The sequence below is a fragment of the Phodopus roborovskii genome, unplaced genomic scaffold (genome assembly GCF_943737965.1).
Source record: "Phodopus roborovskii unplaced genomic scaffold, PHOROB, whole genome shotgun sequence".
Lineage (NCBI taxonomy): Eukaryota > Metazoa > Chordata > Mammalia > Rodentia > Cricetidae > Phodopus > Phodopus roborovskii.
This window is the reverse complement of record NW_026126540.1, coordinates 7,742,448-7,886,626: the sequence shown is the minus strand read 5'-3', so window position 1 is coordinate 7,886,626 and position 144,179 is coordinate 7,742,448. Positions and strand designations below refer to the sequence as shown.

Sequence of the window (144,179 nt, the reverse complement as noted above, 5' to 3'; positions counted from 1 at the left end):
GTATGAAAATAAGATATTTTTAAATAAAAAAGTATCATTAAGAGTCATTTTATTGCTTCTTTTTTCCTTTAGCAGAATAACAGTTGTAGATTTTCTTCTAGGGTCTTTGGGTTATCTAGTCTAAATTTCTTTGCTACTCTAGTAGTATGGGTCCATGTGGTGGAGTGGTCCTTAAATCCAATCAAAAGAGGCCAATTCATCCCATACTTTTGTGCTACTCTTGCACCAGTATATAAATCTTTTATTTTTATCTTTTATCTTTTTTTTTTCCTTTTCCCCATCCCACTGCTTTTCTGCTCTCCACAGAGGGTGAGGCTTTCCATGCCACCATTTCCAGCCTACATCAACTCTCACAGGAATGGAAAAAATACCATTTTTATTTCATTACCTGTTCTTCTGAATATTTTGGAAAAATCCTACCCTACTCTTTAGTAATGCTGCTAACATGTGCTTAAGTAATCATCAGAGATGCTTGAAAATATTTTTAAAACTATGCTACAGGGTGAGTGTTTGGTCATCTCATGTCCAACACCCCCACACTCTCCTTGGAACTTCCTGTGTCAGTTCTGGTCATAGTGGACACACCCCTCTTCACTGGACCATCCGGAGACTGCCCTCACCTGACCCTTAGCTCCTCTCCTCCTTATGCTTGAGACCTCAAGAGAGCTCAGACCATCGAGAGTTCCTGACATGGAAGTCTACTTACTCTTCCTGGAAGAGGAGAGGAAAGGACAGCAGAGGAGAGGAGAGGAGAGAAAGAGACCCTACCTGTACCAACTGAAAGAAGAGATGGGAAGAGGGCAGTACAAGAACACATTCAACAATAAAAAGACCAATATAACACCACCAAAATCTAGGGACTCTGCAGCAACAAGACCTGAACACACCAGAGCACATGAAGCAGAAGACAATGACCTTAAAAACAATTTCATGAAAATGGCAGAGGCCCACGAAGAGGATATGAGAAAATCCCTTAAAGAAATGGAAGAAAAATAAAACAAAAATTGGAAGAAATAGAGAAAAAGACAAACCAAAAAAAATGTAAGAAATCAACAAATCTCTTATGGAGAGCAAGGAAGGCCAAGGAAAAGCAATCAAACAAATGAAGGAAACAATGCAAGTAGTTCAAGACCTGAAACTGAGAGACAATAAAGAAAACTCATACTAAGGGAATGTTGCAAGTAGAAAAGTGGGGTAAAAAAAAACCAAACAAACAAACAAACAAAAAAAAAAAAAAAACAAGAACTATAGACACAAACATAACTAACAGAATGCAAGAGATGGAAGAGAGAATCTCAAGTACTGGATATAAACTAGAGAAACCCATTCATCAACCAAAGAAAATCTTAAATCCAACAAATCCTTAACACAAAATATCCAGGAAATGTGGGACACAGTGAAAAGACAAAACCTAAGAATAACAGGAATAGAAGAAAGTAAAGAAGCCCAGCTCACATTTGCAGAAAATATATTCAACAAACTCATAGAAGAAAAAAGAAAAATTTTCCAACCTGATGAAATACATGCCTATGAAAATACAAGAAGCCTAACTAACAACAAATAGACTGGACTAAAAAAAAAAAAGAAAGAAAGAAAGAAAGAAAGAAAAAAGAAAAAGAAAAAAAGGCACATCACTACACTCAATACATAATAATTAATTAAAAAAAACCTAACATACAGAATAATGAAAGACTATTAAGAACACTCAATGAAAATGTCCAGGAAACATATAAAGTCAAACCTATCTGAATAACACCTGATTTCTCCATGGATATGCTGAAGGACAAAAGGTAATGGATAGATGTTCAACAAACACTAAGAGACCACAGATGCCAGCCCAGATTACTATACCCAGCAGAAATCTCCATTACTATAGATGGAGAAAACAAGATACTCCATGACAAAACCAGATTTACACAATACACATTCATAAATTCAGCCATACAGAAAGTTCTGGAATGAAAACTCCAACCCAAGGAATTTAACTACACTCACAGAAACATAGGCAGTAGATAATCCCTCTTTACTAGAAGCCAAAAGAAAAAGTAGGGCAAATCTACTCACATACCAACACTGAAAACAACTCAAAAAACAAACAAGAATTAAAAATTAATGGTCCTTAATCTACCTCAGTAGTAATGGTCTTAACTCTATTATAAAAAGACACAGGCTAAATCAATGCAGCATTCAAGAAGTACACCTCAGCTTCAAAGACAGACACTATCTCAGAGTAAGGAATTGGGAAAAGATTACCAAATCAAATGGCCACAAAAACTAAGCAGGTTTAGCTATCCTAATATCTAACAAATTAGACATTAAACTAAAATCAATCAAAACAGGTGAAGAAGGTCATTTCATATTCATCACAGGAAAAATGCATCAGGAGAAAATCTCAATTCTGAACAGCTATGGCCCAAATACAGAGAAACCCACATTTGTAAAAGAAACATTACAAAAATTCAAATCTCACATAAAATCTCACACACATGTAGTGGGAGACTTCAACATGCTACTCTTACCACTAGACAGGACCGATAGTAATGTAGCAAAGAAACAAATGAACTAACAAAAGTTATGTCCCAACTGGGTTTAACAGACATCTATGGAACATTCCATTCAAACACAAAAGAATATATCTTCTTCTCAGGGCCACATGGAACCTTCTCTAAAATCTAAAATCTACCACATACTCAGCAACATAGTAAATCTCCAAAGATACAAAAAAATTAGAATAGTCCCCTGTATCTTTTCAGACCACCATGCTTTAAAGTCAGAACTCAAGAACAACACAAATTTAAGGAACCCTACAAACTCATGGAAACTAAACAATGCACAATTGCACCATTCCTGGTTCAATTGGTGAATAAAGAAAGAAATTAAAGACTTCCTAAAATTTAAGAGAATGAAATAACAACATACCAAACTTATGGGACATTTTGAAAGCAATGCTAAGAGGAAAGTTCATAGCACTAAGTGCCCACACGAATAAACCAGAGAATAGTCACACTTGAGAATTAACAGTACAACTGAAAGCTCTACAGTAATAAGAAGCAAACTCACCCTGGAGGAGTACATGCCAGGAAATAATCAAATTGATGGCTGAAATCAATAAAGTAGAAACAAAGAAAACAATACAAATATTCAATGTAATGAAGAGATATTCTTTGAAAAAATCAACAAGATAAACAACCCTTTATCCAAACTAATCAAAAAGCAGAGAGAGGAGGGAGGGCCTAGGCCTTACACCAAATGACTTGATAGATTCTGATGATCCCTCCTGGGAGTGGGTGGGGAATGGAATGGGAGGGTTTGGGGGACCATGGATGGGAGGGAAAGGCAACTAGGATCAATATATAAAATAAGAAAAAAAAAAAGGAACATGCAAATTAGCAAAGTCAGAAATGGCCATGGGGATATAACAAGGGACACTAAGAAAATCCAGAGGCTCTTCAACACATCTTGGTTTAATAAGAATCAGGAGAAACAAATAGGCCAAATAGATGTTTATTCATGGGGAAGTAACTTGCAACATAGACAGATGAACACCTGCAGGTTCATGGTCCCAAGGATGCCTCCTGATGCTTTTCTGTCCCTGTGCTGCAAGCCAGAGGGTTCCCTAGAGCCTCTTTCTCAGATATGCCCCTGTCCCCATCCCCAATAGGCATGTTCAGTGCCACAGGTGCAGACAAAGTGAATATCTCATTACAATTCCCCTTTATAGTGTAAAGAAAAGATTTAGGCTTGATACAAAACTATATACAAAACCATGAATAATAAGTGTGCTCTAAGAAAAGGAAAATTGAGAACATAAAAACTTAAGACCTACATGTTTACTCCTAGGGTGAAGGCATAATGGAGTTTACAATAGAGTTGTCCTAAGCTGGAACTCTTGAGTCTAGTAACTAATATATCTAACTGGGAAGAGATAATAATAATTGTGATCATGTAATCTTCAACCTCATCAAAAACCTGAGAAGGAAGGCAGGGAGTGTGGATGGACAACTTCCAAATGGTGCAGTGAGTACAGAAACAGCAGGCTACCTGGATAGTCACCTAAGGTCTCACAGCAATGGTGGTACAGCCAGTTTTGGGTAAGGCCTAGATTACTGGACAGACCACAACAAAAGCAGGTAGGAAGGGTAGGAAGGCTGTCTTACCCTGACTTGGCAAGTTTCAGAAGTCTTCGGTTTGTCTCCTGTAAGCACATGGGACCAAACGTAGAAATCAGTGGTCAAGGTAGGGAGAGTTCTTTGCCCAAGAGGCCATTAGAAGAGAGGATGGACTCCAGTAAGAGTGACAACAGTGTTCAACATATTTTCAGGAGAATGTATGGTGCTGTCAGGAGCAATAGTGTCTCCTGTCAACAAAGTACTAATAACAACACATTTAATGCCATGTTCTGTAGGTCTATGAAGTGTTTGAATATTAAGCATCTCTGTCTTACTAAACAAATAGGTATAGGAAACATGGGTGAAGATAATTTGTAATACTCAGGAACCTAGCCATGAAACTAATTGAAACTTCCCTGAGTAAAGCAGGGACAAATCCCTAAAAAATATAACTATGTACATATGTATACATGTAAATCCCTAAAACAGAGGTAGAGTAGAAATATCTAGACCAGAGGTGCAGCATGATAAAAAATATTATAAATTGCATCAAAAACTTCTAAACAAAATTCAAAAATGCACAGAAAATGGACAAATTTCTGGATAGTTATCACTTAACAAAATTAAATGAAGAACAGATAAGCAATTTAAATATACCTATAATACCTAATGAAATAGAAGCAGTCATCAAAATCTCCCAAAAGAAAAAAAAAAAAAAAGAAAGAAAGAAAAAATAGAAAACCAGGGACAGATGGCTATAGTGCAGAATCCTACCAGAAATTCAAAACAGAGCTAATATCTATACTCCTCAAATTGTTCTACACAATAGAAGTGGAAGATTCACTGCCAAACTCTTTTTAGGAGGCTACAATTACCTTGATACCCAAGCCATATAAAGACTCAACTAAGAAAGAGAACCTCAGACCAATATCCCTCATGAACATTGATGAAAAATACTCTATAAAATTCTGGTAAATCGAATCCAAGAGCATGTCAGAGAAATCATCAAATATGCCTCAGCTTAGGGATGTAGGGATGGTTCAACATATGAAAATCTATCAATGTATTCTGTCATATACACAAACTGAAAAAGAAAAACCACATGATCATCTCACTAGATGCTGAAAAAGCCTTTGACAAAATCCAACACTCCTTTAGGGTAAGGGTCTTGGAGAGATTAGGGATAAGAGGAACATACATAAACATAATAAAAGCAACATACAATAAACCAATAGTCAACATCAAACTAAATGGAGGGAAACTCAAAGCAATTCCACTAAAATCAGGAATAAAACAATGTTGTCCACTCTCTCCATAGCTCTTCAATATGGTATTTGACATTCTAGCTAGAGAAATAAGACAACAAATGGAGATTAAGTGGATACAAATTGGACAGTAAGAAATCAAACCTTCATTATTTGCAGATGATATGTTAGTTTATAAGTCACCTGAAAAAAAAAATCTACCAAGGAACACTGGCAGCTGACAAATACCTTCAGCAAGGTGTCAGAATACAAGATTAACTTTAAAAAAATCAGTAGCCCTACTATAAGTAGACAATAAAGGGGCTGAGAAAGAAACCATAGAAACATTACCCTTTACAATAGCCACAAACAACATAAAATATTCGGGGTAACGATATCTGAAGAAGTGAAAGAACTATGTAGCAAGAATTTTGAGTTTTTCAAGAAAGAAATTATAGAAGATACCAGGAAATGGAAAGTTCTCCACCTCTTATGGATAGGCAGGATTAACATATTAAAAGTGACAATCTTGCCAAAAACAATCTACAGATTCAATGAAGTCCTCATCAAAATCTTAGCACAAATCTTCACAGATCATGAAAGGACAATATTCAACGTTATATGAAAAACCAAAAGACCCAGGAAAGCCAAAACAACCCTGTAAAATAAAAGAACTTATGGAGAAATAACTGTCCCTGACTTCAAGCTCTACTATAGAGATATACTCCTGAGAATAGCTTGGTATTGGCACAAAAATAGACAATGGAATCAAAGTGAAATCTCCGATAGTAAACCACACCTATGAACAACTGATTTTTGACAAAACAGCTAAAATTATATAATAGAAAAAAATAGATCAACAAATTGTGCTGGCACAACTGGATGCTGTCATGTAGGCTACTGCACATAGATCCACACCTATTGCCATGAAGGAAATGTAAGTCCAAATGGATCAAAGACCTCACCATAAATTCATCCACCTGAATCTCTTATAAGTGAAAGTGGAAGATACTCTTGAATGAGGAAGCTTCTGTAAGGCAAAGGAAACAAACAGCAAGACAAAAATGCAGCCCAGAGAATGGGAAAATATCTTTACTAACCCTATATCTGACAGAGGACTGACCCCCTAAAATTCACCAAGAACTCAAGAAGCTAGTCACCAAAATACCAAATAATCCTCTTAAAAAGTGGGTTACTGAAAGAACTAAAGAGAGAATTCTCAATAGAGGAATCTACACTGGCTGAAAGACACTTAAGAAAGTGCTCAACATCCTTAGCCATCAGGGAAATGCAAATCAAAACAACTCTGAGATATCATCTTACTCCTGTCAGAATGGCTAAAATCAAAACAAACAAACAAACAATAAAACAGTGACAGTCCATGCTGAAGAGGTTGTGGAGAAAGAGGTCCACTCTTCCACAGTTGGTGGAAGAACAAACTTGTACAGCCACTTTGGAAATGAATGAGGTGTTTCCTTAGGAAAATGGGAATAGGTCTACCACAAGATCCAGCAATTCCACTCTTAGGCATATACCCAAAAGATGCACGTACATGAAACAAAGACTATGTTCAATTATGTTCATAGCAGCATTATTTGTAATATCCAGAATTTGGAAGCAACCTAGATGTCCCTCAACTGAAGAATGAACAAAGAAGATGTGGCACATTTACAAAATGAAACAACAACAACAACAACAAAAATGGAATCTTGAAATTCCCAGGCAAATGGATGAACCTTGAAGAAACCATCTTGAGTGACATAACAAAGTCACAAAAAGTCGAATATGGTATATATTCACTCATATATGGATTTTAGATATAGAGAAAATGGTCACCAGCATACAGTTCAAACTGCCAGAGAAACTAGGAAACAAGGAGGGCTGTAAGGGAGACATACATGTCCCCTCACAGAAGAGGAAAGGCACAATATCACTTGAGCAACTCTGGATCAGGCAGGGATGGCAGGGAAGAAGTTAGGAGAAAGAGAAGGGGAGAAAAGAACAGGAGAGGAAAACATAAAGGAGCAAGAAAACTGATTCAAGGGAATAATAGAAATGAACAAGAGAGAGAGAGAGAGAGAGAGAGAGAGAGAGAGAGAGAGAGAGAGAGAGAGAGATAACATAATGGAGGAAACCATGATAGGTTTAAAGAGAAATTTCAGACTAGGGAAATGTCCAGAGTCCCACAAAGATGACCCAACAAACAAATCTAAGCAATAGTGGAAGGCTACCTTAAATATTCTTCCTGATAATGATATTGATGACTACATCATATTCCATCCTAGAGTCCTCTTTCAGTAGTTGATGGTAGCCGAAGCAGACACCCACAGCTGAACACTGAGCTAAACTCCTAGAATCCAGTTGCAGAGAAAGAGAATGATGAGCAAAGCAGTCAAGACCAGGCTGGAGAAACCCACAGAAATAGCTGAACTGAGCAAGGGGGAGCTCATGGACCCCAGACTGATAGCTGGGAAACAAGCATAGGAAGGACTGAGACCCCTGCACATGGGTCTCAGTTAGATGGCCTGACCATGGAACCAGGATGTATCCCTAGTTCAAGAAAGGACTTCAGGTGCCCATTCCCTATGGAGGGATAATTCCTTAGTCTAGAGAAATGGGGTAGTTAGTACCTAGTCTCTACCCCAAATGATTTGACAGACTTTGATGACAATTCATGGAAGGCCTCACCTTCCCTGGGGCATGGATGGAAGATGGGATGGGAGAGTCTGTGAGGGGCATGCGAGGATGGGAGGAAGAGGGACCTGAGATCTATATGTAAAATAAGAAAAAATATTTTAAAAACTATGGTGTAGTTAATGATACATATTCCCTTTACTTATTTCTATTTTGATTTATTTTATTACCTAATTTTTATATTTGATTAACATTTTGTAGAAACAAATTTGGATAAAGTCCAATTTTATCCAAATTGGATAAAAAAATTTTAAAGAATAATGTCTTGGGCATAAGATGACTCTGATTTAATGATATACTATAAGAATGGTGATGAAATGTACACATGCTATAATACATCCAAGAGAACATAAAGAATACATAATCACAGAACAGATAACCAGACAAGGGTTAAAAAACCCACAACCACAACAAAATAATACACATAGCTCATTAACATCTCTCATTACTAATGATCTCAATTCCTTAATAAAAACTGAATAGCAGATTGGATTAGAAAACAGTTTCCATCTTTCTGGGGCTTCCAAGAAACATGCCTGAACATTAATGACTAGCATCACCTCAAGTTAAAAGGATGGAAAAGGTATAAGAATTTGTTGAAGGAAGCAAGATGCAAGCAGATGGAGCTGCTGTAATATTTAACAAAATAGACAAATCAAAGACTTATCAGGAGAGATAGAGAAGAACATTACATACTCATTAAAGGTGCAATCCACCAAGAAGATTTTGCATTCTAAACACTTATGCACTAAACTCAAGGATACCCAATTTCATAAGACAACCACTGAAACTACTAAAATCAGATATTTACCCCAACACAGTGATATTGAGTGACAATTCTTGTCAGTAGACAGGCCATCTAGACAAAAACTAAGCGGAGAAATGTTGGAGTTAACGTGTCGTAAATCAAATGGTTTTGGAAGTTTTCTGCAGGACATTATACCCAAACACTAAGTAATATACTTTCTTTTGAGCAGTTCATGTGACTTCCTCCAAAAATTATCACACATTATGGTACCTAAACCTCAACAGATACAAGAACATTGATATTATACCCTGAATTTTATATGAATACCATGGCTTAAGTCTGGATATTAACAATAGAAACAACAAAGAGTATACAAAATCATGAAAGATGAGAAATTCATTATTAAATAAAATTTTGTTCAAGATTAGAAATCAAAATGAACATTAAAAACTTTTTTTAGTTAAATAAAATTAAAAACATCCAATACCCATGGCTATGGAACACAATGAAGGTGTTTTTATGCACCAAGTTCATAGCATTAAGTGCCTACATAAAACATCCTAGAGAAATGCCATATTAATAACTTTAAGCACAATAGAATGTTCTAGAATAACCAAGAAGGAAATTATATCCAAATTGAACTGACAAGAGGAAATAATCAATTTCAAAGTGGAACTCAATGAAATAGAAACAAAGCAATTAAAGAGAATTAATGAAATTAAGATTTGATTCTCTGAGAAAAAAACTACAAAACTGACAAAACATTTGGCCAATTCAAAGAGGAAATTTTAAAGAAAAATTTAGTTTTGTAAACTTATGTTTAGGCATGGTATCAGTGATGCTATGCAGTGACAAATACAAGGTCATCAAGGAAGTACATGTATGAATAATGTATAGACTTTTAGCTATGAAAATATATTGCTCATGTTCATCAGATAGAGTTATTCTGAAAGACTATACTTATTAATTTATCACACAGATGAGATGAGTCTAGCAAACTTATCTTAGTAGCTTAGTTCTGTTTAATTTTGGGGAAATAAACATTAAGGGTATTTAGAAGAGTATAAATCAAATGGGGGAACTAAGTATTAGGCAAGATCACAAACTCAACCAATATTAATGCTAATTTTCACGTTACTGATTTTAAACTCATGCTTTGCTGCAATTGTCCATTAACTTATTTTCAAATTCCATCCCTTTCACCACTCTAGTACATAAGACAAAACCAAATCTTACTTAAAATTATCTTAAGGAGAAATATGTGATAAAAATAAGGACAAGATGTTTCAGCTCTCCCTGTATAACGCAATCAACAGTTAAGAGACTCTAAAGTCATCATACTGATAATGTCGCTGTCTTTAATCCATTTTTAAATTACATAATAGCTATAGGGTTTATGCCAAAAGCAATATAACAAAATGCACATGTGCACGTGTCTCAAATGCATGTGTGCACGTGTCTCCTTACAGCGCCTGAATGAATATTGTGTATGCAATTTATCCTATGATATTGTGGATACATTATGAAAGTTAGGCCAAGATTTTATTGCCTGTAACAATATCCTTCAAAAAAGGTATTTGTACTTTCTGAATCTCAGAGTTTTCCTCTTCATTGCTTAGAAATAGATACTATTATTATCCTGATGTCACAGATGCTTTGAAAAATACAGGAGGCACAACTTAAATAACTATCCAGGAAGATTCACTGAAGAACTGTGATGTTAGTTTTTTAACTATATTTGTATTTTTTCTTATTAAAATCCCCAGTGTTTCTCTTGCATTACCTTAGTTCTAAAACATATTTAGATTCATTCCTGATTAAGTATTTCTGTTAATAAAACATGAGTAAGAATCCAGGTAGCAGTTTATTTCTATTACTTTTAAAGCTTAGTAATTTCGATGTTTTTAATCTCTAGTCTTAGATACTAAAGAAATACTCTATTTATTATTTTATTTTTGTTGGAGGCCATGCACATAAATGGACTTCAGAGAGAAACTATCAGGGGCCAATTCTTTCTTTCCAATTTTTGTGTCCTGGCTATCAAACTCAGGTCCTCTGACTTGGCAATAATCTTCTTTCCCCAGTGAGCCATCTCATCTCTTTCTGGTAATTACATTTTATGGTTACTCTTGCATTGAACACATTATATGTAATTCTCCAGGCAATAGTTCTTTTAAATGTAAACTCTATCAGAAACATTTACACATTATTAGAGGTTTAAAAATGGTAAATCACTCCAGTATGAAAGCTAAAAACTAAAAAATCGTTAAAATATAAATTTGAAGCAGACACATGGTTACCACCTCCTTTAAAAATACAAATATCTAAACTAGGCCAATATAGTGATATATGCCTCAATACCATATCATAGGAGGCTAAGGGAAAGATATTTTGAGTTTGAGGCCAGTGTAGGTCATAAGCAACATTACAGGTCACCGTAAAACAAAACAAAACACTAAGACATAGCTTCAAAATCTCAGACAAAATAAAACAATGAAATAAAAGACAAATGAAACATATTTGATTTAGAGAAATTTTTAGGCTTATTAAATATAACAAGTATCTAGTGGTAGTCTTTGATGAACTTAGGCTATAAAATAGTCCTGGGTATATATTAAATTAAATCATTTAATTTCATTTTTGTTTTAGGCCACATCTTTGCTCCTCAGAGTGATCAATAATTATATATGTGGCTGTCGATGAACTTGAAGTTCTCTTGTACTTGCTCCCATCTCCTAAATACTAGTATGATAGGTATGCACCCTCAGGCCTGGCTGTTGTCACGCTAGGCAATGAACCTAAACCATGCCAGTCCTCTACCAACTAAAACATACCATTGATGCAACTTATTTGTCATTTGAATTTATTTTAATAATCTTTGCCAAAGACTAAACTGTCACCCTTTTTCAATGTTTAGATCACTATTGATAAGAGAGAAGGGAACTTGCTTTTCCTTATAAAGAGCTTGGTTAGCATTCACTCCATTATAGCATGTGCTTCCTGCATGTGTGTTATTACACCAAGATAAAGAACTTTTACAAGTAAAAGTGACCCTGGAAACTTTGGGACTTTACTCAGGTTATTCAGATAGTGCTGAGAAGCCTTCTAATATTTAAATTGTACATGAATCTATTATTTATTGTTCAAAATATATGACAGGTTAAACTCCATAATTGATAGAAAGAGTATTGACTTTGGAGATAAAAATCTGTGGCATTTCCACTGAATATGGACATTGAACTACAGTACAGCTGAGCAGGTGCTTTAGAACATGCATTTTACTTATGGATTTCTTTTCTTTCTCTTCTTTTGCCTTCCTATGTCTCCTTCTATCCCCTTCCTTGAGCATAATAGAGTATTTCTGTTTTTTGTTTTTGTGTTTTTGTTTTTTTTTTTTATTTTCAGAAAGACCATGTAGTATATGCACATGGCTTCCCTTCCTTTTTTTCTTCCTTCATGACACAGAAATTGTACATGGTCCCAAATATTTTCATTATCCCACAATTAGCTATTATGACTCAATTCATACAGCCCAGTTCTTTGAAGGTGCTTTAATTTTTCAATCATTTCAATAGAACCCATTTCTTTCCAGATAGACTTTGCTTTCAAGAGGAAGGTGACTTCAGATTATGTCCGGAAACAGACAAACCACTTCACATAATTGTTTTATTTCACAACTATGCATATTCTTAAGAGAAACTTCAACATAGAATCATGTAATATTGGACAATATTACAAGTTAAAAAACCTTAAATTTCTGACTATTCTAGTGTGTTGGGTGTTCTCACCTCTGCTTGTCTATAACAGAGATTGTATTTATCTGCCTTCTTAGATTTTTGTTTGAATATTTGTTGTTTTTTCTCTGAGAATTGTTTGCATATTATTAGTTTGGCAAAAGAAAATGTAGCTAATTATGCCCCAACAATTTGCATAGTCTTATAGACATTATGTGTAGATGTTAGAATATAAAGATTGACTCTAAATAAATAACATGTAGTTTCTCTTTTAAATACCTCAATATGAAGTTTTTTTCATATTTTTATTTCAGTTTTAATATAGAATAATTTTAAATTTAAATCATACAAAAAACTGCAGAATACGTAATTTCGAATGACATTTTCCACATCCAACTTCATTAAGACTCTTCTTCTCCTATTTATTCATGTCTTCAGGCTGACCTTGAAATTAGAAACAGACACACAGATGAATGTGCTATCTGCTTTTCAGAATGGACTTGTATTTTTCCCTTTCTGAGTTATGTTTTAGTCATAAAATTAAAATTATTTTACCTTTGAGTACTCAATACATCCATATCCATTTCAGTGCTTTTATGCTTATTGTGATTCCTGTCCTGACTGGCCTAAGTCTGTGTTGTTCCCAATCAAAAAAGGGCTGAGACAATAGTAGTCAACTGGATATGCAGTCCTCCCTAATTTCTTCAGTCATCCTAACTTCAAGAAACTTTAACTAAAAGCTAGTATGCATCAGTAGGTATATTATCGACAGAATAATAGACTAGAGATAAATGAAGAGAAAAATGAGCCAAAAAGGATAACTGTGTCATTATAAAGAACAAAGATGTGGGTAAAGTATATGAGCATCAAGAAGAAAGAGTTTGTGATTTGTGTTTATCTTCAATATCAAGATACATTAATTCACAAAATGTATATAAATTCAGATTATTCACATAATAGAATTTCATAATTTTAGACCCACATTTTTTTTTTGTAGCAGCAAATGACTACAGTTGAAAAGCAACATTTCTTTGCTACACACAAAGCTAGAGTTCATAGGATGACAAACCTTTACTTAAACCAGAACATAGCATATAGATGCAAGTCTGAGATCTTTGTGAAATGGCTTGCTCAGTCTCAAGTGTAAGCATTCAGTAGTTTTAAAAATGTGTCTGTCTGTAGGACTGAAGGTCTGTTAGCTATTTAGGATAGTACATCCCATAGACACAAAAATGCATATTAACTGACCCAATAACACAAACACAAAAAAACTAACAATAATGAGTGCACTGTTCTTAAATGTGATGACATGAATACAGCATTAGACATCCTAATGATAAGTTAGTCATTAATCTTCACTTAAATGATATTTGTTGTGTGTCCACTTGCGAAACATCACAAAATCACCAAAAGTCAGTATCAAACATCATTTGTATAGTCTCTCTTTCCATGTGTGATGTATGTGTGTTAATGCAAAGGCTAAAAGAATGCTCACTTATGTATGGGCAGACATGTGTGGACCAGAAGTCATTGTTGATTCTCTATCTCTTTCTCATTTATTTATTTATTTATTTATTTATTTATTTATTTATTTATTTTTGTTTAACAATTTCTTTATGGATTCTTTGGGAATTTCACATCATTCACCCTAATTGTACTCACCTCCCCGTCCCCAGTATATCCCTTCCCCCCACCTGCAGTACTCCTCCAAAAGGAAAATAATTAAAATATCAAAACAAAGCAAAATCAATGAAGCAAGCAAACAAACAAAACCCTAAAAAAAATCCTCTTTATTTCTCCATTTTACTTGCTTCTCCATTCTACCTGCTTCATTCATCATGGTGTCATTGGGAACAATGTATCACATAGTATATTCTTTTGTTCAATCAGCTTTACTAGCTGTTCACTGCAGTGAGTCACTTGTCTAGTTCAGGGCCTCTGGTTTCTGGTATATCATCATCACTGGATCCTCACTGAAGCTTCTGGCTGAGCTAAGTCTTTTAGTTTGCGTGGGCATCATTTTACAGGAAAAGTCCCTTCAAGAGCTCCAGCATGTCCTAGATGGGGTAGATGTTGGATAGGCCTGGCTGTGCATCTAGGTGGTAACTCAACTAGTTAGTCTGGGCCACTGAGGCCACCTGCTTTAAGCAAGAGGGTGGAGTTAGCTCCCTTATCCATGACATCCGGATCATTTGTCCCTTGCCTGTGGTGAGGTGCAGGGGCAATCTCTCCTATGAGGGTAGTTGCTAGCTCTCTTACTACAGTATCTGACAAGAGGCAGGACCAGCAAAGGATAGGGCTGGCTGATTGTGGTCCTCTGATTTCATCACTCATGGTATCTATGACCCCCTGAGGTGACAGAAGCTACAATTATCAACAGACCTCTGCTGCAGGTGGACCATGGACCAAGAAACAGTCAATTATAGGCACAGCTTAGGTCAGGCAACATCCTGGGTCTAGGCAGAAGCACTGGCCACTCAGATCCTGATTACTCTGGTGGCTGGATGGCCTCCAGAGACCACCAATGCCTTAGGCTGCAACCCTAACCCCGGGCTTCAGAGTGACCTCAGCACATAGTACGGACACAGACTGAGACATGTTCCTGAGAAGCAGCTAGGTCTGGATATACCCATTGTCCCAGGTGGCACTGCAGTCTACTCAGATCAGTGTGGCCCTCAGACACATAGTACGGACACAGACTGAGACATGTTCCTGAGAAGCAGCTAGGTCTGGATATACCCATTGTCCCAGGTGGCACTGCAGTCTACTCAGATCAGTGTGGCCCTCAGACACATAGTACGGACACAGACTGAGACATGTTCCTGAGAAGCAGCTAGGTCTGGATATACCCATTGTCCCAGGTGGCACTGCAGTCTACTCAGATCAGTGTGGCCCTCAGACACCAATATGAAACTAGATCTTTGGCATCCTCATGGTCTTCAATGATAGCAGGAACCTGGGACATCAACACAGACCCTTGCTGAAGTAGCACCAGGTCCCAGGTGGCCTGCACTGCCACCCAGATCTGTATGGCCCCAGTGGCTGTATGGCCGCTCAGATTCCATCAAAGCCACAGATTAGGTCCCAGGATCCAGGCATCCACATGGGCCCTATTGGCAATGTGGACAATGTACTTTAACACATACTCTGGTTGCAGTAGGAGTACATCTCTATTTATTTTAAATATCATCACTTTATATAAATTTATACATATTCTGATTATTGTAGGTCAAAAGATCATGATTTACTCATACAATTTATTTTATTAACCATGAAAGTAGTTCTTGAACCTTTCACCTGTCCCAGTGAATTCAACCAATAATCTAGTACAACTTCTGCTGAAATTCTAGTGCAGCTTACTTTGTTAACAGTGTTGTCAAACGTAGGACATTTCTTATCCTATTGACCTAACCATGTTACATACATGTAATTTCATTAAATACCTTCTTAAATAGCCAAAGGCTAAAAGAAAGGAAATATTCACTAATACCATCTTTTTCTTTCTTCTTGTGTGTGGGCTGTTTGTTTGATACAACAAAGTCTCTTGTGGCTCAGGTGTTCAAAGAAGAGCTGAAACTCTTGACCTTCCCTCATCCAACTCTTAAGAATTGGAATGACAAGACTGTGCCACCACACCTGGATCATGCTGACAATTAGTGAAATTTTTGCATACAAAGTAAAGCCTTTTACTGTGTGCTTTTAATTTCCTTGGTAACCGCACTCTACTGCCCTGTTCAGTTCTTCCCTCAGATCTTCCTGTTCCCCTTCCTCCCCTCAGTCTTTCTTCCTGCTTCCATGTCATATAAACCCCATTAACCTCTTGTTTCCCCCTGAACCCACTCTTTTAAATATCTTCTCTTTTCATAGTCTTCTCCTTGCTTTCATTATATGGCTTTTAAATTAGCTTTACAGACAATTGTTTTGTATTTGGCTTTCAAGTCACTTTGCCCAACTACTTGTTTTTAGTTTGAGTTTCCTAGAGTGCCCCTGCTCTAGAGGCAGTGTCATCTGGGTGAATAGAGGTCATAAAGGACATGGACTAAAGGCTCTTGCAATAGCCATCTTTATTCAGAGCATCAGACAATTTATACTCTGAGGGTTAAGAAAGGAAAAATGAGTAAACTTCTCCTGACTTCAAGCTGCATACAATCACAAGTACAAGTAGCATGGCATCATGTGGCAAAACATGTTTTTGTTTTTGTTTTTTCTTAGAGGCCTATAAATGAGAATAGAAACAGGCAGTGACAAGTAACCTGAAGTAAACTCATTTCTATCTGCAATGCCGGGTAGGAGCATGAAAACATATTCCCAAAATAATTCCAGTTTTGAAGGAATTGAGATCAGAGAATATTTGTCTTATTTTCTTGGAGTCTCCTCACAAGCACTAAGAATTCACACAGCACTCTATCCTTGCACCATGTTCAGACACGTTAGTATCTCTTACAGGGTGGGCCTGATCACATTACATTGGATGTATCTCTGGTTATGCCTGCTTTATTTGGCCTTCATTTAAAAATGATTAATATTTTTTTAATTTAAATATATTTAGTTCATACTCTTCTCCTCAAGTCTCTCCAACTCCTCACCTGGGACTACTTGGAGTCTGAACCAGAAACCAGAGGGAACTTGGTGGCTATTATTCAGTGAGCTTTTTCTTCTAAGTTCTAAATGTCTAACAGGGGCTTCTGACTTCCTTGATTACTGAAGCCCAGTGTGTATCATGTTCTATTCCTCCCATTACTGGCAAGTACTTACATTATTAACTCGTGATGTTCTGTGCTTCTTGTGACCAAGAAGTCTCTTCACTTGTGGTTAGTGTCTTTAAGGAATCTTTGAGACTGAGAATGCTGAAGTACCTGAAATAAAAAATGATGACAAAAAATCTGTCATGTATGTTCAATGAAATATTGGATAAAAATTGATTTTCAGTATGAATTAATATAATCAAATATAAACACATATTTTTGTTAAAGACTATATGTCATGTGATATTTTTATATTAACTCTGAAGTCACATTGAGAACTTGGCACATTTAGTAATTGTCATGATGTGGAGTAAATAACTTAAAATTGTCCAATATTTTCCATATTGTTTTAACATTGTGATTATACATACATACTTAGGTTGTGAATCTAGTCTTTGTGTGGGCTCTCTAACAACCACTCTTTGGTTGCTAGCATTGATGAAAAGCTAGAATAATAGTTGGAATCCAAAAAGCTCTAGTTAGAGGTTGAAGTCAAACATGATAAATCCTTGGGAAGGACTTTGACTTATGCCCATTCTGCTTGCCACATAGCTCTGTTGTTCCTGTCTGCCACAGTTAATGTTGCTGTTGAGAGAAAGCGATACTCTGGAATGGTCCTCATTTCTACGGTGCCAAGAAGTGTTCTTTTAACATAAAGGATTTCAAGATTATAAGAACAATTCTTTCTTCTGAGTGTCTGCTCGAGGTATAGACTGTTATAAGGTATGCTTCACCAGAATGACATTAGCTAATGTTATTTTGCATTAGATATCAAAACATGTAAAGCTGATCAATACCATCCCTTAGCACCCTCTCTAATATCATGTTTTATAGACTTTTCACATGTTGACATTTGCTAATCTGTCATTTGATTTTAGATTTTATTGCTTTTTACATATTATGTATGATTCAATGAGTCTTAACAACCCAGAATACTCATGAATACACAATCTTCTTCATTGTCCACAGAATCGTTCCATTTCACAAGCCTCACATTCATCAGTGATCAATAGTTATTTATTTAATATCTGAATTGCTTTCAGAATGTGGTATACTTTAATATTTTTTAGATATAACTAAAAAAGATATGATGTAAATATGATTGTAAATCACAATAAAACTAAACCAAATTTCCATCCTGTGATTTTTGAGGCCAAGATATTATATCATTATAAACCATGAACTATATGTAAGGTGGAAATTACAATTTCTACCTCAGAGAATTTGACATAAAATAGTGGTTATAAGGAGGACAACATATAATATTTACAACTACGAAATGTCCACATATGATGTCCCACACAGTTAAATCACTAGCCAATAAAATAAGATGTACACGGTGTTTAATGAATTTTTAAAGTAATTTTCAAAGTAAATTGATTTTATCTGGTATATTAAATCAAAAACTACACACACACACACACACACACACACACACACACACACACACACACACTGATATGGTAAAAATTCTGAAAAGGGAAAATTCCTTGAGAGCTTAGTTTTGTATATGTATTTGTGTAGCAGGCTTGTACATGTGTCACCAAGCAAATGGAAAAGTCATATGAAAACTGCTTAAATGAGTTATTTTCTTCTTCCAGACATTCAACTTTAATGAACAAATTTGGACTTTGTAACAAGCATCTTTTACCCACCAAGCCACCTGGGTGGTCTGAATAATCAAATCTTAATGAAATATTTAAAACTTCAGAGACAAAAAGGGGATCTTTAATGCTTTCTCTAAAATTGGTGTCACAAAAATTTCTAGGAATTTAGGAAAATTCTAGGAGACAGCCAAGGCAAAAGATACAGAGTTTGGCTCCAGAACTATTGACCTTGAGGAATGAAAACTCATTCAAGTAAAAAATGTACTTGATTGTTATATATTTGTGTTCTTGGAGAGAAGATGATGAAAATAGAAATAATATAAAGGAGAAAGTGCAACATACTGTCGTTTAGGTGAGAAGAAAAGTAGAAAAACAAGTTTAGTTGTTTTCAACAAAGAGATGACAATTGAAGGATGAGTTCTCTGAGGAATAGAATTGTAAGAAAAAACATGGGTCTAAAGTAATTTTAAAAGCCAATAAAATCTATCTTTTGATATCTAGCTCAATATTCTCTTGACAATCATGAAAAATATGAAGAGTCCTTGTTCAGAAAGCAAGCTGCTGCATCAAACACCTATCTCAAAAACACAGGCTTACATCAAATTCCATTTAAAGCAACCTACTTTTAAGAAAGCAGTAAGTTGTCTATATATAAGCTAGTAATATTTTTTCTTATGGAAAAAATTACCCCATCCAAATACTTTATCTCCTTGGCATAGAAAACATTAGAGAAAGAAGAAAATTATCTTTATTTTCCAGAAGTGGTTAGGTAAGCACACATTTTAAAAACACATTTTTATCCATGATCCAGAGTTGAAAGTGAACAGAAATCTTTCATTTTCCATTACTTTGTTTTGATAAAAGCATATTTTTATACCTAATTCCCTGCTTTCATAAGTTCTTTTGAAAGTTATTTTGATTTATTTTATTATTAATTGATTATGTATGTCCATCTGTGTGTAGATAGTGCAAAATGGGTGGAAAATGCCCACAGAGGCCATAAGATTGTTGTAGCCCCTGCAAATTAAGTTACAGGCAGTGGTGAGCTACAAGCCAAGGATGTTGTAAATCAAATCAGTATCCATGCAAGAGGAGTATGCACTATTAATCAAGCACTATCTCAACTCCCTTTTTATAGTTTCTTAATCTGAATTCTATTGTTATAAAGTTGAATCACATATACAGCTATTTCTTAAGCATTAGGGTAAGTTGTACCTGCATGAAGTTAGTTATAATAAAACAGTTTGCTACTGCTTTTTTTTTCTTATTATACATATCGATTCCAGTTCCCTCTCCATCCCTTCCTCCATCCTTCTCTTCCATCCATTTAGTTTTCTGACTTGTTTCTTATAAGCAGTAAAAAGAAAAGTTAAATATTGGTACACATGTTATTTTCATTTTTTTAGAACAAAATAATTGGTGGATATGACCAGTGAAAAAGCTCAGTGTGTAAAGCCATTGATGTATAAGCATGAGCATTCAGATCCAAAAATCAAGGCAAATGCCAGGAATGAGAAACAGCCCACACCTGCATCTCTAGATTGGGAAAAAGTCTCAGGGTACCTTCAGCAACGTGACTAGCTAGACTATGAGAAAATGGAAGTTGTGTGTTCAAGAGAGAGACTCTGCTTCAATATACCCAATAGCAGATGATGACGATGACCAATGATACCCAATGACAACTACTAGCTTCTACATTCTCTCACATATTTGTTTAAATACATTCATCAATACATGTGCTGATACATGTGAATGTGTACACACACAATTGTGTATATTTCACATATATACTCACAAAGAATTATTTAACATTTCACTCAAAGTTACTTGAGGTGTATATAATTTAACTTAATTAAATTTTTCAGTGAAGACATTTATCTAAAGTTCATTTATGTCAATTTTATTACACATCGCAAGTATATTATGGATCTTAACTTTCTTGTGTGGAATAATTAATATATATTGATTCAAAAGAATTGGTTACATGTTCTCTATTGTTTCCTCCCATCACTCTTGACAGATGAAAATCTGTTTTCTTGATTAGTACACTATGATGGCAAAGATTGATATTTAAGCAAATTTAAAATAAAGTAACAGAACATATTTAGGATGAATTAAAAAACATTTGAAGATGGTAAACTACATTGTTGCTTACTCAGTAAATTATTTACATAGGAATAAATTATAAATATATGCACAATAATTACACATGAATCTTATCGTAGTATTCATACTACTTAAGAATAATAGTGGCACTATAAAATTTCATATTACACATTGACTATAGTATCCAAATCCAGGAAAAGAAATAACTTGAGTTAAATACACTAGACAAATAGATGGAAAGTACTTGATTTAAGATTATTAATGAAATGTCTTCTACTTGACTATTGATAAATACTATGTTTCTAATCACTGATTATCCTCTTCTGATAGGCTCTGTAAGACAAAGTATTATCATTTTTAAAAAGATGTTTTATTCTGTTTATCATGCTATTTGGAAATTGCTGAGGAATTATTAAATAAATAAAACCTTGAACACAAACATATCCTCTAAAAATGACTTCTTAGTTTTTATGCCTCTTATTGATATTCTAAGAACTCATAATATGCATCAGCATCATGTCTATAATAAAAATTTAATAAAACTGTTTAAAACTTAATCTATTAATTTTATTTATTTTATACTCACCTCTAATGAATATTTACTTATATAAATGAATACCTATTCTAGTTTAGAAGAATGAAGGGTACAGTGTGTGAAGATATCATTAACACAGAAGAAGCTAAATGAATAATTGTCTAAGGTATAATCCAAAGAGTATGCAGATTTTCTTTTTAAGAGGATAGCTCTTGCTCAACTATGTTCATTGCAGCTTTATTCATAAAGAGCTGTACTTTCTTAACACTTTAACATGTGACACATTAACATGTAACCATAGTCGCAAAAATATCAAAATGAGGCACTTACTAATATTTGAGCTGGGAAGGTTTTCTTGGTTCAATTGCTGTTCATTGGTTTAGAAAATACATGGGGTAAATGACCCTTTATATCTGTCTTTTCTTCCTGGAAGCATATTATTTAAACGAGGTTGTCATGGATGTTAAAAAAAAAAAAAAAAAAAAAAAAAAAAAGCCTGTGTTGGGAGCTGGTAGCTGTAACATTAGGAATATTATACAGACATGATAATTTATAAAGCTTCTATTATGACTGTCAATATTTTGTTTTGATATTGTTTGAAATCCCCTTGTGGTAACTGAGAGCCAGTACATAAACGTTTTATAAGTTAAGTTCGGCCTCTGTGGGTTTCTGTAGTCTGGTCTTGACCCCTTTGCTTATCATTCCTCCCTATCTGCAACTGTATTCCAGGAGTTCCATTCAGTGTTTAGTGTGGGGCCCACACAGACAGTTGAGCTGAACAAGGGGGAGCTCATGGACCACAGACTGATATTTAGAAAATCAGCCGGGGACCGACCCAAAGCTGGATGAGACCCTGAAAATTGATCTCAATTAGAAGGCTTGGGCAGTCTAAGGGACCTCTGACAGTGGAACCAGGATGTATCCGTGGTGCATGAAAGGACTTTGGGAGTACATTCCCCATAGAGAGGTACTCCTTTAGCCTAGAGACAGGAGGGAGGGCCTAGACTCTAGTCCACATGACTAGGATCCCGCCTGGAAATCCCCACCCTCCCTGTGGAGTAGGTGGGGAATGGGATGGGGGGTGTCGGCTAACATGGTAGGATGAGAGGGAGAGGGAACTCGGATTGATATGTAAAACAAGAAAAATAATAAAAAATGTTAAGTTCTGCCTTTTTTTTTTCCTTCCTATTTCTGGCATAAAACAATAAAAGCAGCTTAGAACAGGGAAAATTTTACCTGACAATTCTGTCTTTCATTAAGGAAATTCAAGGCAGAAGCTCATTAAAGTGGGAATCTTGAAGCAGGAATGGAAGAAAAGAACATGGGAAGAATGCTTCTTACTAAATTGTTCCCTAGAACTTGCCTGCCTGATTTATTATGGAACCCAAGACCCCAGGACCATCTACCCAGAGATAATACATCATTGAGATGGGCTCTCCCACATTAATCATTAATCAAGAATATACCCCACAATTTTGCCTATAGATAATCTGATGGAGGCATTTACTTGGTTGAGTTTCCTCTCTCCAAGGAACTCAAGCTTGTGTCTGGTTGACAACAAAACTAATCATCAAGATTTCCAATGTGATAAATTGACATCTTGTTCATGTTTTCTTGAAAAGTTTCTATCATTAATAAATACTGAAAATACATAAAATTTAAGATGATTTATATGAAGTCCTTAGGAATTAATATAATGCAAGTTTTACTGTAAATCTTTAATGATATCTTTCATACATATAAAATGTAAATTTTCCTGTTAGCTTTAGGGTTTTGAGGTTATGTGTCAAACAAACGTAGTTTTAAGTTTCTAATTGTCCAGCTCAGAGAAGTAAACCTCAGTATATCAATGACCAGACTAATTTCAGGTAAGTCCTAATTGCTTCTAAAGTCTTCTCAAATTTTATGTGTGAAACTTCTATTTCAGCATAGTAGTCAAGTATAATCAGTGTTCAAAGTCCTTAATCACTTTCTGTTGCAAACACATAAGCAAGTATTTCATATTTTCAAAGTAGCTTTACCTGTAATAAATTTCCTAAAATTAAAATATGGAGATATGCTTAAAGAAAACTATAAACAAGTTGGAAATTTTGGAATATTTTTACAAAAATGATAGTGTTTTTAAAAAATGCTTCCCTGATTCAATATAACAAAATATTTTAACAATATTGATATTTATCAGATGTTCCATTTTATATAAATTTTGTAGTGCTGGCAAAATAAATGCTTTACATGTCACAACCTGAATAATTACTAGGTACAATATATTTTGCTCATTTGATCCAATATAATTAATGGACAGGTTTTGAATATTATTAGGAAAATTTTAAGGACTTACAGTTAAAATGATGAGCAGTTGTTTTCCATATGTGAGTCTGAGTCTTCTTAGGCTTCTCTAAAAATTAGCCAAGGCATGATTGGCCTACAAATGAACAGAATACAGAATCCAAATCACTGTTAGTCTCCTCTCCTGTAATGTTCTTTGCAATCACGAAGCAAAATTCAAGTCCTATTTCAAACCTCATCCCAAGTTTGAACCAGCATTCTCAGCTCTTTCTACTTTATCTGCAGCTGTGTTCCAGAGAGCATTAGGCTGGCTGATCTTGACAAGGAGAAGCTGCTGTGTGTATATAAATTTTATACATTGCTGTATCATTTTACAGAAATGATCATAGAGGCATTGTGGACCAAGGTAATAAAGGCACACATGCTATTTGCTCACAAAGTAACATAATACCTTTAGTATGTGATGAGCTGAGCCAGCATATTAATATCATTTCATAACACACTAAGCTGGGTGAAGAAGAAAAAGTTTATACTTTTGAGAGACAGAGAGGCAGAGAGAGAGAGAGAGAGAGAGAGAGAGAGAGAGAGAGAGAGAGAGGAGAAAGGGGTTTGAATGATTTGGTGGGAAGGATTTTGGAAGGGCTGAAAAGTAGAAGCCAGAAAATGTTGTAAAAAATAATCTATTTTCAATAAAAATAAAAAATAGGAATAAAACTTATATTTTTGTATTTCTTGTAATAAGTTACATTGATATACATCGGCATGCCTATAGTTAGCAGAATAATTTTTGGTTGGAGAAGCTGGTGGAATTACTTAGGGGAAGTAAAGTAATCCAAATTATTGAATTATGAAGACATATTAGTTTTGAACTTACAAATATAACAGCAGTTTTAAATAAACAGATAAGGTTACATATTAGAAAGCACATGTATAAATAGTGTCAACACACATGTTCAATACAAAATTGGGAAATTTGGATCTGCATGACTTTGAGAAGAAGTATTGAGATAAAGAACTACAGTTAGTAGAGTTCAATTGCATATCAACTGAAGATGAGTTATCTAGAAACATGGCTATGAAGTTTAGAAGATTAGATATTGAGATTTAACCTTACAGTCACCTATCCAGTGTGTCACTGTCTAACAATCTTGGAAACATCCAGTCCTTTTAAATGTTCTATTTCCTGAAGGATCTTTACATGACATCCAAAATTTTCTTCTCCCTAATGATGATGACATCTAGGTCCCTTGTTGTCTTCCTCTTGCACTCTGAATTTTTCTGTTATCTTTTTCCACTTGTACTGTCTTCCTTGTCTTTTTCCTTTTTTTTTAAATTCATTGTCCATCTGCTTTCCTCCTCCCTCCCCCTTTATTCTCCTACTGAACTTCAGGTTCACCCTTTGTCACTGTGGTTTTCTGCTTCTCTTCCTGTTCTCCTCCTGCTGATACATCTGCCCTTTGTCCTTATGATCCTCCTCGGCCTCCTCTTCTCCTCCTGCCTTCTTCACTCTACCTCCTTCCTTCTTCTTATCTTTCTGCTTTTCCCCTTCCCCTTTCACTTCTCCAGCCTTTTGTTTTTTCTCTTGTTTTCTTTCATTTCTTTCTTTGTGAAATTTCTGACATGTCTTCATGAAGGATCAGTGTCTCTCCCTTTTAACTTTGATATCTGCTTTTGATTCTAGCTTCTGTAGGCAAAGTTCAAGCTCTTCAAATCATAAGGCCTCCAGTCAAATTTGTTCCACTCCCAAGCTGGCTATTTTCATTTCATTTCTTGGTATACCATGTGAAAGTCTCTGAAATGAATAGGAACATGCTGATAATTCAGTGTTTTTAAATATCTCTCTATTATAAATCAGTATTTTATCAAAAGGTTTTGTAATTACTAATGTTCATATTTGCTTTATACAGTTTAGCTACCATAAATTTAAAATTCTAATTTAAATTGCTAATTAATATGTCTAAGCACATCACTCTATAAAGAGAACATTTTAGCATAAATCTGTTTGATTATAGTAAGTGTCACTCACAGTTTATTTAATTTCACTCTGGAGTTTACAAAGTCTTCTGCTTATTTCCTAACCCACTCGATATGAGTTATTTTGTTTCACAGTTTTATCATTTTTGTACAGTTTGCATTTCAACAACTTAAAACTTTGTGGCTAGAGAGTTGGTCAGCATGTTCTCTTGATAATGGTTCGTTTTTGAGAACTGGGCATAGACTAGTCATTTGTGTAGCTGGAACCTTAATTGAGAAGTTACCTACATCATATTGGTCTGTGGGCATGACTTTGGGTCATTTTTTTTTCTTGATTATTGATTCTGATGATCCCAGTCCAATATGGGTAATGCTGTCCCTAGGTAACAATGGATTCCTCTTAAATTAAAAATGTAGCTGAGAAAGCCAGGAAACAAATGTAGTAAGCAGCATTACCTCATGGGCTTTCCTTCGGTTTTTGTATCCAGGGTCCTCTCTTGAAGTCTTGCCTAGGCTTCCCTCAATGATGGACTGTAAATTGCAAGCAAGATAAACCTTTGACTTTCAAGTTTGCCTCTTCCAGTGTTGTTTTTTTTTTTTTTGTTTTGTTTTTTTTTGTTTTTTTATTTTACATGTAGATCCAGTTCCTTCTCCCTCCCTCCTTTTCTCCTCCCTCCCTCCATCCCTTCCTCCTTCCTTCCCTCTTACCTTCTCCTGTTTTATCACAGAAATTCAAAGCAAACTAGGACACTGCTCTTGGAAAAGGAACTGGGTTCAGTTCCCAGCACTAAAATTAGGCATCCCCAAACTGCCTCCAGAACCAGGGGACAACTCAGAGGTACCCAATCCCCAATCTTTAGAAATTCACATTTTTATTAAATTACAACATAATTTGTGTTAGATGCTTTTTTTAATATTGCATATAATTTGCTTTTGTTTGTAATTGAATAACTACCATGGTGTTACCTGAATTAGCCATCTCAGTAATTTCTAAATAGATTATTTAAGGGCATTGTTGGAGGAGATTGAGAAGAGAAATAGAAAAATGGCAAAGATAGTACAGGATAAAACAAAGTGCTCAAGTGAAGGGCCAATTCATACTATCAGGTAGAAAGGAATAACAGACAAGAACATACAAAAATGTAACCATATACCTTTGTGTGAAATTTTAGTTGACTTTAAAAATAAACTTTTATTAGATGCAAGTATTAGATTTCATAATGATATTTCTGAAACAAACATTTTGTGGTTTCTGTTTATCTCCACTCACCCCCCTTCCCTTTTTCTATCTCCCCACACTTTAGTAGTTTTCTATACTTCATTTTGTGTCCTTTGGCCTCTCTGTCAACACCTGTGATTCTCCACCCCCCTTCCCCACCTTCACACCACTAGCTCCAATGTTATCTTATCTAGTATCAGGACTTCATGTACTCTCACATGGCCTCATTTAAGTCTACACAAACACAAAAATTAGTTTCCACATATGAGAGAGATCATCTGATTTTTAGGTTTCTAAATCTGGGTTCACTCCATGTAGCTGGAAAAGACAGAAGCCTCCACTTAAGATGTATTGACATACAAAAGAAAATATGAAAGAGGAATAATTAAAATTGACAATTTCACCCAAACTGAAAACGAACTGGTTTTTCCTTATACCTTCAGAGAATTAAAGTTGTTGCTGAAAGAATTAAACTGAAATCTGAAAGTCTTTTATGCTATTTTCATAAATAAGCAGTTTGTCTTTTTTGTTGCATAATAATTTGCCAGTTTATGTATATGTAGGATTGGCAACTGAATTGTTTATATTTTAAGGAGAGTTTGAATTAAGATATTATGAAAATTTTGATACAAAACCACTTCTTTTCTATGTCTTTTCTAGATTTTTAATAGATTTTTATTTTATAAGTGAATATATTTACTTCACCTTCACCTTCAACTTCTCACCTACTTCCCAAAATTTTCTTTCCTCCTGATGTATGCTCCTTAGAGTTTAATATTCATGTAATTTTATATTTATACATCATATACACATGCATCTCACTGAGTTTATTAGTATTGCTACTGTGCACTGTGCTACTGTGATTAGTGTTGCCATTTCACTACTTGGGGTTGGATAATCTATCATGGTTCCTTAGAAAAATGATTCTTCCTGAACAGCAATTGCTGTCTATAGCTCTTTATCTAGGAATGGGGCTCTGTGAAAATTTCCACAGCCATGTTGACAGGTTACCCAGAATTGTCATTATGCAGACCTTCTTTGGGATACCTCATTGTTGAGACTTTAAGGAAACAACTTCCTTATCATGCACAGGAGACATCATATCACAACACATGTCTTCCTCTGGCCTTTACCATCTTTCTGCTGTATGCCCAAGCTATCTATACCACTGATGGTCCTACACCCAAAACATCTATTTACTACAGAGATACTTGCTCTTCCTTGTTCACTTGCTCAGTTCATAATACAAAATGGAAACAACACAAATGTCTTTTAAGAATAGATAATGAAAATTTTCCACACATATGAAACAGAATCTTATTCAATTGTGAATGAAAATAAGATCCTTAAATCTGTATGCTTATGGTTAGAAATGGAAAATGTATCAATTTATACATATATAAGTGATTAAATATGAAAGATAGAAAAATAATATATAGATAGAAATTTAGATAGATACATATGTAGTTTGACTGAAGTTAAGAGATATGGAGGGAATTGATTATGTCCATAAGAAGCATTGGCTATATAACAAATCACCGGTACTTCTCTGTTATTCAAAATCTACTCTTGAATTCTTAGAGTAATAGTAAGAGACTCCAAACTGATTTAGGTCAATTCCATTAACCTGGGTTTTTTTTTTTTTTCCAGAATTTGAATTTAAGACCCTGTTCAAGAAACCACACACTTTGTATACAATACTTGAATGAATTAATCTAGAAATAACCTGGTAGTTTTCTCTCTGAGTACAGGCTTTACTATCATTGGAAAGTGCTATGCTAGTGCCAAGGGAGTAAAACAGATGAAAAATTTAGGGACCATGACAATGACTGTCCCAGTTAAATAGTGGCACTTTTATGTAGGGAATAGCCCATAAAGGTCTAATTGGAATTAAAGTCAATTCAGTAGGAGTGATTATATGTCTCACACAAAAAACACAGCCAATTACCCATGACTGAGGAGCTCATAGACCCCAGAAAAAAACATACAACTGCCATTTTCTTAAATCAGTATTTATTATAGATTATAACTGTATTCTCATTTCAGCAAGACAATTACAAAGTTCCTCATCTGGCCCAACTACAGAAAGTAAGTGGCTGTGGGGTACACAGTCCAAATGAGTACATCTACAATAAAACACCTATATCCAAGACACAGAAAAGTAGAACTGAAGTTTTATTTTAGTATTTTGAAAGTATGTATCTTAATTTATAGAACTATAAATGAGAATGCTACCTGTTCCTTCATTTAGGTCTTCTTTCATCAATCTTTTTAAAATATTGAGAACAGAGTAACTTCTTATAGCTGGAAAATAGTTCTACCAATGTATGTGGCTTTAGTTCTTGTAAAGTTATATGTGTGTTTATGTATGTATGTATGTATGTATGTATGTATGTATGTATGTATATGTTACATTCATATATTTTTCCTATGGGATTTGGAGAGAATTGATGGGATTTTCTACATATATTCACACATATTATATGTAGAAAATATTAGTCTTAAATTTTCTGTTTTATTGAGCTTATTTTTCTGCTCATGCAGTGTAGTCCAGGACAATCTCATCTTATTTCCTTGTAAGTAGAAATTTATCAACTCTCCCCAGAGTCTTAAATGATTCAGTCTTACCAGCATTTTTTTTTGTTAATGTTCATATTTATACTCTGCCTTGAAGGGGAGTTGCTCTACCCTTTGTTATCATATTATTTTAATATTACTCAGTTGAAAATGCAATGGAAATCTTCAGGATTCCAATACTATGTAAGAGTCAAAGTAGACTACCCCTGTGACAGTAAAGGTGAAACAGTGGTAAGAAACCATGGCCAATGACTTTATTCTCTCACTGATCATGTTAGCAGATTCTTTAGCTCTTTTAAGAAAAGAAATGTAGTTTTCAATAAATTCAGCCACAGAATTTGAGGACAACATAGATCTCTTATGTTGTATCCTATGCTCTCAAAAAAAAAAAAAATGAAACATAGTAATGATGTTTTCCAACCATCAATATTATGAACTCTGTAAAATTTTCACTATGCAATGAGAAACATTTACATTGTGTTTTAATAAAATAAATTAGTGTCATACATAAAAGTACATATATGTTGCTTAGGCCCTACATTTATGTTTTCTTCTCATGAATTTCCTCAGTTCTGCAGCCATAGTGTCAGTAATATACATGACTAACTCTTGTATGATCATTATTTTGTAATGAAGTGTTAACTTTTTATTTTTTCCACCTGGATAAATTTGATTTTAGTTGTTTCTTTATACAGTGAAATGCAAGCATGAGAATGAACAAAATCAAACAGTATGCAAAGAAACAGCTTCAGTACTATTGTATGGCAGACAATGAAGAAAACTTAGGAGAGGTTCTGAGAGTTCACATAAAATATTCATTGACTCTGTGACTCTTCTTGCATCATTTAAAGACTTGTGATATAATATATCAACTCCAACCTTTGATTTATCACAGTGAAAAAATGCTCACAAAGCATGAGAGAGAGGGAGGGAGGGAGGGAGGCAGGAATGGAGAGAAGGAGAGAGAGGATAAACTGGGATTGATATGTATAATAATAATAATAATAATAATAATAATAATAATAATAATGTAAACAAAAATGCTTGCTAAGTGTTAGTCCTTGCAAATATTTTATAATCTATATTGTTCAAATGTCTTTAAATTTCATGAGTTAAAATTCTTAAAACCATGTCCAAATATTGAAATAAAAACAGACTTTTAAAGGAATAAAGACAGTTTCAAAATGTGAGTATGTGTTGTTTTAAAATTTCTTAATATCTAGACACCAAAGGATAGCTGAAAACATGGTTATTAATTAACTTGAGATGGCAGAGAGGTATATTTATATAAACTACTTTAAGGGTAAGGCTTCAGCAATTGAATGATGAACAGAAGAACATTAAATGCTGATAAGCTTATGAAACTGCAATATAAGTTTATGAGTAGTCAATATATATCCGAGCAATTTTCTCTAACCATTACTTTAATAGCCTTGTCCCACTCCAACACAACACAGCAAATAGAACAGGCTATGAGCTAAGGTAAGTCTCCAGGTCCCACTATATCTCTATGCTCATGTTTGTAAGCAAATATGTTTTTTATTTAATCATGTTAAAATTATTCTTATTTGCACTTTTTAATTGTCAAGTAGATAATGTAGCATTCTAAGTATGTTGCTTGTTCTAAAAGTAGATAAACAAATTCAAATTTTATAAGATAGAAGCATATTTTTTAAGCTTGTAGCACATTTTAGTTCAAATGTAGGTGTTATATTGGTATTTTAAAAATATTCTTATAGCAGAAAATAGATTTGATCATAAAAATTACCATAAAGCTTCAAGTAATTTGAAAGTACTTTTTAAATAAAATCTGCATAGGCAAAATATATTCTAAATTTAATCCATATTTAACAATTTCTAACAGAACTATAAAATAACATCCATCAAACTACCATCTAATACTGTATCATTGATGTAAAATTGGTTATTAATGATAACTGATGAAGTGTTGCTCAAAATTAGTATGATCTAAACAATTGCTGCAATTTTCACTAACAAAAATGGATCATTTTAGCCCTTATTGTTTTTGAATAGTTATTCCTAGTCTCATTTTTGTATATGACTTTTTCCTTGTTTTCTACATAAAGGAAAGTTGGTGTCATGATACTATGAATTTTCACTTGATTTTTGCTGTATTATATTAGACTTTTAAAAATATATGTCTTTAGCTTTTGGTTTTTAAGATCACAATATAATTCCATTACATGCCTCTGGATTTTCCTCTGACCAAAACTCTTCCCTTTACTCTCTTTTAAATTTGTGGCTTCTTTGTTTTTCATTGTTGTTACATATATAATTGCCCTCAGCTCTGCTGCCTTAGAAATTAATACTCAAGATTCAAAATTAATTGTGGATTACTGAAAAAAATTACATTTAAGCACAAATTTCTTTGTTCCTTCAGATGGCAAAGAAGAAATTCAGTGGATTAGAAATCTCTCTGATTGTCCTCTTCATCATAGTAACAATAATAGCTATTGCTCTAGTTGTTGTTTTAGCAACAAAGGTGCCTGCTGTGGAAGGTAAGTAATACTATTCATTTTATACAGTGAAGTTAAGGGAAATTATACAGTGAAGTGTTAAAAATACTATTGGTGCCTGTGAGGCTGAATTAATTAACTAACTTTTACAAGTTTCAAGTTGAAAATTATATATATATATATATATATATATAATTTTCCTTATTTTACATATTAATACCAGTTCCCTCCCCCTCCCATGCCCCCCAGAAACATTCCATCTCATTCCACTTCATTCCAGAGGGATGGGATGCCTTCCAGGACGGATCATCAAAATCTGTAAAGTCATTTGGAGTATGGTCTGGGGCCTCCTTCCTGCCTCTAGACTAAGGGAGTATCTCTCCATGGGAAATGTGCTCCCAAAGTCCTTTCGTGCACCAGGGATACATCCTGGTTCCACTGTTAGAGGTCCCTTAGACTGCCCAGGCCTTCTAATTGAGACCCATGCCTATAATTCACACCACCAGAGACACTAGAATACAAGGAGGAACCTAATAGATTCATTCAAACAAGGTCCCTCAAAGAAGGGGAAAGAAACAAGATCTCTTGAGATATTGGGAGGGGGTGTCAGTGAGTAGAGAGGCAGTTAAGAGAAAGAGAATGGGGGATAGGAGAACATGTGGGACTAGGAAGATTGAGTCTGGGGATGAATAGTAAAGATTAAAAAAGGCGAAACCATAATAGGGAGAATCATTATAGGTTTGAAGAGAAAACTGGCTCTAGAGAAATGTCCAGAGACCTACAAGGATCACCTAACTAACAGTCTGAACAACAGTGGAGAGGCTACCTTAAATGCCCTTCTCTGACAATGAGATTGACAACTAACTTATGTGGCATCATAGAGCCATCAGCTGGTAGCTGAAGGAAACAGAAGCAGACACCTACAGCTAAACACTAAGCCAAACTCCTGGAATCCAGTTGCAGAGAGGGAGGAATGATAAGAAAAGGGGTCAAGATCAGGCTTCAGAAACCGATAGAGACAGCTGACCTGAATAAGGAGGAACTCATGGACCCCAGACTGATAGCTGGGAAACCAGCATTGGACCAAATCAGATGCCCTCTTACTTTTATAAGCATGCAATTGCATCCACCCAAGCAATGAATAAACAAATGAACTCAAAATAGTTTTTAAAGAACTTATCAAAAGTCACATGAAATATGAAGAACTCAGTGTCCCAAAACTGATACAGCATTTTCTGTCCACTGGAGTCTGATGTTTTCAATGGACAGCACTACAACCAACCAACCTTAGTGTATTTCCCAGAATACATTATTCAACAATGAGAAATGAAGTAAAGAGGAAAAGTATTAGAACAGATGGAATAACTTGCCAGTGGGATCTCCTTCATTACCCATTTCATCACTCAGTTTGGAGGATGACTAGATTTTTGCTTAAGGTTTTTAGAAATCTGAACAGGGCATGGATGGTATTGACAGCATTCTCTTTGTCCTTGCTATGGTTGATGAAATACAGAGTACATGACAAAGTGCAAAATAGATGTCTAATGAACTTTTCCTATCCTAACCAGAGTTACATATTGTTACATATTGACAATAATAGGCAAATTGTCTCTTCCACTACCATTCTCTATTAAGTTAGTAAGAAATGAAAAGAATGTCATATAGCACACTTTAGTTAAACACCAGTTACAGGTCCTATGACTGTCATTATCATACCTTCTCCCTATTGTTGACATCTCTATAAAGACAATATTCATCTCTACTAGAAATCAGACTGTACATATAATTTTAAAATATTATTTAAACGTGTTTACTGACCAAGTCTTGAAATTTTAGGTTTTTGAGAATCAGAAGTTGATTTCATTTTAATTATCAAATCTCCTTGGTAAACAAAGTACTCATTCCTTGAAAAATGTGTAACAACATTTTTTACTATTTTCTTCTTACAGAAAATCAAAGTTCATCTGGTACTGGAAAATGTCCCACTGAGCCACATGATCCTATCAATGAGAGAATAAACTGCATCCCAGAACAAACTCCAACACAGGTCTGCCAAAAATGCTCCGGATGATTTTAGGAATATATAAACCATCACATGAAGATAATGCTCAATATATGTTAACTCCATATTATAACATATCTAAGCATAAAATTTACTCATGCTTACAATTACTTCAGTGGATAAATACATGACAGAATTGATATTGATGAGCCTACTGTCAAATCCTTTGTTCATTTCAAGTTATTATATTAATTATCATTCATACTTATCAAATTATTATTGATTTATAAACTTTTATATAATTTTCGTTTCTCTTACTGCTTCTTAATTCATAATCTGTGATAGCACATGGCCCTTCAGTAACACTTGAATATATTTTAAATTATATTATTTGTAGTGACAGCATTAAGAAGTTTTTTAGAAAATTAAATATGACATATTTTTCAATATATTTATATTTTATTTTATGACAATTAGTAGAGATTGGTAGCTGATTGGATTCATGTAATCATATATTGACTCAGACTTTTTAATTCAGAAAATTTGTGAAAATAAAAGTCAATAAGTATATGTCTTTTATGTCTCTATTTGGCTAATTCTATAAATATTGTGTTTGAATCTTACTTTGACATTCCCCATCAAACAAAATAAAATATTTACCACACCTATATTTATTATAATTTACATGGGATTTTCTCATTTCCTTATCAAAAACTATATAATTAATGGAGTATTCATAATAATATTAAACTTAGTAATAACTACTATTGCTCATTAGTGAAGCACCTAAATGGATCAATTGTTACTGTTACAGATGGAGGAAAGTGTATATTCTGATTAGTACTGTTTTCAATAAATGATTTAAGATTAGCCCTGAATATATATAGGAAGAATATAGGTCTTTTAGAAAATTAACATATAAAAATTAGCTTTAATATTAGCTTTTGGTCTTCATTGAATCCATTAAGATACTAAAAAATATTTCCATTTTCATGTGCTTAGTAACAAACTAGTAGCAATAAACTTAGTTATAACATAAGCTCATGAAATAAACAAATTCAACTTCAGCAAATATATCTGCATTTGTCACACAAGAACACAATGTGAGTTCATCATTGTGTTTCATGCCTCTGATTCCAGCCACTGGAGAAACCAATGGAAGATGGTCATAAGTCTGAGGCTAGCCTAAGTATATTCTCCAAGGGTACAAGCCCAATGCACTTCAGCAGATAGAATGCTTACAAAGCATTGTAAGGTCTGGTATGGATTCAAAGAAAGTAAAATGAAGCTTAGGTAGAAAGAAACAGTGACAGAAAGGGCATTTCTTCACATTTAGATAAAACAAACAAACATAAAACAGAAACAGAAAGCTTGGTCAAAATAGTTTAAATGAAATTATGTTATTAAATGAACTATCACTTTCTGTTAGCAGTCTTGACTTCCTATACTTCTTCATCTAGGAGTTGGAACTTGTGAGATTTTCCTATCCATAATGGAATATCCACTGCTTGTATTATTGTGCTAGTCTCATGTGCTTAGCCATATTGTTCATATTTCATGGGTGTATCCTCCCTTTCATATTTAGAAGACACTGTGTTACAATAGAGATCCTGTTCTTGAGCCTTGGGTGGAGAGGCATGTGGCTGTAAACATACATCAGTTGGAGCTAGAGAATACACCATTATTTTGTCTCTGTTTTGACAATTCGTGGCTTTTTTGTAATGGTCTCTGTCTTTTGTGAAAGATACTTCATACATCAGGAGTGAAATATCTACTTTTCTGAAGGTATCTAGAGATGACTTACTACTCATACTGTAGATAGTGCTTTTTGCTACCCTCATAGAATATTTCTTCAGAATTCACACCAGAAAAAAAAAACTTATTTTATAAGAACTACAATACACTTGTAGGAGGCTGCATGCTATAGCATTAGTTTAGTCTCTGTTTTTAGTAAGGTCTCATTGCCAAGTAAAGTAATTCTGGGAAGAAGAAGCAAGACCTTCCTACAACACTTCAACTTCAGGAAATAATTTTGTTTATATCACTGACTCAAATTAGTATTATATAAGTATGCAATCGAATTCTAATTATCATCTATACATGTAGTTATGGCACACAATTAAATAAGAATTGATAATTTTGCAATTTTATTCATGAGAATATTGAAAATATTATTTTAATGAGTTGTCAGTGTTTCTTAACCTTCTGTCTTTCAAGAAATTTAGAAAAAAACCTGAAATTAGAGAAGTAAATAAAAGTATTAAAAGTTTTAAATAAGAGGGAGAGCAACTAAACAAACAAAATAACAGTAAATTCCATTAAATGAACTAAAATTAATAACTAGTACTTTTAATGTTCATGTTATTTTTAAATTAATACGATCATATATGTATGTTGTGAGTTACATTATTCCTGCCAAGCATTTATGTCAACTTAAAGAGTTCCAAAACAGAATCTTATTTGGCAAAAGGGTTTTTAAAGATTAGTTTCTACTGTTGACTTTAAATGGAGAACATATGCAGGGTGACATACAGAATAAAAATGAATGAACATTAGTGGCAAGGAATGGCAACTCTTCTAAGAGTTACTGGATATCAAGGAAAAACTAGGCTTCTCTTCCAGACCCATAGAGTTAGGAGATTCCAACCAGCAGTGCTCTGAGAGAATATATTTCTTTTCCTTTAACTCACCTTTTATCTTATGGTTTTTATGGCAGCCACGGGAAAGTACTAATAAAGTATATTTTGATAAATTTGCTGTAATTTCACTTTGATAATATTTTAGCTTACAAAAATATGTTAATAATGTACTTGATTTTTGTTTTATAAACATAACCTCCCACCTTTTCTGATTGTGGTTGAACTAAATTAAAACAAAACATCTCAGAAAGACTGATATATGCCCATTGTTTTACTTATTTTACAGCATATTTTTGTGTGTTGGAGGACTTTTTGACAGGTTACTCAACTAGACATAAAATTGTCAAAACAAAGGCTTTACAGACTTGATGTTATCAGAGGTGTAAACTGATTCTTTTGTACTCTTGTGTGTAATGCATATAAGTGCATGTTTCTGTGAATATGTAAAGAAGAAGGTTTTTCCTCTCACAACTGGTTTTGTCACTCCTCCATGCCAGCCCCAATTAACACACTGAGGCTCTGTATTTGATATAATGCTGTTGGCCAGTTACTTGTTTCTCATCGGCTAGCTCTGTCTTAAGTATTAACCCATTTCTGTTAATCTAATATTTCCATGTGCTTTCATTTTACTGGGGAATGGGGCCTGCATCTCGTCTCACCAGTCTCTCCATGTTGACTCCTCCTTACTACTTCCTCTTTCCTCCTTGTCTCCTAATCCCTCATATCTTGCTTTCCTATTGGCCAACAGTGCTTTATTCATTAACCAGTATGAGAAACATATTTACAGAATGATATCTCCCATCATCTCCTCTTTTCTGTCTATATAAAAAGGTGGGTTTTAACCTTAACATAGCAAAATATATAACACAACTGTTATCAAGTAAAAATCACGGTTAACAATATTTAGTCCATTAGTTAAAGTGATGTGAAGATAAAGACAAAGACACATAATTTCAGATGACTAACAAATACAAGTTATAAAGCTTCTCACAAAAATTATTATGAAAATATTGTGCCAGTGTTCAAATTGTAAAACTGTGACATAACTGAAAAATGTATTATATGGATATACTCTTTTGTTGGTGATAATGTTCAACCATGCCATTCAACATTTTAAGTATGCATGCATTTATGGCTTTTTATACTTTGCATGATTTTTTTATATATAGTAAGTAAAGTAGTCACCATAAATCAATATTTTATATTGTTTATGAAATTATGGAAATTTGTTTTGACTATTTAAATAACTCAAGTGCTAAGAGGATTAGCTAATAAGTGGTTGAAAACTTGTTATAAAACTTTAGGCTGAGACTGCGATTAAGTAGTTGAGCAGTTACCTAGCATGCCCAGAGGCCTGCTCATAAGCCCTAGTCATTGCTACGAGTGAAATGGTCTTGAATTTAATCTATATTTTTATTTATGTAGCTTCACCTCCTTTTGATGCTGAATGAATACAACATAAGATTTCAAATTCATCTGTTTTAGTCATTATCAGGATGAAGCAGAAATCTTAATTATTAAGAGGGCAAAATGTTTTATAATGTGTGTGCTTAGAGTGGTAACAGTAAGCAAAATAGATACTAGTACTTCTGATTCCAGTTAATGAATTATGTTATTCATTAAAAATATTTACCAGGCAACATGTGAAGAGCGTGGCTGTTGCTGGCGCCCATGGAACAACTCGATCATTCCTTGGTGCTTCTTTGTAAAAAATCATGGCTATAATGCTGAGTCAGTAACTACAAAAGATACTGGTAAGGATTTTCCCCGTAACAATAGTTCAGAATATGTTTTGGTTGGTAGTCAATTTTAAGTTTTTCTTGGAAAGTAGCTTTGATAGAATTCAAGTACATACAGCAAAATGTTTAAAGCTCTATTGAGGCATTTCCATGGTTTCATTATGCAATACAAACATAAAAAAGAAACAGTCATTTGTGATACCATAAGAAAATTACTAATATAAGATAAATTCCTAATAGTTGTTAGTATCCATAATTTATCTTAATTTTATGTGCTTCTCTCCTGTCTTTCTTTAAGGACTTGAAGCCAAACTGAACAGGATCCCTTCTCCTACTCTATTTGGAGAAGACATTAATAGTGTCCTCCTCACAACTCACAGTCAAACCTCAAATCGTTTGCGGTTCAAGGTTTGACTTTTACCATTACTAAAGATTTACTTCTGTTTATTTTCCATATGCAAACTCTCTCTCTCTCTCTCTGTCTCTCTCTGTCTCTCTCTTTTTACTCTCTCTCTCTCTCTCTCTCTCTCTCTCTCTCTGTGTGTGTGTGTGTGTGTGTGTGTGTGTGTATGTGTGTGTGTGATGAGAGCAGTACCCATAGAGGCCAGCAGAAGCTGGTGCATATACATGGTTAGGAGACCCCATGGATATGCTGAGAACAGATTCAAGATCCTCTGTAAGAGCTGCAAGAGATATTAATTATAGAATCATCTCTCCAGCCTTTATCACACTCTTTGTCCTTTCCTTGTGTTGTCCACCATGAGAAATACTTATCAAAAATTATGTATTATATTTAAAATACGTAAGTTATTGTCTTCAGAAAATTTAGTGCTCACAAAATGTTTGTATTAAAGACGTGTAACTATGGTCTCTATGGGAATGTTATTTAAAAATGTATATCATTTGTATATTTTGTGTGTAGGGATGTGTTGCCTCTGTGAATGAATGTTTTTGTACCATGGGTCTGTACAATGCCTGTTGAAGCCAGAAACAGGAAATAGGACCTGGAAATGGTGTTACAAGTATCTGTTAATCACTGTGTGGGTCTTGGGAATTGAATCTAGGTCCTCTCACTGCAAGGCCAGGATATTAATTTAAAATTTGATTTGATAAAAATTAATAATGCTCTATAAACTTAATAATGCTCTATAAATGCAAAGGATGAAACTTTATTCTTAAGATTAAAGTAAGACTGCTAGCTTGTAGAAGGGGGCTAGTCATGTGCACATGCATTCACATACACGCATATAATTTGGAGAAGCAAATAATGACTTTGCAAATATTTAGGAATATATTAAAAATAAATGACAAGTTGTACATGAATTAAGAAAAATTTTCACTGATAAGAATAGAACATATATGAATAAATATGCTGAAAAAGGGATGTATTACCATAATGTAGGACCAAAATTACCATTTAAAACTCTTGTAGTGAGTAGGGTTTTGTTGTTGTTGTTGTTGTTTTTGTTTGTCTGTTTTTTTCTTATTTTGTTTTGTTTATTTAGACAAAGTTTCTCTGTATAGTAGTCATGGTTGTTCTTAAAATCACTTTGTAGACCAGTGAACTTAAGAAATCTCCCTGCCTCTGCCTCCTGAGTGCTGGACTGAAGTCATGTGTCACCATGTCCAGGCATTTTAAATTTCTTTATTCACTGTTGCAAAGAACTACAATAAAGCTAGTATTCAAACAACAGATAAAGAGATAATTATACATGTATGTCTGTGTGTGTGTGTGTGTGTGCATGTGTGAATTGTATGTTATTCCTTTCTATAGAAAATGTAATCACAAAATATAAAAGAATAATGGGTAGAGGATTTACTGAATAGAGGTAATAAGCAGTAGTTATGAAAGAAGACATATACTTATTTTCTAGTTTTAATCCTGTCAAGATGATGGACTAATTCATAGAAAATATCTGTCCTGAAAGCTTCAAATCCAATGGGAAGCTTCCCAGCTTCCATTCTAATTTCATTCATAATCTACAGATTCACTGTGATGTGTCCATTTTGGGTATAGTTAATTTTTGTGAGGTTTTCTTTTTCTAGTAAATTTTAATAAAGCATTTAAAAATATAAATTAAAATATTCAGCACAGATAGGAATATCTCTAAAAATAGATACCTATAGCACTTAAAAGGCTAGTTTTAAATGATACTTAGTAAAAATATCTTTCTTATATCATTAATAAATATATTTACCCAATCATAGAGAAAATATCTTAACTAAATATAATTGTTTCTTAAGAATTGGTATTGTTTATTCCTGCACAATCATTAAAATGTTAAACTTATATTGTGACATTAATAGATATTTTATAAAGTCATGTATATTTCAGGGCTTGTATACAGTAAATCGTAGGTGGGGATATCTCTGTTTACTCTTCATGTATTAAAATCTTGGCAGATTACAGATCCAAATAATAAAAGATACGAAGTGCCACATCAATTTGTAAAGGATGTTCCTGGAATCCCGGCAGCTGACACACTTTATGATGTGCAGGTCACACAAAAACCTTTCAGCATCAAAGTGAGCAGGAAAAGCAACAACAGAATCTTGTAAGTTATGTTTTTATTTTGCATTTACATCAGTCCAGACTGGTGGCCAATTTTATTCTCTTCACAGAGGATAAGAATGTCATATCAGTGCCAGTTCACAAAGAATGTCCCCAAAAAAGTATAAGTAAAGATCTATAAATGTTTGATGATGAAATAATTTTTATTCCCATTAAAGAAATAAACCAAAACAAAAATTTTAAAACATCAATTAATCCTAACCAAAGTCAGAGATGGAGGAAAGTGTTAGTAAAGTGTCAATCATCAATATTAGTCACATGTAATAATGTTTGCTATATACATTATCGTCATTATTTCTTCTTCCTTTAAGAATGTTCAAAATTTAACCAAAATTTCTATTTAATGAGGTATGAATTTCCATAATAATATCAAAACATTTATTTACAGAGATCAAGTTAAATACAAGCTGAATATTTTCATTTAGAATGCATTGTCTAGGGCAAGTAGTAACTGTTTCAAAGAATTTAGTAACTTCTTGTAAGAATTTCAGGTTTCATACAGGTAGCATTCATGCATGAATATACACAGAGATACCCACATACACACACACACATACACACACAAAGTATATATATAACAAGAATTACTAATAAAAATGTATAGTTTTAAAGAGAGTAAACAGGAATATGGGAAGGTCGGAAAGTTTGGGTGAGGAGGGGAAGGGGCAATAATATAGTAATTATAATCTCAAAAATAATTGTTTTAAAAATAAAAAGAATTTATAATAGAGAAAAATGAAGATATAGGCTTTTATGTTATCAGGGAACATGGAAGAGTGTTGAAAACAAAGACTCATAAATTTAGTGCAACTAAATAGGTTTGGGCATTTTTATAATTTGCTTTATGCTCTTTCCTAAAAAGTACTTAATTCTGATCAGAGTAGTCCAAAACAGAAAATTAAATACTTCACTGTATCAATTACATGTGAACTCTAGAAAATTCTAACCACAGAACTGAGTAACACTATGCTTGATTCTGGGTGGTGGAAGATCGGATACTTTTGCTAATGAGTTAGCCATAAAGAATATGTTTTTAAGTTTTTTGCATGACACCTTTAATTGATATTTGAATTGCAGAATACTATTTGTGGTCTATGAAAATATGACTTGCTTTATTTATTTATTCATTTTTCTATTATTTATGCATAAATCACATCTTTGTAACACACATGTTAGTGATAGTTATATTCTGCAACTGTGAGGGGGAATAGAAGGTAGGATGCCTGTAAAAAACTGTACTGATGAAAGTGAAGTTATGTGGATACCATAAACATATTTATGGAACAATTTGTATTTTCTCCAATCATGACTGCAGCTGATGGTTGATACATTAGAAATCAAATATCCTGGATGATGTCTACATTTAACTATAACAAGGCAGCATGTCATCTATGCATATACAGTTTCTTTTTCTTTTGTGGTTCAGGTTTGACACCAGTGTTGGTCCACTGGTGTATTCCAACCAATATTTGCAGATTTCAACAAAACTTCCAAGTGAATATATTTATGGCTTTGGGGAACATATTCATAAGAGATTTCGTCATGACTTATACTGGAAAACGTGGCCAATCTTTACTCGAGATGAACTTCCTGGTGATGTATGAGACTATCTTGGCTTTATACACTAAATAATTACACTGGAGAAGTTGATACATTCATGCCATTTCTCAATATTATTTTATGACTTTGCTGAATAAGTTTTTTACATATCAGAAATACCTATCTTAGAATTATACTTATTTTCAATTTATTTTAAAATATGCTTGACAAACTGAGTATCATGTTTACTGTATCATTTTCAAACATAACTTGTTTGTATTGTTCCTCCCCCTACCTCTTTAGAAAACGTTCATCTTCCTGCTTCCAAACTTGTACTGCCTACCCCTAGTACCCTTTCTACTTCTTCTGTCTCAAGTTTTCTGTTACACTTCCCCTTTCTCAACTTCTATTTCTCATCACATTTTTCTTCTGTTTACATGATGAGTAACTGGAAGAGTGAAAGAGAAAAATGGAAGGATTTGGTTTAAAACCAGTACTTAAATCTGAGAAGAAACATATGGACATGTAGCATTTGTCTTTCTGAGTCCAGATTAATTAGGTCATTGTTGTATTTTCCAGCTCCATTCATTTCCCACTAAACTTCATTTTTTAAAAACCAACTAAGCACATGTCTTTAATCCCAGCATTTGGGAGGCAGAGTCATGCAGATCTCTGTAAATTCAAAGTCAGCCTGGTCAATAGATCTAGTTCCAGGACAGTTTCCAAAGCAATGCAGGGAAACCTGTCTTGAAAAACAAAACAAAACAAGAAAAATTGATGTGTATATTTAACACATCTTTGTCATTCATTCATTAGGTGATGGGCATCTACTCTGGTCTTTTCCCTCCCTTGCTAATGTGAATAGAGTAGCTATAAACCTAGATATGAAGACATCTTTGTTGTAGGATATGGAGTCCTTTGAGTATATGTCAGTAATATGGTAATCAGTACCATATTGCATCAGTAATATGGTAATTTTCTTTTTAAATTTTTAAGGAACTTCCTTACTGATTTCCAGTTTACATTCCCAACATGCAATTTACACAATCCTTATCTGGGTTTTCAGCAGGTTGTTTTCTTTTTTGTTAATTAAAAACAAAAAATACCAGGTGTTGGTAGAGTTCACCTTTAACTCCTACACTCAGGAGGCAAAGGCAGGAGGATCTCTGTGAGTTCAAGGCTAGCCTCATCTACAGCTCCAGTGTCAAGATAGGCTCCAAAGCTGCAGAATAGCCCTGCCTCGGAAACCTCCCACCTCCCAATTATTTGTTTAATTTTTATATGTGTTTGAATTTTGTCTGCACTTATGTGTATGCCTATGACCTGCAGAGGTCACACAAGGTCTGGGATCCCCTGGAACTGGAGTTATTGATGGTTCAGGGCTTTCTTGTGGCTGGGGGAAATAGAACTCTGGTCCTCTGTAAGACTTTTCATGTACCACTGGCCAATTCTCCAGTTCTCCTTGGTTTTGTTGATGATAACTAGTCTTATGTAAATGAAACAGAATCTAAATGCTGTTTTAGTTTGCATTTTCCTGAGGAATAAGGATATTGAATACATTTTAACATATTTATTGGTCTTTCATGTTGTGTTTTCTCAGAGCTACCTATTTGATAATATCAGTTGATTATCAGATTTGTTCTTTGGGTGTCTTGCAGTTCTTTGTATATTCTAGTTATTAAACAATCTGTCTGTAACACACCTATCAACTATTTTCTCTAGTTCCTAAGACTATCTCTGTTTTGCTCATAGCTTCTTTGCCATGAGGATTTAAATTTCCCATTATCTAAGACTCCACCCCTTTTGCCATTAGAGACATTAGAGACTTGATCAGTGTGTTCTTTGTGCCTAAACTCTTAATTTACTTTTTCTCCACTAATTTAAACATTTTGAAGTTTTGAAATTAAGAACTTTAAGCAATTTTGAGTTAATTTATATGAATTTTAACCAGTAAAGTTCTGTATACCTAGTTTATCTTAATGAAAACTGATAGAAAAATATCTTCCCTGAGTGCTTGAACATGTATCTTTAGCTAATGACTGCTTTTCATTTTAGTTTTGTATTTTATTATTCTAATTTTGGTCCTCTTGTAGTTAAAGACAATGGGATGGAACAATTCCAAATACCGGGATCTGCATAGGATGAAGTGTCTACATAATTTAGTCACCATTCCTTGCAATTTTGTCGACTTCCTCCTTATCTTAGCACACAATCACCCAAAACATCTCTTTTTACAAGGGAAATTATTTATTTGTAAAATATACAGCAACTTAAGATTATTTGTACTTTACACACTGGATTATATTATGTACCATGTTATAAGAACTTCTCCAAGATTTCCCCATTAAGAATTAAACTTCTATAACTTTCTAGTGTCTCTTACTTTAAGAGTGTGTTTTGTTTTCTTCATGAATTTTTTTTTCTTGTACATGGAGCATACAAAGCTAAAATATCAACATCTAAAGTTATTTTTATTTATTATTTAGTTACCTTTATTATTGTTATACACCACTGCTAACACTATTTCTCCAAAATGAGTAAATGGATAGAAGTTTCAAAGAACTTCTCTTGGTACAAAACTACTGATGAATTCAAGCATCTGTTTTTGGTGCTTACAGCATTTAGCTCTGAAATGAACACCAGGCTGAAAATTTCTTCATTCTTTGTATACAGCTGTTCTTTTAAGCATCTGTATAAAACCAGTTAGAAAGATTTAACTTTCCATTTGTCATCGCTTTTAGGGCTTACCGGTATCATCCCAAGTTCTCATCTGCTCTTGATAAATACACTGCAGAATCTAAGACAGACATATTTCTATGTTCCTTATGAAAAACAATTGGTCCTGATGGGTGTGCCATAATATCAGCATAGCTTATTCAAATATATTTAATTCTAATAAACCAAAAAATGAAAGTGTTCTATTCATACATGCTAAAACTTCCTTTTGCTAACATAAAATTATCTGAAGTATATTGTTATTTGTATACTATAATCTTACTACATATTATGTGATATATAGTGAGAGAAATTAATATAGAGCTGGATAATGATAAATTACAAAAGTAAATGGGTTTATAACACCCATTTTAGCATATTTTGCCTTCACTTTGGATTCAATTCAATGTTTGAAATTTGAACTTTACGTTTCAGAATAATCATAACCTGTATGGGCATCAGACATTCTTCATGGGCATTGAAGATAACACTGGAAAGTCATATGGTGTTTTTCTCATGAACAGTAATGCAATGGGTAAACATTATTTGATAATATTTACATGAAATTTATCTTGACATGTTTAAGTACTATTCCCATCATAGATATGTGACCTCAAAATAGTCTTGCAAATGATGACAGCATGTAAAATTTACTGGAAGTTTTTAAAATTTGGTTTTTGTAGTGACTGTTTCTATTTGGAAAGTATGCATTGTGTTGTAACACATAGGCAATCTCTTTCCCTTTATAATAAATCTGAAATGCATTCACACAAATAGGGCTTTCTTCAACTTCCCTGAAAAGATCTTTAACACACTACTTTTAGGAGGACAATGACAAAAACTAAAACTAACTAACAAACAAAAAATGAGAAAAGTCTTTGGGCCATAGAAAAAGTAAGTTCATTTCAAGTAATGCATAGACTTTTGTTTTATTTATTTTTTAAAATAAGTGTTATCATTTTATTTTTTTTCCATTTTACATTCCAACCCCAGTTCCTCCTCCCTCCCCTCCCTGTTTTCTCCTCCCACTTCATCCACTCCTCAGAGAGGATAAGGCATTCCTTGAGGAATCAACAAAGTCTGCAAACCAAATTGAGGCAGGTCTAAGCCCCACCCCTTGTATCAAAGATGAGCAAGGTATCCTAACACAAAGAATAGGCTCCAATAAGCCAGTTGATCCCCCTGGGATAGGTCCTGGTGCCACTGTCAGCTCTTCGCCTCCCTACCCCCACAGATCAAGTCACATAACTGTCATCCATATTCACAGTCTGTTTTGTTTTCTAAATGGATTGAGCAGAATATCTTAATACGTGATTTAATGCAGTTGAAAAGTTACAATTGTTCACCAAGAGAAGTATTTTCCACAATTATCTAGCTAATTACTTAAACAAGGTTAAGAACTTTTAGGACTTTCTTTTTTTAGAAATTAACGTGTGTTAATGTGATCTTTCAATTAATCTTAAATTGCAATAACTAATTAAGATACAATTTTGGCAAGACATTTCTTCATGCTAGGAGTCTGACCTTTTATGCCCTCCTCTGCAATTTCGAGAGGAAACTTGCCAAATCTGGAATGGGAAATCTTGGCTTTCCTGTCACAACCTTACCAGCAAAATCTTACTCTTTCTCAAAAGTTATTCTTATTTTCAATAGCTTACTTCTCCTTTAAAAAAATGAACATTATGTGTACTGATATCATTAGCAAGACACTGTTATTGAGTGTCAACAATTGTTTTTAACAATATGGACATTTCTCACATTATGTATATTTTTTTCTATTTCTATTTTGTAGAGATTTTTATCCAGCCAACTCCAATAGTTACTTACAGAGTTATTGGTGGTATACTAGATTTTTACATATTTCTTGGAGACACACCAGGAGAAGTAGTCCAACAATACCAAGAGGTTTGTTTCAGACAGAATTGTCAATTATCTCCTACAATAATTTGCTTTATAAGTTGTTTAAAAATTCTTGTTGCATATATATGACTTCTTACCTACATGTACTTGTATCAATATTTAAATACATGGGTTGATAAATATAATATATCCTTTATAATTAAATATTTTTATTCAGATTAATTTTTATGATGAGATATTTGATGTTAGAAGTGATATTTGTTTGAAACATTACATACTAAATCTTTATTTAGTCATTATTATTTTGACAGAATAAAGCAAAAGAAAGTTATAATTTTGGAGAATAGTAATAGTTAATGAAAATGTATGTCCTTGGCAATTTTGATCAAGATAGGAAATGTGGTGTGACAAAAAAGTGCCCCATTGTGTTAAACTTTCTTTTTCACTATGCTTTAATTCTTGTTATTAATTTTACATGATATGCAAATAGATTTTTGCAAGGTTTTTTTTTTTTAATCCTGAGTGTTTCTTTCACACAAAATACACAAAGGATGTGAGACAGTACAAAAACAATGTTTTATAAGAAAGTTCTGGGAGATTTTGAAGAAAAAAATAAAATTTAGATGGAATTTGTATTTATATCTTGTAGTTCAGTGAGTATTAGAGGAATAGTAGACCAATAGGCACATTAATACTAGTAATTCTAAAGACATTGTTCTTTTTTGAAACTAACTGTCCATTCATCTCAAGCTCATTGGAAGACCAGCAATGCCAGCATATTGGAATCTTGGCTTTCAACTAAGTCGCTGGAATTACCAGTCACTCGATGCAGTGAAAGAAGTAGTAAGAAGAAACCGGGAAGCTGGCATCCCATATGTAAGGACAAGCAGGGGTGCTATGGATTGGGATATGGAGGGCAAGCATTATAATAGGAAATGACTCATGGTGTTACGATACATGTAAACATAAAGTTTTTAGAGTGATGGTCTAGAACATTTATAATTATAAAACTGATTTGATGTTAAATGTATTCTATATCCATATATCGTGTTCATAGTTTGATTCAGTTTATTCCCTTTTTTCTGTGTTTATAATACATTTACATCATTTCTCACTTTCCTTTATATCCTCTATTTTATACATCCTTGCTTTGTTCAAAGTGATGGCATTTTTATTGCTTAAAATATATATACTTTTGAAAACCTTATCAGGATTTGAATTAAAATAAAAATATTTGTTCTTAATTTTAATTTAATTTTTGAGAATTCATAAATGAATGCTATATATAATCATTTGCACCTTCCTCCAACTTCAAATTTATTCTGTGTTCTCCTCAATCCTTCCCAAATTCTTAACTTCTTATTTAGTTATATTATGTACACAGAATTGTGTATATAAATACATCTTCCTGAGAACAATTACTGTTGCCTGTATGTATTTATGGAGGCCACTTTGGGTTAAGTAACCTATTCCAGGGCTTGTCCTTACAGAACATTGATTACCCCTATCTCAGCAGCCATTATTAATTAGCGATCATCATTTAAGGTTGGGACTTTGTGAGATTTCAAACTTCCATGCCGATAAACTTACTGGCATTGTCATTGAGCAGCTCAAGTTTAAGTGACTATATTATTAAGATTTCATGGTTCCACTTCCTGTTACATTTAAGACACTATCTCATGGAAGATGTCCTGGACTTCTGGTTTTTACAATCTTCCTGAACATTCTTCTGCAATATTCCTAAGTCTTTAGGCATTGCACTGTAGATGTATCAATCTGGGCTGAAGGCATCAGAATCAGCTGTTCTATGCTTTTGCACCAGTTGTGGATTACTGTAATGGTTTTCATTGGTTTCCAAAAGAAGTTACTGTGATTAGGAGTAAAAGCTACACTTATTTGTGGGTGTGAGGAATGTAGTTAGCAGTTATATACATTTAGGTGTATACGTTTAAATGTGACAAGATAACATTCTGTTTTTAAAACATAAAAATATAATATTAATAGAACTCACTAATGAAAACTTTCAATTAACAGTAGTTAAGGCTTTTACATATAAAAATGAGATAATTTACAGCCAGGAGAGTGATTCAGTAGTAGAACATTCATTAGATTCTACCTTTCTTAATCAGTACTTAAAAAAAAAAAGGAAACAAAATAACAAAGCCAATGAAAAAAAGTAAATAGTTTCATAAGCAATATTATTCCCTTTATGGAAATAAAGTACATTATTAATTAATTTATCATTTCTTTTGCTTTTTTTTTTCTTGAAATAATATCCCACTCTGCAACTCAGTCTGGCCTGGATTTTGAGGACCACATAACTCACCTTCCAAATATTTACTTTAAATTACATTAGCTTGCTCTCCCATGACTAGGTTGAGTTCACTGTTAGGTTGGTTACTATCTGAAACTAGCAAATGCTTAAGCTTAAAGGTTGATGTTACAAGAAACCTGTCTAGTCTCACTGAAATACACTTTGCTAATTTTCAGGATGCACAAGTCACCGATATTGATTACATGGAAGACAAAAAGGACTTCACTTATGATGAAGTTGCTTTCAAAGGGCTTCCTGAATTTGCTCAGGATTTACACAACCATGGACAAAAATATATTATCATCCTGGTAAAGACAAATTGTATAGTAGAACCTTTTTATTATCATACGTTTGTACTTTAACATAGTGCCTACAGAGTCTTATTTCTTTATCAGGACCCAGCGATATCTATAACAAAACGGGCCAATGGAGCAGAGTATGGAACATATGTGAGAGGTAGTCAACAAAATATTTGGGTGAGTGAGTCAGATGGAACAACACCACTTATTGGAGAGGTAAGTTTTCACCACTACTAAATTCATGTGGTTCTGCTTTCCTCTTTTGCAAACATTGTGTAAATGGTGTGCTTGTGTGTGATATTTCCTCTTTGGATCTCAATTGTAATTTTGCAAGATTTTAGTCAAAATAGACACAACAATAGTACTTAGAGGAATTTAGTTGTAGAAAAGTAGAAAAGTAATCTTAGTATTACCTTGAATTCTCCTATCTCACTTTAATGGTGTTGGGATTTCAAACATGTGATACTGTTCTAGGAATATAAAGGTAAATGCCATGATTATGTAACAAACACATAACTGATGGAGCCACCTGTCCAACCTGTGATGTATATGTCTTGACAGAATATATATTCTTTTTTAGAAACATTCTCATAAGTCATGTCAAACCAAATGATGACTAGAAACATATAGTTGGTAATTCATCCCTATGGTTCAATAAAGCTAAATGAAACTGTAAAAGGAAGTAACAAATTTAAATGTATATTTATTAAGTTATCATTGATAATGACAAATATCCTACCTACCCTTACTGTAGCAAATAAACTTACATTTTCCAGGGCAAAATTCTTTCCATGATTATAGTCTCCACCAGACTCTCATACACCCCTCACATTACTGCTCATTAATATTTCACAATTTGTGTTTTGTTAACAGTTGTAACTATGATCTTGGGCAAATAAGCAAATAATTGTATTTATATCATTTTAAAAGCATATGGACTTGTCCTAATTAATTAAAAAGTAACTATTTTTTCTTAATGCTGTTATTAGAGAAAAAGATAATGAAATATAGTTTAAAAAGAAATACATAGTCAAGAGGTAATTTAGTATTCCTTATCTTTGATATCGTAGGGTCAAATATTTTATACCTTGAGTTTAAATACCTGCTGACCAGCTGTAAGCAGTGTGGCCTTGAAAAGAAACCCATTTATATGTCTGTGTGTCACTTGTCTCATCTGCTAGATGGATTTAATTAACCTACCTTATATGTAAAATGATGACAAAATATATCTCCAAAATTTCTAGTGAAAATTGCTAACAATTACAAAAGTAAAACACAGAAAATGTTTAGTGTATATTGCTATAGTAGTGAAATTTTCTTCTCTTGAAGCTTTTGGAAGTAGATGTGTTTGGCAATATAGTAACATGCTTTCAATTACTGTGATATATTACAGTACTTTGCTTTATTAATATAAACTACAAGGATACTAAGATTCAAATACTTCCTATCCATATGGCACCTAATCTCTTCTTTCTTTCTTTTTTTTCTAATACTTAATGATCCTTCTTTGTATTTATTTCAACTATTTTCCCTTAAGGGAGTTTTACATGATGTCAAGATAATTTTGAATGTAGTTTGCACATGAGTCATAAATACCTACTTAAATACAATATTAAAAATTTAATACTGAAAAAATTTAAGTACATGTGTTTGAAATAGCACATATTTTGAAATTCAACTTTTATTCATGTGTACATATGAATGATCTATTCATCTAGGTATGGCCAGGATTAACTGTGTATCCTGATTTTACTAATCCAAAAACCAGTGAGTGGTGGGCAAATGAATGCAGTCTTTTCCACCAGCAAGTGGAATATGATGGACTATGGATTGTAAGTATCTATTGTAAACAAATGGCTTTATTTGGTGAGCATAAAGGTATTTGCTTATATACACACACATTCTATATCTATGTGTAGTATATGTTCTAAATAGAATTAAATATTTTATATCATTTTCTGAAACACACAAATGCCATACATGTGTAACATAGGGACAAAAAAAAAAAAAAAAAAAAAAAAAAAAAAACACCACTTAATTTAGACGTTCTTTTTCTCCCCTGCTAGTAGACTTTGCAGAATAAAGTTAAAGTTATTTTTTACATAAGGAGTTAAATTTTTATAGCCCATATTTTTTCTGAGAAGCTGGAGTTTAGGATAGGTCAAATATGTACAATTCCAAAGCATGTATGAAAACCTGCAGGGGGCAGCTGTAACACTGTGTACCACTAATGCCCCCCTTAGGGGGTTTCCCATCTTATAAGTGATGGTTCAGAGCAACATAAAATTGTCAATGCCCTGTAATTTACTTCAAAATAAATTAAAATTTAATCTGTAGGTTATTTATGAAGACACCAAAGAAGCCAAAACATTTTGAAAATTCTTGGGTTCAGTTTTTCATAATTTTACTTAATCACAACTTGCCACCTGCAGGACAGCCACAAGACATAGTCAAGGTAAACTCGAGTTTATGGGGAATATACAAAAATACTTCAAGATTGTAAACGCTAAATTTAGAATAAACTTCTCATAAACCTTAACACACACACACACACACACAACAGGTTTTAGGAAAAGCAAAGCAGCTTTACAGAGTAATAGATATTGGAGATGAGTTTTCCTTGTTTGTTTAGGACAGTTTTCTTCTTAGTGATTTCACTGTATACAAAGGCAATTTCTTTAAGACATATTTATTTACATTTCCCATGGGTTAGGTGTATTTGAGGAGGACAAACAGGGAAAATCATGATTATGATGGCAGGATTCCTGTGCAGATATCAGTAGGATGAGGGTATAGAGGATGTATAGTGTAATTCTGTGAGGTCACACTGTCTATACTTACTCATGCCTTTAATCCCAGCACTTGGAAGGCATAAACAGGCAGATCTCAGAGTTCAAGGACAGCCTAAGCTTCAGAGCAGGTTCCAGGACAAGCTCCAAAGCTACAGAGAAATCGTGTATTGAAAAACTAATAAACAAACAAAAAGACAAACATATAAAATAATACACTTAGTCAGTAGGAGGAATAATAAAATATGAATGTCATATTTTAGTTTCTTTTTTTATATATTTATTTTATATAACCAAGTCCATTTAAATGACAACAAACATTATTGACAATATTTGGGAATTTGGGCGTCGTTCTTTCCAAACTACTTCCTGCTGGTAAGGGGCGCTGTCATGGGGGATTCCAAGAAGATGCAGAAATCCTGCCTGTAGTCTGTAAGGTTGCTTGGTTCAGCTGTTTTGAATATAGAATCACCTGGTACTCTGTTTCAGGCAATCTGGCTTGATCAAACCACTTTAGTCTGGAAGGAATCCACAGCTTTTCATTTTCTGTGGAAACAAAAATAGAAATCCTTTTCCCCAGTAACTTGTCCTTGAACTTAAATTTTGGAGTCAAAGCATTGTTTTTTATTTAATTTATTACTTTAGCTTCAGTTTTTTTAAAACTAACTTACAAGTCAGTAATTGCCTTCTCTTATTCAAATTGTTCATTAGAAAACAATTAAATGATACTTCAGTGAAAATGTTTGGTTGAGTTCTCAGTGGTAATACTGAATTTGCTGAGTCATGAACAACTGGACTGAAAAATGGAAACAAGTTGGAATCATATCTGACAACAGCCATTTTTCTTTACTACCTCATGAACACAAACACACTTTAATTAATCTTCAAAAAACTGAAGTCACAAACATCCCTGAAGGTGGGGTTTAAATCTCCTATCAGACATCGAAAACAGTGTGTACCCAGCACTCTACAGCTATCAACAAATGAGCATTTAATACTTCTGAGTACTGGTCATTTTTGCAAACCCTACTGCTAAATTGTATCTTTAATGCTATTTTGGGTTTTTTTTCCACAATAGAGTGAATTTTCAGTGAAAACAGTTTTATGATTCATCTTATAGTTTTATTTTTTTTCTCAAGTTCAAAAATGGTTTTATAACTTGAATAGATATTAAGTTTTTATAATTAAAATGTACATTAAACTTATTTTGAGAATTTTTGTGAGCTAATGTAGCCAAATATGGATTTTATACATAGGTTGTCATAAAAATGAACTCCCTTTTCCTCATAATTATTAAAAAGATCAATCTCCTAATATCTGACAAAGAGCCTACTGAGTTCGATATGAATAGTACTAAAGCCATTGTTTGAAACCAATGCTGCTACCTAATATTTTCAAATTGAAAGGCTTTCCCAAGGTTTTCTACTTATAGGTATGTTTTTGCAGTTATATTTTTTTTGTAGTTTAATACCTTAAAAAAGAATGATTCAGTGCAGAAATATACTAATTTATTTTACAACGTTTGAAATAATTATAGACCTTATTTATTAAAAAGATATACTCAAATATAACTTTTAATTTTTTGTTTAATTAAAAAAACAATCCTATTTTAATATATCTTACATACAAATCCTTTGTAGCTATTTTAGTTCTTCTTCCTTAAGTATATTTTTTATAAAATTATGTTACCAATTCCATATGTAGGCTATATTTATTGAGATTATTTATTCATTAACTTAACTGTTAGAGTCATGGAAAATTAGTTTCATCTACACTTTTAATCTGAGTAAAAATACTACTACTTAATTTCACCTCATGGAGACAAACAGAAATAAGTATAATATTCTAGATAATTTCCAAACACCATGATAGCTTTACATCTTTTTAAACATTGGGTTACTGGTACATTTTCTCATCCATAGTTATTTAGAACACATTTTGTATAAGGTACCAATTACCTTTTTTGTTACTATGAAGAACATATTTTCTCAAAACTCTGAGTGGCTCATTTCATTCCATATTTAAAAAAAAGATATAACTAATTGTCTTTGATACCTTGATGTCAAAAGAATCCAGAGGAGTACATAGTAATATCTGGGTGTTAAAGTTAGAAATTTGTGAAAAACAAGAGCAAATTATAACTGTAATGCAGATATTTCATCATTACATCTTTGCAAATGCTGCATTTATTATTCTTGTAGTTACCCTACACTGGTATAGTCCATAAATATTTGCTGTGTGTTCACGGCAATTTACTAAGTATTAGAAAAGATGGACTCAATCATTGGAACAGGAATAATTATTTTAAAGAATATTCTAGAAAGCTGACTCAAAACAAAAATAATGAAGAATGATGAAAGGTGAAGCTACAACTTTGAAAACAGATTTGGAGCTTAAAAGATTAAAGATCAGACTAGAAACCTCAAGAACAGAGTTTTCTTTGAGAGCAGTGGATTCTTTCCAAAAAACTCTGGGAAAAATCCATAGGCACTCTTTAAGTAATTAACGTGAAAGGAACAGGAGTTGAACATATTTCACTTGAGTGATATGGTTTAAAATTATACATATATTTATACATTATTCTTTTAGTGCAAGCCTTCACTTAAATGGTTATATTGTACTATTAATAGTACTATTGTACTATTAATATTAAGACTTGTTTGAGATCTATGTATTAATATCATGTAATAGTCATTGTTCTCCAGAGGAATAGAACAGTTAGAATTGTACATACATACATACATACATACATACATACATACATACCTTAAGTTCACTTCAACTTTTCCCACACTGATATATATTGTATATGAGATATATGGTATTTATCAGAATGCCTTCCAGGTTTTGGTCCAGCTAATGCAACAGTGATTATCTCCAAATGGAAGTCTGAGAATCCAGCAGTTGTTTAGCCCACAAAGCTGGATGTCTCAGGTGGTCTTCTGTATATGTTAGAAACCTGAAAAAGTAGGCTCCAACAAAGTTGAAGTAAGAGAGGGGCAAGCATTTCCTTCTTTCATGTTTTTTTTTATCTAAACTGCCATAAGAATCCATGGCCCAGATTAAAGGTGACTATTAATTAAGACACTTCAAATGGCTTAATTAAGAAAAATCCCTCTCAGGTGTATTGAGCTTCATGGGTTTTAATTAATTGTACAAGTAACCCAATTGACAACCTAGAATAGCCATCACATATACTCTGTTATAATTTATGAATAATTTTTCAAAAAACAAATTTGTTTAAAGTGTTTTTAGAATAAAATTAACCTAACTTAAGTCTCCTTGCAAATATTTCAGGATTTTAACAATGCCCAGAAGCCGTGGAGTAAGTGAATATGGGCACCAGAAATAGGCTGAGTACATGATGAAAACTAGATACCTGCCCATCAAAATCAAATATGTATAAGAATGACTTTTCTAGGAATGTGTATAAGTAATGTAGAGTAAAAAGACTTATAAGGCTATCCAAAAGATATTTATTGTATCCATAGAGGTGCTTTGTGTAGACTTATAATTGTGTAAAGTGAGAGGTGTTTTCAACACTTAAAAACATTCACTCAAGTCTAGGGTACCCATTGTAGTGTATGCACCCCATTTTTAGGTCTCTAATGAATATGTACGCATATGGGTAATCTAAGACAAACTATTTCATTTACCACCTTTTAAATGGCATAGGAAATCTGTTATTCATAATATTTAACTGCTGCTATTTTCTCTTTTCTATACACTCAGGACATGAATGAAGTTTCCAGCTTTATTCAAGGTTCATTGAAAGGGTGCACCGTCAATAAAATGAATTATCCCCCTTTCACTCCTGGTAAATTCCATTTTCTTACTTAATTACCCAGAGTTGATTAAAAAAAAGCTTTGTTAACTAATAAATTCTATAATATATTTCTAAATTATCAACTGTTGTTATAATTTTAATCCTAAAATCACTAGTTATTCCTTCCTTTTGGCAAACATAATAATTGTGGTTACATTGATGTAATACTTATTAGTGTATGTATTGTATGTATGTATACATATTTTCTGTTTACATATGAAATTATGTCTTTTTCTTTTACTCTCTACCTTATTTGTATTGATCTTTTGTGTGTTGTATTGTGTGTTTGTATGTTTTCACATTAATGCTCGTGGAAAATAAGATACTAGTTTCTTCATCTATTATTTTCTTTAGTATTTTGTAAATTTTATTTATTTTTTTATTTATTATGTCTATGTAAGTGTATTCCTAAATGTTCATTAACAGATATGCCTGTGTGGATGCACAGAACCGAGTAGGTTTGTTTTACCTTCCTATCACCTTCTTTCTGTTCCACAGAGGTAGGGTTCTCCTTCAAATTGGGACTCACATTTTCCCAGCATATCCTAATTGTTTCTACCTACTGATTTATTGAACTGCATGACACATCCAGCTTTCTGTGTGGGTGCTGAGATCTAGATTCTGGTAGCTCAGTCTTCAGAAAAAAGATTTATTAATTGTTGAGCCAAAGTTCCTCAAAATTCACTTTTTAGACAAGATTTCTTCACTAAAGCTAGAGGTCATTGATTGACTAGGAGTGTGTGTGTGTGTGTGTGAGAGAAAGAGAGAGAGAGAGAGAGAGAGAGAGAGAGAGAGAGAGAGAGAGAGAGAGAGAGAGAAAAGAAAAAGGAAGGAATGAATGAAGGAAGGAAAGATGGAAGAAAGGAAGGAAAAAAAGAAGAAAAAAAGCAAGGAAGGAAAGGAGGTGAGAGAGTTTGAAAATTCTGCAGATAGCCCTCTGTCTATCTTCTAGTGCTAGGAAAACTCACCATCATATGTACCTTTCATATGAGTTCTTGAGACTCAAACTCAGGTTCTCAATCTTGTGTACTGAGCACTTACTGAGTCATCTCCCCAGCTCCTAACAAAAATGCAATTTATGTCCTATAAATTATTACAATTAGTATTTGAGGAAAATCTGTACAATATAAGTGCAATTCACTCATTAAAGTTCCTTCTCAAGAATTTATTTATTGTTAAAACCAAAGAATGCTGTTCAGTTAAATTATATTACATGAAGTGTAATGTAGTTAATGGGTAAAGTATATACACTTCTTGTAGCTAAAATAATTTTCTAGTCTCCACAGGAATGAAATGCATGAACCTAAATGGATATTGTTTAACCAACTGTAGTATTCTGTGATTTTTATGTTTGTTTAGATATGGAGAACATATTAGAAAAACAGGCACAAATCTTATTCAAAAATCTCATAAGATTGTTTGTTACATTATTTTCCTTAAGGTATTCTTGACAAAATTTTGTATTCCAAAACGCTCTGCATGGATGCTGTGCAGTACTGGGGGAAGCAGTATGATGTCCACAGCCTGTATGGATACAGCATGTCTATAGCCACAGAGAAGTATGTAAAATTTCACAGAAAATAAAAAATTATTTTTTATTTTACATATGTGTTTCTGGAAGTTGAGCAATTTAGATAGAAAGGTGCAAGAGTAAGAAATACAAAAATTATTTTATGATGAATTTCTAATATCTTTCTCTTTTCCTAACACAGATGTTATCAATATTAGTATATAATCAAGAATCAAATGACACATGTAGTGAGCAAAGATTTGCTTAATTCATAGAGTTTATCCTTTAAGAATTTCTTCTGTTTACTTTCTATGGAAAACAATAATAAATATTTTTTATCAGTCATGAAGTTTTAATTTAGTTTAAGAATATGATGACACAATAACTATTATTTATTCCCTAAAAAAATCAGTGTTTCAATGCACTGAGTTTCTAAGTAGTAGAATATCACAGAATAAGGAACATAGCACAAAAACAGAAACAGATAACCAGAGCTCCTTGATTTTCTGCTCTGTATCTGGTGTTTTCTAACATTCTACAGAGCAGTAACTGATCACACACACACACACACACACACACACACACACACACACACACACCTTGGTCTCTTCAAGTAAATACTTAAGTGTTAATGCTTTGCTGGTGGTAAATTGTACAATGTACCAAAACTTTTGTATATTTTCATCATAGTGTTGATACTTCTCTTTGTGCACACCTACATGTGAGATTAGTAATAAAAGAAAAATAAGCTAGTAACTTGAAAGCAGAGGACAAAGGATGGTTGTAAGGGAACATTACCAGCACAGCCTGGAGGGAGGGAGGAAGGAGATGTTGTAATTCTGTTTCAATTAGTAACTCTAAAATTTAAATTAATAAAACCTGGATGTAGTATGAAACATTACATTTTTTAAATAGTTAAATTATTGGAGATAAAGCATGGCAATATCTTATGGTTCAATATAATATAGCTTATAATATGGAAAAGGCATGGGAGGTTACCACAGTTTTACAAAGCAACTCCAGTTGATTTCATATTTTGAAGTATTTTGGTTTTCTTCTTTGTTTCTGATGACTTCCTTTGACAGAAACTTATCCTTTTCAAAGATATTCTTCTCATGTGTTTAATCAGAATTTACTTAAATGAGCTGCATATTGGTATCAAAATGCAAAATAAGTTAAAGTTCCATAAATTTTCTAAATATTATGTCTTGAGTCAGAGATCAAATACACATCTGAAAGTAACATTTTTAAGTTAATGAAGTCAATTTTATTCTGGAATAATACTTATGTTTTAACATGATTGTATTTTTAGAGCTGTGGAAAAAGTTTTTCCAAACAAGAGAAGTTTCATCCTTACTCGGTCAACATTTGCTGGCTCTGGAAGGCATGCTGCCCATTGGCTTGGAGACAATACTGCCTCGTGGGAACAGATGGAATGGTCCATCACTGGAATGCTGGAGTTTGGGCTGTTTGGCATGCCTTTGGTAAGACAGTTTAATACTAGCCAAAAGAATAGGACAGGCCAATATTCAAACAATTTTAAGGAAGTGAAAAATATAGTAAATTCTAACTATGAATTATGAAATGTCTGAAAATAAATCTATCAAAAATTTAGCTTAAAATTCAACAGTTGAAAAAATAAACACAAATAAAACAAAATAAATAAAAGTATACAAAGACAATAAAAGTAAAGACACAGTGAAAACTTTTAATTAGAGCATGAATTTTAATATAGGAAAAGAAAAGTAATTAAAACGTATAGTAATGAAAGAAAAGTCACTTCAATGAAGCAATGTGAAATAAAATAATGTACAAAATAATTATTTGATAATTTGAACAACACATTAAACCACGTACTAATAAAAATAGAATTTCATCAAAAAATGTTCTTTAATCGATCAACATTGATATTAAAAAAGCATTTATATTTGAATCATTTTATTAATTTTTCATACTCATCACCATATTTTACTTTTATACATTCATTTCCTTCTGTTCTAGCTTATCTTTTTTGACCCCAATCTCATTTTAGTCATTTATAACTTCATATCAGCCTATAACTTGTTTTCATCATATCTACTCTCTTTTCCATTCCCTCTGCTTCCTCCTTTATCAACTCCAATAGTCCCCTCTTTTTAAAATCATACTGAGGCTGCTTAATGCAGCCAGCATTTATATTGGTGTAGGACAATCTACAGAGGAACAGATCTTCTCAGGGGTAACATTCCTGATGAAAACTAACCCATCCTCAAAAGCCATCTTTTATCTATAGCTCCTCACTAGGGGTGGGGTTTCCTGGACCATACCCCATTTTTGCTGTAATTTTGGGTCAGTCAGTCTTGTGGGCCTTCCTTCCTTATCTGAGCATGCCATGTGTATTCTAATACCTTCCTTCATTTTTTTTTTGCCCACTCTGTGTTAGTATCTATATGGTAAGAAATTGTAAATGATTAGTAAACAAATTGAAGGGTTATATCACATTGGCTAATAACTATTATATTGGAAACAGAAACTGTTCCGAAATTGAAATCCAAATTAATTGCACATGAATTTGTTCTGTCAGATAAAGAACTAGGAATTAACAACTTGAATTTGGCATGTGGGTTTTCAACTAGGCTTGCTATGTTAAAAAGGGCACAAGCTCATATATATATATACATATATATATATATGAAATCATCCACATTACTGTATATATATGAATATATGATCAAGTATACATTTGAAAATACAAAATAACATATTGCTATTTCTCACATAATCTATAAAAGTCCATACCAAATGAAGTACATGTGATTAAAGTAAAGTTTAATCATTTTAGAAGAAAATATGAGTATAATTTATGACATTTTAAGTAGTAATACTCAAACATAACATAATGAAATAAATGCACAGAGGACTTTATATTGCATTAGAATAAAAATAAACATTTAGCTAATCAAAATATGTCTTATTAAAGTGTCTAACAAACTGGGATGATAGGTTTAATGTATATAATATCTAATGATTAATGGAGAAAACAAGAAAGTATTTGGAAATCTACAGAAAACTTTGGAATATTTAGAATGAATAATATTAAATAAAAGCTGTACATACTGAAACATTTCAAATGATCTTAACCTAAACATACACTAAATAAATTAAAGCTAAACACTGATAAAACACATTTCATGTAAACAGTGATAAAAATTAAACCTGGTCATCAAGGTGAGTTCTGAAAATTAACAATAGGAATATTTAGAGTGGGTAGGTGAAGGAAGGTGGGAGACAGGAAGCAGAGAATAAAATTAATGTAGATGTATTAAAATAATGATCAAACACTGAGAATAAATCAGTTCAGAGGATGCATATGAGGGCAATAAAACAACTAGATTATGAGCAATGTCTGTTAGTTGGAGCACACACCAGGATGCAGCAGACAAAGTAGAATGTCAACACATGAATAAGAGAGACACTGTTTTTTAGGTTGGAGCAGACATCTGTGGATTTGTGGCTAACACTACAGAGGAACTCTGCAGAAGGTGGATGCAACTCGGAGCTTTTTATCCATTTTCTAGAAACCACAATGCTGAAGGCTATATGGTAAGTGACACCAGCAGTTTTCTTCATGTTTTGAAACAAATACAACTGTATTTTTAAACAATGCTTTTTTTCAGTATAAATATAGTAAGATTAACAAGTATGTAAACTATTTTATGAATTAATTTTGGAAATCCACTTCTCAATGTCAATACATTTTATATCAAAAAATAGACAAATGAAAAAAATCATAAAATACATTGATACCATATTTCATCTTTGATTTTAATAGTGAAAGTTTTGATTCATTTTATAACAAATATAACACTGTATGCAAGATTCTTAGCTTTTTTTTAATGAAAGGAACAAAAAATAGTTCAAGACACATAATTTGAGCCCAAAATAATTTTGTAAATATTATTAAGAGTGAACAAACATCTCAGCAAATACAACAGTAACTTTTAAAGCATGCTTCTGAACTGGTAGGAACAGAAGTGTAAGAAAATATATCTATTCTCACATGCAATCTGTATGCTGTTGCCTATCATGGACACATTTTTAAGAGAGAACTGTAATATCATTTACACCTGCAAGACAGTTAACATGCTGATCAAAGGTTTCAGTGTTCACATATTGCTCTCATATAAAATCTTAGTTCCATTTGGGAAATGTCAGCTGCACTACTCAGGCTGTGTAGTAACTTCAGAGAACCCAGACAAATGGTAAAAAGGAGATTTTGAGGAATCCATGACCATGGGATTAGAAAATAGAAGTTTGCTAACTTACCAGGAAACATTGTTGTATGTGGTTCTTGATCTATAGATTATTACTGTCCGTCCTGCAGTCAATAGCTGTGGACAGGACAGACTCCTTTAAACATTTCAGGCCTGTGAATGAATTTGTAATGCACATCCCATTGGTCAAAGTATGTCATGGAGCTGAGTACAAATTCAATAATAGGCATTCTGTTATATTTGGAACAAAGCACAGACTATTTGACTAAGGTTTTTAACAACATCAAAAATAGGAATCATTATAAAAGAATTAAGAGATTACATCTTCTATTTTGTCATTTTCATCTTTTCAAAATATATATCTAGGTGAGAAATGTGTATTTTAAAAAAGAATTTATTTAAAATACAACTGAGGACACAAACCCTGAACTACCTAGTAATAAAAGGGGTATTATAGGGATGTATTTAATCTTTCATAGAGGAGCTCAAATTCAAGCAATTTACTTTAAACACTAATCAAAATGGTTCCAGTTTAAATGTCTACTTATATTTTCTTTTCTAATTCTGATTTCTTTAATATTTTGCAGGAGCAAGATCCTGCATTTTTTGGACAAAACTCTCTTTTGGTAAAGACATCAAGGCACTACTTAACCATCCGCTACACCTTACTCCCTTTCCTCTACACCCTGTTCTACAAAGCCCACATGTTTGGAGAGACAGTCGCAAGGCCATTTCTTCATGAGTGAGTATTGGGAATTACAAATGAGTATGGTGAGTTGAGGAGTTGGAAAGCTGTCTCAAATAGTTAGAGACCTCACTCTGCCAACAAGAAGGATAAAGTTCTAACCTCCAGGACCCATGCAAAAATGTTAGAGATGGCTGCTTTTGAATGTAACCACAACATTAAGGGGCTCAGAGTGAGGTGGGTCCCAAGAACTAGCTATACTTCTAGACTAAGCTAGCTTAAGTGGTGAGATCCTGCTTCAGGAGATAACCTGATCAAGGTAATAATGCAAGGAGCAAATAAAGAAAGACGACTTTCTCCATTCTCTACATGTGAGAATGGGCATGCACACATTTAACCTCATATATGTGCACCACAAACATAGATACATTATACACATTTGCATAAACCCACAAAACATATATATCCACATTATAACATACACATACACACATTATGACACATACACACATACAACACACATCTACACAAGTCATATTCATACACCACACACATCATGCACATACCACATGCATGCAACATGCCATGTTCATGCACATTCATACATACTAACTACCACACACAAGTACCATACTACACACACATATTACACACATTTATGAAAAACACACAGAAATCATAGGAAAAAATGTATATTCAGATATAATAAAACACTAATAGAAATAAATCAAGATGGAAAGTGGATCAATGATTTCTATTTTACAAAATGTATATAGACAGATTTCTGATATATACAATGATTGTGATCAGTCCTCTGGGTAGACAAGATTAAGCTACAGATGGGAAATTAGCAGAACTTATAAAGAAAAATACACTAAACTATATTATGAATAGCAGTAAGATTTAAATTAAAACTTACTGAAAATGTAACAATCATGCATTAAAAACCTCCTAAATGTAGATCAATAGTGTGGTATAGTTATAAAAATGTATATTTTCTACATGGTTGTATGTTATGAACAAATGTGATGTTTCTTAGTGAATGACCCAACATTCCTTATAAATGTATGTTAAATGTTTTGGACAAAAATCTTGCAAGTAGAAAATTAAATAATTCTAGAAATTTATGAACCTGCCTTACAAGAAAATAATAAAGAACAATTTGCTTATTATACTTTAAATGAAGCCAGATATCTATGGCAGACTTTTGGGAGTTTTGAGTATGCCACTAACTCATGCCTACCATCCTTTCTCCATTTTACTCCCCTTCCTTTCTCTTTGCCTTTCTTCCATACTGAATGTTGTATAAACTATATTAGAATTATTGCATAATAATGACATACTAAACAAATAAATTTAAAATAATTATTCTCATGGAAGAACAGAAAAGATTAAAAAATAAGCAATTTAGTTTGTTTGTTTCATATGTTACAAGTTATCCAATATTATCCAATATTAGATTTTATGAAGACCTAAACAGCTGGATTGAGGACACCCAATTTCTATGGGGCCCTGCACTGCTTATCACTCCTGTTTTGAAACAGGTAGGCTTTCTATATTTATTAATTCATCCCTTAAAGATAATTTCACAGAGCAAATCCTGTTCATAGTTAAGATGCACCTAGATAACACTTCTCAGTGAACAACTTCTAGCTCACAATTTCTTACTGAATTTAAAATGCCAAAAGGTTTTGATGATTACAGATTTATTTGATACCTCTGGATTATAAAATACACTGAGCAATTCAATGAGGGGGTGTGTATAATCAGTTGTAGATTGAAAAGTTTATATTTATTGCATTATCTAAAAGCTTTTCATAACATTACTTAGCTTGCACTTAGAAAATATAAACATTGCAATTTTGCTAAGATATGAGCAAATGCCCATGTAAAACAGCCGATGTTAAAATATGAAAAGCAAAAAAATAAATAAATAAATAAATAAATAAATAAAAAATGGAGTAGAATATATGTGACTTCTATTTCTAAATACTACTGTCCATGTAGTTTCATAGAAATGTTTTAGATCACAATAATCATGTGTATTATAACAACATACATGCATGCATTTATTATAATTTTCACCTAAATAGTATCCCCTTTGCTGCTAGAATGTGTTTTACAATATGTTGAAAAGCAAATAATTAATAACTACTGTAGTGTAAGAACAGATAAGTATTTTTCTCTTGAAAATGGAAAATCTAAAACAGTACTTGACAAGATCTATCTTGAGAATTGGAATTACAAAAATGTGCATATCTCATGTGTATTTACTATATTTTGTATATTTACACTGATTTTCTTAAATTTAGGGAACAGAATCTGTGAGTGCATACATTCCTGATGCTACCTGGTATGATTATGAAACAGTAAGTATTCTAAATACATGTAAGCCACACAATCACATTTTTCCACACAGTGTATCTGCATTTTTTGGGAGTTCTGAGAGTATTATAGGAAATATTCATCAACTGAAGTTCTGTGTAAAAATTGATGTACAATTACTTTCCATCACATATGAGCCAGGTTCTTAATATAAAGCCATATTTTTATCAAACTAATATATTTTTGTATTAAATTACATTAAAGGATTATCTTACAAAGGAATGGAAACTTATTAACTCTTTTCTCTTAGTTTATATTTGACTTCCTTCCAGATGTATTGAGATAGACTTACATGTTTTTAAATAAAAAAAAAATTAAATCATTGAAAATGTTTTTCATGGTCGACTAGAAAAGACAAAAAATAGCATTTGCAAATCATAGATACGATCCTTTTATTATTGTTTGGAAGTGGGGGTACTTAAGACATCTTCATATTCAGAAATAATTTGTAAAGTGACTATATTTCATATGTTTGGCTGAGTGGGAATTTTGGTTGGAAACATGTTTGAAAAGACTTTCTAAAGCCAAACAAAATTTATTTTATGTGCAACATTTTCCTGTTATTTATTCCTTTATTATTTTAATTATATATAATTATGAAGTAAATGATAACTTAATGCAAGCATAGTATGTGTAATTATTAAATAAGTTGATGCTTGCACATTATATGACACTTTCTTTGAAACATCAAAATGTACATTTATATGATTACAGTGTAATGTTTTATTGCGTTTGTCCATTCAATACTGGGCAAATCAATGTAATTACAACTTTCATTTTTACTCTCTTATTGTTACCTGTTGTCTACTGCATTAAACTTTGCCTATTAATAACTGTTACTGCCATATAATGGGAAATTTAAGGCCTAGAATGAATCCAGCATAGGACTGATCCAGATCCCCTGAAAGTAGGTGTTAGTTAGGAGGACTGGACAGTCTATGGTGCTGGTAGTGGATAAGTATTTATCCCTAGTCTATAAGTGGAATTTGGGAGCCCATTCCACATATATGGATACTTCATCAGCATAGACACGTGGGGGAGGGTGTAGGCCCTGCTCCAAATGATATGACAGACTTTGAAGACTCTCCTTGGAAGACCTCATCCTCCCTGGGTAGCAGAAAGGGAATGGGATTGGGGTTGATGGGGGAGACAGGGAAGGACAGAAGGGTGCAGGAACTGGGAATGACATGTAAAACAAGCTTACTTCAAATTTAAACAAAAAATTATGAAAAAAATAAAGTGAAATGGAAAATATTTAATTCTGAACCTTATTTTGGATGACAGTTATACTATTCTGGCATAGAATAATATTACTCATTTATTACAACCTTAATCAAATTGTGTTTTGTTGTCTCTTACAAAACTTTCTTCTTTTTTCCCTTCTGTAAAAAAGCACAGAAGTTCTTCCAAAATGTACGGTCATTTAAAGATTTACTTTACTATCAAGTTATATTACTTTGCAATGTATACACTACAGTGGCAAGGATGTTTCAAAATGATATAACCTTATGTTTAGCATTGCACCTATAGTAAGTAATATTTCAAATCAAGGTGCATGCTTTCTAGTTGAAGAATGTGCAAAGAAATTGTTTATATACAACATATTATTATTTTCACATTAAAATAGTAAAATCACGTCTTCTGCAGAATAATGGATGTGATTAGAAGATATTCTATTGGATTAAAGAGCCAACTGAAGACAAATACCGCATGTTCTCTCTAAAATATAAATGTCCAATTGAATGAAGAATCTTAATTATTAGAAGCATCTTAAGTTTAAAAAGGAAAAGAAAATTTGTGTATTGTAGATAGGAAATATTTCTCTATACCCAATTTTATATTTTCAATGAAAATGAAATTTTCTGTAACATTGAAAACTGAATGAACATTACTTTCTCCCCACAGTAATAAACAAATACTTGATTAAGTGCATAAAATTTATAAGTTATAATCATTATGAATCAGGATTTAAAAGATGCATTAACAATAAAATAATATTTATTATTTTACTATAGGGTGAAAAAAAGCCATGGAGAAAACAAAGGGTTGATATGTACCTTCCAGCAGATAAAATAGGATTGCATCTGAGAGGAGGCTATATAATCCCAATCCAGGAACCTAATGTAACCACAACAGCAAGGTAAAATTGAAGAACCATGGCATAACCATATAGTATAATAACGATTTACATATTGTGTAACGATTTACATATTGTGTCAGAGTGTCTGGTATCCTAGACTACAAACTTCATGTATGTAGACTCACAATTTTATAAATTTATAATCCACATATAACAGTGCCTAGGCTCTATTTTCTGCAACTATTGTTTGAGGAATGTGAGTTGTTACATGAGTTTATGTTAGCAATTTCATAGTTTGGTTTTATGGTAATGATTAATTTTATAACCATTTCATGAAAATGTTCTCAAAAATCAGTCACCATCGAGATCTTCCTGAAGAACAGAATAAAACTTCTGTGTAACATAATCTGTGTAGAACAAGTGCTAGGACCTGATCGCCTCAGAAATGTTACATTCTAGTGATACAGCATGAACAAGATGTGTAATTGACCTCATGATTCATTTCCATTCTAACTGACTTTACTTTGGAAATTGTTATACATTTCTTTTAACATTTGAAAATACCAGTGTTTTAGTTAGGATTACAATTGCTATTATGAATCATTTTGACTAAAAGGAAAGGGTTTTTTTGTTTTGTTTTGTTTTTGTTTTTGTTTTGTTTGTTTGTTTGTTTGTTTGTTTGTTTTACTTACACTTCATATTTTAGTCCATCACTGAAAGAAATCAGGACAGGAACTCAAGCAGGGATGGATTCTGGAGGCAGGAGCCAATGCATTAAACCATAGAGCAGAGCTGCTTACTGGCTTACTCTCCATGGTTTGTTCAGTCTGCTTTCTTATAAAGCCCAGAACCACCAGCCCAGTTATGGCACCAAAAACAATAGATTGGTCCTTCCTGTATAAATAACTAATTAAGATAATGCTTCACAGGCTTGCCTACAGGTGGATCATATAGAGGAGTTTTTCCAGTTGAGGTTTCCTCCTCTCAGATGACTCTAACTTGGGTCAAGCTGACATAAATTTAGCCATCACAGCCATATTTTCATATCAGAAGGATAATGAAGGCGTTTCAATTTAAGGATATGTTGGTTGAAATGAACATTCTTATTTAGTTTTAAAATTTATTTGTATGTGGGCATGCTTGCTTGTCTGTATGTACACACTAAGTGTGCAGTACACAGAGTGATCCAAAGGGATTGTAGTATTCAAGATAACAAAGAGACAGACAGTTATGACTTCACTAGATGGTGATGCTGGTGAGCAAACAGAGATCCTGGTGAATAGCACAATGTTTTAAACACTGAAAAAATTTCACCAGCACCGTAAATTGAACATTCTTCAAACATATTTAATGTTACAATGTTTAAATTTTCCAGATGTCATATCCTTCAACAATTACATATCATCATACTTATATATTATGTTTTGGTTTGTTTACATGATTTGTATTTTACACACAATAGCACATTTCCTTTGAAAATGATGAATGGAAAAATAGATATTAGTCTTCTTAGGTTAATATACCACAGAATAAAAGTATTTGTCATAAGTTATAATTTGATTACAAAATTGTTTTTAATTCCTTTCAAACTTTATTTACACTGTAGCCGAAAGAATCCTCTAGGTCTCATTGTTGCATTAGATGAAAATCAGACAGCAAAAGGAGACTTCTTCTGGGATGATGGTGAAACTAAAGGTGAGTCTCACCATCTTCTATTTGATATTTGCTAATTAATCTTTATTCATACAGATTACATTCCTAATGATATTTTTACATGAAATGACATCACTATTTGACTTGTATATGTGATTAACATTTACTTTGTGATTTGGAAATTGTAAAAACATTTTGACAAATATATGTGATTTTTATCTCACATTGATACTTTCAATGTGATACAATTTGTTAAATTTTCAGTGTAGGAATTGTATTATATTTCCAAGTATTTTGGGTACTTCAGTGTATTCTTTAACCATAAAATTTTATTAATGGAAACAAAACAAAAGCAATAATTTCAGATATAGTCAATTAATGTCAGTGTCAAATTATTTAAGGTAAAAAAAAATTCCTTTTCTATTATTCAGAATCCTTTAGATTTTAGTTTGAGAATTCAATTCAATAAACCAGAAATGAACTAAATATCTAATAAAACAATCATGAGCCATTTTATTATAGTATTTAAATAATGCCTATTAATTTTATGTTTTTAGAATTTAATGTTAAAGAATTTAATGAATTCTTTAAATTTTACTGAAAATAATTTCATTTATTTTAACATGGGACGCTTATGTAATAATAGTTTTATTTGCATCTACAAATATTATTTAGTTTCCATTTGAACTCATTACTTTTCAAATATCATTAAAATTTATTATCTTTAAATTTTTTTCAAATTTGACTAATATAATCTTCAGTTTCCTTTAAACAATGACAGTACCCATTTAGCACATGCATAATACAGATATCATTGTTTTCTTACATTTGAATCATTAACTGTTCATGTACCGGTGAAATCTGATTTAATATCTTTCTACATTCATTAATTTTTCTGAAATAATGAAATATTTCATTTGCTGTATCATGTGCTCAAAGAAAAAGACACAATTTCATAATACTATCTTAAGATATAAATATCACTTCAAATATTAATTTAAAACAACATATTATTCTCTATAATCTTTATTATTGCTTTTATTAGTGGAGACAAAGTCCCATGTATTCCAGGCTGGGTAACAGTCTTGCTCTCCTGTCTCTACCTCTGCCTCTCCAAAACTGAAATTATAGGCTCTGGCTAATATACCTGACTAGGATAACTTTTCTTTTCTTCTGAATTTCTAGAATAATTTACTCTTCATGAATAGAGTAAATCAGATAATATATTTAATATATTTGTTAGCAAGGAAATTAAATAAAAATCTTATTCAGTATTTGAAAAATACCTACCTTTGTATATTACTTGTAATTTAAAAAATGTTTATAACTGCTTCATTATTACAACATTTCTCCTTTTGTTGTATCTCAAATCAGTACCATATATTCCTTCTAGCTCCTTTTCAAATTCTTTATTTACTACTGTTTGGTGTATTCATACATACATATGTACATAAATATATACATGTTTTCTGATATATGTATATGTGTATGTAATTATCTGCCACTGATTTTGTATCAACTTATTTGAACATATAAATTTATAGGACTGACTATTTGATACAGAATAACCAATTGGTGTCTCTTCCCTGGGAAAGTCTTTCCTTCAATCTCATCAGTCTTTTGTTGCCTGTAAGTTCTGTCCCCAGGGTTGAGTCCCCAGGAGATTCTCTCAAATACATGATACACTTTAATTTTATTCACCATATATTGCTTCCCTTCAAAACCCATGGAGCTCCCTAATCAATTTTCTTCTAAACTTCCTACCATTTTTCCTTCTTAATACAATAATATCCTCCAATCCAGCTACTAGAAATGTAAAAGTAATAATTGTTTACAGCACTTCATTAGTATAATTTAAAAAAAACTAAGTACTCTATAAATATAAAATAAGAAAAGAAAATTTACTTCATTTTTATCTGATAATTATTTATTTTTTAATTTCAGGAACCATAGAAAATGGAAACTACATATTTTACACCTTTTCAGTTTCTAATGTAAGAACTTTTTTGGGAAATATGTGTACTTTTTCATGTCTATTTTATAAGTTATTGGAAGCTGCTTCTGTGAAGTGCTTAACTTTCTCTTTAGTATGCAGCAAAATAAATTGTTGATTTAATTGTTAAATTTAAATTATTACGTTATGAGCCATGGAAACCTTTGTTAACTGCATGAGATTAAATTTATAATGAAACTATGCCTTGCATCATTTGTACTTCTTTAAGTCTATTTTAACTTAGCATGGAAAAAATTTCTATATATTCAATATGATTTAAAATGTCAATCACAGTGATAAACCATGTTCATTTGGCAGTAAGGATAAAAATATATATACAACATGGAAAATAATTTCTAAATATCGATATGGTTTATTATGTCAGTCACAGTGATAGTTGATGTTCACTTGGCAATAAGGTTGAAAAATATATACACAACCTGGTACATAATTTATGTATATGGATATGTTTTAATATGTCAATCACAGTTATAATATGTGATCATTTGGAAATAAGGATGAAAATATGTGCACATTTAATTTTTTAAAATTGCACAGAAGCTTTATTTCTTTATTCTTTCTAACAACTCTGAGTTATCTCACATCAATATAGTGGCTAGACTATGAAATATTATATATGAGTGACCTCATATGTGATTTTATTGTTGATTCTAAAAATAGAGCTGCATGATATATACAAACAAAATGAGTTATATGCACAGTGCTAACTAGTGGGATGGTGTGGTGGATGACTCAACCATGTCTTTCACCATATTCTATCCATAATTCTAGCAAATATCACAGGACTTAAATCTAACCATGTGGTCTGTTTTTCCTCAGAATGACTTGGTTGTTAATTGCACACATTCAGCATATTCAGAAGGAACTGCCCTTGCTTTTAAAACAATCAAAGTTCTTGGGCTGACAGACACTGTGACAGCAGTTACAGTCGGAGAGAATGCTCAGCAGATGGCTTCTCATTCTGCTTTCACTTTTGATGCCTCCAATAAGGTAAGTTGGTCACTTTAAAATGTTTGATATGCTTGTTATGTGCTCTTATATTTCACTTGGTGTTCAAGATACTCAAGTCACATGCCTTCCCACCCCCTCGCATTTCTGTTCCTCTAAAAAATATATCTGAAAATTTACTGGGTTTGTGGTACTTTGAAATACTTTTAAATTTCGATATTATCAAGTTAAAGTATTAATTAATAATTTTTTCCTAATTTTTTCCATAGGTTCTCTCAATTATAGATCTTAACTTTAATCTTGGAAAAAGCTTTAGAGTTAGATGGAATCAAATTTTCTCAGAAAATGAGAGATTTGGTTGTTATCCAGATGCAGGCATGGCAACTGAGAACTTATGTGTACAGCGAGGCTGCATTTGGCAAGAGGTAATAGCAGTTTTCTTGTTGAATAAATATGTGGTTTTCAAATAATCATATCAGTGTGAAATTTACACATAGATTTTAAATTCAGTAATATATAACATACAAACATTTATGAATCATTTCGTATTTGCAATTTACACATGAATAATCAAACTTTAGATAAATTAATTCTTAAAGACATAGCTTGGTAAATGTCAGAGAAGATGAACATATAAATCACTTTTCATGCAAAATAGATATAAACTATTCCATTACAAAACAGTATTTTGTTGTACTTATGATGTAAATTGACTATATATGATTGGCAAAATTGTCAAGGTATATTTTCAATAATAGCACATACTTTAAAAACAAATTTCTACTTATGAAATCTTGGATATGTACCACTAAGGGAAGATGTATTATTTTATACCACTCTTTGGGAAGAATGACAGCTGTGTATAACTTGGTATGGTTGCCACCTTCAGTTTTCCCACATGAACCATAAAAGATATTGAAATATGTGGAAGAGAAAACAACTACAACTACTACTTTGCATATTACAGTCATTTTCATGAAGAGAAAATAGTAGCATTATAAAGCATAAAATTAAATACAGACAAAATTATGGAATTTTTGTAATAGAACACAATTTATATTATTATGCATTGAAAAGGAAATATTTGATCATTTGTCTTTGCTATTCTCACACTAGAATCAATATGTAAATATGTAATATAATAATTTGGAACCTATCTCATGAATAATAGATCCTCTTAATTATGAGTCATACAAATTGTTACTAAACTCAGGTAAGATCTTTCAGTTTGATTTTTTTTAATTTCAAGGTTACAATGCTTACACTTTCTGATTGTGTACTGCTTTTAGGTTAGTGGGTCATCCTTTGCACCTGAATGCTATTTTCCTAAAGATCACAATCCCTACTTGTTAACTTCAACTAAATATTCACCAACGGGTATAACAGCTGAACTCCAGTTGAATACTGCAAATGCTAGAGTAAACCTTCCCTCTAATCCCATCTCCAATCTCCGTGTGGAAGTAAAATATCACAAAAATGACATGCTACAATTTAAGGTAAGTTACATATAAACTTACTTAGTAGAAAATGTTAAACAAGTCAATATTTTACTTGATCTCAATAGTTTCTGCATATGCAATATAATATAAGGTACAAATGCAAACACAGATGACAATTCTAAATTCTCCTTTTGGAGGTATTATTAGAAACATGTGCCTCTCAGCAATGAGAATGAATGTGTTCTTACTGATTTTCTTCATTAGATTTATGATGCAAATCATAAGAGATATGAAGTTCCAGTACCATTAAACATTCCAGAGACCCCAACAAGTTCTTATGAAAATAGGCTCTATGATGTTGAAATCAAGGAAAATCCTTTTGGCATCCAGGTTCGAAGGAGAAGCAGTGGACGGCTTATGTAAGTGATTAAATGATATGATACAAAGTAGAAAAGTTTTACTTTAAAAGAGCCATATACTAACAGTTGGTAAATGTTTTCCCAATTTTACCATTTTTTTATTACTTTTTCTTATTGTACATAGCAATCCCAGTTCTCTCTAGCACCCTCCCTCCCATAACCTTGGACCCCACATCCTACACCCCCAATACACAGGGAAGGTGATACCTTCCAGGAGAGATCATCAAAATCTGTCAAGTCAATTGGAGTAGGGTCTAGCCCCCGCCCCCTCTCCGTCTCACCTCTAGGCTAACTAAAGGAGTATCCCTCCATTGGGAATGTGCTCCCAAAATCCTTTCCTGCACCAGGGATACATCCTGGTTCCACTGTCAGAGGTCCCTTAGACTTCTAACTGAGACTTTAGGGGTTCTCAGTAGGTCCAATGCTAGTATCCCAGCTATCAGTTTGGGTTCCATGAGCTTCCCCTTGTTCGGGCCAGCTGTCTCTGTGGGTCTCTGTAGCCTGGTCTTGACCTCTTTTCTTATCACTCCGCCCTTGCTGCAACTTGATTCCAGCAGTTCAGCTCAGTGTTTACCATTTTTAAACAACATACCCATTGAGCCATATAAAAAAACTCATTTTAAACTTTATATACTCTACAGTTATAGTTACTTTTCTTAATAAATTTTATAATCAGTTTTATAATAATGTAAAGCAATTAGGAATATGTTATGTAAATGTGTTATTAAGAATATTTGAGAGATCTGGAACCTGATGAAAATAAATTGATAAACATTAGTATTAATATTATAGTGAATAATTTTATTCAAAAGATCATTCTATTTTCAAATTTAAAATCATTTTTTATTAAATTCTCCATGCCTTCTTTAAATGATGTCAGAATGCCATCAGTTATGGGCAGTGTTGATGCAAATAAAGAAAACCCCTATTTACTCAAACTAATATCATTTTATTATCAAAAATTAGTGTAAAAGGACTATAAACAAACTAATTCATGAATCTAATTCTTGGGGGCTGGGAAGGTACTTCTCTTTATGCAATAATTTAAAAAAAATGATTTTGAAGATTTCCATGTATCTCAGATTTTTTTATAATATAAATACCCCTACTTGCATGCATTGCTTCCTTTTTCTCCTTCTTCCTGTTTTTATTTCCTCATAAATAACTAAATTAATGGTGCATTCCTTTAAAATAAATTTCTATAATTTACTTATTATAAATACAATAAAAAAAGTTGGCTGTAGTGGGCAGGAAGTACTTGCAAGTAAACTATTATGATTATACCTCCTGATAAAATTTTCTCATTTTTGATAAATTTTTTATTTAAATTTGAAACAAGCTTGTTTCACATGTCAATACCAGCTGCCACACCCTCTTGTTCTCCCAAACAACCCACATCTCATCCTCTTTCTGCTCCCCAAGGAGAGTGAGGCCTACCATGGGGAGTCTTCAAAGTCTGTCATATCATTTGGAGCAGGGCCTAGGCCCTCCCCCATTGTCTAGGCTGATAGAGTACCCCTATATGTGGGATGGGCTCCCAAAGTCCATTCCTATACTAGGGATAAATAATAATCAATTACCAGAGTACCCATCGACTGTGTAGTCCACATAACTAACACCCACATTCAGAGGGGCTGGGTTGGTCCTATGCTGGTTTCCCAGCTATCAGACTGGAGTCCATGAGCTCCCCCTTTTCAGTATTTAGTTTTTTTAGGGACAGGAAAAAAAAAGATTGTCCCAAAAGCTAGATATTTAATTTTAGGATATATGTTAACGAATGACTATAATTTTGATTAGTTTTATTTTTAACATAATGTTGAACTAAAGAAGAATACATATAATTATAATCTCATTGTATATTTCACACAGTGGTACATAAAATACAGTTTACTTGTTAAGTCAATAATAGTCAAAAAAATGAGTTTACAGTTTTGTGTATATCCATTTGATGCCTGGATATAATTAGGGGTATGAGAAACACTTTTCAGATCATAAAGGAAGAATTCACATTATTATTTGCAATGTGATTTTATGTTTGTATACAGGAAAAGTATTTGTTTGCTTTCAAGACAACAAAAATAATTATAATTATTACCTTTATTTTAATTTTACACATTTTTACACTAATAGCCTTGTTTCTTTTTATTTTCAGCTGGGATTCTCGCCTGCCTGGATTTGCATACAATGACCAATTCATTCAGATATCTAGCCGTCTGCCATCAGAATATTTATATGGTTTTGGGGAAGTAGAACACACAACATTCAAGCGAGATTTGAACTGGCATACTTGGGGAATGTTCACAAGAGATCAACCTCCTGGTGTAGGTATCTATGTGTGACTACCTAATGAGGCAGCTAAGGCAGTGATGGGTATCCAGTTTACTTTTTTGTAGGGTGATAGCTCAAGATTGAATGTAAAGGGTGCTAGAGATTCACAGAGTTGATACAGTGGTTTTCTGAAAAGAATGAATATAAAAGAGAGAGAGAGAAAAAAAGGAAAATTATCAGAAATCATTGAAAAACTACAAAAAAATACAATTTGTTGAATATTTTGAAAGGTACATTGAACAATTTTTAAAATTTTACTTCACATTATATTTTTTTAATTTAGTTTTTCTTAATGTACCTATCTCTTTTTTGAGCCCACTGAGTACATTTATCACCCTCCCACCCCCCATATGCACATGGGCATGGGGTCCTCTAATGGAGCATGAGGAAACTTTTCTATCCCTGACACTCATTAATGAACATTATCCCTTGGCAGAGGGTGAGGAATGCTGGCCGTCCTCCCTAATCCACATACAGATTCTCTGCAGACAGATGAGGCAGCCATGCACATTATGTTGACAGGACAGCATTCCACAGAACACCCCTTCATTTCTTGCTGTTGTGCTTGGAATTTCAACATGTGATCTGAGCCTTGAAAGTTGATTTGCATATACAGATGTTATATTTGAGACTGAATAGTCACAGTCGCTTATTATAAAATTTTAAACTGTGAAACATTTGTGCATTAGACCCAGCTATCCACCATGATAAGTTTCTATGCTCAAGATTGGTAGTAATTCAAATCTAGGGATATAAACATGAATTTTAAAAACAATTGACATCATGCTCATTTAGAAAAGCAACATCAGTAGGCTCTCTGCTAGAATTTATAATTTCCTAGCCACATTTTTTTTATAATGTCTATAATATTAGGTCTGAAAACAACCTGTGGGCATATCTCAAGTCCAGTCAGGACAGCAGATGGTTACTTCCATATAATATCTAGCTTGTATTGTCCAATGTGTGAATCTTGCTGGGTGAGTCAATGTGATGTCATGCAGGTTTTATCAGTGGTCAAGGCCACTGATATCCTTTCTACTCCAGCAAACCTCAATAGCACCTTCCAATATGTACGAATCCAAACCAATTTCTTAACCTTTCCAATCACATAAAATAAAAGATACTTATTCGTTATTCCTGGAACTAACTCCTTACAGTTTTTATATTTCACTATTCATGACATATCACAAATGGTGATTTGATACCATTCCTCTGTAACCTACAGATAAAATTATATATTTTCTTTGATTAAACTACTTCTTATATTCTTAATAAAAATTTGTATGTGTTTTGATACTCCTTACTTCTGTTTTGAGAGCAGAATATATTTCTTTAATACTTAATTTATTGAACAGTAAATAATATTGTCACCATTCCAAATTTATCATAAATAAACATGTTTCAAAAACTAGCTTATCTTCAGTTTTACTTGTCATTGCTACTTGAAAGATACATTTAGGAAAAATAAGTTAACATTGCATTCATTTTTTTGGTGATGTGCAAAACCAATTGCTATCTTTACCATGTTGAAATTGTATCATCATGTATATAAAAAAAGGCTCTATGAAAATTATTTCCAATTCCAATAAATTACTAAAATTCAATTTTGGAAGCACAAATTACAAGTTATGGGTAAGGAATTTTGTATCTTTATAAACTTTTTCTTCTTGGCAGGTTGATTATTTGGTTGATTATTTACATCACTATGATTATTTCTAGGATGTTATTTTAGGAAAAAATGCTAATTTACAGATAAAATGAGTAACTTAACTTCTTGAAAGAAATATAACTGCTCTACCATTAGGGGTCTTAGTCAGTTATGGTTGCATAATTTATGGATATCACATCTTTTCATATTCATTTGCATGTTCTATGGAAGTATTAGTACAAAATGTATAGTATTTTATATCTTTTATTTATTTATTGATTGATTTTTGAGACAGGCTTCCTCCTTGTAGCTTTGTAGACCAGGGAGGCCTTGAACTCATATACATCTGCCTGCCTCTGCCTCCCAAATACTGGGATTAAAGGCATGCACCACCATTAAGAAGTAATATTTTTAGGTGAAATACATTTATTTTGTTCAAGTAGTGTAACCTGCTAATAAGGAATATGCTAATTTCCAAATGTAGTCTAAATGAATTTAAACACTGGTCTAGTTTACACTTTATTTTTCTTAAATATACATTATGTTTTATATATGTTTCAGTATAAACTTAATTCCTATGGATTCCATCCGTATTATATGGCTTTGGAAGATGAGGGCCATGCTCATGGAGTTCTGTTACTCAACAGCAATGGAATGGGTAAAGCTATTATTTGTTAAATTTCTCCTATGAAATGAATAAATGTGATCTAATAACAAATAGATACCTCTCATGTCGATAAAAATTAAGTCTTATTTTGGATTTTCAGATGTTACATTTCAGCCAACTCCTGCACTAACTTACCGCATAATTGGAGGCATCTTGGATTTTTACATGTTTTTGGGACCAACCCCAGAAATTGCAACAAGGCAATACCATGAAGTATGACTGAATATTCATTTAAAAACAATAAAGCTTTATATTTAATGTAAAATACTTCTTTTATCTCAATTATAATATTTTTTAAAGGTAATTGGCTATCCAGTCATGCCACCTTACTGGTCACTGGGGTTTCAATTATGTCGTTATGGATACAGAAATACTTCAGAGATTGTGCAACTATATAATGACATGGTGGCTGCTAAGATCCCCTATGTAAGTACACCAATAAAATGGAGCCTGTAAGATAGAAGGACATAATTTAAAGAAGATATTCTTTGGGAATAAATCTTTGGAAATAATGCTCATGTTTTGGTAGCAACTTAATAATTGGATGTGGGATTTTTACATATCTTTGTCAGATATGTAAGTTAGGAGCTATACTTTTCCACCTTTTCCTACTTTCCTACTTTAGTAAAATCCTGAATATTCCATGGGAACTTCTTCACACTATTATCCTCTCATACCTTGTGGCTTGCATAGTCAGGCATATTCTCTTTAGGGGTGAATAATCTACAGTATTCCTGAATGTGGCAAATTTTAAGGAACTCAACATGAAGCTGGATTATTTGAGCCTTGCAGGATTTAAAGGATATGTTCTTTCCACAATGCTTTTAAATCAGTTCATCAATATGAATAAATTTCAATAATACCTAAACTTTGCAGTATCTAAAACATGGATGTAAGTGCTCATTTTACATCATGAACTTCACTGACATTGACATTGATTCTATATCAAAATCACTAATTTCCATACACTGAAAATACAGAAGTATGCAAGTTGATATTTGAAGCTGAAGTTTTCCAGTATTACCCTAGTATGACAGCTACAGTTTTCCCAAAAACTGTAATAATTAAGGACAATGTTGATTAAGAGAAAATGGTTGGAAAATTAGTTATTTGAGACTCATTTGATATTTCCATAGTTAAATTTAAATTTGGTGGCTTGAATATATTTCCAAATATTTAAGTGTAAACAACTCATCATCAAGCTACTTCAAAAATCAATTTGATTTATTTGAGAAGAAAATTTTCATAAAAACTGATGGAATTATATACTTATATATTTCCCTTTTGTCAGTAAAATTATCTTAATTTATTCCTATATGATTTATGATTAACATTAGTACAAAAGTATTTTTGTTTATATGCACTGACCATATTATCATAATTTCATAGCATTAAAATTTTTATTGTCTTTGTTTCCAATGGATACCAATATTGTGATATTGCTCATTTACAATGCTTACTGCTAAAATTTAATAATTGTTGAACCATTCATCAAATCAATCATCCCCATAATATTGCTTTTAGACTACTTTTTACTTTTTATTACCTTCCTTTTTTCAATCTTTAATGTAGTTTATTTTTTTTCTTATGCAAGTGATGCTAGAGACAACATCCAAAGAGCTCTTATCAAATTGTCATTATTATCTATTTCAGGATGTTCAGTACACAGACATTAATTACATGGAAAGGCAACTAGACTTCACAATTGGTGAACGATTCAAGGATCTACCCCAGTTTGTTGACCAAATAAGAAGCAAGGGAATGAAATATATTATTATCTTGGTCAGTATTGATGTTTACATGAGTTATATTATTTGTTTATATTTATTCTTCTATATTGCTGATATAAAGGCTTTTCAAAAAGAGAAAGGGTGAACAAGGCGTTGGAGGCCTATAATCCCAGCACTCAAAAGGCAGTGGTAGGCAGATTTCTGTGAGTCCAAGACCAAACTGTTCTACAGAGCTAGTTCCAGGACAGGCTCCAAAACTACTATACAGAGAAACCCCTTCTCAAAATATAAAAGAAAAACAAATAAAAACAAAAACCAAGAGGGGGGCACTGGGCTTGGAAATGGGTCAGTAGTTAAGAGAATTTTCTTTTATTATGAAGACCTGAGTTTTGATCCTAACACCCATGTTGAGCAGCTCACAATGACCTAAACTACAGCTCTAGGGGAATGCAATACTCTATTCTGGTCTCTACAGTACACCACACACACACACACACACACACACACACACACACACATAAATACAAATTTTAAAAGAAAAAAAATCCAGTTTTGAGCATTCCTCCTACCTATTGATTTTTCTCCCCATTACATTGTATTTTATTTACTCATACTGTTACCATCTTAAACAAAGGTAGATGTGTAAAGACATAAGTCAAATGAAAGGTATCAATGGCAAGCTGTGCTCTCCTTATTACCCAAGTCACAAACTGGCTTCAACTTTGAAGGGTAAGAATAGATATTTTTGTCCACAAGTCATTTTCAGGTATTCTACTGAATTTCTTCTGATGTTTTCTCATTACATTAATTTAGCGTTCAGTAGGTTGAATGAATATAATCCGTGAAAATTATAGTTTCTGAATATATTTTAGAGAGCAATCTAGACAACTGGAAAATTCACCAGGTAAAAAAAATGTAACCAAGATGCCTTCAATTAGCTTGCTTGTGTTCCTAAAAGATTCTTTTGAGAATGTTGTATAATATTGCTGTGGCATTGATGCATCGTCAGTTCTCCAAAGGGGAGCAGAAGGTTACAAGAGTACACAAGTAGAAAGTAACACTGTCTCTGAAGGGCCACCAGACAACCTGTAAATTGACTCCATATGTAGTTTGTTTTATTATTATTATTTTTTTTAATTTTAGGATCCAGCAATTTCAGGAAATGAAACAAAGCCTTATCCTGCCTTTGACCGAGGGATAAAGAAAGATGTCTTTGTTAAGTGGCCCAATACAAATGATATTTGTTGGGCTAAGGTACTCAATATTTTTCAAGTTTCATAATTTTGAAAATGTTAGATACTTTATTTCATTCACTATTTTAAAAGCATATTTGGTATGACAGAAAATAATGTAGATTCAATAACTAAAATATTCTGTTTTAATTTAGATCTGAATTACTAGGCATAAATAAGAGATTCATACAAATCCTAAAGTCAATACTTCTTCTATTAGGTTCAGCATGGCTGGATTTATGTTGGGGTCTTTTATCCATTTTAACTTTAGTTTTGTGCGTGGGAATAGATAGAGATATATTTGTATTCTTCTACATGTTACTGTGCAGTTATGCCAGTACCATTTGTTTAGGATGCTTTCTTTTTTTTCCCCCCCAATGTATAATTTTACCTTCTCTTCCTCAAAAATCAGGTATTCATAGGTGTTTGGATTAATGTTACAGTCTAATATTTGATTCCATTGGTTCCCTTCTGTTTTTGTGCCAATATCAAGGTGTTTTCATTATTATGGCTCTATAGCAAAGCTTGATGTCAATGATGGTAATGCCTCCTGAGGTTCTTTTATTGTACAGGATTGTTTTGGCTATCCTGGTTTTTTGTTTTTGTTTTTGTTTTTCTCTTTTGTTTTATTTTTTTGTTTTATTTATTTATTTATTGTCATGTGAATTAAGTGTTGTTCTTTCAAAATCTGTGAAGAATGGTACTAGGATTTTGATGAGGATTGCCTTGAGTCTGTAGATTGCTTTTGGTAAGATCAGCATTTTTAATGTGTTGATCCTACCTATCCAATAGCATGGGAGATCTTTCCATTTTCTGAAATCCTCTTATTTTCTTTCTTCAGAAACTTAAAGTCCTCGCCATACAGTTCTTTCCCTTCTTTGGTTGGAGATACCCCAAGATATTTTATGTTGTATGTGTGTGTTGTGAAAGACAATGTTTCTCTGGTTTCTCTCTCATCTGTATATAGGAGGGCTACTATTTTTTTTTTTTTTTTTAGAGGTAGTCTAGTATCCTGCCATATTACTGAAGGAGGTTATCAGCTGTAGGAGTTCCCTGGTAGACTTTTTCAGTTCACTTATGTATATTTCATATCATCTACAAATAGCAAGAGTTGGACTTCTTCCTTTCTAAGTTGTATCTCCTTGGCCCCTTTTGTTTTCTTAATGCTATAGTTAGAACTTGGAATACTAGACATGGAGAGATTGGACAGTCTTGTCTTGTTTCTGATTTTAGTGAAATAGTTTTGAAAGTCTCTCCCTTTAGTTAGATGTTGGCTGTTGCTTTGATGTATATTGTCTTCCTTATGTTTAGGTATATTCCTTGTATCCCTGATGTCTCCAAGACCTTTATCATGAAGGGATGTTGGATTATGTTGAAGTTTTCTTCAGCAGCCAATGAAATGATCATGTTTTCATTTGTTTGCTTTTTCTTTTAGTTTGTTTATATGATGGATTACATTGACAGAATTTTATAAGTTGAACCTTCCCTGCATCTCTGAGATAGTGCCTACTTGACCATAGTGTGTGATTTTTCTGATGTGTTCCGGGCTTCAGTTTGCCAGTATTTTATTTAGTATTTTTGCAAAAATATTTATGGGGGAAATTGGTCTTTAATTCTCTTTCTTGGTTATATCTTTTTGTTGTTTGGGTAATTGTAACCACATAAAAAAGGGTTTGACAATATTCCTTCTGTTTCTATTGCATGAAACAATTTGAGGAATTGTGATATTAGCTTTTCTCTGAAATTCTTCTAGAATTCTAAGCTGAAACTATTTGGCCCTGGTCTTTTTTGGTTAGGAAATTTTTGATGACTGCTTCTATTTATTTAGGGGTTATGGGTCTTTTTGAATTGTTTATCAGTTCATGATTTAATTTTGTTATATCATACCTATCCAGAGAATTTTCCATTTCTTTTAAATTTTCCAGTATTTTTTTGAGTACAGATTTTTGAAGTAAAACCTGATGATTTCTTGATTTTGTCAGTATCTGTTGTTAGGTCCCCCTTTCCATTTTTTTTTTATCTTGAATATTCTCTCTCTGCCTTTTGTTTAGCTTGGGTAAATGTTTGTTTATTTTGTTGATTTTCTCCAAGAGTCAACTCTTTGTCTCATTGATGATTTGCATTCTTTTCTTTGTTTCTATTTTAATGAATTCTGTCCTCAATTTGATTATTTCCTGTAGTCAGTAACTACAGGATAAGCTTCTTTTTGTTCTAGAGTTTTCATGTGTGCTGTTAAATTGCTAGTGTGAGTTTTCTTTAGGTTCTTTATGTAGATACTTAGTGTTAGGAACTTTTCAATTGACTCTGCTTTCATAATATTCCATAACTTTGGGTATGTTGTGTATTCATTTTCATTTATTCTAGGTAGTCTTTAATTTTTTTATTTCTTCATTAACCCATTGTTGATTCAGGAGAATGTTATTTAATTTCTGTGATTTAGTGGGCTTTTTGCAATTAGTTTTGTTATTGAATTATAACTTTAAGCCATGGTGATCCAGTAAGACAGAGGGGCTTATTCCTCTGTGGTGTGTGTGTGTGTGTGTGTGTGTGTGTGTTGAGGTTTGCTTTGTTACTGAATATGTCGGCAAGTTTAGAGAAAGTTCCATGAGGTGCTAAGAATAAAGTATATTGTTTTGTGTTTGTGTGGAATGTTCTATAGAAATCTGTTAACTACAATTGAGTAATAACATTGGTTAAATCCCTTATTTCTCTGTTAAGTTTTTGTCTTGTGTTCCTGTCCATTGATGAAAGTGGTGTGTGGAAGTGTCTGGCTTTTGATGTGTTATTTAAGCTTAGTAATATTTTTTTAAAATGTGTGGGTACTCTTGTATTTGGGGCTAGATGTTCAGAATGGAGACTTCATTTTGATGGTTTTTTCTTGTGATGAGTATGAAATGTCCTTCATATCTTTTGATTAATTTTAGTTTAAAGTCTACTCTGTTCAATATGAGAATAGATACACCAGCTTGCTTCTATGTCCCTTTGATTGGAATATCTTTTCCAAATCTTTTTCTTTGAAGTAATGTTTGTCTTTGAAGTTGAGTCATCCTGCTTGTATGCAGCAGTAGGATGGAACCTGTTTTCCTATCCATTCTGTTAGATTATACCTTTATATTTGTGACTTAAGACCATTGATATTAAGAGATATGACCAGTTATTGTTAGTTCCTCTTATTTTGGTTTTGCTGTTGTTGGTTATGGTGTGTGTGTGTGTGTGTGTGTGTGTGTGTGTGTGTGTGTGTTTGTGTGTGTTTTTATTTTTTGGATTTTTCTGGCATGGGATTATCTATTGTCTGTCTCTTTGTGGGTCTAGCTAACTTCCTTGGATGACTTTTTCCTTCCAGTAGTGTATGTGGGGTTGGATTTGTGGATAGATATTGTTTGAATCCTGTTTCTTCATGGAATTTCTTGTTTTCTCTGTGGAAATCTTTGCTAGGTGTATTAGTCTGAGTTGGCATCTGTGGTCTCTTAGTGTCTGCAGAAAGTACATCTAGTTCCTTCTGTCTTTCAGAGTTTACATTGAGAAATCAGGTATAATTCTGATAGTTCTGATATTTTATGTTACTTTATCTTTTTTCTCTATAGCTCTTAATATTCATTCCTTGTTCTGTATGTTTAGTGTTTTGATTATTATGTGGTGAGAGAATCTTTTTTTTTTTCTTTTTTTGGTCCAATATATTTGGTGTTCTGTAATCTTTTTGTACTTTCATGGGCATGTCCTTATTTAGGTTGGCAAAGCTTTGTTCTATGATTTTGTTTAATATATTTTTGGTGCCTTTGAGATGGAACTTCACCTTCTTCCATCCTTATTATTTTTAGGTTTGTCTTTTCATGTTGTTCCAGTGCCCTTAATATTTTATGTTAAGAATTGTGGGATGTAACATTTTCTTCAACAAATGAATACATTTCCTCTATCATATCTTTCTTCTATTTCTTGTATTGTTTTGCTTATGCTTGCATCTGTAGTTACTGATCATTTATCTAGATTTTCTATTTTCAAAGTTCCCTCAGTTTGTGTTGTCTTTATTGCCTCTATTTCAGTTTTTAAGTTTGAACTATGTCTTCACCATTTTGATAGTACTCTGGCTTTCTTTACGGGATTTATTTATGTCTTCCATTTTTTTTTTTTTTCATTTGTGTTTTTTCCCAAATCTATAAGAGAATTTTTAATTTCCTCTTTAAGGGGCTCTATCATCTTCATTAAAATTACTTTGTTTTTCCTTTTTCTTTTTATTTTACGTATCCATCCAGTTCCCTCTCCCTCCCTCCCTTCCTCCCTCTTTCTTTCTCTCCAACCGTTCATGTCCCCCAGCCACCCTCCTCTCCCATGACCCCTTTCCACATGTAGGGTGGTGCCTTCCAGGAGGGATCATCTAATTCTCTCAAATCATTTGGAGTATGCACTAGGCCTTCTCTCCTGCCTCTAGGTTAAGGGAGTATCTTTCCATGTGGAATGTGTTCCCAAAGTCCTTTTGTTATTAGGAATGCATCCTGATTCCTGATTCTACTGTCTGAGGTCTCTTAGACTGCCCAGGCCTTCTAGCTGAGTCAGTCCAATGCTAGATCCCCAGCTATTAGTCTGGGGACCCATCAGCTCCTCCTTGCTCAAGTCAGCTGTCTCTATGTGTTTCTGTAGCCTGGACTTGTCCTCCCTCTCTGTATCTGGATTCCAGTTCAGCTCAGTGTTTAGCTGTGGGTGTCTGCTTCTGCTTCCATCAGCTACTAGATAAGGGCTCTATCATGGTGGATAAGTTATTCGTCAATCTCATTATCAGAGAAGGGAATTTATGGTAGCCTTTCCACTGTTGCTCAAATTGCTAGTTGGGATCAGTCTTTTAGGTCTCTGGACATTTATCAAATTTAGTTTTCTATTCAAACCTATAAGGTTGTTTCCATCTGCTTCATCTGCATTGGGATGCTCAGATCTTGCTCTTGTAGAATAAATAGTTTCTGATGGTGCTGTGCTATTCTTTGTGGTTTTGAATGCATTCTTAAACTAATATCTACCCATGTGTTCTTCCAATTCTTGGAGGTGGGTCTATGTAGGGAATAGTGTTTTTCTTCCTGCCGCCAGTCTTGTCCCGCCGCCATGCCAGCCCCAAATAACATACAGAGACTCTGTATATGATATGATTTTGTTGGCCAGTTATTAGTTTTTTATCGGCTAGCTCTGTGTTAATTATTAACCCATTTGTATGTATTTTCACGTGGTCTTACCAGTGAGAGGCAGTTGGCGGTTCTGTTCTCTCCAGACTCTCCATCTTGACTCCTCCTTACTACTTCCTCATTTTTTCTTGTCTCCTAGTCCCTCCTATCTTCCTTTCCTATTGCCCACCAGTGCTTTATTCATTAACCAGTATGAGAAACATAACCGCCTCTTGCTGATAAGACCACGTGGAAATACATAGAAATGGGTTAATACTTAAGACAGAGCTAGCCTATAAGAAACAAGTAACTGGCCAACAACATAATATCAAATACAGAATCTCTGTGTATTATTTGGGGCTGGCGTGGTGGCGGGACAAGACTAGGTGGCAGGGAAAAAAAAAAAAAAAAAAAAAACTTACTCCTTACAAGTCTATATTTCAAGGGATCCCTCTTCCTACAATTCATGCAGGTGGTACCTATGGCTTAGGTGGTTGTTCTTCCTCCAGGTGTAGTTTCTGTTGATCACTCTTCCAGGAGCAGGTGGGGCTGTGACTCTTGTGGTTGTTCTTCTAACTGCAGGTGGGGCCAAGACCCCTATGGTCACTGATGTGGTGTTTTTTTTTTTTTTTTTTTTTTTTTTTTTTTTTTTTTTTTTTTTTTTTGCAGGTGTGTGGAGGCTGCTGCTAGGTGTTTGGGGCTTTGTTGGGTCACCAGGAATGGACTCAGGATATGCCACAGGGGCATATCCTAGAAAACAGGGCCCTCCAACCTGGACTTTTGACATTGCCCAAATCTCCCATTTATTATTTGTGAGGATTACAATTGCATACAGAGTTGAAAGAAGGACAATTCAGAATGACTTCTCCAGCCAGATCATACTTTAGTCTTGTGTGAAGGACATGTTAAGATCCAGTAGGACAGCTCTAAGGGTATAGAGTAAAGGGCAAATCAGGAGTCACACTCTTTGTAACTACCAGTGGAAGGGAGGGAAATTTTGGTTTACCCAAACATGGAAACTTATTCAGTATGAGATGAAGATAAATCAAAGTCCCTCTTTTTGTAGACTCTAGGCTTTACTGGCTGTGGTAAGGGTTACTTGTTTTTGGGAATTCTCTGAATAACATACTTCCTGGAACCCTGGGTCTGTCTTAGGCCCTAGGACATGGAAGATATTTATTTAATATTAAAAAATTCCAGTCATTCGATAATGATATTTAAAATTGAAGAAATTTCATACATTCCTATGATTGTGTGGTGACATAATTCACTATTTGGTTTTGGGGTTTTTTTTTCTAATTCACTAATTTATGGTTGTTCTTACTGTTGCCATTGTACCAAAGTTGTTGTATTAATTATGAAAGTGATGTAGTTCAAACACAGTTAAACATAAGTTAATTATATTGCATCTCTAGTGGTTAAATGGGAGGTAGGTGACAGAAATTCACTAATTTTCATCATTTTTTTTCTCTAAATCTAAACATACTATAAAATGAATTAGATAAGATATAACTATAGGGATTAAAGTACTAGGGATTTAAAGTTAGAATATACTTCTATGCATATATTTTTTATAGCACTCATAAAAATGCATCTTGAATTACTAATTCACATACATTCTTACAGGTTTGGCCAGACTTACCTAATATTGAAATAAATGAGAGTTTAACAGAAGATGAAGCTGTTAATGTAAGTTTCTTGCTGCTAGACTTTACAGCTAAAAAAAATTAATCAGAAGTTAAAATTAAAGGTCATATTAGTGTATGACTGAATTTTAATGTTTTCCTTTAAAAGTAGGAAGTTTCCTTTAAAATATTTTCTATTGGATTAATTTTAATCATATTACCAAACTTTTTCAAATGTGAAATTTTAGGATGAATCAATTATATGTTTTACATTGTTTTTATAAGACAATAGTATTTAAGAGTTTTATCTTAATAATGCTTAACGTGAGATACATTGTACATGTAAAATAATTTTAAATATCTGTTACTGAATTGATATTTATTTTTCTTTCCTTGACTAGCCTATATCACTCAGCATTGTACTATTAGATTTGAAGTGATGATAATAAGAAAAATGTTATCATGCTTATCTCAAAGATAATAGATTTCAGACACAAAAGACACATATTTGCCTGGCTCTCATTCTTCTAGCAGATACCAATTGCCAAAAGCTCCAGCTAAGGCTTGGACTTATGTACAATTCCCCTCTCCATGCAGGGATTTTTGTTTGGCTTGAACTTGTACAGATCTTCTATTTGCTGTCAAAATGCTGCGATTCAGATGTCAAACTGCTCTGCTTTGTCCATTTTTGTAGCCATCCACTACTTTCAAGTCTTTGAATCATTATGCCTGTATTCCACAGTGATCCTTGAATGTTCTCTCTCTCTCTCCCACCCCCTTTTTGAACAGCTTTGACTGTCATGGAACTTACTATGTAAACCAGGCTGGCCTCCAACTCATAGAGATCCACCTGCCTCTGTTCTCTGTATCCTGAGATTAAAGGCATGTGCCACCATCAGCTTGTGCCTCCAGCAGGTGCCAAGCTGTTCTCTTATCACTCACCTAAAGTTGACAGGTGTTGCTTTTTTTATATGTTCAATTTTATCCCTGTCTCATTGCCCCTGGACAATTGAGAAAAAAACGTAATCATTGTTACACAGGTATAACTAGAGCATCTGAGGACAAAGTTCTGTTCACATATGCACATTCTCTGAGAACTTTTTGAATGTGAGTGTGGGTCTCCATTCTGTTTTATTTAGGCTTCCAGAGCATATGTAGCATTTCCAGACTTCTTCAAGAATGCCACAGCGGAGTGGTGGACAACAGAAATTTATGACTTCTACAATGAAAAAATGAAGTTTGATGGCTTATGGATTGTAAGTGAGCTTTTAAGGTTTTGTTTTATATTTATGCCACAGAGGTTTTGTAAATCTAATAATGTCCATGTAGTTCTATGCAGGTTAGCTCACTGTTTTGTTGCAAAACATTGTTATATAAAGGAATACTAAAAATAGATGTTTAATTATTCAATATATACTCATGACTGTAACTACCTAGGTTTCTCAACTTGACTATGTAACTAAAATAGCCTATGTGTCTTGTTACAAATCTATATTAACCACTTATTTTATTTTTACCTAATGCAAGAATGTCACACTCAAATGTTGAACTTTTACACAAGTAATGCCCTTCAAACAAAGATCTTATCTCAGTAGAAATGTAGCTTTCTAGTTTTGAGGTGGTATTAAAAGAATCTACTTTTCTATAAGTAAGCACTTAATGCAGGAGAGTGCACATGAATTGGGTCCAGCTTTCCAGAGTAGCATTGCTTGCTGGAATGCTTTGCCCATGTATTTTCTTAGTTTTTAACCAATGAAAATGTAATGTAGGTACTACTATGACCATACATACAGGATGCAAAAGTCCATATTATCCAATTCAATTTCAATATTTATTTGATATTACAATATTTCAAGTATAAGAAATATTTCATAAATGTGGCATTGAGAATTATTCATGGATCAGAGAAGACAACTAAAGTGTGGGAAGTCATTTCATGAAAGATATTTAGGTTTGAGTCCATTCTGTAGGATTAGAGCCTCTAATCCATCCTACAGGACTGAAGAACCTCTAATCCACCCTGTAGGACTAAAATCCCATAATCCATGTGCTCAGTACAGATGCTCCTTATTTCCTGACTCTTTGGCTGAGATCAAATGTTGAGATACCTCTGAAAGCTGTCTACATTTTAAGCTATAACTTGTATTTTTAAACTTAACACAATTGATGACCCTTTGAATAAGGCAGGGTGGGGAGGAGTTTATAAATAATATAATATGAAAGAATATTGTTCAGATTCACTCATGTGCATAATCTACTGAAATAAATACTGTATTTTATGTTTTTAAAATGAGGCAGATTGTAGAAGTCACTTTCAATATTCTGAATTGAACAATACATCTTGATGAAATATTCTTCAGTTTTGAAATATGGAGTAAATAAAAAGCTGTCCAAACCCTTTTAATTTATTTGCACTCCAATACTCCAAGTTGATTACCATGGAATTCCTCAGGTATCACAGACTGCCTCAGGATCATGATAGCCCTGCTTCAGTTTCCTGAGTTCTGGAATTATAAACTTGTGTTACCTATCAAGGTTTCCCAATGATTATTATCGAGATATATATAGTAACATGATTACATTTTTTTTTTGTCTTTCAGGATATGAATGAGCCTTCCAGTTTTGTAAATGGAACAGTTTCAAATAGATGCAGAAATGATACACTAAATTACCCACCTTATTTCCCAGGTAGATTTTCATAGCTATACTTTTTATAACATGGCATCATTATTTTTGTTTACTATTTATGTAGACCTTAAGTTTCAGTCAGTAGAAATTCATTCTACATTTTCAATAGATGATCACACAGTTCAATATGCCCAACCTCAGGTGCAATATCAGTAATTCAACACTGTTTTGAGTGGAAAAATAAATGTTTTATTTCTGTGACCATAATATTAACTTAATTTTGTTTGTTTTGTCATGGTATCCTCATAATTTTCTGTGGTAAATGATTCAATATACTTTACTCATTAAAATTTGCTTGCAGTAATTATTCTTAGGAAGGGGAAAATAGAAGAAAAATATTTTTTGATCATGTGTGATCTGGTGACAGCTAGTATCTGGAAGGAGGCAACAAACATAAAGCTTGTTGAAGACAACGTGGCATTGGTTCTGAGATTTGAGTTCCAATTGGATACTTTTTCTACTTTAAAATTTTTTGTTACATTTTTAAATGTATTTTACATACCAACTACAGTTTCAAGTCCCTCCTTTCCTCCCAACCCCTCCTCCACCCCTTTTTCACTCCCACCATCCTTTCCTCAGAAGGGGTGAGGCTTCCTCTGGGAGTCAATTGACTTCTTTTAATGACAATGTACTGGATCTGTATTTGTCATTTACATGAATAAAGAGTAGTACAAATTTCAGGGATGGAGAAATGGATTACATGTGGGTTGCCTGTTGCTCTTGCAGAGAGCCACAGTTTGCTTGCTAACACCTATATGTTGCAGCTCAAACTATCTATGTATTTTCAGATACAGAGGATTCAATACTGCTTTCTGTCCTTAATGGGCATTTATACTCTTGTGCATATGCACATATACACGTAAAAAAAAATTTAAAAGTACATCTTAAAATTTGTATGTAACTAACAATGTATTGATATTTTATACAAACAAATTTCATTGACTATTACTCAGATGACTACAAATGCTTAAAATTAGTATACACAAAGGGTAAGAATGATTAAAAATCAGTAATTATTGGAAATCTTATAATTTATTTGCCAAAAATTGTGAGTGGATGCATTTTCCTCATTTGAGGGAAAGAATACCTGCTTTATATGGCACATTAAGGGAATATAACTCACAGTGGTGTATGGTGTTTCAGAATGTTTTTCAGAACATGTTTTTCACATATTCACCATAAAGAAATGGTTAAAGCTTTGGGTGATCTTTGTGCAAATGACTCTGGGTTTATTTCTATCCATTTTATACCAATTAAAATATTACCTTGCAGTACATATGTATCTTTTAAATCATTAGTAAAATTAGAATCTGGAAGATAAGAATTAAGAAATATGTAGTTATGAGCCATGTTCTTTAAAGCATTTCTATATTTTCCTCGTTTTTCCCAGAACTCACAAAAAGAACAGATGGGTTACATTTCCGGACCATGTGCATGGAAACAGAGCAGATTCTTAGTGACGGGTCATCAGTTTTGCATTATGATGTGCACAACTTGTATGGATGGTCACAAGTGAAACCCACTCTGGAGTAAGTAATATTTGTCAGCTTCTTATCTGCCTTTCTAGTTCAATGTTATATTGCTGATATCAGCTTCAAGGTTTCATATTTTAAGAGTCTTGCTGAATTTCTTGTTTCCAATTATTCTTTGTAAATTACTTCTTCCTTCAAAAGTCTTAGAAACCTGTCGAATAGTTGAGCAATCAAGCAAAATCCATCTATCTTCATTATATTCTTATTGATTTTATATTTTACATGTTATCCCAAAGAATTCTAGGCCACATTCATTTTGTTGTCCAAAATATAGTTAGTCCAATAAATGATAACATGGAATGTACAAATGTGTAAATAAAGGTTGAGTCAATATGCAATTTAAAGTAATTATTATCATAATTTAGATAATCTCCCATTGAAATTCAAGTTAGCAGCTAATACTAATAATCACTTAAATAACAAAGGAACACAAAGAATTGTTATAGCTAAGCAGATAACAATAGTCTCTTGTTTCTTGTTGTGACCACAAAATTATTTGGTTCTGATGATGAACTTAGTTAATATTAAAATCTACATAATTATGTATTAGGGTTGTCATCTCCTGAAATTTTTGTTTTGAGTCTGAGTTTATTTTTGTAGACTTGGATGTCTTGAAACTCTCTCTGAAGACCAGGCTGGCTTTGAACCTGAGATCTGCCTGCCTCTGCCTCCCAAGTGCTTTGATTAAATGCATGAACCACCTCTATCATCCTGAAATACTTTTTTAGTTTTAATTCATATAAAGTTATTTTTGAGTAACAAATTTTATTTCAAATAATATATATATATATATACATATATATATTAATCAGAGAGAGAGAGAGCAGAGCAATAGATGAGAAAACATATGTAGAATGAAAGAGAAAAGAGAAAGAAAGAGATGAAGATAAATTAATATATTATTGTAACATATTTTAAACTGGAATATGTTTATTATGCATAAACCATCAAAACAACTCTCTCTAAGGTTAGGAAAGTAAGAGAACACTTATTATAAATAAATTTGTACAATATATTTTATTGATGAAATTTGACTGAATGAATTCTACAAGTTAAGTATGATGATTCCTTTTTAAAAATAAGTAATCTATTAAATCTTTTCATTATTTATCAAATATTAAATATCAAAAATTTAAGTAGAATAAAGTGATTTTGTTGATTAAATAGCTTAACTAATATCATTTACGTTAACTTACATGCACTGAAAAGTTAAGAAATGAAAATTTAACATTATATATGTGTATTACTCTAGCAAATTATAGCCGGGAAGAAAATTATGTGTTATTCTACACAGCAAGTGAAGGCTAAGCTATGAAGTGTTGACTATGACAGCAAACCTGACCATAAAGTAGATACCAAGTTTTCAAGGAAGTTGTTTGTTATAAAAAACATTTTACCCAGAAATGGTAACTGAAGCCTTTAATTCCAGCACTGGGAATGCAGATTTCTAAATTCAATGCCAGCATGATCAATAATAATAATAATAATAATAATAATAATAATAATAATAATAATGTTCCAGGACATCCAGATCTGCATAGGAAAGCTCTGTCTTGTAAAACAACAAGGACAAAAAGAAATATTTAAATATTTAAAGAAAATGAATAATGTAAACATACAACATATGTCTTCATTGTACAGTGCATTACGGAAGACCACTGGCCAGAGAGGAATAGTCATCTCTCGGTCCACATATCCCTCGGCTGGTCGATGGGGGGGACACTGGCTTGGAGACAATTACGCAAACTGGGCTAATTTGGAAAAATCACTCATTGGTATGTGGTAATTATTTTCTATCATTTTAAAAATTTTTCAGTAAGTATTGTTTTGCTTTGCGCTAAGCAAATATCACCATTAAATTGTAAGAATTAAAGTATTTGCCTCATTTTTATGGTGTCACTTATAAGAATGCATAATTAAGGGTGCTACAGAGAAACAACTAACTGATGATTCTCAGCTAGTTTATTTAGATAAATACCACTATACATATTGGATCCTGTTTCATAGTTGAAGAAGGCATGAGTTTGAAGAGACACTATTCTAAAGCTAAGAAGAAAATGAGTAGACATTATCAGCTGTAGAATAAGAACCACTGAGAAATGTTCAAGAAGGAAGGAAATACATTTTACCAAAGTCTTTTCTGATATTAGCAAACAGCTGTATCATTTCAAACCATAAGCAAAACATTACAGTTTTGATTCTAGACTTAAACCATATTGATTAATAAAAGATTCATTAAAATCATATTTAGAATATTTACTTTGCCAAAGACCTAAGAAGTTATTTGCATTCTATTATGTTTAAGTTATCATTTTAATATACTTAATAAAAGTAATTATATTTGTTTTATATGGTAAAATAAATGGTTAAATAATAACAGAAAAACAATTTAATTTTAAAAAAAATTTGAGGAAAATACTACTACTTAGTCTTATGTCACTGTGGTGTTTTTATAACTTATTTGTATTTAAATAATATTATAGTGCTATTTTCTTAAAACATGTACATGACCTCTCATTTTTTGAGAACATCATTAATACTACTTAGTAGAAGAATGATTACAAGGAACTAATTTATTATTAATACCAAATGTCTCATTTAATAAGAATTTGTGTATGAAGACAGTATCCTCGTTAATAAAATTAAAATACTAAAAATGTTTTTCTAATTTTCAGGTATGCTGGAATTTAATCTTTTTGGGATACCATATGTAAGTAGATCTATTCATTTTATATTTGTATTCTATAACTATTAAGAAATAATACCTAAAATGCATTAAATATAACTATCTTTTAGATTGGAGCAGATATCTGTGGTTTTTTCAACGATTCAGAATATCATCTCTGTACTCGCTGGATGCAAGTTGGAGCCTTTTATCCATATTCAAGAAACCACAACATTCAATTTACTAGAGTATGTCATTACTACATTTCTGTCAATTATGTTTTATTGTGTTTAATTATTTTCCCTTTGCACCTTAGGTTGTTTGTTGTTGTTTTAATCATATTTTACTTGACAGAGTTTTAAATAAATACTTCAAATCTTTTCATATTAATGAACTACTACTTAGCCCATCTTTTGAAGACTTTTAGGACCTCACATATAAGAAAACTTGGCTAGGGGACACACATACTGTAGCTGTTCTATATGATTTTGAACGAGTTAGGGGAATGTCCTATTCTACACTGGGGTAGAACAATAACAAAAAAAAGTTCAACTTGGAACTAAATTGATTAAAAGTATAAGATATTTTCTATGATGAATGAAATGGTAAGACTTAAAATCAAATATTTAAGGAGCAAATTGATAAATTGAGAAAATAGAAAAGACAGCATCTATTGCAGGAGCAGATTTATGTGCAATGCCAATTACTGAGATTTATTAACTTATTTGCATCTAAATTTTGAGTGCTATATAAAACAGTGCATAATTTCATGTAAAATTGTGAACAGTTAGAGGCAGTACCCTACTAAGCACTAACTTGTGCTAAACTTTCAGTTAATAATACAGACAAAAGGCAAATTGAGCAGAAAATATGCCAATCAAAGGTGGACAATAAAAATACACCGTCCAAATTTATTTCCTAATCAACAGATGCATGCTGCACTGAAAAAAAAATTGCACTAACCAAGTTTTGCTTGAACTAGAAAAGGTAGATTTATTTTCTTAATGGTAAAAATACAAGGATATAAAGCAAGTTAAGACGGCATTCTGAAGTAGTTTTAAAGACAGGAAAACTGTAGTGAAATATTTTGAAGAAATATAAAAAGGTGTAATAGAAACTTGTTACTAATGTAGGAGATTAAGACACTGGAGAAAAAGGGCAGGGATTAAGAAAGGCCTAAATCAGAAAGGAGTGATTCGGGGAATATGTATTCAAAGTGTATCTATTAAATATTTAGTGTATCTATTCTAGTGATTAGTTACATCCTAATGTGTTTTACTTTTATTTATATCTCAATTACTCTTACAATATTTTAAAGTCAAATTAGCAAGTGTTCAAAGAAGTAAAATTGAAAAGATGCATTGAAGTTCTATACCTGAATGATAGTTATCCAGGGACTTGTATAATGAGGCATTTGAACACAAATCTCGGTGAGGAAAAATATAAATATTGGAAGAAGATAATGATCAGATGTAAAATTCCAGATTCAAAAGTCCATGAGATGGTAACTTTGATGAAATTTTGGAAAAAGAAAACACAGTGAATGAAGTACAGATGAAAGTAACAGTTATAAGTAAATGTTGCCAGAACATAAAAGTCAGTTTATTTAAATATTAATTAATATAATTAAACTTAACCCTTTATTGGTTTATATACATATATTAATGAATCAACAGAAAAATAGCTGAGATTAAATAAATTTCAGTATTATGATTTTTTTCTACTTACTTGACTATGAAAATACTGAAATATCTTATGTATTAATAACTGTCACATATTATACATAGGATCATACATAATTGAGTAATTGTTGGGATAATGTAGTTTAAATTCTTTGCTTATTCTAATAGTGCATTTGCTAGGTAGAATTCCCAATTATCATTTCAACTCTCTTATTTCCCAACTCTAGTAAAGTTGGAATATTCATAAACAGAATATAGTTCTAAAGGGTTCTAAACAATTGTTATAAACAAACATGAGAGGTGTTCTTTGTAATTTTGAGGAAGTGCAGTTTGTATACATGATACAAATTAAAATATATCATAATCAATTTTCCTTATACAAAGGATACTTTGTAGATTCTCAGTACTGCATCATTAATACTACTGCTTTGACTTGACTTGAAATGTATATTTCAAAGCAGACTGAAATGCTATCATTTAAGATTAATGCTATCATTTAAGATTCCTCTTGCATTTTTAATATTCAGTATTATAATCTATTTACTCCATTTGAGCATGTATGGTATACAAATCTAGCATAGGGAGCATGGCTTATCTCTTGTATTTCACATCTTTGTTTAACAAACCATTTACTTTTTTGTTAGACTTAATATTCCAACACTGAGTATTATCATAGCTAATAATTTATTTTTAAATATGAACTAAACTTTTATATGTTTACTTATATAAAATTAAGCTCCTGCTTAATTAGCATTATCTTTTAAAAATACTAATATTTTACCACTTTCATTCTTCATAAAAAGGAGAAATGAGGGCAGCATTTGATATTGTTGTAAAGATAGTTCATAGCACATGACATTGTAAGTTGCCAATTTTATTCTCCATTTTGGCTGTTAAGATTTAAACAATGAGGTATGGCTGTTATATTATGCTTTATTTCAGAGGCAAGATCCTGTTTCCTGGAATGAAACTTTTGCTGAAATGTCCAAGAAAGTTCTAGAAATCAGATACACTTTGCTGCCCTATTTCTACACACAGATGCATGAAGCCCATGTTCATGGTGGCACTGTCATCAGACCCCTAATGCACGAGTAAGCACAAAGTGTATTTTTTTCTTCCACAAGTAGCTTACAGTTACTTTAATATATTATGTATTGTAAAGAATATTTTGCAATTTCATTACTATATATTTTGAACTAATAAAGGGTTTAAAAGATAAGTCTAATAAAAACACCAACATAGTAAGTTAGCATAAGACATACCATAATAATTAAAAAGTAATACTTATTTTAAAAATACTTTGCTTCTCAATCCTCCAAATATTTTAAATGAGTAATTAAATGTGGTAGCCTGCCAAATTTTACTAATGATAATGTAATAAAAATTGCAAGTTTATAGTATAAATTATAAACTAGTACTTAAAATAAAGTAATCAAAATAATAATTTTCACTTGTATGCCTTCACTTTTGATTAAACATTAAAAGATGTGGCAAGCAAGAAACTGCAGTATGCTCAGCCCTAAATGGGACACTGACACAGGAACTCCTTTCCCATGGCTCATCAATCCCTGCAGGAGAGGTAGAAAGATTACAAGAGCCAGAGGCTATGCCCAGCTACAAGAAAACATTGTTTTTCATACACAGCAGGACAGCTGCACATATGAACACACAGTGTTGTGACACGCTGCACAAGACTTATCTAGCTCAAGCCAGACAAAATGCTAGGATGGAATGGGAAGGTAGACAGGAAAGCCTAGTCCTGGCCGAGGAACTAATCATAATAGATGTCTGGAAAGAGAGGGAGAATTAGTTTTAAGTATTTAATTCCTGGTAGGTTCAACATGCTCCAAGAGATGGCCATAGAATCAAGGGTACGTATGCAGCTCTAATCAGACCCAGTAGCTTTCTGTGAGGTGCAGAAACAAAAGGATGTGGAAATTAAAGGACCTGGCGGTTGTGAATATGATTAAAACACAAAATGAATTTTCAGGGACATTTTGTAAGAGTAAAGTTCATTTTTAAAAAACCAATTGCCCACCTCCCATCAAAGTACATCAAGGTTGTATTCTTATCTCACCATTACCTTCCTATCTGCTGCAATTCTGTTGTTCCTATCCTCATCATATAGGTGTTCTTACTCTTAAGATTTCAGATTAATCCCTTTTACATTTCCAAATATTGAGGGTTCGGTTATGGATTCTGAACATTTGTTTTGTTCTACTGTGGGGAGTTCATTAAGGGCTGAATCCCAACTGCTAGTTTACCACTAACTACTCTTGGTTACTAATGAAAGAAAACAAAATCAAAACTAAAACCTATTGTAAAAAGTAATTACTTAATTTCAATAGCATAAGAAACAGGAACATGTCCTAGTGACTATTTCCAAATTTGTAATGTTTTTCTATGCTTATTTAGTTTTCAGTGTTATAAATCAGCTTAGATATGAAAGAATCTTTAATTACTTAATGCCATGTCAAACAATATAGAGAGCTCTAAGACTTTCAAACTCCCCATCTCCACCAGTTGATATTTTTAATCTTCATTTTTTTAAATTAAACATTCCCTATGCAGCAGTGTGACTCCTAGCTTCTAAAGTTTTATCTTAGTCCTTTACCTACTGCAGTGACATCTCTGCTTCCCTGGTCCTCATTAATTTTTGTTTTCAAGAGTGTGGACATTCTGGAAAAAGAATTTTACTTTTATACTTGGTACTCGTTATGTAACTCAGACTCGTCTTCATCTCATGGCAAACCTTCTGCCTCAGCTTTCATATATGGGGTTACAGGTATAAACCTACACACCTTGTCTTGAAAAAATGTCTCAGAATATTAAAAAAGAAATAGTAAACATCCATATAATGAGAGTTTTACAGTATTTTTTCAGGTATTTTTCATTGCTGTTTCCAATTTTGCTGATTACTTACTATACAAAGTTCATATTTAAATACCTGTATTACCTATCCTATGCAAATTCCACTGCATAAAGATTTGTCATATAGTTTGACTATTCCTTAACAATCCTTTTTGTTAGAACATGTAGACATAATTTGATTTTACTCAGAAAGTATATGCTGCCACACACTGTGTTCTGAACAACAAGAGTAGTTTTTTAACTACTAAGTTTTGAGCTATTTTTTTTTTTAGTTGATTCCCCAAAAGTTCTTACAGCAAACGGGGATTTGAATAAGCACTTTATAGTGTTCCGAAGAGAATCAGTTCTCCAGTTTAACTGAATACTTTGTGATTCTTTTGTGAAGGTTCTTTGATGATAAGAAAACCTGGGAAATATATGAGCAGTTCCTGTGGGGTTCTGCTTTTATGGTGACTCCTGTCATTGAGCCTGTAAGTGTGACCATGTGTTTATTCACAAAATGTTTTGATTTTATTTCATAAGATTTCATTGACTTTCTTTTTAAATTCCAGTACAAGACCAGTGTGAATGGCTATGTCCCCAATGCTCGGTGGTTTGACTACTATACTGTAAGTTTTGGAAGAATTCTTGGACATTAATTGAATGGAAGTATATGATATTTGGATAATTGATATGATAACTTGTGTATCTGTCTATTTTCAACTTAAAGTTCAAAATTAGTTATATGCTGTTAATTGTCATTGAATCAAATTAGCATACCATGGAACAATTCATTTATTCTGCACTAGCCTGTTTTAGCACAAAGATACTTGCTTTATTTTAGCAAACAAGCACAAAAATGTATACTATATATTACAAATGTCTGTTGCTTCTTTTGGTTAGAACAAAATAGTCATTAAAAATAATGAAGTTCTTCATCTTTTGTGACCTTGCAATATCCACACACTTCCACATAGGAGATCTCGCAAACACATAAGTCTGAGGATAAAAATGTAACAAAGACCTAAGGATACACTTTAAACTAGATGATTTTTTGAAAATTATGTGATTTTGTTAGTTTTTAAGCAGAAAATTGTAACATTTGATTTCTTACAGTCTTGCATTACTAATTCTTTCATTTCTTATTCTTACTTTCCTTTTCCTTACCAGGGGGAAGATATAAAGGTCAGAGGACAACAACAAACATTTGCAGCTCCTTTTGATAAAATAAATCTGCATGTCCGAGGAGGTTATATTTTACCATGCCAAGAGCCTGCACGGAACACACATTTAAGGTAACTGAACTGTCTTTAGAACTTTCATTTTGTAATATATCCTGCTTTAAAAGTCAGCAGTTTGAAAGGGTCTGACCTTTCGCTGTGATCTTTCTGTAATAATACAGGTGCTATATAATAAACAGAATGGTGAACTTCGGTTTTCTCTGCTTTCTAGTTCCACTGGGATGACCTGATGTCATCTTGGTAGATCCTACAACTGAAGTTTTGAGTCAGTTGAGCACCCACTAATCTAGGGGAGTTGAATATTTTGTTTTGGGATGCAAACAAGCCTACCTATTCTTATCTTGGAAAAGGACATTTTTTTCTCTTTTGTATTATAAACAGTGAGTTTAATAATAATGACTGATTTATAGCATTTTAAGATCTGATCTTAACATCCAACATCACCTCCTTAAAAATTATTTTAAAATGTAACTTAAAAAGAAAATCTGATAATATCTCTGTGCATGCAATGGGCATAAATGTTGAAGATGCATGGGAAATTGTGTTTGAGTGGCACATCCCCTTTGAAAATAAGGCTTCCTTACTAATACAAACTCAGACTTCATAACCTCCCAATACAATGTGCAGAGGTATTTTCAAACAAATATTTTGTGTTTGGAATAACTTCCTAAGCAAAGACATCATCTATTTTTACCTAAGGCATGGATCTAACTATACCTCTTAAACCATTCTTTTCAGGTTCTTTAAATTTTATACATAATTTTTTAATTTGAATTTGAGATAAGCTTGTTTTACATAATAATTTCACTTCCTTCATCCTCCTGTCCTGTCTGTTCCCCTCACCAAACCCCATCCTATCCCCTTTCTACTCCCCAGGAAGGGCAGGGCCTTCTGTGAGGAGTCTTCAAAGTCTGACATATCATTTGGAGCAGGGGCCTGTCTCTCCCACATGTGTCTAACTGAAGGAGTATTCTTCTATGTGGAATGGTCTCCCAAAGTCCATTTGTATGCTAGGGATAAATCTTGACCCTCTAGCAGAGGCCCCATTGTAACGAGTACGGTTTATCTGCCCGCCGCCTGGTATTGTCCTGCCGCCATGCCGCCAGCACCAAATAATGCACAGAGACTCTGTATTAGATATAATCCTGTTGGCCAGTTACTAGTTGCTTATCGGCTAGCTCTATCTTAATTATTAACCCATTTCTATGTATTTCCACGTGGTCTTACCGAGAGCAGAGGAATGGCAGTTCTGTTCTCTCCAGACTCTCCATGCTGACTCCTCCTTACTACTTCCTATTTCCTCCTTGTCTCCTAGTCCCTCCTATCTTCCTTTCCTATTGGCCAACAGTGCTTTATTTATTAACCAGTATGAGAAACATATACAGAATGACATCTCCCATCACCCCATAGATTGTCCAACCCTCCCAACTAACACCATATTCAAGGAATCTGGATCAGTCCTATGCTGGTTTCCAGCTATCAGACTGGAGTCCATGAGCTCCCCCTTTTTCAGGTCAGCAGGTGTTTATTACTATTATTATTATTTATTTCCTTATTTTAACATTTTTATATATATCTGAGGCAGGGTCTCATATAATGTAGACAGACTTTGAACTTGCTATGTAGCAGAGGATAACCTTAATATTATGATACTGCTTGTCTCTCATTCCTGAGTGCTGGGATTTCGGGTGTGTTCCACCTTGCCTAGCTTCTGCATGGCTAAGGTCTAGACCCAGGGCTTTAGACATGCTAGGCCAGCTGTCTACCTGAACTACATCCCTGGGACTGAAAACGATATTTTCTTAAGACCTTCTAGAATACAAATCTGAATTGTAGAAAACTAAGTGGAGGGTTTAGAGGTTTCAATGCATTTGCCATTTTCATAGACTCCTTATAATAAACAGCCCCACAATATTTGATGGATCAGCAAGAAGACATAATTGTCATCCAATGTCAATAGTTTATAACAGGGTTCATGCCTGATCTTTAGTGGTCTGTTGTTGTAAACAAGTGATTAATGTCACACAGAGCAGTTTGATTACTTTAAGCATCCTTAGTCCTCATCCACTTAACCCCATTGAACCCTTTGCAATCACTGAGCATTTAGCATTCACAATTTGCAGCTCTCAAAATGGTATGTTTTTGAAGCTATAGGGCATGCAGACTTTTCAGATCCCTTTCATTTACCTAGTAGTACATACATCTCTTAACAGCTTCCATCACTGAATACTAGGCTATTTTATGAAGTTTACAGATTTGAAGTGTATTTTGTTTGGAAGATTTCACTTTGATTCACTGCCTCTACCACTTCCTTTCTGTTCTGTGGTGCATTTGCTGGCTTACACTCTACAAAATGCAAGCAGATATCCACTAACAATATAGTTACCTAGAGTTCCTTCAAACTACTAAGGTTCCTCCTGATATCTGGAGGAGCAAGTCCTCCTCTCCATCTTCCTATAGCCTTCCTCTATGTAAAGACTAATGGAGACAGATGTTTTGTGTTTCACTACCATTAATCATTATTTAATAAAATATCAGGTATTTTCTTTTTTAATTCATAAGGAAACTTAATGATATGTCCATCTCCAAGTAATATTAATACATTCAGTGTCATGTGGTTGATGTAAGAATGACTTTCTTTTGGCTTGCTTATTCTTCCCTATGGCTACTTTCCTGGAAAGCCTAAAGACAAAAATACAGAAGCTATGAACAGACTCTGCCTAATTGCCTGATCCACCCTACCATATGTACATATGAATATGTATTTCATATGATGAAGAATTCTCAGGTTCCTAAGAGAATTCTTTCTTCTACTTATTTCTGTTTATGCCCTAAAGGTTATATGGGGTATTGACATTACATTTACACAGAGTAGTAGAAGTATAAGCTATAAGACTCTTCAATATAATTTTTCATTATTATTGTAAATTGTATGTTCAGCCACACTACTAATTTTGTTTTCAATGCAGAAGTTTGCTGTGTAGCAGACATGAACATCAAATTTGTGATGTTCTGCTTTGGTCTCTCAAATTTAGGGAATATGGAATTAAAGTTACATGCAACTAGGCATATCATTAAACCAGACTTTTATATTTATAAGATATAGTTTCCTTTATCTAAGTAAAGGTTAATTAATATTTATATAGTAAACATTTGTGCTTTGGATGCTTACATAAAAATCAAGTATTAAGATATTGAAAAATTAAACTTTAAAACTCTGTATATATTAGAAACATCAGAACAGTATATGTTTCAATACCTGAGATTATCAATGTGAGTCAGAAAAGTTATTTTGTTAAGAAATAACTTTCTTTACAATTTTATGCCATCAATCCAAGTTATTTCTCATATGGTGTTACCGACTGATCTGTGTTTAGTTCATAAACAGAACTGTGTAAGCATGAACTGAGAGACATTAACCATTACAAAGAATGAACTTTGAGGTATCTAGTTATTCTTTTAATTTGTCTTAATATACAATTATATGTAAATGATTTATATGGAGAAGTTTTAAGCTTAAGAGATTGTAAATTCTATTAATAGGGCTGAAGCTACAGTTTATGGCAGAATATTGGATATACCAGTGTCTGATCCTGATATTACAAGAGAGGGAAAAAGGGAAAAAAGGAAGGCGATATTGATTAAAATACAGATGCAAAAAATTAATCCATAAACTTAATGACTTAATTACTATAAATGAGTCCTCTACTGATTAGAGATATTAGGTGAACTCTTAAACCAAATGACATTTGTGCTATTTCACATCAAATATAATGAATTTCTTTTCTATATCTCTTTTTATTCATTTGTAGATGAAAACACAGTTTGTTTTTGAAACTTCCATTATAATTCATATTCTTACATAACTATCACAATATAAAATATCCTACTCTGAAAACAGGAATAGAATTGTTTCTTTCTTTCTTATAGTCGACAGAATTTCATGAAGCTCATTGTTGCTGCAAATGACAATCAAACAGCACAAGGAACTCTATTTTGGGATGATGGAGATAGTATAGGTGAGTCTTCCATTCACCAGACAAAATGAAGCTGACAGCATACATATTCCCTACATTGTGTTAACTTTGTACTTAAAAGCTGAGCACAAAACTAGACATATCATTTATTGTTAAAAGAGATTAATAATTCCTTAAATAGTACACAGAATTTTTTAAAGCTGAAAGGCTCTTTTCTTACTTTAAAAGTACTTAATCCCTATATTAAAAGATAAGTTAAGTGAATTGAATGGGCAGAGTTTACTTACAACACAAGATAGAGGGCTACTTACATTGACATGGTAGGACAATGATCCAAATATGTCATGTTCCAAGTGCATAATTGGTGCACAAAATATATCTCTAAAACAAGCTGATATTCTACAAAGCAGGCTGAAAATAAGTTTAGTCTCCTTACTATGTTACTATTGATTTATGTTGTCTACTTATTTTTGCCTTTCTTTTTTACATTCAACATGTTTTTGTTGTCATTGTTTCTGGGTTCCTTTTTGTTAACTTTTACATAAGAAAATATCTTCATTGTATTCACAATTGTGTTTAACATCACAACAAATAACTAAACCTTTCAGTATATAAGTTTTGCTTTCCCTTGGTGTCAGACATACCTAAAAACTTTGTTAAAGTACTTATTCTGAAAGTTACAAAGGCATCTCAGCTTTAATTACTTAATTAGGAAACAGGAGAATCTGATTTTTGTCCCAAAATCATGGTAGTGTGACCTTGTAATCCTACACTGCTAAACTAAAGCCAGCCTGATCTTTGAGGTGAGAGATAAACAGTGTAGTCTATGTGATAAGTTCTGGGTTAGTAGAAGAAACTGTGTCAAAAAATGAAAGTGTTGAAAGCATTCACCTTTCACTCATACATGAACACCAACACATGTATATACATATATATGTATACAGACACAAAAAATCAAAGTATATATGTCTTCTCTATGAATATGTAGAAAAATGGTTTTAGTAACATATCAGTTTTAGAATCAGAAATATTAGCAACAAGTTCATTTTGGAAAAAAAAAACAATGACATGAATAGACCGTTATTTGTGCACATTCTAACTTTTGTGAGTAGATGAAAAAGTGAAAGACATTAGGTTTTCTACATTATGCCAGTCCACACATGTCACTGTACTTTTCTTTTTCTATCTTCTAATTCCTCTGTTCTCATATAAATATAAGGAAAACAATATTAATGATGATTAGGATAAGTGTAACATATTTCTCCTATAGTGTTTCTGTTATTGTACCTTAAATTTGCCACACAGTAATTCTTTTGTAAGTGTTAGCTATATTTTTATTATGGCAAAATGGCCAAAAGTCATAGATCTAAATAACATTTTTATCGGTTTTGTGTGTTTGAATTCAGTGAGAAACGTATTGCTAGAATATGGCACCATTTTTACCCTGAAAGAAAAATAAGTATGCTAGTACTTACTATTGTTCTTTGAAAAATAAAATCACTTCCCATTTTTCTTTCTCTCCAGACACTTATGAAAGAGATCTTTATACCTTGATACAATTCAATCTAAAACAGGTACATAATATGTTCTATAATGAATTGTACTAAATATGAAGCCTTATTCTCTGTTTATTATATAAAACATAGTATTTAATATACTTGTATCATTAATTTGGTGTTCAATGAAATTCATTTTGGTTCACCACAATATATTTTCTGATTATTTACTTGAACTTTCAAATGAGACTTTATTTCTTTTTCTCCACCTTTATAGAAAACTTTAACAAGCACTTTATTGAAAAATGGGTATACAAACAAATCTGAGATGAGACTTGGAAATGTTCATGTATGGGGTATAGGAACAACCAACATCAACAAGGTTAATTTGATTTATAGTGGAAATACACTAAATCCTACATTTGATCATGATACAACCAAGGAGGTGAGTAACATATGAATGTGCTTTACTCTCTCAAGTCTCTGTAAAACATCTACTTGACTCCTCATAGTCATCACCAGAACTAAAACAGAATTCCATTAATTGTGGTGTTTTCCACTTATTTAATCTTTTCACTCCTGCGTATTCATGTATGTGCCATTGTCCAAACATCTTTCCATACAAATCAATTCAATGACAGGTTTTTCATAATTTTCCTCATATAAAATAAGCAGTATTAATTAATTAACAATTCTTCAAATACTGTTTTCAATAGACAAGTTGGTTTTGGAAATTTTATTTATCTGAGATAAAAAGTCTCTGAATTGTTTGGAAAGCCATGTAGCTCCTCTTAGCATGGTGAATATTGTCATAGGAGAGGCAATCAAGACTGATCCAGGCATCAGGGTTCTTGTATCAGACTAGCAACCGCTGCCTACATTGTTTTTTTGTTTAGTTTTGTTTTATTTTCCTATCTAAGTTTAGGTCTTACCTCCAAATTTGGTAAATATGTAGAAATATGCAATCTCTCAATATCCTTCACATCCAAATTGTGGGAATTTATGACTCATAAGTGTAGACTTAGTACAATTTATATGTAAAATCTCAGTTAATTCTGTTTCCTCTGAGCAAGGCCACATCCTCATGACTATAAATGTCAGGAAAATATACTATTCAATTTTAATTTTATATGAGAAGAGCTAGCAATCAATCAGTCACTTTAAGTGTACTTGATTTATAGAATAACAGGTTGCCCAACCTCAATTTCAAGAAAGACAGCATTGGACAACCTTAGATTCTAATGGATTTCCCAGGCTCTTAGTGTTTAATGGCACCATGGCCTAAGCCCTTTGACTTGACTCTGACACTTTGTGTCGATAGTGATTTCTTATCTGAACATTGAACTTCTATTTAAACTTAGAATTTAGTCTTTGAACTAATTTGACATTAAACTATTTGAATTTAAGTTTATTTAAATGATGTCAGCTTGAAGGGAGCTGTTTGGAATATTTGATGTCCTTTCTTGGTAAAATTAGGTAATCTAGTCCCTTAAGTCTATTTTGTTAATGAATATTGTTCTGGCTTACAAAATTCCTAGTAAAAAATATACTGACTTAAAAATCTTTTGGTCATAGCTAGGAGAAAAAGAAATTGTTTCCTTTTAAAAGCAAATTGATTCTCTGAGGTCCTGGTTTTATTGGCCATTCTTTACACTTTAAAATAAATTGTGTTGTGTTAGTCAGATCAAAAAAAAATAAACAATATGCCTTTTATACTTTTTAAATATTTATTGGGCAATAGTAAATAAACCTGATATTTTTGCTATAAAAATGAAGTGCACAATGACAGCTGAATAGAGTAAAATGAGGTACTATTTCATGTTATTTCAAGTTCATTTGGAACAATTATACCATTTAATAGCATACTCGTTGAAAAGAAGTTTGTTTCCTTAATCCTTTGCAGGATTAAGTTTAAATCTTAATAAAATTACTTCAATGATTTATAAAAACATATGTATTTACAATTGCAACTGTAAACCATTCTTAATAAGTCTATGTCAATAAATCTCATGTATGAATACATACATGAATCCATACGTCAAAGTCACTTGTGTTAGTTACCCAATGAACACCTCTGAAAAAAGATGTGAATATCATTATAGAGACTAAGCACATTTTATTTAGGTATTTATGATTATATATATAAGTAACAACAACAAATGAAAATGGAGGCCAAGAATATGAAAAAGTGTAATGTATAAATCATCACTTTGACACACCACAGAATTACCCAGACAAGAGTCTCTATGAGATATTGTCTTGACTATGTTGGCCTGTGGGCCTGTCTATAGGAGTTTGATTATGTTTATTGAGTTGGGAAGATCCAGTACACTATTCTCCTCCCTAAGTCTGTGTCTTAGACTATATGAAGACAATGTGAGCTGACCACTAGAAAGAATTCAAGTATTCACTATTGCTATTATTTACTGTGAATGTAATGTGACTTGCTCTTTTAAGTGCCCAACTTAGAAGTTCCACTTTGACTTCTTGGCTATGGTGAACTATAAGCTTTACTGTGTGTCAAAATACCTCGCCATGAGAACCACACACAGAAAAGGATAATGTATGAATGTCAATATCAAAATAAGAAGCTATGTCTATTTACTTACATATGACTTGAGATGGAAATAGTATTTGTTCAAAAGATGACAGGAAAAATATTATTACAATAGACCATTAACGGTAACTTTACTTTGTTTTTAGATACTAACAATTGACCTGAAACAAATGAATGTTACTCTTGATGAACCAATAGAAATTAGCTGGTCTTGAAGATTACCATAAGTTTGAGTTCCTGAAGAGGAGTGATTTTGGGTTCATTGTTCACCTTCATAAACATCTCTCCAGATTTCTTATATTGTTTAAAACAGAATTACCATTGTTCTTATCTAAATATTTTACATTGTGTACATCAAAGAATGCTAACATGTTCTATTAAAGGAACCTGGTGCAACTGCCTTGAAGGTTTAATAGGATTTGAATTATTACACTTACCTTTTAAGCAACAGTTAAATCTGTAAACTTGTATGAGTGTAACTAGCATATGATTAAAGGAATTGATTTTAAATTAACAAAAATTATGTAATATAAACTGTATACACTATTATGTTCAATTGCATTGACTTAACTTATTTAACAAATCATGATATCTAATTATTTTGTACTATGTATATTTCATTAAAAACCAGAAAATAAAAATAGATGTGTATAAATATATTGTGATATGGCTTCTTTTCCTGTTTTCAAAAAAGCTCTCTCATACAGATTGGGATACTAAAATGAATTAATATGACATGGTATTTTATCTAGAACATCAAACTGCCACAATTTTGGGGTACATGCAAATCTTTTGGTATATAGTATAATCTTATATTGAGAGAAGGTGAGAGAGAAAGCCTGTCCTCAAATCTCTCCTTTATTAGATATTAATACTTTTATGAGAATCCATCATCATTACCTAATTACCCTGTGAGGATATCCATCGAAATGTCATCAAATTGGAAATTTGGTACCACAGAAATTGGAAATCCTGTGTCTAATAAAAAATTCTTTTCTTTGTTTATTTTCACTTTACATGCAAAGGGAAAAAATAGTGTTGTCTATTCTTAGGTATTCAGGCTGTGGGGCTCTCATTCTTAAAATAGATATCTATGTTGTCTCAAATTTTAATATAGCTACAGTAGTGAGCATGAAGACTGGAACTGAAAGTATAGACACTTAAGTTTGTGGAACCGAATACAAAAATGTCACAGAAATCTGAAAATAATAGACAGGCAACTTGGAGAGGATTCACTTTTCTGTTCAAAAAAACAAACTTATAACTGAAATTATGACTTGTTTCACCTAACAGGCTACATAAATGGTCATTATTTCTTAGGAATGTAATATATTTCATATTTTTTTCAAAAAAAATTAAGGATTTTTTTAGTTGTATATAGATTCTTTTCTCATACAAAATACCCAAATTATAGTGTCCTTTCCTCACATAATTAGAGTTACTACCCCAATTCCTCTACATATGGCTACTTAGGTTAAGGGAGTATCTCTCCATAGAGAATGTACCCCCAAATTCCTTTTGTGCACCAGGAATGGATGCATCCTGGTTCCACTGTCAGAGGTCCCTAGACTGCCTAGGCCTTCTAACTGAGACCCATGTTCAGGGGTCTGAGATGGTACAATTCTGGTTTCTCTGCTATCAGTCTTGTGGGCCATTAGTTCAGGTCAGCTGTCTCTGTGGATTTCTGTAGCTTGGTCTTGTCGTCCCTCTCTCCATCTGGATTCCAGTTCAGCTCAAAGTTTAGCTGTGGGTGTCTGCTTCTGTTACCATCAGCTACTAGATAGAGTCAGGGAAAGAACAGAGGAGAGCAAGAAAAAAGATATCATAATAGAGGGAAACATTACAGGTTTAAAGTGAAAGCTGTCACTAGGGAAATGTCCAGAGACCTACAAGGATGACATTAACTATCTAAGCAATAGTGGAGAGGCTACCTTAAATGCCTTTCCCTGGTAATGAGATGGATGACTACCTTATATGCTATCCTAGAGTCTTCATCCTGTAGTTGACAGAAGCAGAAGCAGTCACCTACAGAGAAATACTGTGCCGAATTCCTGTAATTCTGTTGCAGAGAGGGAGGAGTGATAAGCAAATGAGTCAAGACCAGGCTGGAGAAACCCACAGAAACTGCTGACCTTAACAAGGGGGGCACATGGACCCCTGTCTGATTGCTGGGAAACCAGCATAGAACCAACCCAGACCCCCTGAATGTGACTATACTTATGAGATCTGTGCATTCTATGGGGCCTCTGGTAGTTGATCAGTATTTATCCCTAGTATATGAATGGTCTTTGGGAGAACCTATACCCTGCTCCAAATGATATGAGAGACTTTGAATTTCCCCCATTTAAGGCCTCAACCTCCTTGGAGATCAGAAGGGATGGAATGTGGGCAGGAAGTTTGGGGAGGAGGGGAGGGTGAGAGAACTGGGATTTACATGTAAAACAACTTGTCGTAAATTTAAATAAAAATGTTATCAAAAAGTAAATAATGTATATATACGTATATACATATATATATATATATATATATATGAGCTATGTATAACTTATTTTTGGATGATAACTAATGTAGGATAAAACTCAGGTATCTTGACATTTAGATACTTGCCCACAGTTATCACCTTGGATTTCAAAGAAATGGTCTGTGTGAAAGCACTGATAGTGGGACCAGGATTTATCCCTTGTGCTTGAACTGACTTTTTTGAGCCTATTTCCTATGAGGGATACCTTGGTCAGCCTAGATATAGGCCTTGGTTCTGCCCCAAAGAGATATGACAGCGTTCATTGATTCCCCATAGGAAGCCTTATTTTCTCTTAGGAGTAGATGGCAGGTGTGGTGGAGGGTTGAAGAAGGAGATAGTAAGAGGAAGGGAGGGGGTAGATACTGAGAATGGTATGTAAAATTAGGAAAGATTAAAAATAGAAAAAAAATGTTTTAAAAATGGTCTCATAGTAGATGAAAGCGAAACTTCTCTATTTGGAGTCCTTTTTCAAGAGACACTTAGCTATTTCATACAAATGTCTATCCCATAAAAACATAGATAGGTTCATTAGGTAGACAATACCATCAAGTATTACTGGGAAATAGTTTTACAAATTTAGATTATTTTGTTATTATACAATTTCCAATGTAATGGTACAATTCACTTTTACATTTGTATTGAAAGTGAATTGAAAGTGATTGAAAATTATTGAAGTTAGAGTCTGAAGAAAAGCACTTAGTTCTTAATGTGTCTTTGTCATGTTCACAGACACCAAAACTTAGATATATACAATGATCTAAATAAAGACTAGATTTCCTACTTGAAAACAAAAATAAAAACAAAAAGGTAATAATGAATTTAAGACACAGGTTTCTTTCTATTAACTTGTGTTATCACTTTCAATTTACATAAATTTATCAAATTACTTGGTCCTGTGTCTCTTCAGCAGAACATACAGACATAGTCATGTGTTAATTAACAAATAGATGCCCTTTTAAATTGTCAATAAATTGTGGTCATTCTAACTTTAATATGCAAATGTTATCATTAATTAGTGATTTTAGTCCAGTGGAATTTATGATTGGGTAAGCTGTCTTCTTTTGCTTGCCAGCAGGTGAGAAGCAAATGTGAAACATGTATATGAAAGCAAGATTTTTATTGCATTGTATGTCTAGTTTCATATGAAGAAAAGATGTGAGAAAATATGTACGCAAGTTCTCATTCCAGACACAGAATTGTGCTTTGAGCATGTTAAATTCAAACCTTGATGAACTCCTAAACATTGAACATGTTATTAATATGAACATACTGTTGTAGTCTTTAAAGTTCTAGAATAGTATTACAAAGTTTAAATTAATGTAAATTGTTGTGACAAACGGTCTTAATATACCTCCCTTTGGTTTAGAACTGTATAACCCAGAATGGTTTCAAATTGCTTTAAATGAACTTTTGTCTCTGTCACTAAATGGCTTCAATGCTAAATGTGTGCTATGATACAGAGTTTTATTCAATATTTGTCATTATGTTTATTACTTAAGAAAAATTTTATGCTTTGCCACTTTCAAATAAAACAAGACTGTGATAAGAAATAATTTGTTGAAAAACACTGCACTCAGAAATGTTCAACATCTAGGGAGTTCAATATATATTCAGGGGACATAAAAATGTCTGTAATATATTGTTTAATTGTAGCAATAGTGTAGAAGCAGAAAATACCAATAGCATTTATTTCAGGCTGTTCTATTTCTTCATATAGTAACAACTAATACAAACTATATGGTGAAGTTCTTAAGGAACTGTACAAACTTGTAGCAGTGGAGGCTTTATAATTTAGTATGAAATGGTCACAGAAAATGTCTATTGTCTATTTACCTTATTTCTTAGACAATATTATTAGGCTATTCTTCCCCCCCCCCCGCTCAAATAAAAATACAGAATGACCCTTCCTTGTAGTTTTAATCTTCCTTAAAAACTTGAATAGCTTAATATTTTTTAATTATTAAACTTCAGCCTATAGCTTAGCTCTTTGTTTTGTTTTTTTATTTTAAATGACCATCCCAGTTCCCTCTCCTTCCCTTCCTCCATCCCTCCCTTCTTACCTCCATCCCTCTTATCCTCTCCCCCCACCATATGCACCCTGACCTCCCCTCCCATCCCCTCAACCCAATTCCACATGTAGGGCAATGGGAGATGTCATTCTGTATATGTTTCTCATACTGGTTAATGAATAAAGCACAGTTGGCCAATAGGAAAGGAAGATAGGAGGGACTAGGAAACAAGGAGGAAATAGGAAGTAGGAAGGAGGGGTCAAGATGGAGAGTCTGGAGAAAGCAGAATTCCAGCCAGCTCCCCAGTAAGAGAAATACATAGATCAACAGAAATGGATTAATAAATAAGATGGAGCTAGCCAATAAAAAACTAGTATCTGGCCAACAAAATTATATCCACTACAGAGTCTCAGTGTGTTAATTGGGGCTGGTGCAGCAGCGGGCAAGACTGGCTGCAGGAGGAAAAACCATACTCTTTACAAGGTGGAGTCATGTAGATCTGTCAGGTCATTTGAAGTAGGGACTAGGATTTATCTCCTGCCTTTAACTAAAGGGAGTATCCATCGATGGGGGATGTGTTCGCAAAGTCCTTTTGTGCACCAGGAATACATCCTGTTCCACTGTCTGAAGTCACTTAGACTGCTCAGTCCTTCTACCTGAGACCCATTTTCAGGGGTCTGAGTCAGTCCCATGCTGGATTCCCAGCTATCATTCTGGGGGCCCTTTAGATCCTCCTTGTTCAGACAGCTGTCTCTATTTGTTTCTACAACCTGAATGTGTCCTCTCTCTCCTCATCTGGATTCTAGTTTGACTCAGAGTTTAGGTATGGGTGTTTGATTCTGTTTCCAACAGGTACTAAATAAGGGCTCCATGATGGTGGATAAGTTAGTTGTTGATATAACTATCCAGGAAGGGCATTTATGGTAGGCTTTCCATGGTTAATCAAATTGTTAGTTGGTGGCAATCTTTAGGTCTCTAGACCTTTCTTTAGGTTCAGTATTCTCTTCAAACCAAAAATGTTTCCCTCTTTTATGTTTGTTCTCTCTCTCTCTCTCTCTCTCTCTCTCTCTCTCTCTCTCTCCTGTCTTCTATTACTACCCTGACTCATCTCCCTAGCCAAAAGTACATTCCTCTCGTCCCCTTTTGTTTCTCCTTCTTCTTTCTCCATTCACTGCCCTGCCCACCACTTCCCATGTGCTCTGGGGGACTTGTCCCCTCCCCCTTTTGTGAGAGACTTTATTTGAATCTCTTAGAATACACCATGTACCCTAGTTCCTCTGGTGGTGTGAATTATAAGCTGGTGATCATTTGCTCTAGGTCTAAAATCCATATAAGGGTGAGTACATGCCATGTTCCTCTTTTTGTGATTGGGTTACTTGATTCAGGATGGTTTTTTGTAGTGCCATCCACATGCCTGAGAATTTCACGATTCCATTATTTATTTATTTATTTATTTTTTGCAGAGTAGTATTCCATTGTGTAGATGTGCCAAATCATCTTCATCCATTCTTCAGTTGAGGGGCATCTAGGATACTTCCAGGTTCTTGCTATTACAAATAATGCTGCTATGAACATAGTTGAGCACATGTCTTTGCTGCATGGATGTGGATCTTTTGGGTATATTCCTAAGAGGAGGATTGCTGGGTCCTGTGGTAAACTAGTTCCCATTTTCCTAAGGAACTGCCATACTGTTCTACAAAATGGCTGTACGAGTTTGTACTCCCACCAGCAGTGGAGGAATGTTCCCCTTTCTCCACATCCTCTCCATCCGAAGTTGTCATTGGTGTTTCTAATTTTAGCCTTTCTGGCAAAAGTAAGATGGTATCTCAAAGTTGTTTTGATTTGCATTTCCCTGAAAGCTAAGTATGTTGCAAACTTTAAGTGTCTTTCAGCCTTTTTCATTTCCTATATTGAGAAAAATTTCTTCAGTTGTGTTCCCCATTTTTAATAGGGTTATTTGCTGTTTTGTTGACTACTTTCTTGAATTTTTTGTATATTTTGGAGGTTAGCCCTTTGTCAAATGTAGGATTGGTGAAAACCTTTTCCCAACCTGTGGGCTGCCAGTTGGTCTTGCCCACTGCGTGCTTTGCCTTACAGAAGATTCTAAGTTTGAGGTTGTCAAATTTATTAATTGTTTCTCTCTGTGTCTGTGCTCCTGGAGTTACATTGAAGAAACAGTCTCCAACACCAATTTGATCACAGGTACCTCCTACTTTCTCTTCTAAGAAGTTCAGTGTGGCTGGATTGATGTGGAGGTCTTTAACCCATTTGGAATTGAGTTTTGTGCATGGTGACAGATATGTGTCTATCTGCATTCTTCTACACACCATCCTCCAGTTGTGCCAGCACAAGTTGATGAAGATGCTTTTCTCCACCCATTGTATTCTTTTAGCTGTTTTTTTCAAAAATCAGGTGTTCATAGGTATGTGGCTTAATATCAGGATTTTTTATTTGAATCCATTGGTCTACCTGTCTATTTTTGTGCCAATACCAAGCTATTTTCAGGACTATAGCTTTGTATTAAAGGGTTGGTGATATCTCCTGAAGTTCTTTTATTGTACAGGGTTGTTTTGGCTATCCTGGGCCATTTAATTTTCCATATAAATTTGATTATTATACTTTGAAGTGAAGAATTGTGCTGGGATTTTAACAGGGGATTGCATTGAATCTGTAGATTGCTTTTGGCAAAATTGCCATTTTTACTATATTTATCCTACCTCTCCAAGAACATGAAGATCTATCAATTTTCTGGTATCAATTTTAATTTCTTTCTTTAAAGTCACAAAGTTCTTATTATATAAGTCATTAACTTGTTTGATAAGAATTACCCCAAGATACTTTATGTTGTTTTTTTGCTATTGTAAAGGGTGACATATCTCTCATTTCTTTCTCAGCCTCTTTGTTGTCTGAATAAAGTAGGTCTACTGATTTTTTTTTTTAGTTTATCTTGTATCATGATAGTTTGCTGAAGATTTTTTTTTTTATTAGCTGTAGTTGTTCCCTGATAGACTATTGGGTAGCTTATGTAAACTGTCATATCATCTGCAAATAAAGACACTTTGACTTCTGCCTTTCAAATTTGGATTCTCTTGATCTCCTTTTATTGTCTTATAGCTTTAGCTACAACTTCAAGTTGAAGAAATATGGAGAGAGAGGGGAGCCTAGTCTTGTTCCTGATATTAGAGGAATCACCTTAAACTTCTCTCCCTTAAGTTTGATGTTGGCTGTTGATTTGCTGTATTATTGCTCTTATCATGTTTAGGTTTAGGTCTTATTATGTTTCTATTATCCCTGATGTCTCCAAGACCTTTATCATGAAAGGGTGTTGAATTTTGTTGAAGGATTTTCAGCATTTGGGAGATGATCAAATGGTTTTTCTTTTTCAGTTTGTTATGTGGTGGATCACATTGATAGATTTTTGTATGTTAAACCATCCCTGCAATCCAGGGATGAAGCCTACTTGGTCATGGTGGATGATTTCTCTGATGTATTTTTGTTTTCTGTTTTCCAGTATTTTATTGAGTATTTTTGCATTTATGTTCATCACGGATATTGGTCTGTAGTTTCTTCCTTAGTTGTGACTTTGTGAGGCTTGGTTCCCAAGGTGATTTTGGCCACATAGAATGAGTTTGGTAATAAACCTTCTGTTTCTACTTTGTGGAACAATTTGAGAAGTATTGGTATTAGTTCTTCCTTGAATTTCTGGTAGAAATCTGCACTGGGGCCATCTGGCCCTGGGTTTTGTTTTGTTTTTTTTTTTTTTGTTGTTGTTCGAAGGCTTTTGATGATGCTTATATTTCATTGCTGGTTATAGGTCTATTTAAGTTGTCTGTTCTTGATTTAATTTTGGTTAGTATTAGTTATCCAGGAATTTGTCTGTTTCCTTTGGATTTTCAAATTTTGTAGAATACAAGTTTTCAAAGTACGACCTGAAAAGTGTCTGGATTTCATCTATGTCCATTGTTATGTCCACCTTTTCATTTCTGATTTTGTTAATTTGCATGTTCTCTGTCTGCTTTTTCATTACTTTAGATCAGGTTTTTCTATCTTGTCGATTTTCTCAAAAAACCAACTCTTTGTTGCATTGATTTTTTTTGTATTGTTTTCCTGGTATCTATTTTATTGACTTTAGCCCTCAAATTGACTATTTCCTGCATCTATTCATCCAGGGTGAGTTTGTTTCTTTTTGTTCTAAAGCTTTCAGTTGTGCTGTTAATTCTCTGTGACTATCCTCTGTTTTCTTCACATGGGCACTTAGTGCAATAAACTTCCCTCGTAACACTGCTTCCAAGATGTCCCATGAGTTTGTGTATGCTGTGTCCTCATTCTCGTTTCATTTTAGAAAGTCCTTAATTTTTATTTCCTGTTTGACCCAGGTTTGGTGCAATTGCACATTGTTCAGTTTCCATGAGTTTGTAGGGTTTCTGCAATTTGTATTATTGTTGAATTCCAATTTTAAAGCATGGTGGTCTGATAAGATATAGGGAACTATTACAATTCTCTTGTAAATGTTGAGGTTTGTTATGCCACCTAATATGTGTTCGATTTAAGAAGGTTCCATGTAGAGCAGAGAAGAAGCTATATCCTTCTGTGTTTGGATGGAATGTTCTATAGATTTCTTTTAAACCCAGTTCAGACATAACTTCTGTTGCTTATTTTGTTTCTTCATTGAGTTTCTGATTGGTGGTCCTGTCAGGTGGTGAGAGTGTTTTGCACTATAATGTCTGACGTTTAAGTAAGGTTTGGGTTTTAGTAGCATTCCTATTAGGAATGTGTGTGCCTTTGTATTTGTGGTAGAGATGTTCAGAACTGAGACTTTCTATTGATGGATTTCTCCTGGGATAAATAAGAAATGGCCATCTTCATCTCATTTGATTAATTTTGGTTTGAAGTCTAACTTGATAGCTATTAGGATAACCACACATGCTTGCTTCTTGGGTCCATTTGATTGGAAGATCTTATCCCAAACCTTTACCCTGAGGTAATGTATACCTTTGAAGCATAGAAGTATATTTTGAATAGAGCAGAAGGATGAATTCTATCTTTGTATCCAAACTGTTAGCCTGTGTCTTTTTATAGGAGACTTAAGATCATTAATGTTGAAGGTAAGTAAGGGCCATTGATTGTTAATGCTTGTTTGTTTTAGATTTGTTGTGGGCAGTGGTTTGTAAATATATTTTTCTATCTGTTGTCTATGTCTTTGTGAGCAAAATTAATTTCTGTTCATTGGATTTTCTTTCCAAAACTTTCTGTAAGTCTGAATCTATAGATAAGTATTGTGAAAATTTGGCTTTGTCATTAAATATCTTGTCTTATCCATCTATACTGATTGAGAGTTTTGCTGGGTATAGTACCCTGGGATGGCATCCGTGTTCTCTTAATACTTGCAGAAAATCTATCCAGGACCTTCGGGCCTTAAGGGTTTCCATAGATAATTCAGGCATAATTTTGGGAGGTCTGCCTTTATATGTTACCAGTTCTTTTTCTTTTGCTGCGCTTGATTTTTTATTAAATTATTTATTTTTTATTTTCTATAACCAAGTCCATTTAAATGAAAACAAACATATATATACAATACTTGGAATTTGGGCGTTGTTCTTTCCAAACTACTTCCTGCTGGTAAGGGGCACTGTCTTGGGGGGATTCGAAGAAGATTCAGAAATCCTGGCTGTAGTCTGTAAGGCTGATTTGTCTAGCTGTTTTGAATGGAGGATCACCTGGTATTCTGTTTCAGGTGGTTTGGCTTGATCAAACCACATTAGTCTGGAAGGAATCCACATCTTTTCATTTAATGTGGGAACAAAATAGAAATCCTTTTCCCCAGTAACTGTCCTTGAATTAAATTTTGGAGTCAAAGCATTTTTTTTTTAAATTTAATTTATTATATTACATGTCGATCCCAGTTCCCTCTCCCTCCCTCTCTCCCTTCCTCCCATTCTCCTTCCTTCCCTCCCTTTTACCCTCTCTGCCTTCTCACCTCCCCTGCCATCCCCCCAATGCCAATTCCATATGTAGGGGAATGCCATCCAGTTGGGGTCATGTAGGTCTGATAGGTCATGTGAGGTAGGGACTAGGGCTTCTCTCCTGTCTCTAGATTAAGGCAGTTATCATTTTATTGGATATAGGATTGGGGAAAATCTGTTCCCAGTCTGTGGGCTGCCTTTTGGTCTTGTCCACTGTGTCCTTTGCCTTACAGAAGCTTCTAAGTTTGAAGAGGTCCCATTTATTAATTGTTTCTTTCAGTGTCTGTGCCCCTGGAGTTATGTTCAAGAAGCTGTCTCCTATACAAATTTGTTCAAGGGTACCTCCTACTTTCTCTTCTAAGAGGTTCAATGTGGATGGAATGATGTTGAGGTCTTTGATCCATTTGGACTTGAGTTTTGTGCATGGTGACAGACATGGGTGTATCTGCAGTCTTCTACACACCCTCCAATTGTGCCAGCACCATTTGATGAAGATGCTGTCTTTGCCCCATTGTATAATTTTAGCTGTTTCGTCGAAAATCAGGTATTCATAGGTGCGTGGATTAATATCAGGATTCTCTGATTTCTTTCTCTGTCTCTTTGTCATCTGAAAAATGTAAGGCTTCTGATGTTTTTGAGTTTACCTTGTATCCTGCTAGTTTGCTGAAGGTGTTTGTCAGCTGTAGGAGTTACCTGGTAGAGTTTCTTGGGTCGCTTATGTAAATTATCATATCATCTGCAAATAGAGACAGTTTGACTTCTTCCTTCCAATTTGGATCCCCTTGATCTCCTGTTGTTGTGTAATAGCATTAGCTAGAACTTCTAGTATGATATTGAAGAGATATGGAGAGAGAGGGCAGCCTTGTCTTGTTCCTGATTTTAGAAGAATTGGCTTAAGTTTCTCTCCATTCAATTTGATGTTGGCAGTTGGTTTGCTGTATATTGCTCTTATTATGTTTAGGTATGTTCCTGTTATCCCTGACCTCTCCATGACCTTTATCATGAAAGGGTGTTGAATTTTGTCGAAGGCTTTTCCACATTTAAGGTGATAATCAAATGATTTTTCTTTTTGTTTGTTTATATAGTGGATCACATTGATAGATTTTCGTATGTTAAACCATCCCTGCATTCCAGGGTTGAAGACTACTTGCTCATGGTGGATGATTTCTCTGATGTATTCTTGAATTCGGTTTGCAAGTATTTTATTGAGTATTTTTGCATCGATGTTCATCAGGGATACTGGTTTGTAGTCTTCTTTCTTAGTTGTGTCTTTGTGAGGCTTGGTTACCAAGGTTATTGTGGACTCATAAAAAGAGTTTGGAAATGAACCTTCTGTTTCTATCTGGTGGAACAGTTTGAGGAGTAGTGGTATTAGTTCTTCCTTGAATGTCTGGTAGAATTCTGCGTTGAATCCATCTGGCACTGGTCTTTTTTTGGTTGGAAGGCTTTTTATGACTGCTTCTATTTCATTGCTGGTTATAGTTCTATTTAAGTTGTATGTCAGTTCTTGATTTAATTTTGGTAAGTGATAGTTATCCAGAAACTTGTCCATTTCCTTTGAATTTTCAATTTTTGTGGAATACAGATTTTCAAAGTATGACCTGAAAATTGTCTGGATTTCCTCTGCGTTTGTTGTTCCTCTGTGTTGTGTTCTGTTTCTGATTTTATTAACTTGCATGTTCTCTCTCTGATTTTTTGTTAATTTGGATAAAGGTTTGCCTATCTTGTTGATTTTCCCAAAAAACCAACTCTTCGTTGCATTGATTTTTTGTATTGTTTTCCTGGTTTCTATTTTGTTGATTTTAGCCCTCAACTTGATTATTTCCTGGTGTCTACTCCTACATGGTGAATTCACTTCTCTCTATCCTAAGGCTTTCAGTTGAGCTGTTAATTCTCTTATGTGACTATTCTCACATTCTCTCATTCTCGTTGAATATTAGAAAGTCCTTAACTTCTTTCTTTATTTCTTCTTTGACCCAGGAGTGGTGCAATTGCACATTGTTCATGTTCCATGAGTTTTCAGGTTTTCTGCTATTTGTGTTGTTGTTGAATTCCAATTTGAAAGCATGGTGGTCTGATAAGATACAGGGGACTTTTCCTTTTCTCTTGTATCTGTTGAGGTTTCTTATGCCACCTAGTATGTGGTCAATTATAGTGAAGGTTCCATGTGGAGCAGAGAAGAAGGTATATTCTTTTGTCTTTGGATGGAATGTTCTATAGATGTCTGTTAACCCCAGTTCAGACATAAATTCTATTAGTTGTTTTGTTTCTTTGTTGAGTTTCTTATTTGTGGTCCTGTCTAGTGTTGAGAGTGGTGTATTGAAGTCCCCCACTATAAGTGTGTGAGTTTTATATGAGCTTTGAGTTTTAGTAGTGTTTCTTTTACGAATGTGGGTTTCTTTGTTTTGGGGACATAGATGTTCAGAACTGAGACTTTGTGTTGATGGATTTCTCCTGCAATTAATATGAAATGACAGTCTTCATCTCTTTTGATTAATTTTGGTTTGAATTCTAAGTTGTTAGATTTTAGGATAGCTATGCCTGCTTGCTTCTTATTTCCATTTGATTGGATAATCGTTTCCCAACCCTTTACCCTGAGGTAATGTCTATATTTGAAGCTTAGATATGTTTCTTGTATGCAGCAGAAGGATGGATTCTGTCTTCATATCCATTCTGTTAGCCTCTGTCTCTTTATAGGTGAGTTATGACCATTAATGTTGAGGGTGAGTAAGGACCATTGATTTTTGATGCTTGTTTGATTTAGGTTTTTGTTGGCAGTGGTATTGTGAATATATTATTGCTGCTTTACCCTTGGTTTCTAGTGTAGTTGGATTACCTGTTGCCTACATTTTTACCTACATAGTTACCTTCTTTGGGTTGGAGTTTTTCTTCTAATAATTTCTGTAGAGCCGGATTTGTAGCTACATATTGGGAAAATCTGGTTTGTCATTAAATATTGTTTTCTCCATTTATAGTGATTGATGGTTTTGCTGGATATAGTAGCCTAGGCTGGCATCCATGTTCTTTTAATACTTTTAGAACATCTATCCAGGACCTTCTGGCCTTGAGGGTTTCCATGGAGAAGTCAGGTGTAATTTTGATAGGTCTGCCTTTATATGTTACCTGTCCTTTTTCCTTCGGTGCTTTTTATATTCTTTCTTTATTCTGTATGCTAGGTGTTTTAATTATTATATGTCGAGGGGTCTTTTTTCTTTGGTCCAGCCTATTTGGGGTTCGGTATGCTTCTTGTACTTTCATGGGCATGTCCTTCTTCAGATTGGGAAAGTTTTTCTCGATGATTTTGTTGAATATGTTTTCAGCACCTTTGAGCTGGGCTTCCTCACCTTCCTCTATGCCTATGATTCTTATGTTTGGCCTTTTCATGGTGTCCCACATTTCCTGGATATTTTGTGTTAAGAATTTGTTGGATTTATGATTTTTCTTTGGTCGATGAATCTATTTCTTCTAGTTTATCTTCTGTGCCTGAGATTCTCTCTTCCATCTCTTGAATTCTATTGGTTATGCTTGTGTCTGTGGTTTCCGATTTTTTGCCCAGTTTTTCTATTTCCAGCATTCTTTGGGTTTGTGTACCTTTATTTTCTCTATTTCAGTTTTCAAGTCTTGAACTGTTTCTTTCACCTGCTTAATTGTTTTTTCTTGGCGTTCTGTACTTTCCTTAAGTAATTTCTCCATTTCTTCCACTTTTTTGTTTGTTTTTTCCTCCATTTCTTTAAGGGATTTTCTCACATCTTCTTTGAGGGCTCTATCATTTTTATGATGGTAATTTTTAAGTCGTTCCCTTCTGATTCCTCTGCTTTGTTGTTGTGTTCCAGTCCAGTTGATTTTGATTCCTAGATTCTGGTGGTGTCATGCTTGTCTTTCTGTTGTTAGGTGTTTTCTTGTATTGCCTTCTTCCCATAGCTTCTTCCATTAGATGGTGGTTGGGTCTCCCCATCTCTCTATGGTACTTCCCCTGTGAGCTTATGTGGGTCAGAGATTCAATATCTGTAGCTCTGTGTGGTCCAAGCTCTCTAGGATGTCTCTCTGCAGACAGGGACCCAGGGATGGGGTCAAGGATGAAGATCAGTAGAAGATGCCAGTGGGAATTCACAGTGGTCCTACAGAGATAGGCGGATCTCTGGGAGGGGCCTGGGACTCCAGCAAAGGACTGGAGGTGGGGATCAAAGACCAAGCAAGTGGAAAATATGGGTTGTCCCGCGTGGATAACAGGTCTCCTTTGTTCAGAGTTGCTCAGAGAAGTCTCTAAGTAGAGTGGACTGTTGGCTCCATCTTCTGTCCCAGTGCTCAACCAGAGCAGCAGGCCCATGGGTAGAGTAGGGCACAGGGTGGGCAGGGGACAGGATCGCGGTGGGGATGGGTGAGGGTCTATCAGAGCTCCAAGGATGCTCTCTATGGGGACAGGAGACAGGAGCAGCAGGATCGGGGGCCAACCCAGGGAGTTAGTGGAGGGAGAGTTTGTAGGAAAGAGGCAGCCCCGATTGGGCCCAAACACACCTCTGGCCAATAGCTGGCAGAAGAGTACAAAGGCGGAGATGAATCTTGGGAAGGTTTTGCAGGATATTCAGATCTCACTGGAAACTGGAACTCTCCAGCTGAGGCCTCTTTCTTTAGCTTCCTTTGCTTCTCTTAATATTCTTTTTTTATTCTGTATGTTAGGTGTTTTGATTATTATAAGTCGAGGGGGCTTTTTTCTTTGGTCCAGCCTATTTGGTGTTTTGTATGCTTTGTGTACATTCATGGGTATGTCCTTCAGATTCGGAAAGTTTTCGTCGATGATTTTGTTGAATATATTTTTGATATCTTTGAGCTTAGATTCTTCATCTTCCTCTATGCCTATTATTCTTAGGTTTGGCCTTTTCATGGTGTGTCACATATCTTGGATGTTATGTGTTATCTATTGTTGAATTTACTATTTTCTATGCTATATGTATCTATTTCCTCTAGTTTATCTTCCTCCCCTGAGATTCTCTCTTCCATCCCTTGAATTCTGTTGGTTATGCCTTTGTCTGTAGTTCCTGTTGGTTTCCAGTTTTTCTATTTCCAGCATTCCTTCAGTTTGTGTTGTCTTTATTTTCTCTATTTCAGTTTTCAAGTCTGAACCGTTTCCTTCACTTACTTAATTGTTTTTTTTTTCTTGGCTTTCTGTACTTTTTAAGAATTTTGTTCATTTCTTCCATTTTTTTTTTTTTTTTTTTGGTTGTTTTTTCTTCCATTTCTTTAAGGAATTTTCTCACATCTTCTCTTAGGGCCTCTAACATTTTTATGATGATAATTTTTAAGTTGTTCTCTTCTGATTCATCTGCTTTGTTGTATTCCAGGTCTAGTTGGTGTTGATACCCTAGATTCTGGTGGTGTCATTCTTGTCTTTCTGTTGTTAGGTGTTTTCTTGTATTGTTGTCTTCCCACAGTTTCTTACAATAGGTGTTGGTGGGTCTCTTCCTCTCTCTATGATACTTCCCCGGTGGGCTTATGTGGGTCAGAGGTTCAATGTGTGTAGCTCTGGGTGGTCCAATTTCTCTTGGAGGTCTCTACAGAGGCAGGGGCCCGGCAATGGGTGTCTGTTGTCAGGTTCAACAAAAGACTGGGGATGGGGTCAACGATCCCAAAGGTTGGGACTTAGAATATTCCTCCTGCCTGTAGCCAGATCTAGCCTGGGCCTGGCATTTTCCACTTGAGGCCTCTTTAGCAGTGACCCTGTGATGGGGGTCAAGGATCCTGGCTGCAGGAACTCTGAGTGGTCCAGCAGAGATAGGAAGATCTCTGGAGCTCCGGTTGAGGATTGGCGGTGGTGGTCAGAGACCAGGCAGTTGGAAATTACAGGTGGTCCTGCATGGATAGGCAGCTCTAATGTGCTGAGAGCCACTCCTGGAAGTTCCCTGAAGGTGTCTGGATTGTTGGCTCCACCCTCTGTCCTAGTGCACAACCAGAGTGGTGGGACAGAGGGCAGGGTAGGGTACAGGGTAGAGGGAGGGTAGGGTCTCAATGGGGTGTGAGTGGGGGTGTATTAGTACTCCAAGAGCTCTCTGGAAGGGGACAGGACACAGGGGCAGGGAGATCCTGGGCCAACCCAGGGAATTCCCGGGGAAGGGTGTAGGGGAGTGTCCACCTGAATTGGTTCCAGACTCACCTCTAGCCAGGGCTTGGCAATGGGGGAAAAAGACTGGGCTGACACTCAGGATGTTTCTGTACTAATAGGCAGATCTAGCTGGGACCTGGCACATTCCAGCTTAGGACTCTTTAGCAGAGGCCATGCAATGGGGTTCAAGGATCCTACAGGCAGGAAATCAGAGTCTGAAGAACTTATTTAACTTTTATTTTTAATAGTAAATAAACCTCAGGAAATCTATTCAGAGGATTGAAATTTCAAAATTCCATATATGCAAATTATAATGAAAATGTAAGTTATATTCCAAACTCACAAGAACACTTTCTCAAACCCACACTAAAACCACCAAAGGAGCAACTCACATGGAGACAGGATTGACAACTTTGTAGTTGAGGCAAATTGGTCTTTTTTCTTAAATAAATGTGACCCTATCTCCTATAAATGTCCAAGTAGTATGTGATTGGGATTCATGCCACTACAAAATGGAAAATTACCATGACAGAAACTCTTCTAGTCATTATTGAATTATCTAAACCAAGAATGCAGATGAGAGTTTTTTATGGTATTTCATTTCAGATATTTATATTTTCCCTTCTGGTTTGAATTTCAAGGAGTTGCTCTGAATTATTTAAAGGCTACCATGCTGCCTTTTTAGAATCTGAAGAAGACAAATCTCCTTTTCTTCACTTGCTAGAAAATATTATTCTCAGTCAAAACATTTGGGAGCAGGTTCTGATGCCAGACAAGTTAACAAGGCAGTAACAATTTGCAGGTAAACACTCGTTTCTTTAAATCCTCTGTTTCCCTCTCCCTTCTCTAATCTCCAGAGAAACATAAAAATCATTATATTTTTATTCACCAAAATTGCAAGATAAGCTATCACAGTATTATTAAGGAGAGTCACTGAGATATTGGCTCTAATACTGTTTACACTTTACCTTTAATAGTAAATGAACATGTGGAAATCTATTCCAATGATTCAAATTTTAAATTTTCATATATACAAAATATAATTAAAAAATTAAGTTATATTCTTCAAACTTATACTAAGTCCACCAAAAATTCAGCCCACATGGAGGTACTGGAGACAATGTATGTGACAAAGATGTCAGTACTGAAATCATCCACATAAATAACAAATAATTCTTAAATAAATATAAATTCTCTCTCTGTATAATATTTATTTGTATGCACATTGTTTCAGATTTGTTTATTTTGTATTGAATAACCAAATAGCAGGTACTTAGCTGGTGAAGTTTATTACTGTTCTTTTGAGCTTCAACATTCTTAATTAGTAGCCTTTTGTTCTGTGTCCAGAGTTGGGGCCCCTAGAACATTCTCCCTTTCATTTCAACTTATCTATTGTGTCATCTTTGTCCAAGTCTTTTCCTGTATTGGGCATTGTCATGGGGATTGTTTCTCAGAGATGCAACCTCATAGGAGGGCCAACTCATCCTCTGGCTCTTCTTTAATTTCTGCTTACTCTTCCATGGTGCAGTGAAGTTATATTTTATTTATATATGGTTGTTATTTGTTTGTTTTAGTGACAGAACCCCTGTAGCCCTGGTTGCCTTGGAACTTATGATTTTCTTGCCTCCAAGGGTCCCATGTTTACTCTATAAATGCAACTTATGAAAGTATTAGTAATAATGCCACCAATACAAGGGGAAACTGAATTGAAGAAATGGCCAAACTATTTGTTTCCACCTTAGCTAAGGTGGTTAGTTTTTCTGTATAATCCATTGGCAATATTTGACTCCATGGGAGTTGATTTCGGTTCTTGATACATTGAATATTATTTATATCAATGGGTCTTAAGTCAAAATTATGCAAGGTAACATTTCAATAACTGTTGGTAAGCTTCTGTGGTGAAAATTTTAAAAAATAAATGAAAAAATTAAAGTAGAAGAGATAAAGTAATGAAAAAGCCAAGTAAAGATGGAAAGCACAAAGAGAATCTGGATATGTACGGTATTATATTATTATTTTATCGTTTGACTGCTGAGGAAATAACTGTTAAAAAAATGCTGCTGGATTTATTCAATGGATATATTTTAAAAATACTTTAATTTCAAAATTTAAGTTCAAGGACAGGTTACTGGGGAAAAGTATTTTTATTTTTGTTTCCACAGAAAATAAAAAGCTCTGGATTCCTTCCAGACTAATATGGTTTGATCAAGCCAGAACCCTGAAACAGCTTCCCAGGTGATCAAACATTCAAAACAGTTGGGACAAGGCAGACTTGAAGACTACAGATAGGATTTCTGCACCTTCTTAGGATACCCATGACAGTGTCCCCTACAAGCAGAAAGCAGTTTTGAAAGATTGATGCCCAAATTCCCAAATATTGTCTATAAATGTTTGTTTTTATTTAAATGGACTTGATTATAAATGGTTAATGATCACAACCAATCTCTTGTTAAAGGTAAAAAGGGGAATATGGTATAGATATGGATACTTTCCTTTGGAATGGATTATCATTTATTGATACAATTTATAGTCATTTTTGTGATATGTATATTTCTCCTCTTGTTTAGGTATTGTGTTTATATAGCTCATTTAGAAATATAATGTATAAATATAATGTATAAATTAGTACAGACTGTGATAGTCAAAACCTAGAGTTAGTTAGTTAGGTTTTCAAGATGTATTTGAGATGGATAGGCATTCTTCAAACCTTTCAAAGAACTGCAGAATATGGCATTTAAAATGGTTTAGGGTTTTTCTTAACATTAAGACACAACTGCTTCTGGCAACACCACCTTTGTCAGAAAGAAAGATAGACATTGAAGAAATGTGTTATGGAGTTTGCTTCCAATATTGCAAGGCTAGCCATTTGGACAAGATACTGTCCTTGTCTGGACTGTTTGACTTTATGCTGTATAAACTAGACATGCAGGACCCTCAAGAAAGTGACTACTGATACAAGATGGAAATTTCTACTTCCTGTTTCATGAAAGTGTCTGCCACTCAGTCTGAAGGACACAGAGAAAAGTTACTGACAAACTGCCAATACAGGTAGACAATTTAAAATTTCCTGCTTTGCTGAGGTGTCTGCAAGACACTTTATGGCCTATAGCCTGAAGATGAACATTACAGAAGAATTTCGGGTGACTGACCAGGCAAGTTTGCTCTGTCATTTTAGAGTGTATATATTATCCTTCCATGGTCTTTAATGGAGTTGAAGACAGATAGTTATGGATATAGTTTTCCTTAGTTAGAATGAAAGATAAGTTACATATAATACTTTAGACTCACAAAGATAGGATAGATGATAGAATATTTTCTTTAAGGCTTACTAAATGTTAATTGACTAAATATTGTTAACTGTGATTCTTATTTGATAAGTGTTGTGTGATATATTTCGCTATGCTAAGGGTAAAACCCTTCTTTTATTTTGACAGAAAAGAGGAGATTATGGGGGATCTCATTCTGTAAATATATTTCTCGTATTGGTTAATAAATAAAGCATTGGCCAAAAGGAAAGCAAGATAGGCTGGACTAGGAGACAAATAGGAGAAAAGAAATAGTAGGGAGGACTCAGCATGTAGAGACGAGAGAGCAGAAGTCCAGGATCTCTCTCTGGTAAGATAAGACCAATAATTAGAAATAATTATTAGAAATAATTAGATGAATAGAAATGGGTTAATAATTTAGACATAGCCAGATGATAAGAAACTAGTAACTGGCCAACAGCTTTATATCTAATACAGCATCTCTATGTATTATTTGGTGCTGGAGCAGATAAGGGACCTGACAAGCGGGGGAAAAAACATACTCTTAACAGTACATTGCTTGTTTCTAATAACAGTGATTTAGAACAAATGAATATGTTGGTTGGGATTTAAAACATATACTCTTACAAATTATATAAAAATTAAAAACAACATATTTTTGCTTTTGTTCCAAGTAATCATCAGTAAAATTCTATACAGTGGTTTTTTTATATATAATTTTTGTTTTGTTTCCATTTAACATTTTTGTCATTTTGATTTTGATTTGTTTGATTTGATCTTTGTGGTGTGTGTGTGTGTGTGTGTGTGTACATTTTTTGTCATTTTGAGATAGTGAGAACGAAAATGAAGTTATTTGGGCAGGGTGGTGATGAAAACCTGGGAGGAAAACTATGTTATCTAAACATAGTGTGTGAGAACAAAAATTTAAAGCCAATAGCAATATGTGTAAAGAAAAAAAGACCAGAAACTGAGTTAATTGTAAATAAAAGATCTTTGTTGACTCTCTAGTGAAGCATCTAGGAGTTTAGAATATGAAAGTCTGTATGAGAAGAAGATCTACTTCTTGAATAATATGGCATCATGTAGAGCTAAAGCATAGACAAGGAAAGAAACGAGGCCTTCTGTGGTGCTTTGAATGTAAGGCTCCCATATGTTCATAGGGACGGGCAATTATGAGGAGGTATGTAAATGCTGGAGTAGATGTGGTCTTTTTGGAGGAAGTCTGTCATTGGTGGCTGGATTTGCAGTTTCTGATGCTCAAGCCAGGATCATTGTCACTCTCTCTTCCTGTTCCTTTGGATCTTGATGTAGAACTCTCAGCTACTTCTCTAGCAACAGCATCATTCTTTGTGCCATGAGGACAATGAACTAAAGCTCTAACCTGTAAGCCAACTCTCAAGCAAATATGCACTGATATCTTGCTTGTACAAATAAAGTCTGCCTGAAGGTGAGGGAATGGAGCTTGCTACTATCTTTAGAGGTCTAGAGGTCTGGTCAGAGGTCTGTTTTCCTTTCTAAGAGTTGTCATGGTCTTGGTGCATCTTTATAGGAAGATAAAATCCAACCAACTCTAAAACCTCTCACTAATGATAATTGGCTCATTAAAATTATGTGGTGATGACTGTATTTGTGTGGGGAACCCCAGAACAAAGTAATACCTTAAAAGCCATCTTTCCTATTACTCTGTTAGATACTAACATACTGGTAATTTTCCATTTCCCCTAAGACTGTTCTCCTTTTAATCAAATGACATAGCCTGACCCTGAAAGAGTCCGAGCTGCAGGCTTATCCTATAGCAACTTATCTTATGGCAGAATACCTGCATTCTGCTTACAAGAACAATCTGTCTCCCTCACATCCTCCCTTTGGCCCTTTCCCTCATTTCTCCACTACTTAAACACTGTGGTTATATTCAATAAATGAGACTTGATCTTAATACTGTTTTGTCTCCATCTACCAAGTCTCTTGTTCCCTCATTCTCACTCCCTCACTCAGGGTCCCTGTAAACTGACCCCACAGGCCAGGTCACATTGGTTTATGAGAGTAGCTTTTCCGTAATATTTTTTTTCTTTTTTCTTTTTGTAATGTGTGCTTGTGTTTTATGTACATTGATGTTCTGACTATACATATCTATGTGAGGGGGTCAGATACCCTGGTACTAGAGTTATAGACAATTGTAAGCTGCCATGTGGGTGCTGGGGCTTGAACCTAGGTCCTGTGGAAGAGCAGCGATCACTCTCAACAACTAAGCCATCTCTCCAGTCCTTAGTTTGTTTTTTGTTTGTTTGTTTTGGTAAAGAATTCACTTCTTGCTCTTCTCACAATGACAAAAATTCATTGTTCATAATTCAATGTGGTAAGATTGAATCAAAGCTAAACTTAATTAAACAGGTAAGTTTCATTTTTTTTAATGTTTAAAGTAAAAAAAAATCATCCTACAATTTTTTTCTATAATAAAGTATTTTTTCTGAATTTGAATCTACAATATAAGAATAAATTAAATCTGATATTTTAAAGTATAAAACTGAAGCAGAAGTTAGAAAGCTGATTTCAGAAGACCATGCTTAAAGATAACAGAAAAATTCTCTGACTTCCATATACTAGTGTTTATTTGGAGTCAAAATTTCATTCATACAAGAAATTGTCCCCCAAACTTTGAAACAGTAAATACTATTTTTAACAATAGTGTATGCCCTGATTCCCATATTTATCAATTCATGGGTTCTTATGTTCTTTAGTACAAATTTCCACAGGGAAAATTGTCTTTGTCTTAATTACACTTCTATTGCTCTGATAACACGCCATGACCACAGCAACTTAGAGAAGAAAGTTTACTTGGAGCTTATAGTTTTAGATGTTTAGAGTTCTTGACAATCAGGGAAAGGGTGCTTGGTGACAGACAGGAAGGTGTGGTACTGGAATAGTAGCTGAGAGCTCACATCTCTATTCAAAAGCACAAGGAAGAAAGACCTAACTGATAATAACATGGGCTTTTAACACCTCAATACCCATCCCCACTGACATACCAATTTTACCTTCTCAATACCTTCCCAAACAGGGCCACCAACTGGGGACCAAATATTCTAATATATGAGACTCTGGTGTCCATTCTCATTCAAATAAACATGTCTTAAATATGCAGTGAGCTGGAGTTTATGAGCCCCCCTTGTTCAGGTCAGAAGTTTCTGTGGGTTTTTTTCAGTCTGGTTTTGACCCCTTTGCTTATCACTCCTTCCTCTCTGCAACTGGATTCCAGAAGTTCGTCTCAGCTTTTAGCTGTGGGTGTCTGCTTCTGCTTCCATCAATTACTGGAGGAAGGCTCCCTGAATGTGGTGTTAGTTAGGAGGACTAGGCAGGCTATGGGGCCTCTGGTAGTTGATCAGTCTTTATCCTTGTATACAAATGGATGTTGGGAGCCCATTCCACATAGAAGGATACTCTCTCAGCCTAGACACATGGGGGAGGGCCTAGGCTAAGCTCCAAATGATATGATAGACTCTGAAGAATCCACATGGAATGCCTCACCCTCCCTGGGGAGCAAAAAGGAGATGGGATGGGGGCTGTTGGTGGTAACAGGGGGGTCAGGAGGGTGCAGGAACTGGGATTGACATGTAAAACGAGCTTGTTTCAAATTTAAATAAAGAAATATCTAAAATGGAAAAAAAAAGTTAAAGTAAGCTGAGTTTCTTACAACCTACTTCCTCATAGTGGCTTGTGCTCTGGTTTTCAGTGGTACCTGGCAGCTCAGGAAAATGAAAACAGCATACCCTTCAGACTGGGTTGATAGGCTTTGTGACATTAGTCTCTGGAAAATTGTTACTACTCTTTGCATTACCTATATTTTCTCTCTGTGGGCTATGTTCTTCAATTTTATTTTTATTATTCTTGAAATATAATCTGAGGACAAGTGGGGTTCAGTAGCTGCCTTGAATCACAAAAGTTAATATTGTAAGTAAACAAAAGTTTAATTGCTAATTTTTTCACTATTATTGCCATGGTGTATTATAGCAACAACAATTTTCGTCTATCTCAAATATTTATTAGGGGTACAGTCTTATTCTGGTTCTTCAGAATGGGGCCTATGAGTTATTTTTTCCTACAAACATTACTGAAATATTGTCTCAAATTGCATTGATGTAAGAAACTAAGAATTAATTGTAGTTATCTATGCCTGCTATCTGTCTTGGCAAAACTGTCATAAGAATCTTTTAAATAAAATGCATTTAAATTTTCTGGAAAGCAAAGTGTTCTGGCCAGTTGTTTTTGCTTGTTTGTTTATTATTTTTAAGTTATGTATTATTCATTTGTTATGCTGACATAAGCTAGCATCATCTGCGAAGAATAGGAACCATTCACTGAGAAACTGCCCGTATAAGATCCAGCTGTTTGCAAGTTGTCGGGGCATTTTCTTCAATAATGGTTTGCAGAATGTCTACCTAAATGAATATGGTGCTATCTGCTAGGCAGTTGGTGCTGAGGTGTAAGGATGTCAGGATGAGCACATAAGAAACAGGTAACAGGATTACTGGCTTCAATTTCTGTACCTGATTTTAGTTCTTGCTCTGACTCCCTTCATGATAAACTATGATGTGAAAATGCAAGACTGTGTCCTCCCCAAGTTTTTTAGGTCACATTGTTCTAATACAAAACAGAAACCCCGACTAAGACACAGAACTTATATATTTCATGAAATGGCTCCTAATTATGTATCTTTTCTTTTATTTTTTTTCTACGAAAATGTATTTTTTAATTTTTATATATTTATTATTATTTTTTTTTAATTTTACATGTCGATCCCAGTTCTCTCTCCTTCTCTCCCTCCTATGATGCCTGACACCCCTCCCACTCCATAGCCACTCCACTCCATAGGGAGTGTAATGCCTTCCAGGATGGATCATCAAAATCTGTCAAGTCATTTGTAGTAGGGTCTAGACCCTCCCTCCTGTCTTTACGCTAAAGGAGTATCCCTCCATGGGGAATGTACACCCAAAGTCCTTTCGTGCACCAGGGATATATCCTGATTCCAATGTTAGAGGTCCCATAGGCTGCCCAGACCTTCTAACTGAGACCCATGTTCAAGGGGTCTGAGTGGGTCCAATGCTGGTTTCCCAGTTATCAGTCTCGCGGTCCATCAGCTCCCCCACTGTTCAGGTCAGCTCTCTTTCTGTAGCCTTATCTTGCCCCCATATTCTTATCACTCCTCCCTCTCTGCAAATGCATTCCAGGAGTTTGGCTTAGTGTTTAGCTGTGGGTGTCTGCTTCTGTTTCCATCAGCTACTAGGTGAGAGCTCTATGATGGCTTATAATTTAGTTATCAATCTTATTATCAGGTAAGGGCATTTAATGTAGCTTTTCCAGTGTTAGGGCATTTAATGTAGCCTTTCCAGTGTTGCACAGATTGTTAGTTGGGGTCTTTTTTGTAGACATTTCTTTTCAAGTTATGTAATATTTTCTCACACTTTTTTGTTTTATTACATTTTGCTAATAAAATCAAATATAGAACTATATGCCTTGGTAATGATATAATAGGTGACAGTGACAGTCAAGACCAAGAATTTAAGATAACAGTAAACATGAGGTGACCGAGTTTCCTACTATATTCAAACTTTCTAAATTTGTTTTCTTTTAAAATGATTTTTTTAAAAATTATTTTCTTGTTTTACATCCTATTCAATGCTTTGCCTTTCCCCACACTCTTCCCAGACCTCTCCATGTCCCTGTCCCATCCACTTCTCCCCTGTTTCTTTTCAAATACAGGTGGGCATCACATGGATAAAAGCCAGCCATGGTACATCAAGCTGCACTGAGGCCAGTCACCCCCTCCTCCACCAAGGTTGAATGAGGCAATCTGACAGGAAGCATGGGTCCCAAAATCATCAACAGAGTCAGAGATGTCCTCTGGTCTCACTTCTAGCCCAGCTACCATCAGAGAGGCTTCCCCCACAACTAATGGAAACAGATGCAAAATCCCTCAGCCAAACATTAGGTAAAGATGTGAAATCTTGCCAAGAGGTGAAAGGATCTGATCATAGGACTCCAAATATCCAACTCACTTGGACTTATAGATATTCTCAGACACTAAACAGACAACCAGGGAAACTGCATGAGGTTGTCCTGGGCCCTCACATTTGTTACAGTTCTGTGATTTGGTTTAGTGTTGGACTTTTGAAGTTCTTATACTGCATTCCTTGGGATAACTTTAGTATTTATTAGACAATAAGGGAAGAAGAAAACAACAACAAAAAAGACAATTGTTATTTTAAAGTACCCTGCTCATTTAATGTAACATTTTAAAACTATTCAGTCATCCATGCCAGCATCTATTTATACATTTTTTTCTCCTTTCATAGTTCTGTAGATTCCTACATGTAGAGCTTTATTTACCTAACACCTATATCTACTTTTATCATTTAGTGGTCACATAAGCTGTACTATTTATAGTTCCTAATCCCTATTGCTAACTTGCTATGGAGAAAATAGTTCAATGTTCTACAATAATGCTGTATCTTGTGACTGTGATGTATCATGCAGTATTTCAGAATGTTTAATTGATATACTGATGTCATAGGAATCATGAAAGACTGTTGGAGTGGTGGTTTGAATAAGAATGATCCCATAGGTTCCTCCATTTGAACAATAGTTCCGTAGCTGGTGGAACTATTTGAGAAATATGAGGAGGTATGACATTGTTGGAGGAGATGTGTCACTGAGGTGTGAAAATCCCAAGTTCCTAGCTAGTCTGGCTATTGCTCTGCCTATGGACCATTACGCTTTCACATACTCATTCAAATCTGTGTCTTCCTGCCTTGTGCCATGTTCCCTGCCATAATGATAATGGACTCACCCTCTAAAAATCTAAAGTAAATCTTCAGTTAAGTGTTTTGTCTTTTGTGTATCTTTGGACACATGTCTATTCACAGCAACTAAGACAGTGACTTTACAACTTCCTTCTGAATCTTTATGCATTTTATTTAATTGCATTGTATTTAAAAAGTAACCTGGGAATTTTTGAATAATAAAATAGAAGTAGTGAGAAAGGACTTTTTCATGTTGTCATATAGATATGTTCTTAGACTTTATCAACTTGAAGCTGTTTCTGTGTATTTCTATTTTTTGTGGATTTTTTAAAAATCATTACTGAGTGTTAAATAGAGCATAAATGCATACACATGTATATATTTTCTTCTTTTCTTAAGCCCAGTATGATATATTCAGTTTCATCTCTGTTTTCATTGTAGTTTTGGCCATCAGCTGATTACCAACAGGTTTAGAGTCAGTCCTCAAGTGCTGAATCTAATTCACTGAACTTCCCATAGTGTGATACTATTTAGAAATAGACCCATACAATGGTGTGCCTTATCTGGTTATTCAGTGAGTGGTTCTGTGATCCATATCATTTAGTTTAGTTTGAAATGTCCCCAGGAGCCCTTCATCACCCTCTCGGCCTGTGGAGGTCTGCTCATTCTCCTTTATAGTTTTTTTGTGTTTCAGTCTCATTCTGTTCCTTCATTTTGTGGTAGAACATTGGACACAATCTGAGATTTCCAAACAGAATCCATTCAGCTACAGATGTAGTTGAGCTGGAGATGTGGTAGAACACTGAATTGAAAACTGGGGCAAGATTTTTATGTGTAATCTGAGACAGAAGGCCTTTTCTATGGATATCTGTTTTGGAATTTGGAACCTTTACACTATTGGGTGAGTATTACCTGTATTATGGGACAAAGTTTTCCCTTAACCTGTGCTGTCATGCTGTGAATATGTATGTCTACGCATAAAAATATAGAGAATAAGTAACTCTCAGAAAACAGAAAATATTTATATGAAGCATAATGAATGTTAATCTGCAAAATACCTTCACAACAATGTTTAGACTAGGATTTCATCAAACAATATAACCTAGCCAAGTGTATAGATAATTCAACTATCACAGTTTTAAAATTTTAGTATTTTGTAATTTCATAATTAAACATTATCTTTCAGTTTGATGACTTCTTTCATTGATTTCTTTAAGTAGAAAGTAATAGTATTTTTAATTAATATAGTCACCTTAGTGTAGTTTTTTGTAGGAAGTTATTAAATGTTGCCAAATCTGCTAAATAAAAACAAAATCAAGTTCACATTTTAAAAACTAACTTGTAAAAATAGTTTAGCTTGAAAACTACCGTAGATATTATTTCTTATTACCATTCTGAGTGATTTTTTTCAGGAAATATTTTTTATAAAAGCAAAATTTCCAATAAGATTTATGTTTCATCCAATTGGATACCTATAATGTTAGAATCTTCAACATCATAAAATTGAGGCTTTAGTGGACAGTTGAAACCTTTTAATTAAATATGTTCACAACATAAATACTGTTAGACTTACTGTGCTGCAGGTGACTCTGAGGTTTGTTTTCTTTGTATATTGAAGCCATGACTAAATTCTAATTTGCTGGTGTTACTGGAGTTTTATATGTTTTGTATGATATAAAATAGGCCACAACGCAACTCTCTATTACAGATGTAACTGAGAAAGCAGCATGATAGGCTTTCTCTTCACCACCTGAGACCATGTAAACATCTGCCCTGTTATTGAAAGGTGTTTGCTAATTCATTGCATTTGAAAAACAAAAGGGAATTGATTAGGACCATTGTCGGTTATCACTCAGACTGCAGCAGATATTAAAGTGTAAATGCAACTCACTATTAAATAATCTCATGCTGTTCTATATAGGAGAGGACGATATTTACAAGAGAATGGAGAGAGGTGAGAGGAAAGAAAGAAAAGTCTGAGGAAAGATCTAAAACACCTTGCTTCATGAAGGAATTTAAAAACACACTATTGTAATGTAAACTACACTGTTAACACATAAATTTAAGACAAGCAGCTGAAAAAAGTCTACCTCATGTTGAAGGAACGACATGGCCATTGTAGAGAATAGAACCATGAAAGCGAATTGTTCTTTTGTTTCAGTATGGATAGATGGATTAGGAACCAGAAGACTCAACCAACCCATGTGGAGTTTATTTGGAATGGGATGACAAAAGACAAGAAGAAAGAAGGGGAAGAAGAAAAAGACAGGAAGAAGAAAGGAGAAGGGACATACAGGGAAGGTGCTCTCTTACAAGGGGAAACTTGCCTATCTGCAGTGAGTCCATGTGATAGAGCCACATGGCCATGCAACACAGTGCTCTCTGAGCTGTCTAAGTATGTGCATGGGTGTCAGTTTATGTGTCCTGCCTATTGTTAGGGGGTGGAGTCAGCATAATCCCGGGGTTCCAATAATCCCACCTCTTCTTATTAAAAATGTGGGGAGCATGTAATCATAGAGTACAAAGGGAGTCCTTGGGGGACCATGGCAGTTTCCAAGGCAGGAGAGGGTCACATATGTGGAGGAACAAACACGCAGAGTTTAAGTGAGAAGTTTTATTAGAAGGGGGAGGCAGGGGGAAGGAATGAGAAAAGAGGCAAAGAGACACAGAGAAAGGGCAGAAGAGAAGAGGGGACTGAAAAAGTCCTGTGTGCCCCAGGAGAGCAGGGAGAGCAGGAAGAGAGCCAAAAGAGAAAAGAGTGGAGAGAAGAGCCAGAAAGAGAGTGTAAGAGGGCTGAGGTCTTTCTTTTAAAGGGGTTCTTTGCACCTGCATGCAGACTCTGCTGATCAGAGCACTGCCTGAGTGCATTCTGCCAGGTGATAGGGGCAGGCCAGCATAATGCCTGAATACCCACACTAATACCATTCACTATATAGTAGAACTGAAGCAATTCATGTTGAGAAACAATGAGCAACCATCCAAAATTCTAGATAAAATTACTTTTATAAAACATCAGCCTATCAAAGGATGAATAAAATGATACAATAGAAAAAAGTGATTGTTCTATTTCATGAAATAGATACATTTAATTCAAGTATCAGTATTGTAGACTTTATATTAAATAATCATTAACATAAGCTTCTAGCAATGTCAATTTACACAAAGACTGATCCACAAACTGTTATAACACATAGATTATAAGAGATCTTGTTTGCTTTATAATATTTTCTCTGATAGTTTCTATGTTCATGTTCTTCAGTGAGCTTGTTTTCTAGTAGAGCCTAGAGAGGTAACACCTGTACCCTCTACTGCTGGTCCACAGGAATGACTGACATATAGGTGTCATGAGAAACAAGTGTGGGAAATGGAATCCCCCATCACATAAGTTCCCACTTTTCACCCTGTAGACACCTCATGCCTTCCACATTAGGGAACACAGTTTCTACTCCAGCAAGGAGAACTCTGCCCTTTACTCTTCTGATTAAAACAATCTGCTTCCTAAGACATTTTTTCTACTGTTTCCTCGATGCCTCCATCCATTGCCACCCAATAGGAAGTGTTTGCCTCAAAAAGAATCTTCTGATCTTTGATGGAGCCAGGGTAAGTGTTTGTAGCCTACATGGAGCCAAATAATGGAGAAAAAGAGCCACATAAATGTATTTTTCTATTCCTAGAGCTTCATAAGCTCTCATATCTACAGTGTAGTCTAAATTTTTTATTATTATTTTTTATTATGGGGCACAGGGAATAGTATCTCTGTTCCTATATATGTAACTCTTGCAAAAGTTCTGTTATTTTTACCTCACTGTAAAGGGAGTCTTAGACAAGGTTATCTTTCCCAGGTCATTAAAAAAGTGGCAACCATATACCTCATAAACAGAAGAGACACAGAGTAGTTTTGACCACATTTTAGACATCTGATTCAGCTCTCTCTACCCTTGGTTTTCCTGTTTATTGCCATTTATCTCTGCCATTCAGTAGGTTATGTTTATATATAAACATTTTACATATTTACATAAAAATCATGTATGACTTAAGCTAAGGAATTGTAAAGAAAAATTAACAAAGTCCTGGAAAAGCACAGGTACAGGATTTGGGTTATGAGCCTCATTATTTGAAGAAGGAGCTTTGTGCTTTATTTTCAACATCATGGACAACTTATGAATGCAATAATGCTTTCATTATTGCATGTGCACACATCAGTATACAGACAGATGAACACACACACACACACATGCTTGGAGGTATATTGTGATGTGGGTCTGGAATATGAGTGGAGGTGGGGTTGAATGTAGAATGAGGTTAGAGGACAGCAAGCAAGAGTCAGTTCTTTTCTTTTCACACTGAACAGGCCATCAGTCTTGTGGCTTCAAAAGGACAATTTTTGAAAAGAAATTGGGGGTTTCTAAAACTTCAAGCGTTGGAGAGTTGAGAATGTTGCTGATAACCTACTGAGAATTTCCTTGGTGCTATGTTTAACCCACAGAAGAGACATTATCTGCCCTTGACCTACCAGACTTAACCCTATGTTTACCAATGAGGGAGCAAAGAATTCAGTCAAATGGTAGCTAGACAAATGTGCCCTGCTGTGACCTGCTTTTCTGATACACCCATCAATGGGTTTTCAAATTACCTTGGTTTGTGAATTTCTTTATTCTGCTCCAATAAAAACTCTGTGAAACTGCCTCCAATTTAAAATTTGGAACCTAGGCAGCCTACTTTCATGCTTCCAGGGCCATGGTAACTTAAATTTAGCTCCAGAATAAACTATTCCCTTTGAGGTAAGACCTGTATTTTGCTCCTGTTTTTATTTTACTTGTTTGTTTTTCATATAATTTCCCTTCACAATAGGGAAAACTTTTTTGACTTTTATTCCAAGCCTACATCTTAATAAATATGTTTAACACAAAGGGATAATAAAGTTGTGTTTCAAAGTGTAGTTCTCTTAGAAAGATGAGCTATTTCACTAGTTTTCAAAGGATTAGAATTTATTTTTACTATACTGGAATAAAGAAGTATATCTGATAAAAGATAACCATGCCACAATCCGCAGGCCCAGAGAGACTAAGTAAAAGGGGAATTCTTGGCGGACATCCTAGATCTCTGAGGGAAGGGGAAATGGAAGAAATTTTTTGAGTAGACTGAGGGCAGGTGGGAATAGGAACATGAGCAATCAGGTTGGAGTGGGCTGAGGGGGATTGCTGGATGGAGAGCATTTTGGGGTTGGTGGAAGCCTGAAGCAGGGGAATATCTGAGTAGTATATAGGGTGGTCCTCAGTTTAGATTCCTAGCAATAGTGAGTGGATAAGTAACCTGAACTGGCCCAATTGTCATCAGAGAGGAGGCATCCAACAACTGATGGAGACAGTTACAGAGACCCACAGCTAAACCTCAGGTGGAGTTCAGGAATCCTGAGGAGTAGGAGATAAAATGTGTGTAGGAGCTAGAGAGGTCAGGGATAGCTGGAAGGTTCACAGAATCAAATAACTTTAGCTTTTATGGGCTTGAAGAGACTGAACCAATTATTTAGGGATGCTGCATGAGACTGACCTAGGCACTCTGCATGTTACTGCATATGTGACTTGGTCCTCTTATGGTATTCCTAACATCAGGAACAGGGTCTGTCTCTGACTCTTTTATTGGCTATAGGGATCCTACTCCTCATACTGGGTTGCCTTGCCAGACCTTAATAAATATGAAGGTGTTTAGTCTTTACTGAAACTTGATATACCTATTTTATTGATACTCCTAGGAAACCTGCCCTTTCCTGAATAGAGATGGAAGAGGAGAGGGTTATAGTGATGTGAGGGTTATTTATGTAGGGGACGGATTTGTAGGGGAGGGTGGGGGTTGGGAGAAAGACTATGGCTGTGATATAAGATAAATAGATAAATTTTTAAAAAGTATAAGTGAGAACCAAAATTCTGTAATGATTCAACATTGGAAAGGTCAGGACATAATCTATGCTAATTCCGTTAAATAATTGATTGTTTAGCAGAACCGGAAAGCTTCTACACATGCCTAAGTTTTAAGATTGTGACTATATGCCAAGTTTAAATGACTTAAAAAAACTTAAATACTTTCAATTATGATTATGAATATTTCTATGTCTCCTCCCCTTCTCTATAGCTTGCAATCTGGTTTGTGTGTTTCCAGATATTGCCACTATTACTACTTTACTCTAAACTGAGTTTTGAACTCACAATTTAATTGTATTTATACTAGTAAAACAATATTTTCTTTTGTTTCATATTGTGGAAAAACAATTTAGAAAAAATATCTATGGATTAAATATTTTGCATTTTTACTAACTTGAAATTTTAAGAATATTTGTGTCTGTATTCCTAAAGTCATTCTGATGGACTACTATAATTTGAATTTATTCAGTTGGCAAAGGTGATATCTTATTTAAGTTAGTAGCATGCCTACTTGGAAGTGTAGAACAGATATTTCATACTTTCTGTATACAATGACATTTGAAAATAATTTTTAGGAAAAGTATATATGAAATTCTTCTATCCCTGATGCTAAACATTGCCACAAGTGACTCAGCTGGACAGAGGCTGTCTTTTTCTGAAGGCCTTTCTTCTCCTTTAGCAAGAGGAAAATGGAGGCAAGGGTTTGAGTGTATTTGATTCAGGGTAATATATAAAAGCGTACATTTTACCTTCTGGTTTCTACTCTAACAGGTTTGTAATTTAGTATTTGAAGCAAGTTTGAGCGCAAAGTTTATATAAAGTAATTCCCAGCTATCACACAAAGATGATGGCTCATGAAGCACATTTTAATAAATACAGAGCTGTGTTACTCTTGTTCTGATTATGTAATCTGGAACCAGTGCACACTTACAGGATTCATTGAAGGTCAGCACCAGTTAGCATTATAAAACATGTCAACTGCTACAGTTCACAAAGATTTCTTTCTTACAAATTTCAGAAATACTTAAATAAATCAAATAGCAATCCAAACAGAAGTGTTTTGTTTCATATATGACAACCTTCCTCAAAGGTTTAACATACAGATGGAATAAAAGGGAGCTGTAGATTTTGAATGTGTGTGAAATAATTCCATTAGTGCACTTTAAGTTACTGTACTTGCAGGTATTAAAATTAAGAATGTTATGAGGTGTTATCTTTGACAGGTAATTACACACTGATGGCATGAAACGCAAAAACTCAAAAGCTCATCATAGCTCAAATATACAATTATTTTCTATTTACTTTTAATATTTAGTACAGAAAAATATGTATTCCTGCATAGTATTTTAACAGATATATGCCTTTGTGCATATGGAATTTAGCCTTACTTCACAAAGGTATTTTAGCCAGGCCTGCCTGCAAGCAATTGTCCGAGCATAATACCCCATGCACAGAGAAGTGGTTTTAAGTATTAATGTTAAAGAGGTGGTGGTTGAAAAAATTCAAGGGAAGAACTAAATTTACATGAAAGTCAGTTAATGTAAAAATAGTAAATTTCCTAATTATTGTTTCATTCTTCAAATATATGTTTGAGGCATTTTTTTTTATATCATACTGTTTTGAAGTAGCAAGAGAAGACACTGTAATCTTTGTCAATGTTTACAAAAGCAGAGAGAAGAATATTTTATGATAACTAATTTATTTGCTAATATGATGTATTTGAAGTTCTATTTTTTTGCCTTTTTTCTAACAATTGATATTTCTTCCCATTAGATTCTGCTGAATTTCATAACGAAGCTTATTGTGTGTGTGTGTTTATATACCTGTATACATTCAAATATAAACACATACATATTTATGTATGAATATTCATGTATCCACATGTGTATATATGCAGTGTGTGTGTGTGTGTTTGTGTGTGTGTGTGTGTGTAAAAAACAGTGAGGATTTTGATTGTATGAGCCAAACTAAGCTCTATTAAAATTTGAAGTTGACATAATGGAAAGAGGCCAAGAATGAATTTCCTTGTGTGTCTTTCACAAAACGTCTGTGAACAGTGAGGATGCTTCTGGCACTCACTAGATGATCTTTCCTTCCCTGGTGTTTCTTTAAAGACAGTCATGGCCGTAAAAGAGACTGAATGACAACATCATGCTGCTAATGCAGATTTCTCTCTTAGAACCACATACACATTATTTATACAACATTTGCCTGCTTCTTTAACTTTTTCACTTTTAGAGAATTAAGCAGACTTAAATGAAGTTAGCCAGGATAAAATCTCAGAGGCGTTGCAACAAGGCTCTTGATGAACACTATGGAAGTATAGCATTTCTACTTCAAATCTGGGTTTAAAGTGTCTCTAGTTCAACTTTCTTAATATTAATATTATGAATAACACTAGTTAATTTATGTTCTTAATTAATTATTGTGATTTAAATCTGACTTTATGAACTTCATGACAAACGTGAATCAATATTTTATTTTCTATTTTATAGAATCTAAATGCTTTTCTATATTGTAGAATCATTAACAATGTAAGAACTCAATAACAAACCTATACAACTAATTCAACTCCACAAAATACATGCATAATGTAGATTTTGTACTGTATTTATGAGTATGACTAAAACATATTAAATGAAATACTCCCTGGTTGATAGATAATGAGTTCATCTGTTCCAGATAACAGACATAAAGTTCCATTGGGTTATGCTTTTATTATAAAAATCACATTCAAGATATAAAATGAATATATATTTTAAATTTAGAGGTTTTACTGTTATTTGAGGAGTATGTATATCACTGTGAATT

General features: G+C 33.8%; 1 protein-coding gene across 1 annotated transcript; it reads left to right on the top strand.

The window, feature by feature from the left end:
* Positions 1-31,979: 31,979 nt before the first annotated feature.
* On the top strand, positions 31,980-109,012 carry Si (sucrase-isomaltase). Its single transcript, XM_051198819.1, has 47 exons — positions 31,980-32,097; positions 34,005-34,102; positions 38,333-38,450; positions 38,734-38,843; positions 40,839-40,990; positions 42,434-42,605; positions 45,697-45,796; positions 47,054-47,166; positions 47,872-47,997; positions 49,612-49,743; positions 49,831-49,950; positions 51,453-51,566; positions 56,256-56,340; positions 57,791-57,908; positions 59,172-59,343; positions 61,325-61,441; positions 62,700-62,854; positions 64,257-64,341; positions 65,110-65,166; positions 67,198-67,322; positions 68,869-68,957; positions 70,860-70,909; positions 71,749-71,919; positions 72,147-72,302; positions 73,167-73,373; positions 73,581-73,735; positions 75,888-76,056; positions 78,273-78,369; positions 78,479-78,591; positions 78,679-78,804; positions 80,032-80,160; positions 81,252-81,362; positions 88,111-88,173; positions 89,249-89,365; positions 90,710-90,797; positions 92,188-92,326; positions 93,971-94,104; positions 95,005-95,039; positions 95,126-95,242; positions 97,619-97,767; positions 99,933-100,017; positions 100,099-100,155; positions 100,697-100,821; positions 104,698-104,786; positions 106,269-106,318; positions 106,518-106,685; positions 108,944-109,012. The coding sequence occupies exons 1-47, from the start codon at positions 31,980-31,982 to the stop codon at positions 109,010-109,012; spliced, it is 5,445 nt and encodes a 1,814-aa protein (XP_051054776.1).
* Positions 109,013-144,179: the final 35,167 nt, after the last annotated feature.

Excerpts from the sequence above, each read along its gene's own strand:
- Si (XM_051198819.1), top strand. The coding sequence starts at position 31,980 with ATGGCAAAGAAGAAATTCAGTGGATTAGAAATCTCTCTGATTGTCCTC. Across the intron at positions 68,958-70,859 it reads GGATGATGGTGAAACTAAAG|GAACCATAGAAAATGGAAAC; the intron begins GTGAGTCTCACC and ends TTTTAATTTCAG. Across the intron at positions 100,156-100,696 it reads GGTGGTTTGACTACTATACT|GGGGAAGATATAAAGGTCAG; the intron begins GTAAGTTTTGGA and ends TTTCCTTACCAG.